At 51.3% G+C, this 140773-nt stretch overlaps 3 protein-coding genes across 10 annotated transcripts; 2 read left to right on the top strand and 1 right to left on the bottom strand.

Annotated features, from left to right (window-relative positions):
* Positions 1-3842: 3842 nt before the first annotated feature.
* LTBP2 (latent transforming growth factor beta binding protein 2) lies at positions 3843-103932 on the top strand. Of its 7 annotated transcripts, XM_082383843.1 has the most exons (36): positions 3843-4460; positions 11223-11293; positions 23964-24210; positions 51566-51756; positions 53775-53945; positions 54470-54676; positions 55504-55790; positions 56808-56910; positions 68513-68587; positions 71545-71667; positions 73283-73447; positions 73705-73920; positions 75067-75086; positions 76313-76352; positions 77265-77375; positions 79506-79634; positions 80350-80478; positions 85238-85357; positions 90185-90304; positions 91398-91520; positions 91733-91858; positions 92286-92393; positions 93205-93327; positions 93431-93556; positions 93945-94067; positions 94731-94862; positions 95137-95262; positions 95848-95991; positions 96860-97051; positions 97179-97262; positions 97969-98097; positions 98378-98515; positions 98610-98777; positions 99086-99367; positions 100369-100518; positions 100968-103932. In XM_082383843.1, the coding sequence occupies exons 1-36, from the start codon at positions 3988-3990 to the stop codon at positions 101111-101113; spliced, it is 5418 nt and encodes a 1805-aa protein (XP_082239969.1). In that variant the 5' UTR covers positions 3843-3987; the 3' UTR covers positions 101114-103932. The 7 variants fall into 7 exon arrangements, with proteins under 7 accessions (XP_082239969.1, XP_082239963.1, XP_082239964.1 ...); XM_082383837.1 differs by lacking the exon at positions 92286-92393 and having other exon boundaries at positions 99086-99454; XM_082383838.1 differs by lacking the exon at positions 92286-92393.
* ISCA2 (iron-sulfur cluster assembly 2) lies at positions 102309-108539 on the bottom strand. 2 transcript variants are annotated; one of them, XM_082383980.1, is made up of 4 exons: positions 108236-108539; positions 107917-108019; positions 107680-107795; positions 102309-107233 (listed from the first exon to the last, which is right to left on the bottom strand). In XM_082383980.1, the coding sequence occupies exons 1-4, from the start codon at positions 108442-108444 to the stop codon at positions 107059-107061; spliced, it is 603 nt and encodes a 200-aa protein (XP_082240106.1). In that variant the 5' UTR covers positions 108445-108539; the 3' UTR covers positions 102309-107058. The 2 variants fall into 2 exon arrangements, with proteins under 2 accessions (XP_082240106.1, XP_082240107.1); XM_082383981.1 differs by having other exon boundaries at positions 107917-108022.
* A 20-nt stretch (positions 108540-108559) lies between these two features.
* NPC2 (NPC intracellular cholesterol transporter 2) lies at positions 108560-117332 on the top strand. The gene is made up of 4 exons (XM_082383995.1): positions 108560-108825; positions 112049-112156; positions 114106-114278; positions 116574-117332. Exons 1-4 carry the CDS (start codon positions 108744-108746, stop codon positions 116658-116660), a joined length of 450 nt encoding a protein of 149 aa, XP_082240121.1. The 5' UTR covers positions 108560-108743; the 3' UTR covers positions 116661-117332.
* Positions 117333-140773: the final 23441 nt, after the last annotated feature.

A 140773-nucleotide genomic window follows, 5' to 3' on the forward strand; every position in this document is an offset into this window, starting at 1 on the left:
CATTCATCCCAAAATGCAAGGTGCAGAATTCAAGGAGATCCTTAGGGCCATCCTTAAAGGCAGCAAGCACATGAACTTGGACCAGTAACTCCCACCAGGAACTCAGTTTTTCTCTCTGAAAATGGGTCTAATGATAGCAGCCCTCCCTACTTGATGGGATTACCCTGTCATTCATTCAGTTAGCCATCCATTGAACACGTATTTCTTTTCTTTCTTTCTTTTTTTTTTTTAATATTTATTTATTTATTGGCTGTGCCAGGTCTTAGTTGTGGCACTTGGGGTCTTTTTTGCTGCATGAGGGATCTTCGTTGCAGCATGTGGGATCTTTTTTTTTTTTTTTTTTTAGTTGCAGTATGTGGAATCTTTTTTTTTTTTTAGAAATTCATGTTCTTTTATTTATTTATTTATGACTGTGTTGAGTCTTCGTTTCTGTGCGAGGGCTTTCTCTAGTTGCGGCAAGTGGGGACCACTCTTCATCGCGGTGCGCGGGCCTCTCACCATCGCGGCCTCTCTTGTTGCGGAGCACAGGCTCCAGACGCGCAGGCTCAATAATTGTGGCTCACGGGCCCAGTTGCTCCGTGGCATGTGGGATCTTCCCAGACCAGGGCTCGAACCCGTGTCCCCTGCATTGGCAGGCAGATTCTCAACCACTGCGCCACCAGGGAAGCCCCCAGTATGTGGAATCTTTAGTTGTGGCATGAGAACTCTTAGTTGCAGCATGCAAACTCTTAGTTGCAGCATGTGGGATCTAGTTTCCTGACCAGGAAAGGAACCCGGGCCCCCTGCATGTTGAGTGTGGAGTCTTAGCCACTGGACCACCAGGGAAGTCCCTGAACACGTATTTCTTGGCTGTCTATTAGAGGCAAGCACTGTTCTAGGTTTTGGGGAAACAGGGGTTAGCCAGGCAGGCAAGATATCTACTCCTTTAGAGCTATCATTGTGGCTTGGGAAGTCAGACAATAATATTATAGGTTGTTGAACAGGATTTTTCATGTGGTCTTTGAATTTCTGCTGAAGCTGCAAAGGCTAGAACGATAAGGACTGAATGTTCTCACGTGCCAAAGAGAAGTACTAGGCATCTTACTAAAGGCAGAACCAGTTCAACAACTATTAAGATACATCCCTGGATTCCAGCCTACGAATAAAAAGGGATTGAAGAAAGTCATTGAGTCAGAGAACAGTTGCATTAGTAAGCAGGGCTGAGATTTCCCCTGAGGGTACTCCCCAAGCAAGCCAAGTGAACAGGGCCCTAAGAAAACCAGTCATAGAGACTGGGGGCCTCCAAAGAAGAGGAAACTAGCATGACTCCCCATAATTCTGCCTCCACTGTTGCTAGCTGAGGTGCTAGAAGCTGCAAGCACCCCAATGCACCAAAGCACAGCAAGAAAGTTCTTGGGAGAACCCAACCTATGTCTTTAGGAATTGGGGATGTACATAAATGAAGAGGCTTGTGTGCATTTTCTGCCTGGAGAATTCTGACTGTGGAGACTGGCTGGAGTGGCCCTTATAGCAAGATGAGATGCAGCCAGCTCGCCACTGGTTTGCTGGCATGGACAGGCAAGTCCCATGGGGAGTAGGGGACACAGGGAAGATGTCCAGAGAGTGCCTTGCTATGGTAGTGCAGGGTGGAGGTCATGCAGAGAGCTTCCCAAGAACCCACAAATGTGCCCATGAAAGAGCCAGAGCTTGGCACCTGTCAGCCCAGGGCACCTGTCACACAGGACTTTACCATTTTCCCCCAACACCTCTCCCCCAACCCTGATGTGGAGGAGCCACAGCAGAAAAGCAAGGTCAGAAAATCAGACCACACCCCAGTCTCCCTAGTACATGATCTTGAGCCAGGGGACAGGCCTGTGGAGGGAGAGGAGGGGTATTAAATTGGATACGAGATTGATTAAATTGGATGAGGTTTTGATTTGGACAGAACCAGACTTTTTAGTGCCTGGAAATTGGTCTTAATTATAGAAATGAAACTGTTCTTGTGACTAACGGCGATGGGCAAGCCAAGGACTCTGCTTGAGATGCCATTAAGGGTGGAGAAGAGAAATTCACCATAATATGGTTGAAGGCAGTGAGGGGAGAAAAATAGAGCTGTTTCCTGATTGTCCCTCTTCAGGTTCAGCCCATTCAATAAATCAGTTATACAGGTAAACAAACAATTTCAACTACTCTAGAGCAATGAAGGTGAAACAGGGTGATATATTAGAAAGTGATGACTTGGGAGTGGGAAGGCTGCGCTAGGTTGGGGGGTCAGGGATGGCCTCTCCGGGGGGTGATGTTTGAGCTGAGAGGTTAAGTGATGATCGTGTCCTGTAAACATCCTGGAGATGAGTTTCAGGGAGAGGGAAGTGGGCATTAACTTAGCCTGTTCAAGGAGTAGAGAGGAGGCCAATGCAGCTGCAGTGTGGTGAGTGCCCCAGCAAGAGGTGAGATAGAGCAGAGAGGGGGCCAGTCCTGCAGGGCTTTGGAGGCCAAGGTCAGGAGTTGAGGCTGTTTTTCAACAGTAGACTGGGTCTGTCCTTTGTGTGGTGTGGGTCCTTATAAACTGGTGCCTTCCTGCCTGCTGGGTCCCTCTGCCTCTCTAGGAAGCAGCAGGCTGCAGAAATGCAGGGGGCAGGTGGGTTGCTTGGGGGAGGCAGCCATGGTTGCCAGGCCTTTAGACTTTAGGGCAGGGGACCATGGTGTGAGTGACGAGCTGACTGTTGGGGGTACTAAGATGGGTGGCCGTTGGCATTCCAGCACCCCTGCCCTCTCCCTGCCAACACAAGAAGATGTGAGCACACTCACTGCATCAGTCAGAAGCTCATCGAATCCCGAGGGAGTGAGGGGCTGGATGGGAGTCTAGGGAATGGATCTGAGCCGCAGGCTGGAGGACTGGATTTCATTCACTTCTTGGACACACGCTGTCTCCTTGAGTGACTTTATTCCAGATCCTCCATGTTTATTCCCCTGTGGAAGAGAAGACACCTCTTGTAGGATCCGCCGCCATCAACGCCTCAGGCCTAGGCTCGATCCTGACGCAGCAGGAAGGGGATTAAGATCAAGGAGCTAAGGCGGCTGGCAGCGACAGGTCTCTGCCGGCCGCAGGATAGCCAAGGACGCGGCCTAGTCCACTAGAGGGCGCGCGCCCCCAGGGGACCTTCCAGCGCTCCCGCGTCCCTCGGCGGCGGAGGCAGGCGAGCTGCCCCGTGCTGCCCCAGCTCTAGCCGCACCCCCGGCCGACGCCCCCAGTGGCTCGGGCGGAAGCGAAGGGTCCGGGGCCCGGCCTTTGGGTCCTGCCTCTGTCATGCCGTTCTTGGTACCTCTCCTGACCTCCTTCAGACCTTCGAGGCTGCAGCCTTGGTCATCGAACAGGGAGTTTGTCCCTGAGGTTAGGGGCGGGCGATAAACTCTGGACAGGTCAGCAGTTCAGCTTGCCCAGGACAAGAGAAAGGTGCCTTGGGTGCCCCTGTCCCGGCAGGCGTCATCTCGCCTACTAGCCCTCGGGCCGGCCCTGCGTCGCCCCCAGCTCCTCACGGGTTAACACCGCTCGCCGCCCGCTCGCTTCCCAGTGCCAAAGTGGGTGTTGCTGGAATTCCTCTCTCCCTCTCCCGTAATGGGGGGGCTGAGCTGTCCCTCCGAGGAGGGGGCACGGTGTGGATAAAAGAGACGAAAAATCAGGGGGAGGTTTCCAAAAATAAAAGCCTCCGGTCCCCATTCAGGAGGCTACAGTGACGGGGAGAAGGCGCGGAGGTGCGACAGCGGTGCCCACCCAGCTAGAGACGGAGCGCGGCCGCCGGGCTCATTGCGCGCAGCCCCGGGCCGCCCCCGCAGCCTGGCCCTCGCTCCACGGAGAGCCTGGCCCGCAGTCTGATTCGGGGCCCCCTAGACGGGGAGAGGCGGGCCACCGGGAGGGAACCAGAGCGCAGCCAGAGGGCGGCCGGGCGCACAGACTGCGAGCCCCGGGGCAGTTACCCGCCCGCGCCGCTTTCCGGGCGCCCCGGCGCCATGAGGCCCCCAACCACCACCCGCTGCCCCAGGCGTCGGAACCCCTGGAGGAGCTTCTTGCCGCTCACCCTGGCTCTCTTCGTGGGCATGGGTCATGCTCAGAGGGACCCGGTGGGAAGATACGAGCCGGCTGGAAGGGACGCGAGTCGGCTGCGGCGCCCCGGGGGCAACCACCCCGCAGCGGCTACAGCCAAGGTGTACAGTCTGTTCCGGGAGCAGAACGTGCCCGTTCCGGGTTTGCCGCCCGCGGAGCGGACCCAACCTGGCTGGGGGAGCCCCAGCAGGCCCGCCGAGGCAGAGGCCAGGAGGCCGCCCCGCGCGCAGCAGCCGCGGCGAGTCCAGCCACCTGCGCAGACCTGGAGAAGCCGGCCCCTGCGCCAGCAGCAGTCCGCACCCCGGGCCCGGGCCCCCCCGGCCCTCCCGCGCCTCGGGAGCGCGCAGCGACCGCGGGCTGCACGAGGGCGGCTAACGGGGTGAGCACTGGAGAGGGAAGCATGGGGGCTGGGGGAGCGAGGGCCGGTCTCCCGTACGCTCGTTCGTAGAGGGATGTGCAGGCTAGAGGAGAGGGTGCCGGGCTCCGCCTTTCATCCCTCTGTCCCCAGTACTGCGGGGAAACAGACCGAGGTCCCGGAGCTGGGGCTCCATCTGACCCACTCGCAAAGAGTTTGGAGGAAAGAGAAACACCACCCACACCCTTTCGTACCAGCTCGCCCAGACCCGACGTTAATCCTTTCGCAAGGCACCAGTGCATTCGCCCGCCCTCCTCCCTCCCGCCTCCAACCGGTGCCTGCTGACGCCCGTAGCGGTGCGGGGATCTGAAAGGGATCGGGGAGAGGGCAGCGGGGTGGGCGTTCCACGCGCTTGAGGCCCAGGGGAAGCTGAGCGGGCTGAGAGCGCGGGTAGGTGGAGGATGCCGGGAGCGCCAGAGCGCGAGGGCAGATGCATCTCCAGGACGGAGGCTGGCAGCGAAGCCTGCGCGGGGGCACGGGTCTGTGGGTTGCGGCAGAGGTCGGCCTGGGCCCGCGGATGGCTGGACGTGGAAGTGGGCGTGGGGTCGGGGGCACTTTGGGCAGGAAGCCTGCTCGCGATGTGGCTGCGGCCCTGTGGGTCCGTGGGGGAGTGGGTCTGTGTGGGCCCTTGTGCAGCTAGGTGTCAGCGCGACTCGCGCACTTTGCAGGGCTAAGTCTCCCCCCTACCCTGAGACTACCAGCTGCTTGCCGGGGGCTCCCTCGCAGCGTGGGAGAGGCTCCCCAGTAACCCCCAGCCCTGCTGAAGATCGTCATGGCTGCGGGAGGCTCAGTCTTGCCCGAGTATGACAGGTGTCTCCAGAATGGGGGGCACTGGAGGCCCGGGCAGTGCGGGGCTGCGTGGGGACACCATCGGGGAGGCTGGGAAGGAACCTGGCAGCCCTTCTTGGCTTGGGCCCGATTTGCCAGGTGGGTTCAGTCCCCTGGCTCATAGCACGAAGGACACTGCAACCCCTGTTCTACTCCCGAGGATGTTCTTACTGCCTCTCCACTCGCTATTTTCCTAGGCTGCAGCACTCTTCTCCTGTGTTTCTCTGCTTAGAGAGACCTTCTTGACTACTCCTGCCCCACCCTCTCTCTTCCTTCACCCTGCTCTACGTTTCTTCATAGCACTTATTCCCATTGGACATATTATGTTTCTGTTTCTGTGTTTATGGTCTGGTCTCCCAGCCCACGCTAATGTAAGCTCTATGAAAAGAGAGGCTTTGTTTTGTACATTGCTGTGTCACCAGTGCCTAGAACAGTGCTCGTATATAGTTGCTGCTTGTTAAGTATCTGTTGAGTGAGTGAATGAATTCCCCGCGGCCCTTGGAAGGCCCAGCTTACGGCAGACAGAGTAGACCGAGCACTGCCAAGTCGCTTACACAGAGGATCAGCCGGTGTTAATGGCCTGTGCAAGTGAATACATACTTCTTAAGAGCAAGTGTGCAGGGCCTGGGATAGGGGATGCGGCCCCGAGACAAAGGCATTGTTCCTGCCAGGAGGGCAACTCAATTACTTCAAATCGAATTGGAGAAATGAACAGATATGCACTGGTGAACATGCTTTCTAGTACCAGAAGCTTCATGTTAAGCATAAAGGAATGGACGTTTGTGGCTGAGGAGCCCGGAGGAGAAGGAGGCCCTGTGAGCAGGAGCCCCTGGGGTTCGAGGGGCGGTGTGTGGGGAAGCAGAGGGGAGGTGGCAGGAGTGGGGTGCCGAGGTGTAGCACTGCCCAAAGACAAGGGCTTTTCACTGTTGGCACTGGCCTAGGCGCAGGACTGCACCCTGGTGTAGGGGAGCCACAGGGCTGAGGCTGGAGGCATAGGTTGAACCAGATCATGGAGGAGCTTATACCGTCAGCATTCGGGTGGGAGTTGGGGGGAGATGGGATAGTGGAGTGGGGGTGGGAGGGTGCACTATTCGCAGTTGTGAAATGAGGTGGTGATGAGCAAAGCAGATTGTCACCATGATAAGGCTGGTAGATGTACACAGGTGTGTAAGGACCTGGGCTGGGTGCCACCCACAAGCACTTGCCATATACAGGTGCACACATCACATCACATGCTGGGTTTGGCTCCTCCCCCAGATTATTTTCTGCAGCTTTGATAAAGGGTGGGTTCCTCTGGCACTCCAGCTAGCCACTCCAAGTCATCTGGGGAGGGGCTGAGTGGCAATCTTGTCCATTGGCTTCCTCTCCCCAAGTCCATTCTAGCTCATGGCTTCTGGCCAGGCTGGCCTCTCTGGCAGTTGCCTTGTGAATTGCTCAGGGCCAAGGACTAAGTGCCACCTGCTGGTAAAGCTTGGAATTGCATCACCACTACTGGGGATTCTTCATTCAACAAACGTTTGGAAGGTCTCCTATATGCCCGGCACTTTGCTGGACCATGGGGATACAGCAGTGGCCAAGACAGCCTCTGTCTCCGTGGAACTTGCAATGTTAGTGGGGTTTTATTGCACACAATGAAGATTTTAAGTGTGCACCAGGCACAGTGCTAGGTGTCTGGGACACAGTGTAACCAGAGCAGAAACAATTCTTGCACTATTGAAATTCACAGTCCACAGGAAACTTTTTAAGCCGTTGTTTCCCAGCATTCAGTGTTTCTTAAGCTTAGCCTCACAGCATACCACCTTCATAATATTTTCCTCTATCTTTTCCTCCTTGTTCTATTATTTTCTTAAATTTATAAACTATTAAAATAACAGGATTTTGTGTTTTATTTATTTTTAAGTATTTTATATTATGAAGTTTTATACAAACCTACAAAAGTATTGGAAATAATACAACTAACAATCCAGCTTTTTCAAACCTTAATATTTGGGCCTATTTTGCTTCTGATTTTTTTAGTCGAAATATCTTCTATAAATTTGTCTCTCTCTCTCCCCAGAGTTAACCACTACCTTGAATTTACCCATGATTCCAATCTATGTTTTTATACCATTACTACAGATGCATGCATCCATAACATACACAATATTGTTTTGCATATTTTAAACTTAGATAAGTGGTACTATGCTGCATTATCCCTCTACAATTTGCTTTCTCCAATCCTCATTAGATGTTTGAAATTTAACTACATTAATATAATCAGCCCAAGTTTATTCTTTTTTTTTTTTAATATTTATTCATTTATTTATTTTTGTCTGTGTTGGGTCTTCGTTTCTGTGCGAGGGCTTTCTCTAGTTGCGGCAAGCGGGGACCACTCTTCATCGGGGTGCGTGGGCTTCTCACCATCGCGGCCTCTCTTATTGAGGAGCACAGGCTTCAGACGCGCAGGCTCAGTAGTTATGGCTCACGGGCCCAGTTGCTCCGCGGCATGTGGGATCTTCCCAGACCAGGGCTCGAACCTGTGTCCCCTGCATTGGCAGGCAGATTCTCAACCACTGCGCCACCAGGGAAGCCCAAGTTTATTCATTTTAATTGTTGGTTATTATGCCATTGTCTGAATATACCACAGTTTATTTATCCATCCTTCTGTTTTTGGACACTTAGATGAATTACATATTTTGGTATTACAAACAGTGCTTGGCATTTTTCTACATAAATCCATTTTCAAGGACACTTTATATCACTATCATAAGCTGAAAATAGTACCACTTGTCATAAAGAGAAAACTGTAGGGAAACTGAAATGAAAACAAAATGTTCTCAAAGTCTAGTCAAATACCATTATCATAGGAAGTTCAGCCCTGTAGTTCTCCCTATTGGAAAGGGCAATTGGCAAGTGCTGGAGAGAGAACCAGGCATGAAGACCCAACCTCCGACAGGGATTTTTTCCCACTGATCTAATCAGACTAGAACGATCACTAAAAAGGGAATCACTAAAAAAAATAAAATAAAATAAAAAAATAAGGGAATCACTTTCTCGCTGTGTGATTCAGCATTGTTGCATGTTGTGATTATGGAAACGTCAAATACGGAACCGTCAAACTCCCTTTCCTACCAGAAGTGTGTTGGGAAACATTGGATTAAGTGAAACAAAGAGGTATTAAAAGTACACCACATGTCAGGCACTATGTTAGACTCTAGGGGCACAAAGAGGAATAAGAAAGAACCCTCAAGGTACTCAAGATGGAGACATACACCAACAGCCTGAGATAATCAGTGCTAAATGGTGTGGCGGCTGGAGAATGGGGAAGGCTGGGTAGATGTCAGGGGAGGTTTTACACAAAGGAGGTGACATTTGATCTGGAAGTCTTGGAGCGTGCCACGGATTTCAGTCGGCAAAGAAGAGAGGGAAGGCAGTCTAGGCAGAGAGAGCAGCTTAAGCAAAGGCATCAAAATGTGCCCACATACAGTGCAGCTGGGGGACAACAAACTTCGTATACTTGGAGGATCATAGTTTTGGTTGTAGGTGGCCATGGAGATAAGGGGGAAAGGGGGGCAATTAGACTCCACAGGCAGGAGGGGTCCGGTTGGCTTTGTAGAGGCCAGTGGAGAGCCTTGAGGCATCTATAACAAAGGACCAGTATGACCAGATTTGTTCCAGGTGGAACAGCAGCTGTCCTAGGCTGTTAGCCAGAGGGGTTGGGCAATGATGCTGGATCCTGGGCTAATGTTTGCTGAGTGGTGTGGCCTGGAAGGCTGGGCTTATATAATCTCTGAGTGGCATCTTCCAGACAGTCAGAGCCACTGAGTCGTTGGCCCCAGCTAGTCAGGCTCATTTGCTCTCTCCAACTAGCCAGAGCCCACGGAGTGGTCATCTCCCATCGGGCACCTCCCTGAGCCTGTACCCAAGACTCCGGCTGGGCTTCTGTAGCCCTCTCGAGTGCCCGCTTAGCCAAGCCCTGCCCCCCTGCTTGGCAGCTTTGATTCTGACCAGTTCTCACCAGGGCCCTGACGGCCTTGAGGGCTCTACCGTGGTCGGGCAGGGCAGGACGAGCTGCTGCCTTCCTACAGTCAGCTCCGTAGCCATTCTGAAGGCATCTAGGGTACCAGCAGGCTCAGTGGGCCTCCTTGAGCTGGGATCCACTGCATGACCTCTCAGCCAGGTGGGCCCCTCAGTCCGTGCTCTCTGGACTCCCACAGACCCTAGTTTTTAGAAAACTCCCAGGGCATGCTGTCTGCTTCCCTCTCAAAGACCTCTCAGGCATCTAAGAGGCCTTGTCACCACCAGAGGGGTAATGACTCACCAATGGGTGGGTAGTCCCCACTCCCGCCAGAGCACACACTCAGAAGCCCTGGCTGTGAGGACCAGCCCCTTCCCCAGAACCCAGTGACTTGGGCCCTGATGGGGAAGAGGCCTTCGGGGAACCAGGAAACCGATGAATGCAGCGGTCCAGAGAGGCTTCTAGGTGGCTGAAATGGCACAACCCTTGGCTGGGAGGACATTCTGGGGCCTCCCTGGGAGGCAGCTCCCCACAGCTTTGGGCCAAAGGGCCAGGAATGGGCCTCAGCTTTTTCAAGCTGAAGGAATTTATTTTGAATGTTTCGTAAGGTTTCAAAAACCACACAAGCTTTGGGGGCCACACAAATGTCAAACAAACTCCTAAGTGGGACCAGATGCCCACCATGCCGGCCACAAAGGTCACAGGAATGGCCCCCGGTCTGTCCTTCACCTCACTCTTGGGCTCCGTACCTCTGCTGCCCCCCTCACCCTGAGTTTCAGCGAGTGCTCAGTAGACAATTTCTGATGGTAATGATGGGGTCTGTGAAGCAGAGCCAGGCCCAGCCTGAGCTGAGGAGTCAGGGCCCCAGAGGTCTTCTCCAAATAGAGCCCTTCTCGGGAAGTCACCTCTGTCCAGGCATTTGGGTCTTTAGACTGACAGTCAGGGTGGGTGAAGGATACTGGTGCTGCAGGGGCCTCGCTCAACACCTGAGGGCAGAGTTTGGGTGAGTTGGGTGAGTGGCCCCGGTGGCAACTGCTGGTCAGTGTCTCCTGTAGGTGTCTCGGTGCCAGCACCAAGGAGTAGCTGGGGGAAGGACTATCTCCCACCAAGTAAGTTCCATCAGCCTGCCCAAGTAAAAAATGTGCTCGCCATGCAGAGCAGCTTACCCCGAGTCCCCAGCCCCATCTTCCTCCCAGCTTGCCACCTCCTCAGCTCCTCTTAAAGAGAAATTCTGGAGCTCCGGCTCCTTCTGTCCCACCCAGCGCTCCGTGGGACCGGGCACCAGCCTGCCAGAGGGCTAAGGCTCCTCCCAGTGTGCATTTGTTGGTAGGTGATGCATATGTATGTCCTTAAGGCTGTTTTGTGTGTGTTTTCCAGCTTCCCTTGGATTATCAGAATTTGTTGGCAAGGGCCATGGTGATAATTTTTTGGTGAGAGACCATGTGGAGTTGGAGCGTGACTTAGAGTTGGGTCAGCTGAGGTTTGAATCTGGCTCTGGCGTTTACTTATTGTTTAGTCTTAGCAAGTGACTGAGCCACTCTGAACTTGCTTTTTGATCATCTTCGTGATCCCTGTGCCAGTGTGTCAGGGGCTATACATCCTATCTCATTTAATCCTCACAACAACATTAAGCAGGTATTATTATCTCCATTGTACAGATGAAAAGAATGAGGCTTCCCAAGCTCATGCAGAGAATGGCAGAGTCAGGATTCAATCTTAGATGTGAAGGATCCCAAAGCACCCGCCCATGGGCCATGCGGCCTCCCTAGAGAAGGGGGACAGTGCCCGGCCTGGCAGAGTTCCCCCAGGCCCTGCCTGTAGAGGGTGGGACCATCAGAAGGGCTCTGTGAATAGTCCCGCTCTGAGCACCCTATGCTGACCCTGTTTTGGTGACCCCGCAGGAGGAATGTCTGCGGGGGACAGTGCTGCCCAGGATGGACAACGGCAAACAGTACCAACCACTGTATCAAACGTGAGTGCCTCCACCGCATCCACCCTCTCCCTCTCTCTTCCTTGAGCTGGGCGGGGCATGGGGACTCCAGAACCTGTGCGGGGAGCACAAGTGTCTTCCCCAATCTGCCTCCTGAGCAGGTAGCCCCTCTCCAGGGGGGAGGCAGTGGAAGAGAGGAGATTGAAAAATGCCTCCAGGGCATTCCCTGGTGGTATGGTGGTTAGGACTGGCGCTTTCATTGCCAAGGGCCTGGGTTCAATCCCTGGTTGGGGAACTAAGATCCCACAAGCTGCATGGCATGGCGAAAAAAAAAAAGGCTCCAACTGAAGATGACTTTTCAAATAAAATCCCCGCTCTTGTTTGTAAAGCTTCCTATATTCCCCACCTGCTTCTCCACTGTGTTGGGGCTCCTCCCCAACTTGCCCTGTGGTGCTCACATACCCCTGTGGTCTGCGGAACACACCTGGCCCCAGAGCCTCTGCATTGCACATTCCTGGGGGGACCACTCCTAGCGCTGTGCTAGGGGAATCCACCTCTGCTCTGGCCCCTGGCCCCTGGCGGGCATCCTACCAGGACGGTCAGATGAGGCTTTCACCCTGCATCTGGAGCAGTCTTCCTTTGGACCACTCCAGGGCCTGGCAGCCTGGCCCAGATGAGAAAAAAGAGGGTAGTCATCTTAGTTATGTGGAGACCAAGCAGTGAGGTAGGAAGAGCCGGGCTCTGTGCCCTAGCCTCCACTGGTGGCGCCCTCGGAGGAGGTGACAGCAACACGAGAGCCAGTAGCTACGCAGCACTCGCTCTGTGCAAGACTCACTTCACACGTCCTGTGGGGCGGGGAGAGCCACTCACCTTTTGGCATGTGAGGAAACTGGGGCACAGACAAGTCACGTGCTCAAGGTCACATGGCCTGGAAATGGCAGGATTTGAACTCAGGTAACCTGACTCTAGGGTCCCTCTTCTTAATCTCCACACTCTGCTGCCAGATATCTTACCTCATCTTTCTGGGCCTCACTTTCTGCATCTGTGAACTGGGGATGGCCGTGTACTACTGTTTCCTTTGTTACTCCTCCTCTACCTCCTATTACTACTACCACCATCACCTCTACCATTACTACTACTACTACTACCTCTACTACCATCACTATGACTACAGCTGCTGCTGCTGCTGCTACCACTACTACCACCATTACTACTACTACCACCATTATTACTACTACTACTACTACCACCATCACCACTACCCCTACTACTACTACTACCATCACTATTACTACAGCTGCTGCTGCTACTACCACTACTACCACCATTACTACTACTACCACCATTATTACTACTACTACTACCACCATCACCACTACCATTACTACTACTACTACCATCACTACTACTACAGCTGCTGCTGCTGCTACTACCACTACTACCACCATTACTACTACTACCACCATTATTACTACTACTACTACCACCGTCACCACTACCACTACTGCTACTACTACTACTACCCCTACTACAATCACTACTACTACAGCTGCTGCTGCTGCTACTACCACTACTACCACCATTACTACTACCACTACTACCACCATTACTACTACTACCACCATCACCACTACTACTACTACTACTACCTCTACTACCATCATTACTACTACAGCTGCTGCTGCTGCTGCTACCACTACTACTACCATTACTACTGCTACCACCATTACTACTATAACAACAACTACTACTACTACTAGCTAACAGCCGAGGATTTACTATATGCCCCACACTGTGCTAAGCTCTTCACATACATCATCTTAGTTAAGTCTCCCAATCCTATAACATGAGTATTTACTGATCATCTATCCTACCTATAGTCGAGGAAACTGAGGCTCAGTTGGTTAGGAAACGTGCCCGAGGAGACAGTACTACTCCGAGTCCTGGAGCTGAGGCCTGGGGTGGGATTTGGGGCTGGAGATGAAGAGGAGGGCCCATAAGTTCTACTGAGCTTAGCAGAGAGTGTTGCTGAGGTTTGAGCTGAAGTTGGGAAGGGTGGCTTCAGAGTGGGTGGGCTTCTCCACAGCTGCCCAAGGGGTCTGGGCATGGGCCTTGCTCTGGCCCTTCAGCCCTGAAGGTTCTCAGTTTCCTAACTTTCTCATGACTTTCCAGCATCATTCTCTGCCAATCTGGAGTTTCAACACTGGAAACTCGAGGTTGGGTGAGTCTGCAGATTGTCAGAGTTGCCGTGCGTGTGCACCCTCGTGCCCTGAGCAGGGGGTGCTGCTCCAGCCGGCTGTCAGTAGCCACTCCACCCCGGGGGCCTCAGCCCCATTGTTTCTCTCCCCGGCCCTCTGCTGCTCCCCTGGTCATACCTGTGACCCTGGCACACAGGCTGGCAGCGCTCCTGGAGGAATTGCCAGTGGGCGTTAGCCTTTCCCACACGAAGTTGGCTTGCCCACTGAAGGTCTGTGTGCTAATTAGCTGGGCCCAGCGCTGTTTGCTTGTTGCTATTTTGCTGCTAATGAGCCTGATGAGAACCACGTGGGCAGTGGGGTGTTGGCCCTGGATGGCTAGGTCCTGAGCTCTGTCAAATATGGGGCTCTTGGTTCCACGCCCTGTCAGCTGGCTCTCCTGCTTCCCCCGTGGTTTGCGTCTCCCTATCCCCTCCCCACAGCTGCCCTCCTGGCTGAAGAAGAGGCTGCCAACGCCGGGGCACGCTCATGACTCTGGCCTAGTGGTTTCCCATATGTGGGGTGCCTCTCCTGGCCTGGCCGCAGGTGGGTAGTGACAGGGAGGGGTGTGTGACATCCCCCCAACTGCCAAGAATAAAGTCTAGTCCCAGAACAGTGTGGGGACTCAATCCATCCCCTGGTCTCTCCCAGATATCTGTGGGTCCAACCCACTGCCCATGCATAGCGAGTGATGGTCTTTGTCCCCTGGACCACTCCCGACTCCCACTTGCCCCTCTCACAGACTCCGAGGTTGCTGTAACATACCAGCCATCTCCTTGGCAGGCCCCTTTTTTCATCCCTGTCCAGTCACTGGACCTTGGGGACCCACTGTGTCTGCAGGTGTCCACCGCTAGAAGCCCAGCTGCTCTCTGCACCCTGGAGGGGTCTGGAGCTGCGCCCCCATCTCCTCCTCTAGTCTTGGTATCTGCCTTTTCTTCTGTGGCTTTGCCAGCTCTGGCACACAATTTATGTGTTTATGTATTTGTGGAGGCAGCTGACTGGGGCCTGCCAGCCCGCTCAGCTGAGGGGAAGCACTGCAGGGTGTGGGGTGCTTGGGTCCTGTTTACAGTTAGGGCTTTTGGAAGACTGTCCAGTCTTCCCAGACTGGCTTGCCCCAATGCACACACAGCCTTTGGGAGGCTTCTGAAGGCTCACACTGGAAGAGGATTTGAAGAATTCTTTGGCTTCTCATTTTATCTCGACTTCGATGCATGGGGACTGGGGCTGTTCTGGGGAGAAGGCTATTGAGGAGGGGGCTAGGTGGATTACCATCTTCCCCTCCATCCCAGCAGTAAGGCTCCAAGTTAAGAGCATGTGCTTTAGATTCTGGTGCCAGATTCAAGGAGTCATGGATTTGAATCCCAGCTCTGTGTTCTCAGGCAAGTGCCTGGCCCTCTTCCAGCCATAGCGCCTCACCTATTAAGTGGCTATGACAATCTTTATAGAGCTGTTTTTGAGAATTAATAATAATAACACACTGTAGCTCTTACTGTGCGTCAGAACTTTATTATTAATTTTTCATCCTCACAACAACCCTGTAAACTAGACTTGATCTTTATCCCCATTTACAGATGAGGTTAACTATTTGTCCAAGTCGTGCAGCTGGCAATCAGTAGAGCCTGGGTGTGAATCCAGGTAGCCCGCTCCAGAGGATAGGGCTTAACACCGTGCTCCTGGGAAACGAGCAAGTGTGTGTAGAGAGCCTGGAACATGGTAAGTTTAGTTGTTATTTTAGCCTAGATCCAGGAGGCTGTGCTACCTGCCTGGGTTTAAATGCCGACTCCATCACTTAGCTACAGGACCCCGGGCAAGATGCTTAAGCTTCCTGTGCCTCAGTTTCTTTTCCTGTGAAATATGACTAATATTAGTCCCTGCCTCAGAGAATTCTAAGGAACAAATGAGATAACTTAGGGCAAGTGTTTAGTTCAAGGCCTGGCATGTTCTGTGTGTTCTGTACACGTCTGGCCTTGATGTTGAGAGCAGGGACTGTCTAACAGCCCACAACATGCAGCACAGTGGCAAGTGTTCATTGGATACAAGGTAAAGGCTCAACAAGAATGTACTGAATAACACAGGGCCTTTCCCTGGCCTGTGCAGAGAAGTCCCCTTCTGCAGCCCCGGATTCATCAGCCCTTTTGGAAAACTCCCCACGGTGCTCAGGAGACCCTGGAATGGCCTAGGCATTTGTGCTTGCCTTTTAGTCCCAAGCCTGTGTGCGCATGGGGCCATTAGAACCACATGCCTTCTGGGCCACATCTCAGCGCTGTGAAGACCCTCATCCCTCCTGATCTGGGCTTCTCCTGGGCTTCCCTGAGGGAGTTCCCCTGGCCCACCCATTCCAGCCCGGTAAATGACCCCATCCCAAAGGGCAAGACTATAGCCAACCAACTTTGGAGCCAGAATCCCTGAGTTCAGAGCCTTGCTCCATCACTTACTAGCATGGTGATCTCAGGCACGTTGCTGGACTGCTCTAAGCCTCAGTTTCTCCATATGTCAAATGAGGATCAGAATAGCACCTGTAGTAGTTATAAGAATCTACAGAGGAGATATATGCAAAGAAATCGACCTCATAATGGGAAGTGCTGAACAAATGTTGAGGAAAAGGGTCAGGGCAGGGGTGGGATTTGCAGGTTCTTTACTGACTGGTTAGGAACTGCCAGGAACCAGAGGCTTGAGTCTACATATGGCTCATCTCTGGATGAACCATCCGATGAAACTCAATAGTTGGTGGGAGTGGTGGAGAGGAAAGTGGAAGGTGTTAAGGGGAATAATCACATGACTTCAGTGGAGACCCAACTAACATGAAGGGTACAGACCTAGCAAGAGACACTGCCCATCTCTCCCCTGACCATGTAGAGGTACCTTAGATCTTCCTGGTAAGCAGGTGTATGCCCCCAAGGCTTTTTGCTTAAAGGAGTATTTAGGAGATGCTTTTATCCAGGGGATCCTGAAGCCAGGGGCTGTATCCTGTTGATACCAGCAGAGTGCCTATTGGATACATGTTTGTTAAAGGACTGAGTGGGTGAATGATTTCACAGGTGACCTGGAGGTTTTCTTCTGCCATCCTCAGCTGCCTCTTCTCACCTCCTTGGTTGGCTTCTCCTCTTCTACCTAACATCTTGATGTTGGGCTGCCTCAGGACTTTCCCCAGATCTTCCAAATCCCCCACGCAAAGAGGGGGCCATATGAAGCAAGCACAGCATTAATCGCCCCCCCACCATTATTGGGTACCAGTAGACACTGTGCCAGACAATTAACACGCAACAATAAGAGTGGCAGTGCTCACTCTGTGCCAGGGACCACGCTAAACCCTTCAACTCCCTTCACCCTGTGAGTGGCCATCACATCACTCTCTGTCCTGGCCCCCTCCTGTGTCCCTGGCTGCTGCTTCTCCTCTACCCAGCTACTAAACACTGGGTTTCCCAGGACCGAGTTCTGGGTCCTCTTCTTTTCTTTCTCCCTGCACTGCTCCTGGAATGATTTAATGCATTCCCATGGATGTAAACATCGTCTCTGGGCTGATGACACTCAGATTTATATACATCTTCAGCCAGATCTCTCCTCCAACCTCCAGGCTCCTTTCGTCCTGCCGCCTCCTCGACATCTGCTCTTGATGCCTCCCAGCCACCCCCACCCCAACTTGTCCCAAGCGAGCGCATCGTTTCCCTCCCTCTGAGCCAATATCCCTGCCCAGGTCTTACCCATCCTGTTAAAGGCATCTCCATCTGTGTGAATGCTTAAGCCAGACCATTCAGGACACCTCCTCTTGCTCAGGCTTCTATCCAGTCCATCCCTGAGCACTGTTTGCTTTACTTCCTAAATCTCTTGAGAGTCTGTTTGCTTCCGGCCCCCCCCACCCCCTCCCCCCCGCTGGCTGCTTCTCTAGTCCTGGGCACCAGCACGCTCTCCTCGGTGACTGCTGCAGCTGGCTGACTGCTCCCACTGTCCCCCTTGCTCTCCAGTTCTTTCTCTGTAAATTAGATCATAACACATCCCTATTGAAACCTTCCTGTGGTGGTGTGTCCAGCCTTGTCTGTCAGCCCCTCGCTCACCAGATCCAGCCTGGGTTCCTGGAATGTGCTGCCCCCGGGCTGTTGCACATGCTGCCCTCTCTGTTTGCTTTTCCTGTCTCTTTATGTGGCTGCTCCCTGTCTTCATTTCCAGCTCCCCCTAACCACTCTGTCTAGAGCTGCCCCCAGCAGCCTTGTTATTCTGGATCCCAGCCCCTTAATTGTTTCTTCCATCATTCATATCCCAATTTCTCTTCCTCTGCTTGTTTTTTTGCTTGTTTTATGAATTTCTCTAAGTTGGAGGCTCCATGAAGAAAAAGACACTGTCTGTCTTGCTTACCATCCTAAGCAAATAGTAACTGTTGGACGCAGGACCATTTTCTAGACGCTGAGACTCGCAGAGGTGAAGGAACTTGCCTGAGGTCGTGGGGTTGGAATTCAAATGCAGGTCTCTTTGACTATAAGGCTGCTCTCTCCTCCACACTTCTGCCCTCGCCTTCATTGAGTTGTAAATGGGAATGGTGTATTCCTTCCCTCTCAACCTTTATGGGTCCTGGGCACGGAGCTGGTGTGGCTGCAGAAGGGCTTGGATGGCTCCATGCCAGCCACAGAACTGTCTTCCATGCCCTGGAGCTGCTCCCCTGGAAAAGACTGGGTCCCCGGGCTTGTCCCTGATGGGGGCTGCTCCAGGACCCCATCTTCTCTCATCTCCCCGGCCTCTCTGGCACTGAGGCCTTTAAATCCCTGCCTCCTCCCAGACAAAGCCCTCAGGGCTGTGATGGAGATGGACAGGTGACTTGTCTGCTCTAGGGCAGGAGCTAGAGGCAAACCCAGGCCTCTGCCCTGGGCCACGAGCCCTGCCCAGTGGTCCCCTCCTCATGCCTGCTGGAGCCGGTGGGGATTGGGGCTGCTCTCTATCCCCAGCCCCTGGCCCCCAGCTGGCCCAGCATCTCGGTGTTTGTTAATGCAATTAGCAGGGCGGTCCATGCTGAGGGGCTGGGGCCAAGGTCTGACTCACAACCCTCCTTCCTCCCCTCCGGCCGCCAAACGGTAGAGGCCCTCTCGGCCTGCCAGACGGCGTCTGCAGAGCGTGCGCAAGGGGCCAAGAACGGCATCTTTCTCTCATTAAAGGCTTTTATGTGAACACAACTGCTATTTTGGAGCAGGGTGCTTGGCTGGCCCCTGAGCCCCAGTGCTGTTTCCAGCCATCCTGAGCTGCGACCCCAGCACAGCTGTGGTGGGAATGGGCCGAATCCTTGAGGACCTGACTTCTCCCACAGCCTGGGGGCTTGGGGCTGAGGTCGGGGCTTGGGGGACACAGCCCCTGTGCAGAGCTTGGGTGTGGAGAGGATGAGTCCTCGGTGGATTCTGAGGGTGTGTGAAGGCCAGTGAGGGATTTCCTGGCCTCAGGGAGCTCTGACATCAGGGTCCCCTTTCTGTGGAAACCAAAGATCAAGGCTGTGGAGAAACAGCTCAGGGTCACAGGTAGACCCCCAGTTAAGTGAATTCCAAGGGCAAACTGAGGCCTCCAGGTAGGGTTCTAAGGTGAGGGGGGGCCCGGGGAAGGGCAGCACTGAGGGTGGTAGGTGACCGTCCTGCCTAGAAAGGTCTCTGGGTGTGGAAGGGACAGGGCCCCATCCTGAGGGAGGGATCAGGTACTCAGTGGGGAGGTCCTTAATGTCCCACTGACACAGAGTTTAGGAAAGATGGAGGTTTAATCTGAGGAGCAGCTGAGCTTCAGGTATGGGGGTGCGGGGCCCAGAGTCTAATCTGGAAGGTAGGTTCATCTCCCAGACAGGAGGGCCTGGTACTGGAGGCCTCGGAGGAGGGCACAGGCTTAAGGGGCCCACCCTAAAGTCGGTGCCTCACCTAATGGAATTGACGGAGGGAGACGGCACCTCTAGATCCCAGGAGAGAGAGCTGATGACAAAAGCCCTACCTGGCTGGGGTGGAAGGAGGTAGAGAGGGGACCGGGCTGTATTTAACACCTGAAGAGCAGCCCTGCCTCTGCACCACAGTGCTTGGGGTGTCTCTCTAACCAGGGCCTGCCTTGTCATTGCCTTTTCCTGGGAAAAACGTCATGGCAGAGAAGTTCAGAAGCCCTCTTGCTTCTGCCACTAGGTGTGTGGTTTTTTTGTTTTTTTGTTTTTTAACTTAGCATTGATGTCCTATACAACTTTCTGTGGAAACTTTCTGTGGAAATGTTCTATGTCTTGCCATCCAACATGGTAGCCATGAGCCGCATGTGGCTCTTGAGCCCTTGAAATGTGTCTAGTGCAACTGAGGAATGGAATTTTAAATTTTATTTAATCAATTTCCATTTCAACAGCCATATATAGCTCATGGCTACAGCATTAGACAGCATTGGACAGCACAGCTTTAGAGAGTACAAAGTACTTCCATGATCTCTGTTGAGACTCACACAACTCTTTGAGGCAGGAATTGTCAGACCCATTTTATGGATGAGACAGCTGAGGCACTGGTTGAGGTGTCTCAGTGAGACGAGACGCGCCCAAGGTCACGCAGCTGGGAAGTGGCTGAGAGGGGGTCAAGCCAAACCTTTCTGACTCCCGACCCCATGTTCTTTTTGCTACCAAGTCGCTGGTCACAAGGGCTCTGAGTGGATGGTAGGAGCAGCCTGCATGGTGGGAGCTGTTTCCAGACTCTCCCCCAGGCCTGCCCATTGTGCATTCGGTCTCCTCCCAAAGGCAGAGGTTTTGTTCGGAAAATCTGAGCAAACCTCTGCTTGACTGTTTTGGAGCAGAGTGAAGGTAGAAGGGGCACAGCCAGGAGTGGGGGAGTTGGGGAGAATGATGCCTTCTATTTCTTGTTTCAAAGTAATTTCGGGAGATTTCTTTTTATTCCCTTCTCTTTTGGCATACTGCTACCTCCACAGAGCTGAACTCCCAAAGCTGAAACTTTCCACATGTCCAATCCTCAGTGAGAAAGATAGTGCCAGGGGAGTGTGGAGAAGCCAGGGCTCAGGTGGAGCCCAAATTATGAATGGCTAAAGGCTGGCATTGGCGAGCGGGCACAGGGAGGCTGGGAGCAGCGTCACCTTCGGGCTCTGAGGATGCCAGCCCCTGACAGGGAGGGGCTGGGTGTGTCCTCGATGGCTAAACATGGACCTCGTGGCATCACGCTTGCTAACCTGTCACCAATCATCAATCACCGAAGACTCATTAAAGCCATATACCCCATCCTGTGTTGATTTCTCAAGTATAAGGCATGACCTCTGCCCTTGTGGGAAAATGGGAGGAATGAGGCTCCAAGAGCAAAACATGAAGACTGCCCAGCCTGCCATGGTTGGGAATTTTCTCTCTTAAAATTCCCACAGCACTGCATGAAATTGCCTCTCCGGGGTGCCTCGGCATTTCCTTCCTTGCTTTATGCAATACCCCTGCCATGGGGCGATTCTGCGATGGCTGATCCCCTTTCTGATACTTCAGTTTTGAAATCTGTGCTCATTTGACTTAGGAATATTTTGCTGCAGTTTCCTTTAACAAAAGGCACATGACCACTATCGCCCCCTCCTCCTTCCCAAAGGGTTCTTTTGGATTTCACGCACCAGTAAATATCCCCAAACATCTTAGGTACCAAAGTACAGTAGCCAGCTTTTCCTTTTGCTAAGTGAGGATGTTAGAAAAACAAACTACCATTTGCCATCACCTTTAATTTTAAAAGAACATTTTAACACCAGAAAAGTAATAAAATAATAATCTCAAAATAAAAAACACTTTTTAAGTGGGGAAAAAATAGCATTACAAGAAACACAGAAAACTGTTTTTATTTTTCTTGTTTCATGGCAGACCAGTAAAAACTGTCCTAAGAATGGTGCCTTTCATAGATAGGAACTTGGAGCCACCATTTGGGGCCATTTGCGGGGTGGCTTTTGGGGGAGTGGAGAGAGAGGAGAGGAGTTTATGCTCCAATCCCATAATGCAGATGCTTGGCTCAGAACAAAACGCTTGAACACTGTAGTGAGGAAATCACTTCCTGCTGAGACTTATGAAGACAACACAGAGGAGGATACAAATGAAGTTGGTGAGAGCTGGCTCTGAAAACCCAGCACTTGGAGGCCCTTTCTTAGCAGACCTGGCCTCTGTGCAGTTTCATAAACGATTGGTCCAGAAAGCTTATCTTCCCAAATGGGTTTATTTCTGCCAACAAGTCTGACTGGTTTGGAAGCCTTTTAGAACTTTTATCAACCACAGTATTACGTGCATATGTAAATGCCAATTTTATAGTTTCCCCCCAAACACCCACTTTCTGTGAGCTATTCATCATACCAGCCAAAGTCTGCCAACCCTTGTCCTCATTGAGGACCTAACCGCCTGGGGGCAAGGGGCTTCCATGATTCTGAGAACCCCCCCACCTGGCAGAGTTTCCTCCACCCAGGGACCAGCCTTGTTGTCTTTGTACGTCCGGCACCCAGTCTGACCGAGAGAGGGTGCTCACTAAATGTTTGCGGGTGTATTGGCGAATAAGGCAGAACCAGAAGTAAGCGAGTCTCAGGAAGACATGGGCTCGGCTTGCAGGATTTGGGGTCTTGGGTTTCTAGAGAGAGAAAGATCTTACTGTTGAAGTCAAGGATGGGCCATCCTTGGGGCCCAGGAGGGGAAGGACAGAAGCTAAACTGGTTTTGAAGGCTGTCTTAAGGGCAGGGACCACCCACGCAGAGGTAGAAGAGACACGGAGACTGGGAGGGGCTGTGTGACCTTCCCCTTGCCCATGCCAGGCTTTGCTGGCAGAGAGGTGTGGATCTGAGGGGCTGGGAGTGATGTAGCATCTGTGGTCCATATGGGAGACCACTCAGGCCCTCCCTTTCTACTCCCTCCCTAAAATAAACCAGGGCTGACACCTGTCCTGGGCAAACCTGCTTCCCCAGTGTTCGCTGGCCCTGGTTTGGCTACAGGGCTGGCCCCAGCAGACCGTGTCTCTGGTGGTGGTGGTGACAGTGGCCTGGCGGGTGGTCAGATGGGGGCTGACTCTGCTTGGGCAGGTGGAGTGGCAGCCAGGTGATAGGCCAAAATCCTGCCAAGGTGGCAGTTTGTGTTTGGGGAAGTGCTCAGGTTTACAATTCTCTCACACAGTCTACTTACCTGGAGGCCTGGGGCTGCCAGGAAGGGATGCCCAAGCACTGAGGAAAATGCTCTAGCCTCAGGATCTAGCTCATGGTTGGAATCCTGCAGCGAGACCTATGATTTCCCCACTCTCCCCTGAGTAAACAGGCTGCCCTTGTTTGACACGATGCCCAATCTACTCATCCTTGCTGTCTCTGGTCAGCATCACCACCTCCAGGAAGCCTTCCCTGACTTTCCCTTCTTACCTCAGCCTGGGTTAGAGACTCTGGCCGACACTTATCACATGACCTATGTCCTGGCTTCCATGTGAAACAGGACACTCCTTGAGAGAGGGCTCCTCTTTACCACAAGCCTCACACCTAGTGAGTGCTCGGTTAATGTTCACTGAATGAATGCAGGAGCTGGTAAACATCCTCCCTCAATCTAAGATTGACTGTATGGGCTTTGGAGAGAGATGGGTTTGAGGGTCTGTGGTCTCCACCACCAGAGCCAACCTGGGATGTGCAGCTTCCCAGGCCAAGGGTGCATTCGGAGGCTGACTTGAAGCCAACAGATCCCTTTTGCTTCATCAACAGCTCCAGGCCAAGGTTTAGAGATGGTTCAGCCCTGCTGGGAGGTGGTGGGGTGGAAAGAGCTTGGGCTTTTCCATCAAACAGACCTGGATTGGATCCTTGATCCACCATTGCCTAGCTGGGTGACCTCAGGCACATCTTTTAACCACTCCGAGCTTCAGAGTCATTATTTGTAAAATGAGAATCATAATCACACTTGCTGTATAGGATTGTTTCAAGCTTAAATGAGACAGTGTATGCAGAGCACAGTTCCTCGCATGTTGTAGCACCGAACAGATAGTAGCTGCCATAATAAAAACAATATTGATTGTGTCATTGTTAGGCATATGCTAGGAGTTAAGGAGGCAAAGAGGTGTAAGGAACAGTCGCTGCACTTGAGGGTGCTGACCATATTAGTTAGGGAGTTGAGACACATACATAACAAAGCCGTCACACTGACGGTGGCCTATAGGGCATGAGTGGTGTGCAAGGTGAGCACTCGTCCTAGTTGTTCAGAGGAGGGAGCAGTTGCTGGAGGTGGGTCATCAGGGATGGCGAGGGGGCCTTGAGGGAACAGTAGGACTTAGGTAAGTGGAGAGGAAAGGGAAACAGCTCCAGGGAGGGGAAGCAGCACACACAAAGGCAGAGAGAAGAGGAAGCCACACCAGCAGGCCAGGTCCCCAGCTGGACAGACAACAAAAAGGGAGCGCTTAAGTATACGTACAGCACAATGTTGGGTGTTCTGCGGGGGGTGCCGGTGTGACGGGTCACTCAGTCCTTGATGGGTTGTCCGACGCTGACAGGCGACCCTCACCCTCTCCCTGTCTCTCCAGCCGTGTGCCAGCCGCCCTGCCAGAACAGGGGCTCCTGCAGCCGGCCCCAGCTCTGCGTGTGCCGCTCCGGCTTCCGCGGAGCCCGCTGTGAAGAGGTCATTCCTGAGGAGGAATTCGACCCCCAGAACTCCAGGCCGGCACCCCGACGCTCAGCCGAGGGGTCTCCCAACCTGCGCAGGAGCAGCGCGGCCAGAGAAAGCACCACAGCCAGGGCGCGGCCACCAGCACCACAGCGGCCGCTGGCCAGGTGAGTGCCCTCCTCAGTGGGGCCTCCGGTCTGGGGGCGCAGCCTCTCTGGAGGGGCTTCTCCCTGCGGCCCGTTTGGTGAAGACCCTGGTGGAGAAGGCCAGAGAGTCCTCCTTTCCCCACTCCTGCTCTCCTCCCCTTCCCCTGAACCCACCAGAGGGGCGGCGAGCAGGGGAGCAGGTACGGGGGGTTGACACAGGCTCGGGCAGGGTGCACAGTGGAGGTGAGAGGGGAAATCTTTACTCTCCAGACCCCGGGAGAGAGCTGAGGAGGGCACATCCCTGGCACCAGGCTCTCTTGTTTCGAATCCTGGTGTTGCCACTTCCTAGGTGGGTGACCTCGGGCAAGTTACTTATCTCTCTGATTCCTCATCAGTAAGTTGGGGAAAATGGTGATAATCATAATCATGGTATTGTAAGGGTTAAGTTAGTTAATATGAGGAAAATGCTTAGAACAGTGCCTGGCACATAGTGAACTCTATAAATGTTTCTCCTCCGCCTCCCCCTTCTCTGCCTGTGGTCCCTGTGATGCAGGAAGGACTCCTCTGCCAGAAAAAGCCCCTTCAGTTCGGTCACCCCCAGTGCTAACCTCTCTCCTCGGAGGGGCAGCTGGAGCATGTAGGGGAAGGGAGAAGATTAAAAAGTGGGAAGGGGTGTGTTCATGGGCAGGATTCCCTGGCCCGCTTGCCAGCCAACCTGGCTAGACATTTCCTAGCTCAGGACAGGAAATCTGAACTTTGTAAACTGGTCCATTTCTGGGGGCTGTGTTTTCCTTTTGGTTTTTCAGGTAGTTTTTCCATTCGCTTCCTACTTAGGAAGTTCTTTCTGAAATGTTTGAACCTTGTCTTGCTGAACTCGGGGGGAAAAAAGGATTTGCCCTCCCAGAGGAAGCTGGGAGAATCAGGGAGAAGAGGCTGACCTCGAGGCCAGGTCCCCAGTGGGGAAAGCTCAGGAGAGAAAGGAAAGGAGCTCAAGGTTGTCCAGCAACTCTGAAGGGGGAGGGGCGATGGGGGCCGGGGCAGACCAGGGTCTTGGTAAGGGGGTTTCCAGGGCCCTGGCCACCCAAACAAGCAGGTGGTTTCCGGGAGCAGCCAGGAGCAGAAAGAACAGAAAGATGAACTTGGGCCAAGGCCTAGGGAGCCCCCAAAGTTAAAACCAGAAGAGCCAAACTCTTTAGCCAAGGCCTTAGGATGCTGGGGCAGAGATGGGGGGGCAGAGCTAAGGGCCAGGTGGACAATGCAGGGGGCAGGGTGAACTGCCTGGAATTGGCTGTGACCAGTTGGGCAGGGCCTGAGCCTTGTTCTCATTGGTCCCGGGTCTGGGTCCAAGGTGGGTGGGCCTGGTGTGAAGGCACTTGGAGGAGCCCCAGAGGTGGCAGCTCCAGGGCCAGCCCCGGGGCAGGGTGGGAGCAGAGTCCTTCCAGCCTGGCTTTCCCCCTGCAAGCTCTTTTTTTGGCTTGTGGGATTCATTCGTTTTATAATGCATTTATCCCCTGTGTGCGTGCACAAGTGAGTGTTGGGGGTGGTTGCTTGGCAGGTCATTCTGTTCCTTGTACCCTTGAGCCAGAACTCTTTTGACATCCCCTGCCCCATCTTCCCAGCCTATCCCGCTTCTATTTTTCAAGGCCCAGTCCTGCTTCCTCCAAAAAGCACCCCCTCCCTCATATCCGCCAGGCTCTGACCCCCTGCAGCGCACACGTGGCACACACATCGCTGAGTCTGCGCCCTGAGTCTGCAATCAGACAGTGTGGCCCGCGCCCTGGAAGGCAGCGCCTCTGTCTCACACTGGATTTCCCCACAGTGCCTCCTGCAGTCCCAGCTTGCAGGAAGTGCTCAATCTGCATTGCTTTCTGTCGCTCGCTCCCAACGGAAGACTTACCTAACCAAGGGCCCATTTGGCCCCGAACCCTCACCCTGCCCTGGAACCAAGGGCACCACCCTCAGTGGTGCTCCGAGTGCGGGAGGACGGGAGGCTCCGTGCTTCCCCAGTGTCACGCTTTTCACTCTGCCTCGGGACAGTCTGTGCATTTGCTCACTGGACCAGGAGCTCCCTGAGAGCAGGGACTACTGTGTCCTCCTCTTTCATGAACGTGTCCCTGGCACCTAATACCGCACCTGGTACCCTGTAGGTGCTCAGTCAACACAAGTTGAGTGAAGAAATGGACGAGGCTCGATGCTGGGCGGGGAGGAGGCTGGGAGGGAAGGAGGACCAGCTCTGTGAGGCTTCAGTCCCCCGGCGAAGGTCTGCTGTGTGCGAGAGGCAGGGGAGGAGGAAGGCCTGGGGTGAGGTCTCCGGCCCACAGCAGGGCTGTCCTTTTTGAGCTTCACAGACTCCCTGGCCAGGGGCTACTGTGATGTTTTTAATGAGCTGCAGCCTCCAGGCCAGCCCAGTCTCTCTCTCTCTCTCTCTCCATGTCTCTCTCTCTCTCTCTCTGCCTTGGCGCCTCAATGCCATGAAATCTGGGAAAGTCCAAGCGGCCCACTGTTGGCCCAGCTGTGTTTTGCTTTGGGAGGCCAAATCCCACTTGCCTGGTGGTGTCAGACATTTCCTGTGAACTTGGCCAGCTTTCCCAAGCAGCCGCTGGACTCTCTCCTGATGGCAACTTGGACAGGCCCTTGGTGTCCAGATAAGGGAGTGACATAAATGCAGAGGGCATTCTTGGCGGGGGCGGGGACGGTGCAAAATGTTCAGGGAGGAGAGACATTCATTGCAGGGACTGGTGATGGCCAGAGGCCATCTTCAGGAGAGCACTAGACAGAGGCCAAGAGACATGTGTCTCAGAAGGAAGACGAGAGGGAGGGGTCAGGAGAGTCTCGGGCAGCAGGCAGCACGCCCTACAGAGAGCCAGACGTGGATTGATGTTGTCCAGCTGCAGCCTGGACTGGCCGCGGGGGCCTGCAGACTCCCTCCGAGCCCGGGGTTCAGACTTCTTCCCCAGGCTGGGCAGACAGCCTACCCCACCTGTGGAGCAAGAGCGAGGCAGCTGGGGAAGGGCCTGGAGAGACTGGGGGAGGAGGTGGTTACGACAGTCGAGGACCAGCAGGCCTTGGAAAACAGTGCTTTACACCCGTGCTTCTCAGACTGAAACAGGCCTGCGAGTCACCTGGGAACGTGTTAACAGGCGGCTTCTGATTTGGCAGGTCTGGGGTGAGCGTCTCTAGCATGGTCTCCGGTGATGCCGATGCTGCTGGCCCGTGGACCACCCCTGGAGGAGTGAGGTTCTGAGCCTGGGCTTTGGATTCAGAGAATCCTGGAGTCCAAGTCTGGATTTACCAGCTGTGTGACATCAGGCAAAACATCCTAACATGTGCAAAATATCCTAACATCTCTGAGTCAATAGTCTCCACCTGGTAGGATTGCAGAGAGGATGAAATGAGACCATTTGAGTAGGACACTTAGTAGGGTGCCTGATATGGGTTAGTGCTCAATACGTGTTAGCCATCAGCAGGCTGGTTCTCTTTGCCATGAGGACTTGTGTGGCAAAAAGCAGACAGAAAACTGGGGTGCCTGTGTGTGTGTGTGTGTGTGTGTGTGTGTGTGTGTGTGTGTGCGCAGACCTGCTCTGGGGAGAAGTTAGAGCCCAGGCCCAGTCTCAGGGGTGGTGTGATCCAGCAGTAGCACCAATAGTGGTTTTTGGCTGGCTTGGCTGTTCCACCAAGACCATCTCACCAGCCCTATGGGGGAGGGGGGGGAGGGAGGTGAAACAACAATTCTCCGAATGGGAGGGACCTCCACTGGGTTTACTCTAGGACTAAGGAGGACCTAGAGGTGGAGCCCCGGGGACATCCTCAGCGGGCTTGATCAGCGCTTGGACAACAAGGGGCCTGGAGGACAGTGTTGCGGTGGACAAGCGGGGCTGGGAGGGAGATGTCTGGGAAGCTGTGGGCCCCATGATCGTGGCTCTTAGCGGGCTGTTCCCTGAGAAGGCAGCTGGCGTCAGCCTTCTTTTTACTGTCCCCGTCGGTCTCTCCCTCTTCTTCTCGATCTCCTCCTCCCTGCACACCCCACAAATTTAGCTGCTTAAAACAATGCACATGTATTATCCCACAGTTCTATAGGTCAAACGTCTGACACGGGGCTCACCAGGCTAAAGTCAAGGTATCAGCAGGGCTGAGTTCCCGGAGGCTCTAGGGAGAATCTGTTTTCTTGCTCATTCAGGTTGTTTGTTGGCAGAATTCACTTCCTTGCAGTTGTAGGACCGAGGGCCTCACTTCCTTGCTGGCTGTCACCTGAGGGCCATCACATCTAGAAGCCACCCACATACCTTGGCTTGTGGCCACCTTCCTCTCTTCAAAGCCAGCAACAGAAGGTGAACTCTTCATGTTTTAACTCTGCCCTCTGCCTCCCTCTTCGGCTGAATCTCTCACTGACTCTTCTGCCTTCTTCCACTTTTAAGGGCCTATATGATTACATGGGCCCCCTGATAACCCAGGACACTCTCCCCTATTTTAAGGTCAGCTAATTAGCAACTGTAATTCCACCTGCAACCTTGATTTCCTTTTGCCATTTATATACATATTCAAAGGCATAATACCGGGGGACAAAGATCATGGGGGTCAGCCACATCCACACACTGCGGCCCACGCCAGCTGGGACCCTCCATCTGCAGTGTAATAGCTCCTCTTATCAAGGGCTTGCCACAAGGGCGGCCCTATATGAATGACCTGGCCCCCAAAACCTTTCTGACATCTCCAACATCAGCTCTCACCACTCGCTCCCCTCATTCACTCTGCTTCTGCCACACTGGACAACTGGTTTTTCCTCAGATATGCTAGAGATGCTCCCACCTCAGGGCCTTTGTACTTGCTGTCCCCCCTCCCTGGAGCCCTGTGTTCCTTTCCTAGGGCTGCCATAACGAATGACCACAAACAGAACGGCTTAAAACAACAGAAATGTATTCTCTCACAGTTCAGGAGGGCAGAGCCCAAAATTAAAGTGTTGGTAGGATTGTTCCTTCTGGAAGCTCCGAGGGAGAATCTGTCCTATGCCTCTGCCCTAGCATTTGATGGCTCCCTGAAATCCTTGGTGTCCCTTGGCTTGTAGCTGCATCACCCTAATCTCTGCCTCTGTCGTCACATATCGTGTGTGTGTGTGTGTTGGGGGGGGTATTCTTTCTATAAGGACACCAGTCATTGGGTTTAGGGTCCACCCTAATCCAGTATAATCTCCTCTAACCCTAACTAATTACATCTGCAAAGACCCTATGTCCAAATAAGTTCATATTCATAGGTTGGCAGTTAGGACTTCAAGAAACCTTCTGGGGGGTCGGGGACCCAATTCAACCTACATTAAACCCTCTTCCCAGATACACACATGGCTTGCTTCCCTCCCCCTCCAGGTCTTCGCTTCTCAGTGGGAACCCCACCTATGCTCACCTGATTTTACACCGCACACCCGCAAACACTCCCTACTCCTATCCAACTATTTTGCTCCATAGCACTAACGTCTTACGAATTTTACTTATGTACTTATTTCTTACCTCAGTAAAACGTCAGGCCCAGGACGACAGGGCTGTAATCTGTTTTCTTTGTCAATGTATCTCCAGCACCTCGAACACGACGGGCCCAGAGTAGAGTGGAGTCAAGCCGGCTGAGGGCAGCTTGGCCCTCTCCCCGCGGTCTCTCCTTTACTCTCACAAGCCCTGCAGTGGGTTCCCAATGTCCCCACTCTGCTGACAAGGCTCCGAGGTGGGAGTGGCCGGCCCCTCGGGGGGCCTTTGTCAGTAGGGAGACGGAGGAAGGGCAGGGGCACTAGTGCAGCTCCCGTCGCAGGCCTGGCCTCGGGGGTGGGCGCCGGGCCACTGGGTGCGGGTGGGTGGCATAGGACTCGCCTCCCCAGCAGGACCCGGCATCGTTCAGCCCCACGTCGTCGCCACTCGGGCCCTCGTGGGCTTCCCAATGTGTGACCTTTAACCTGCTGTGGCGGAGGGTGAGGCCGCAGTTTTCCTGCGGGAGTGCGGCCTCCCCTCACCCCCAGGCCTTGCCAGGCCACCTACAGGGGGTGCGGGGACTCTGCCCCGAGGGGTGGTCTCTGCCAGTCTGCACCGGGAGCCGCCGCAGGGGGGACCCAGGCATCCTTCCTGACAGAAGGGCAAGCCATTTGCCCAGGAGATGGATGACCTAGAATCAAATGAGGTACCTGGGGAGAGGGCAGCAGGTGCAAGGAGGCGACCCCGGCGTGTGTGCCGGGGAAGCGCTGGGCTTTGGAATCAGGCAGCATTTAAACCCTCCGTGTCCTCACAAACTAGTCGTGCAAGTCGCTTCGCCTCACTGAAACTCAGGTTCTCTGAAGTGGGAAAGCTGATGCTCATCTCAGAGGGTGGTTGCGAGAATTCCCTGAAATAACGCACAGAGAGAGGTTAGTGGGGTGTCTGAAAAATGTGAAATGTCTTCCCGTACCTGCCTACTCCCCCATGCCTATGACAAATCAGTGAGATGCCCCGTTTGCCAGAAGGGATTTTCTTCTCCAACCCACAATCTGGGCTTATAGATGGGGAAACTGAGGCAGGATGAAGGTTGGCAGCTAGATGGTGGGCCTGCCCTGGGAACCCAGGAGATCCTGACTCTGGGCCGGTCTGAAGGCTTGCCGGGGTCCTCTGAGCCTTGCTCCAGCTGCGGCCACCTCCCTCCCACTCCCTTCCTCCGCCCTGGGCTCCAGCATGCTGCCACACACCTTTGCTCGCGCCTCTGGGCCACGTAACCCCCTGTAGGCCCTCCCTCCTCCTCATTCCAGTCCCTCGGACCCAAGGCTATTCTCCGATACACCTGGGACCTGATGAGAGACCAACTCATGCTAGCAAATCTTGGAAAAGTCCCTTGTCCTCCCTGGGCCTCAGTTTCTATATTTGTAAATCAGAAGCAACAAGTGGATCTTCTCTGAGGTCGAGAGTTAATGGTCTCAGACTCTGGCCTCCAGCCTGGCCATTTTCCATCCCCGATGGTGGAATGTGCTTACTCCCCCTTTACCCACTTCCAAGGTCATTACAAGGACACGTGATGCCTTTCACCAGGGCAGACCTTAGCTCTCCCTGATGGTAAGCCTCAAGTCCCTTGGCAAGGCTGCAGTGGGGTTAATCAGCCTACATCTTTCATCCTGCGTCACCCCCTTCCTCAGGGCCACCAAGTGGTGCCTCTATGTTGGGTTGACTCAACCCTACAATCCTGACTGAGTCAAGCTTTCAGGACCTCCGGGGGTTGAACGCCTTCCTTCATTTTCTTTTCTTTCTTTTTTTAATCTTGTATTTTTCTGATTTGTTTTTATAACTCTGAGCCCCAAGCTTGCCCCCTGGGGTTTTTCTGGAATTCCCCAACCCTCAGGATCTTCACTATACTATTTTGAAAAGATTTAGCATCAGGATATCCAATTTGGTTTCCAAGCTAGGCCACTAACTAGCCTCGTGACCTTGGGCAAGCCACTTAACTTCACTAAGCCTTAATGTCTCTATTTGTAGAAAGGGAAGAATCATTCTTTCCTCTCTGGGAGGTTTCACCCACTAAAACAATGTGGGTGAAAGATTGCTTTGTGAACTGTAATGTGCCTTGCAAATGCTGGTTATTGCTGTTATTTTGCAGTCCTGACAGGGGCCTGGGATACTTACTTATGCCTTCTGTACATGCCTGGGTCACTTTCAGGAGCAGCTCCTCACTGAGGCCTTCCCTGACCACCTTTGTAAGGTTTTAACCTTAGAATTAGCCTAAGCCACTGACCACAACACTAGGGGATGTGCTTCACATCATAGTCTCTGGGACGGGTACACCGCAGTTGTGCAGTGCACAACCCGTGCCACTGTATGTGGTGACCCTGAATCTGGCTCTTTCCCAGGAGGGAGATGTCTCCTATTTTCCTATCAGTTAATATTATAAACCCCCAACTTGAGGGTGCCCTCATCTGGTTCACTTTTTAATCTCCACAGTGCTTTCTATTTTCCGCTTCCTAACATAACATATAATTTAATTATTACGTTTATTGTGTATTGTCTGTTTTTCCCCAAGTACAGTGTGAGCTGATTTGTTCACTGACATATCCCTAGCTCCTAGAATAGTACTCAATAAATAATGGTAGGCACTCAATAAATAAATAAACAACTATCTACTGAATGAGCATCCCTGTCACCATGTATCCTCTGTTGCTGCCTGGAGCAAAGAAAGCTGGTCTCAGGTCCCTTCCCTTCTGAGCTGACACTCAGCCCATCCCCTGGCATGTTGTTGATCAGGAAGGGGCTGTCCCAATCCTCCCAACAGGTGGGTACCTGCTTACCCTGTGCCCCTTGGTCTCGGGGGTCTGGAGCCAGGCAGGCGGAGAGCAATGCTTCTCTCCTGAGGGTGACTGGAGCACAGCCAGAGCAGGGCTTAGCAGACCCTTAGGAGTTCCAGGAGTCTGTCAGGGGATGCAACAGCTGTAAAGGGGTCTCCTCCCAGTTTCTTCTATCTCTTGGGCCTTAGAAGAGTCCCATGCCTGCTCTTCCCTGGGGCTGCGGGTTTGGAAGAGGGAGGGCTCAAAGGGGAGTAGTCAGAGGGAGTAGTCAGAGGCTCACTCATGGGCCTCCAGCCAGAACAAATGGAAAGGGTTTTGTTTTCCCAAGTCTGAAGTCACAGAAGCCCTGCTGCTGCTTTCTGAAGACAGTAGAAGAGAACTGTGTCTCAGCTGAGAGCTTCCTTCACCACCATGTCCCCCTCCCTGCTGTTTGCAGAGGGTTCTAGAAACATGGCCACTTTAAGGTTTGTGTAGGGTTCCTTGGCACTTAACCCCTGCCAGCCCCACCCATCCCTGCCCAGCAGAGACTGCTTGGAGTCACGGGGTGGGTCTGAAGCATTCCATTTCCACCGAGGAGGAGAAGGAGGCAGGCTGTGTGTGCTGGACCTTTCGGTCCCCGGACACACACCAGGAGATGTCTGTCACATTCATAGTCTCTATGACAGGTACTCCAAGAATTGTGCAGTGCACAGCCTGTGCAGCTGTATGTGGTGACCCTGGACCTGGCTTCTTCGCAAGAGGGAAATGTCTCCCATTTCCCCCGCAAAGCATGTTGCTTCAGGCAGTCCTCTCCAGCTGGGTTTGGCTGCTGAGGCCCCTCCTAGGTTTCTCCGAAAGGGACGTGGACCTCTGGACTTTGTAGAGCATTAACATGCACCTCTCCAAACCACACAAATACCTGAGGCCCTCGGAGCTCAGGGCCACAGCTGGCCTTAGGGTACTTGTGTGTGAAAACAAAAAGACACAGGTTCTGGGTGGATGCAGTCTTGCAATGCTTTTGCTTTTGCTCTAGGCCGAGAGTGCCTGACAAAGGCTGTGAGGAGGGAGGGGCCGGTGTGCCGTCTCTCCAAGCAGCGGAGCCTGCAAGCCTCTTCCTTCCACCATGCTTGGCCCAGGGCAGACACTTCTGGGTCGATGAAGAGGCCAAGCTCAGGCCTCTTCATGCTCAAGGGAGAAGGGGGCCCAGGGCCTTCTAACACCTCTCCACTCCCCACGCAGGGCAAGTGGGCAGATTCCAGGGAAATGGTGTCTGCTTGCTACATACTTCTCTTCTCTTCTTCCCTCTCGTATTGAAGCTTGAAAGTGGACATCTGGCCTGAGGTGGCCCCGAAATCTCTGATGAAGACTGCCTGACTCCCTTTTCTAAGATCATCCCAGAACTGAGGATTCTCAGGACCCTCCCTAGGTTGGGTTCCAGAGAGGGCCTCCCTCCCAGCCCAGGCCTGGCCCCAGCCCTCTACAGATCTCTGAGATGAGAGCTGTTCACCTCCTATTTGCCCAGAGCCGGCAGCCAAGTGATGGAGAAGCCAGGAGTAGCTTCGTCTTCTAATTCTCCTTTCTCATCATCACCACCAACAGGATTTATTGGCTCTAGGCCTCGTGTAGGCGCTCTGCCCTCCTGGTTCACCCCACACCAAAGTCACCAGCTCAGTTACATGAGGCAAGTGGATGTTGCACAAATGCCTCTGGCCAGTTGTGTTGAGTCCAACGAGGGGAGGACAGATGGAGTGGGATGTGGGATGTTCCTGCCGCTGGGAGGGGGCAAGCTCCCAGGTGCGGAGGGCAGAGGGGCTCCCCATTCTCCCCACAGCCCTGATCTTAGCCTCCCCCGGTGGTTACAGTGAGGAATGTTTGGCTTACGATGGGTGGGATGAAGGTTGTGGTCGAGGTGACTTTCTAGTTCACAATAGGGTGGTGGTTCGGTTAGATTGGAGTGTAACTTTAGCGTGGTGTTAGAACGAGGGTTCAACCTTAGGACTGTGGTTAGGGCGGGGCTAGTGTTACGCTGGAGTAGAATTTAGGACCGTGGGATTTCTGAGTGTGGTATAGTTGTTATTTTAACCTACCATTGATGGAGCTTTATTGAGTCAGCCGGCCCTACTGTGCAAAGCACTTTACAGGCACCGCCTCACTTGATACTGGGGACCATACGGCATAGTGGTCATGAGTCAGACCTCAGCTTCATCTGATTCTGATGCTCCCCAGCCGCTTGACGTTGTGTGAATCTCTTCACTTCCATGAGTCAAAGTGGATAAAGCGCTGAGTCACATAGCTAAGGGCTCAATACTTGATAGCTGAGACTCTTTCCTTTCTGTATCAGTCAGGGTTCCAGCAGGAAACAGATGGCACACTCAGTGAGGACAATTTGATAAAGGGTCTATTTGCAAAGGTGTGGACAGGGTCAAAGGAAACAACAAGGGAAGCAGAGTATAGCGAAGCCCTTAGCCCTGCAGGTCTAAGAGACAAGGGGTCAGCGGTTACTGGAACCCAGAGTAGCTCCAGCCACAAGAGAGGACCACAACAGGGCTGTGACCTCTGGCAGAGGAATAGAGCCACCACTACCCACAGTGGCCCATCAGGAGGGAACTGGAGGATCAATACCTCCACTCCGTCTGCTGCCCTCTGCCCTCTTGCTGGGGTCCCCTGTGGGCTGAACAGGACTGGAAGACAGAGGGCGAAGGAGCCTCCTAAGGCCCAGAATGGGGCAGAGAAAGGTCCACAGAGGCAAGTGGAAGATCTCCAGCACCTTAACCAATCCTCACAAGGATCCTATGAGGAGGATACTCCACCAGGAGGAAACTGACAGGAAGGGCCATTCTAGCCCAGCTCCACTCAAAACTCTGGAACCTGTGCTTGTAGCCACTTTGCTAAGTAGCCCCGAGAGCATGTGAGCTCAGGCCAGTGCAGAGCAGCAAGCTTGGCGTGGGAGCTGCTGAGGACTGGGTCAGGCAACGCATCTTGTGTCTTTTCAGGAAACTCCAGAAAGCTGGCGAGAGCCTGGAGGAGTTGTTGGGGCATTAAAACGTTAATGTATACAGTTTCCAGCATCCGACAAAAAAAAGTAGTAACAATGAACATTTTGAGCTTGTGGCTGTACTGACCTAAGTCCTCTAGGATTTTTGTTTGAAAGGAAAGGTTAGGGAGAGATGAAGCCAGAAGGTAACAGAAAGACAGTCAATGCTCTTTTTCAGATGCCCCAGGGGGATGCCCATCCCATCCGGTTGCTTTGTACGGAACTGTGACTGCTCAGTGAATGTAGCCCTCTGGGGTGGGGTGTGTGTGTGTGTGTGTGTGTGGGGGGGGAGAGAGAGAGAGAGAGAGAGAGAGAGAGAGAGAGAGAGAGAGTGGGTGGAAAGCTGTGCAGAGAGAACATGCCTCAAAAATCATAATGGAGATTTTTCAGGCCCTGTGAATTCTCCTTTTGAGCTCAAGGTTTTCAAATATGTATCAGGTTTCACCCCTTGTCTGGGATGCAGAGGAAGTGTCTGATTTATGGGTCCGGTAGTTTTTCCAGTTATGCAATCTGTAAATCTGCCATCAGTTAATTAATTTGCCACTGTCAGAAAAGGTACTGTAAGCTTCCCAGGTGAAAATCACTTTACCAAAGTAAAGTGCTATTATGATAATATTAATAAAAAAGGGACTGTGAAATGTATACTTGTTTCCACTTGTGGAATTAACTGAATCAATGTCTCAGCATTCCTCCTCCAATCACTGGCATGCACACATGTGCACACACACACCCCACCTCTGGAGAGGGGCTAAGGAGGAAGATTTAAGCCTTGCAGTGTAATCTCCCAGAAAAGGATTAGAAAGGGAAAATGGGTGAAATGCAAAGTTATCTGATGACTGAGGTTGTAAGATTGGCGGCTTAGGACCCAGAGGGGTGTGTCTGCGCGTCTATTTGTCTGTCTGTCTGCAGATGACATAGTGAAGATTGCTAAATGATTTCCAATAACAAGATATGAAAACACATAGTTCCTTTGTTAGCCACATAGCTGTGGTTTTGTGTCCGTGATTCAATGTGGAAGTGAGTAGCTGCGACAGGCATTTTGTGGGGGGTTTTTTTCCTTCTTTTTTCTCCTAAAAAAATATTTGTGAAAGGTCTAAAATTCAAGGAAGTCCACTGCTTTTTGAAAAGAAAAGAAATCCCCATTCCTTGCAAAATGAAGATCGCAAATCAAAACCTCTGGAGATACCATATTTCTGCTTCCAGCCAGTCGCCCACGCTCGGTTTCCTTCCGGAGCCTGGGCTCCTCACTGCTACCTACGGTGTCCACCCCAGGGTGCACCCAGCCAGCGGGGGGGGGGGGTGGTGGCGGGAGGGGTTGCATCAGAGGCCTCTGGAGGGAATCTGGTACTCCAAGGGGCGGGGGTATCCTCTTGAGACCCCAGCCAAGCCACACCCTTGAGGAACAAACTGATTCCACATTTCTTTCTTTTTTTTGGAGGTTCTTGGGTCAAGGTCAGAGCCCATACAGCAGGCAATAGTGTGTGAGGGAGCAACTATGGCATAATTGATGTCTTATTGTTAGATAAGTCTGGGTTTGAATCTCAGCTCTGCCATTTAATAGTTATGCTGCCCAGAGCAAGTGATTTAACCTCACGAGCCTCAGTTTTCTCATCTGTAAGATGGGGATGCCCGCCACTAATAGAATTGTCGGGAGGATTTACTAACATATGTAAATGCATATACACACCTTTTAGGTGTCCTATGAATGGCACCAACTCTTATTTGTCCCTAGACTCTGGGGTTACTTGAGCCCTTTGTTTATAGCAACAGCGGTAACTGGAAACTCTGAGAGTTTCCCCAGACCACTTGAAGGTGTTTCTGGCTCTGGTGAGGTTTCCTATCTTAACCAAGGGTGAGCAGCATGTTGGGGAATGTCATCCACCAGAGGTACAGAGCTCAGGCCTTGAGACCCCATCCCAGCACCTCCCTGCCCGGTGGTGATAGTGGGCAAGTAAACAGCTTCTCTGTGCCTCAGTTTTCTCTTCTGTAAAATGGGGAATGATAGTTTTTATAGCATAGGTTTGCACTAATCAAGTAAAGCATAAAAAAATCACACTCTCAAGCGTAAAGAGCCTAGTAAAAATTTTTAAATGAAGTGCCTGTAGCAGGTATATGGCACATAATTGGTTGGTAGGTTTAGGATGAACGAAGCCTTCTCAGATTGGGCCCCCAGGTCTTTTAGAAATCTCCTTTTGTTTATGGTCCTGGGGAAGAGTTCCAGGCCCTGGAAGAGCAGGCTGGCTGAAGGCTGCCAAGACTTTGACCAGCCCCTGAGAAGTATATCCTTGACCCAGGCACCAGCTGCCTTTGTCTACAATGGGCCTGTCCGGGTCGGGTAAACTCATCTGAAGTCACAGGCCTGTGTTTGCCATCCTATAAGGCAGGCCAGCTAAGGTGTGTGTGTGTGTGTGTGTGTGTGTGTGTGTGTGTGTGCATGGGCACGCCCGCCCGCCAGGGGTTGGGGGAACATGCATGGAAGGAAGATGGGTCCCAAAGACCACAGGCTGGGAACTCGGGGTTCAAGAGGTGGGCGTCTCATGGCCCATTTGGTGGCGGTGAGACGTACCAAGTTCTTCATGGCTTTGGGAAGTGGTCCAAACTCAATCCCCTCAGCCTAAAGTTCTCTCCTCTGATCTGTAGCACTTTCCAGGTGCCCACACGCCCTGACTCGTGTTTTCTTTCCCTTCACCTCTTCACCTCTCCAACCACTTCCTTTTTTCACCTGCTTCTTTGTAACTCATGCAGCAGCAGCTTGTGGCGAGAGTGAGGGTGCAGTGCTGGGAGGAGTGTGATAGACCTGGTTCGAATCCTGGGTTTTGCCATTCGTGAGACATGTGAGCTAGGGCCAGAGACTTACTGTCTCTGCACCGCAAGTGCCTCACAGGTGCTGTGGGGATAGTGAGAGCCGCCTTGCAGGGCACTGGGGACCTTTCTAAAGTGATGTTTGTTCTGTGCCTGAGTTTCCATAAACAGAGCAGTTACTTGAACCAGTGGGTGTGTGTGGAGTACTGTGGCTCCACAGACTTCACTGCCTCACCTCTGCCTCACCCTGGGGACCACAGATGCCCCGAGAAAACGTCTGGGGGGCAGGGGTGGGGGAGGAGAGCACTCTTGGCCAGGCAGCCGGGCGGTCAGGGTGGGTGGGAGCTCCAGGGAGGAGTTGTCCATGCTCGCCTTCCTAAGAGACCAATTTTAACCTTGTTCCTTCCTGGTAAAAACACCTTCCTTCAAGGCTTCCCTTTTATACATGAGACCCAAAGGATAAGGCTCTAAAGCTCAGACCCAAAGCATAGCTCTCAAGCCACGATATAGTGTAGGGGTTTAGAGTACAGGCTCGGGAACGAGATGCAGATGCAGGCCTCCTGTGTTGGATTCCCAGCTCTGTTAGTCATTGGCTCTGTGACCATAAGCAAGTTACCTAGCAACTCTGTGCCTCACCTGTAAAATGAGTATAATCATAATACCTACTTCCTCATATAATGATGATTAAATTAGTTTATATACATAAAGTGCTTAGAACAGTACCCGGCAAACAAATGTAGCTATTTGCTGTTATTTATTGTCATCCTTGGCCCCTCCTTTTTTCCCTTTAACCAGACACACCTCCTTACCCCCTGAACACCATCACCAGCACGTTCTTGGATTTGTCCCTTTGCACTCATGGTTCTCTCGGACATGGGAGGACTCTGTCCTCCCCATGCCTTCCTCCAGCTAACATCACACAACTTCTAGAAAGTCTTCCCCAGGCATCCAGACCCAGGGCTACACCTGCGTAGGGAGGCCTGGAGCATCTTGGCCAGGCAGCTCACCTGACTACCTGCTGCTTTTCCACTCTTGGACTGTAGGAAACACTCACGTGCAGGGTCTTCTCCCAGGACTACTGTGCATGGGAGGGGGGGGTGTGTTGCACCCTACACAAAGGTCAGGAGATGAATGGGGCTAAACTCTAGCCTACGTTCCGCTTGCCCAGCCCTGGCACCATGCTACATCAGCCTGAAGGAAGCAGGGCAGCCTCTGTAAACTGGCTGCCCAGGGCCCCTTTTCTAATCCACACAAAGGAACCAGGTGTGCTAGCCCTCCCCTGCTTCCTGCCTCCCTGCCTGGACTGTAAGCCCTCGGTGGGCCAGAGGCTTTTCCCTCCGTGCCCATGTGGGACCACGCACCATCTAGGTGCTCACAAGTGGCCCTTGGAAGTGGTTAGATGATGAATTCATGACATCCAGGTTCCCCCACAAGCTGACAAGTCTTCCTGGGGGAACTTGGGGCCAAAGGCTTCAGACTGCTCATTGGCCCTGGATGGCTGTGGAGGGGGACCTGGCCTGGGCTGGGGAGATGGCTCCAGTGAGGCCAGAGCGCTGGGAGCCACAGAGTTCAATGTTCGACGTGATGACTATCTGGGGGGCGGCAGCTGTCTGCCCAGCGCTGTGATGACTCCGTGAAGGATATAAAGAGGGTAAGATCCAGTCCCCTCCTTTCCCCTCTGGGGGTCTGTATCCCTGGCCATCCTGCAGCCCTTTGGGTGGTCTTGCTGGGCCCAGAAGGAGGCAGAGGAGCTCCTGGAGGGGCCCTTTCTTTGTCTCCTTCCTGGCTGGAGGGAGAGGGCGATTGCTCGGTGGTTTGACACTTGGACAAAATGACACTTACGTAGAAAATGAGGGGCATTTCCTGGGGCCCTGGGCAGCCCTTCAGGGCACCTTCTCCTCCCCTCTCTGCCCCCTGAGGTGCCCTAGGTGTGATCCCAGGGCCTAGACAGCCCACTCCAGCTTCCCACCCAGCACCCTGGCCCATCCAGGAGAGAAAAAAGGCAATGCAGAGTCTCAAGGAGCAAGGGCTTGGCGGCCCGTGAGGCAGGCCGCTCAGTGGAAAAGCGTTCGCAGTTGACCAAGGCATGAGGGCTCTGGAGGGTGGAGAAGCATGACGAGGCTCAGAGGGGTCTCTGGACACTTGGGACACTGAGGCAGCACCTACGTAATGCTGCTCTAGAGGTGGGGGCCAGGCCTCAGGCCCGGGCTCGGCGTCCCACAGACAATGCCCCGGACGTGCAGAGCTCCACCAGCCTCCGCCTCTTATCTGCCTGCAAGGAAGCGGGGTGCTGTGTTCTGTCTCCAGCTGCTGGGCGAGCAGAGCAGGGTGCGGTTCTGGGCAGGCGAGGCTCCCGGGTTCTGCCCCCTCCCCACCCCTCAGCCTGGCAGGGGCGTCCCCTGGGGTCTGTAAGCCCGAGCTCCGGACCTCTCAGACCTGGGTGTGGCCACAGAAAAAAGCTAAAGGCACAGACCTCAGAGCAGGGGGATATGACTCACAGGTGGCCGGTGGGGGCAGTTTGGGGGGGACCTCAGGCAGACCGGGGAGGCCGAGGGGGTCGGGCAAGTGGGCACAGCAGGACCGGCAGCAGGAGAGGTCTTGAGACACGTAGGGGAGGCCAGCTCTCCGCCCTTCCGGGAGGGCAGCAGAGTATGAGGGTCCCAGTGTTGGGGATGCAGCAACTGTGTGCCAGGCAGCGGGAAGGGGCTGGGTCCCCCAGGACCGCCCCACTGAGCATGCCACCCCACTTGTCTCTCAGATGTCACGGGCCCAGAGCCCCGCCCTGAGCAGGAATGTCTGCTGCTTCCTTTCTGGCACGGGGTGGGGGGGTGGGGGGTTAGAGTCAGGGACCCAGCTCCTCGATCCCAAGGACAAGGTGCTCAGGCCTCTCCAGAGACCACCATGTCTCCAGGCAACCCTGGCTTTTTCGACATCCTTCCTCAGGCCATGCTGAAACCTGCTCGCCTGTGACCTGGTCCTGGGTCCATGTCTTCTGGAAATCCAGTCTCTTTCCTGCCACATCCTCAGGACAACAAGGTTTAAAAGGGTGCTGATTCCCCTGGGCCAGGACAGTCAGGGAACCCACGTGCCTGGGGGCAAAGAATGCACTGAGGGTAGCCAGGGGAAACTTTTAACCACATAGCCAAGATAGACTTTCCGGGTTCAAATCCAGACTCCTCCATTTTCTATGCTGTGCTGTCCAACGCAGTAGCCATCAGCCACAAAGGGACTATTTAAATTTAATTTAATGTAAAACTCAGTCACACCAGCTGCATTTCCAAGTGCTTCCAAGCCACAGTGGCTAGCAGGTAGCATATTGGATGGGACAGACTATAGAGCGTTTCCATCGTCACAGGAAGTTCTATTGGACAGTGCGATTCTAGATGAATGACCTTGGGCAAGTCCTTAACCTCTCTGTGCCTCAGTTTTATTTTCTGAAAAAATGTGGTTAATAACAGTACCTAGCCCCTAAGGTGGCTGCGAAGATTAGATAACATATGCAAATAGAACAATTAATATACAGCACAGAGTTAGTGCTCAATAAATGTTCATTTTTACTGTCTAGGACAAGAGGGGCAGAGTTCAAGTCATCCCCTCCTTACGGTGACACCTGGGAACCCACCAACCTGGCACCTCTGATACCCAGAGGTCGGGGAGTGATGGCTGCTGTCTTAGCCCAGCCTGGGCCACACCTGCTCAGGCCCCCAAACTATGCATCACCTAGAATCAGCAGGCTCCTCGCTTTGTGCCAAGGCCATGGTGTCCCCTCCTCTTCGCCCACCAAAGCTGGGTGCCCCCTTGTTCCCTGCCGGGGCAGGACAGGTTTGCAGCGGGGGCTGGAGCGTGATGTCTGGAAACACTACCTTGGGTCCCTGGGGATTAGGCACAAGGGCCACCTGACCGTGGTCTGGGCGTGAGGCGTGCCTGGCCAGCGAGGAGGAGAGAGGGAGCAGAGCTCTGCGAAGGCTTCCCCCTGCCTCTCCAGGACCCAGATTCTCAGGGGAGACTGAGCCACTTGGGAGGCGCCAAGGTGTGTTCACCTGTAATGAGCTGGGCCTGCAGTCACGGGAAGGCCAGGAGCAGGGATGGAGTTCAAGGAACGCCCTCCTGTCTTGGTGCTCTCTCCCTGTCCCCTCCTACCTCTCTGACATCTCCACAGCCTCTTCCTTGGTCTGCCCCTCAAGCGTTGTTGCTCCCCAGACCCCCTCCTCTGCCCTTATTTATTCTCTCTTTACTCCTGTATTTCTCAAAGTGTTTCGGTGTCAGAGCATCTGGCAGTCATAAGGAATACCATGAACTATCAATGTAATTAATTCCATGATTAGAGCTGGGAACAGTTTTACTAGCAGAAACTATGATGATCGTCTGTGTGTGCAAAATAAAAACCCGCTATAGGCACACGCACGTAGCCGTGTAGAGAGCAAGCTGTCAAGTGAAGTGTGATGGGCTGTTGCCACGTTTTCCCGTCAGTATTCCTTTTTGGCTTGCCATTTGCTTTATCGCACGCTAGCAGGCAAGCGGCACCAAAGGTTGGAGACAAATTTATGGGAGCAAAGCCTAACACGGAGACCAGTCTGTTCGTTAACACATTTCCCTCTTTGAAACTGGCAAGTGTCCAGAGCAGAGTCCAGCAGTGGAACTCTGAGTCGTGGTTTGTTATGAATACTCTCCCCGAGTGATATCATCCCTGCAGCCCCACCTCCCCACCAGGACTCCCTTGACTGTGTCTGCAGTCCCAGCCTCTCTCCTGAGTGCTACCTCCTGGGTATTTCTATCTGGAGATCCATCCTGAGGCACCAGCACTCACTATGTCCCAAACTGAGTCACTTCTTGGATCACTCCTTGAGATCTTGGCTCTTGGAATGCCCTCCACCCATTTGTCTAAGCCACAGCTGGGAACTCTCTATGTATTAAATATCCCTTGAATCCCTATCCTCTTCTTGGTCCCATCCTTGGTCCCTGCTAGCCTAGAGCACAGCCAAAGCCTTCCAGCTGGCCTCCAGCCCTCCCCTCTCTGGTCTATCCACCACCAGGTAATCTTTCATCAAAGTAATAAACATTTGAAAAGGCCCATCCCATCATGTCCTAGACCTGCTTGAAGACCACCAGCATCTCAAGGCTAATGTATGGCTCTCCTCGTACCTCCACACATGTGCTGGGATGCTGGTTCCTTTGCTCAGTCTCCACTGGAGCAGAGAGGGTAAGAGAGTCTTTGCCACCCTTGGACCTGAATGCCTGGCACGTGGCAGGCATTCAGTAAGTGCTTCTTGAATGCGTGAAAGAGGGTGGGCTGCTCCAAAATCTCTAGGGACTCCCTTTTACCCATTCAGTACAGCACAGACACCTCCCTGATATTTCAAGTCCTCCACGATATGGACCAGAACCTATTCTTCTTTAATGCCTCACAGCCTCAGTGAAATGGCGATAGAGAAGTGACAAACGGTGGGGTGGCTTGAGGATGAACTTACTTGGTTTGGTAACCTGGCTTCTGCACTTAGGAGTTCTGCGACCTTCAGCAAGGTATAGAACCTCCCTACCCTCTGTTTTCTTGACTGTAAAATGGGGGATAATGTATATCTAACTCTTAGGGTTATGGAGAGGCTTTCATGAGATAATGCATGTGACACGCGTTGTTGGCATGCAGCCTGGCACAGTACAAGCATTCATTGAATTGTAGCACCACTTTCTTCCCCATCCATCCACTTCCCACTCCCCCCCCCCCAACACACACACACACACACAGGAAACCACTTATTAATTCTCAGGGTATCCTTCCAAGGTTGCTTTATGAATATGCAAATAAATTCATGCTTATTTTCTCTATTTTTACACAAAAGTTTACATGCCCCACATCAGGAGTCAGCAAACTTCTTCCATAAAAAGCCAGATAGTAAATATTTTAGGCTTTGTACAACATATGGTGTCTGCAGCTACTCAGCTCTGCCACTGTAGAGCAAAAGCAGTTTTAGACAATGAGTGTGACTGTGTTCCAGTTAAACTGTATTTATGGAAACAAATATGAATTTCATATTGCTTTCTCATGTCATGAAATATTATTCTTCGTTTGATTTTTTCCAACCATTAAAAAATATAAAAAACCATTGTTAGGTCACAGTCTGTACAAAAACAGTCGGTGGGCCAGATTTGGGCTGTTTTTTCACTTTTCTATATATCTTGGAGAGCTTTTCCTGTGGATGTAAAAGAGCTGAATCTTTCTGTTTTGAGGGCATAGGACTCCATCCCGTGGATGTCTCTTAGTTTGTTTAACCAGTCCCCTACTAAGGGACACTTACATTGTTTCTATTCTTTTTTTTTTTTTTTTTTTCTTTTTTAAGACTTGAATTTGCCATATGCTGGCAATTATTTACATAGCATTTACATTGTATTAGATGTTGTAAGTAATCTAGAGATGATTTTTAAAGTGTACAGGAGGATGTGCATAGTTTATTTATTTACTTATTTATTTATTTTTTGGCTGTGTTGGGTCTTCGTTTCTGTGCGAGGGCTTTCTCTAGTTGTGGCGAGCGGGGGGCCCCTCTTCATCGCGGTGCGCGGGCCTCTCACTGTCGCGGCTTCTCTTGTTGCGGAGCACAAGCTCCAGACGCGCAGGCTCAGTAGTTGTGGCTCACGGGCCCAGTTGCTCCACGGCATGTGGGATCTTCCCAGACCAGGGCTCGAACCCGTGTCACCTGCATTGGCAGGCAGATTCTCAACCACTGTGCCACCTGGGAAGCCCTGTTTCTATTCTTTACAAAATATTTTGCTATTACAAAACAGTGCTACTATGAATAATCTTGTTCATCCATCATTGTGGACGTTTACAAGTGTCTTAGGTCAGATTCCCCTAGAGGTGGAGCTGGGACGTGAATTCAGGTGTGTGTGTGATTTACTGGGGGAGGGCTAAGGGCGGGAGGGAAGCAGAATGGAAAGGCAGAAAGAGCCAAACAAGGATTGGTCCCGGGAAAATCAAGCCAAAGCCTAACAGAGGGCGGAGCTTGGACAGTTGTCCCACCTTGAAGCAGGGAGGCGGGGCTTTTAAACTTCCGGTTCAGGCAGTCATTGGCTTCGTGGTCATGGTGGTGGGAGGAGCTTGTCAGGTGGTTGCCTTCCGGCCGGAGCACAGCTCAGGAGAAGACAGTGTGGGGTGCACTGGCCGCAAAGGAGACTGGGCAGGGCGGCAGCAGCGCCTACCACAGCAGGTGTATCTGCAGCACAGCCTCGGAGGTGGACCTGCAGGGGCAAAGCATTGATGCATTGCGGTGTGGATAGACATTGCCAAATTGCTCTCCATATGGGCTGTGTCGACTTACATTCCTACCAGCAACATCTGAGAGTGTCTGTTTCTGCACAATCTCACCAAATTAGTCTATTATTAAACTTTTGTATTTTTTGCTAATCTGATGGACTGAAAAATGCTATCTCAAAGTAGTTTTCATTTGCACATCCCTTCGAATGAGAAAAGTTGAGCCTATTTTCATGTGTTTAAGAAACATTTGGGGCGGTGGGAGCACCTCAGCTCGCCACCTGGGGACCCGCGCCGCGCTCCCCGACCCCGCCCGCCCGGCGCCCATCCCCCGCGCCCTCCGCTCGACGGGGTTATAATTGCCTCTCACCCCCCAAGGGGTTATTTTGGGGGTGGTTGGAGGTGGCAGCGGAGGCGAGGAGGGGAATTTCCTTGTGTCTCCTTTCCCGGGAGGGGGGAGCGGCATCGGAGGCCATGGTTTCCAGGGTCCCTACCTATGGGAGGAGTACTTCCTTCTTTCCATTGACATCAAGCTTGGCCATGGGACTTGACCAAAGTCAATGGAAGATGAGAAGTGATATAGGTCATGTCTAAGAAGAAGCTTTGGAAGCCAATGCATGAATTTACTTTTGCTCATTTTCCTCTGCCACAAGAAAAACAGGTGCCAGATAAAGGCTTTTTCTTTTGCCAGGATTCCAGAAGGAAGAAGATACCTGTAACCAACCCAAAGTCAACGTCATAACAAAAATGAGAAATATATTTTTGTTCTAGTAAAACAGTAGTTCTCAAAGTGCTATCTGTTGAGCCCAAGACCCTTTAAGGGTTAAAACTATTTTAATAATAATACTAAGTTCCTTTTTCATTGTGTTGACAATTGCACTATGGTTCATAAGGGATGGTGGGGAAAACTGCTGGTGCCTTAGGAAAAATCAGTGCAGTTCCTTCAAACTGTGCTCTTTGTCACCATATATTTATAGTAAACAACAAAAATTATACTTGAGAATGTACTTGATGAAGCAATGAAACATTAATTTTTTAAAATCTTGATCTTGAAAAAAAAAGGAAACATTTGGGTTTTTTTTTTTCTGTAAACTGTTCATATTCCTTTGCTGACTTTTCTTCTAGGGCTATTGGTCTGTCTTTTCTGTTTCTAGGCGCTCTTTAAATATTATGGAGATTGGTTCTTTATCGTGATATGAATTGCACTTATTTTTACCATTTTGTCTTTTGTCTTTTTACTTTGTTTAAAGTGGTTTTGGCCAAGCAGAGGTTTTTGATCATAGGGTTGGTTGTTTGGACAAGTAAATGATATGTTATGTAAAACACCTAGAATGATATCCACTACTTGGTAGGCACCGAATGGATGTTATTTTCCTTCCCTCCCTTCCCCTCCATTCTATGCTTTATCCAACTGTGCTCATTATCCTTCCTTAAATATGGCCCATGCTTCCCACCTTCACGCGTTATCTTATGTTACTTTTCTTATCTGGAATGTCTTCCTCCTCATTTTGGACTGTGAAATTCCTCCCCATCTCTTAAGCCCCAGCTCAAATGTCATGGTGCTGCTTACATCTGAACTCCTGTACCTCTGTTAGCCATCAGAGTCCGCCTTGGATCCTAGTAATATACACACATTGATGATGCTTTTCCTGAGCCTCAATTTCCTTATCTATAAATTGGAGTTGCTGGGGAAAATAGAGGTTTATTTTTATTACAAAATAATGCATGTTTACTGTAAAACTGTAAAAAAAAAAATCTTTTACTGAAAAAAATCTAAAAATATGGAAACATAAAGTTTAAAACAGTAGTTACACATACATAGGCATTTTCATCCCCAAGGGGCAGCCACTGTTTACAGATCCTTCCAGACCTTTCCTATGCTTATATACATACCTGTAGGGGGAGAGAGAGAGGTTTTTCTTCAAACAAAAACCTGGAAGTATTACTGCCCATATTGTTCTGCAACTTACTTTTTTCATTCAATAAACTAACATGAATAAGGTGATGCGTTTGAAGTACACGCTTCAGTGCACTATCCGTGGGAGCTGTAACTGTTCTATGCACCTTGCAGTGATGTTTTTAAACTTTCTTTTGGCAGCAGAACACTTAGCAGACAAAATAGTATGTGGAAGCCCGGTTATCAATTAGATAGAGTGGAGCCACCAGGCTAAGGTGGAAGTGGGTGGGATGGGGGGCACGGAGCCCCTCACCCACTCATCTCCCCATCACTGTTTGAGAACATCAGTGAGTTGGGCAGAATATGGGGGCACCATGCTCAGCTGAGTGGCATTATCATGGGTATGCACTGTCCAGGGAGTTTCCACTCAGGTCTGAAGATCACAGCCAGCTGGGATGCAAGGTTTTCTTCCCAAATTGGTTGAAAGAGCCGGAGAGTCCTCAGGCCAGAGCACATCTTGGTGGATCATACCCAGTGGCTCTTCCTTGGCTCCATGCTGGTCTGTGATGGAGTTTTCGTTGGTCCATGAAGAAATGAAAAAAATAAAGTCAATGAGGTGAGATTTCCACGAAGTTAAGCTTATTCAAATATTTCTTATTAGCATTGAAATGTCTTTTCTTTCATAAAGTTATGGTGGTAATAATTGGCAGTTGTGCGTGTGTGTGTGTGTGTTTTAATGTCTTACCTAAATAAAAAGTTGGCAACTTTATGTTGGTCCCCTACATTTGTTTCAAAATTTTACTGATCCATGAAATCCTGAAGTCTAGAGAGATGGATGTTGCAGTCCATTGTGGCAGCTCTGCCAAGACCTCCTTGGAACAATCCCAGAGAGATAATCTTGGGCTAGGCGAGTCTGAGAACCGCTATCCTTTAATGAAATTGAAGCAGTTCTTCCAAGGCTGAGAGTGGACAGAGCCCTGCTCCGGGCACTTTAGTCAAAGAAAGTCACCTTCCCAGTGAAGCTCTCACTTGCCTCTGTTGCTACCACTCTCTAGGAGCCAGAGCTGAGCTGAGGGCCTGAAGCCCTTCACACATGGGGTGGGGGGGGCCTCCCTCCCTGTCCACCTCCAAGGACTGGTCTGGGGTTTATGAAGGGAGATAGCTGACTCTTTAGAGGGGTGTTTTCAGTGTAAGACATAGGACCTATCAAAGAACCAAGGCTTCCTTCTTTACTTGGCTCTGAGCGTCTCAGAAGGTAGGACTTTTTGATTTCTATTGTTTAATCCGAAATCCCCATCACAGCAGTAGATGACAATGGATTGAGCTCAGAAGGCTGTGGTTGTTAAAAACGTATTAACACCAGATTAGTTACTTGGCCTTTTATATGTAAGGATGCTTGGGCAGTATAACAAGATATTTGGGGTGTCTTTTATTCCTCTTAGATGAAGAAGAATTTTTAGTGGCTTGGGGAGAGGTATTTTGTCTGAACTATAGCTAGCACTTTCTTTTCTTTGTTCATGTGATTTTAAAGTTCTGGCATAGTTTTCAACTTGTGACCACTTATTTGTATTTTCAAAATAATCACATGGTGTCACTGTTCCTCTTGGTCCTCACCATAGCCCGGTGAGGTGGGTGTCACTATTCCTGTTTTACTGATTAGGAATCTGAGTTTCAGGGGATCTCAGTGACTGGTCAAGTAGGAGGCAGAACTGACATCTGCCTGTCCTCTCTTCGCTGTACAGACAGGTCCTTTCTACAACTAGGGAAGACATTTTTTTTCTTCTCTGCAAAGTTAAACCTTTGACCCTTAAGGGATTTGAACTCAGGAATCTTGGGGCCATTAGCTTTGAGTTCCAATTAGAGAAACAAGTGATGGCAACAGTAACAACAGTGACAGCAAACCACCAAGAAAGAACCCTTTGAGTTTCCACCTTGACCAGATTGGAGAGCTCTTTGTCAGCATCAAGTTCAGAAATGTCCCAGATGGTCTGGGCAGAACCTGAACTACTCCCTTTAGCTCCCTGGGGGCTCTGTGATGCTGACACTAAGCTGAGCCATGGCACCAGCTTGGTGCCACCAGGAGGAGACTTCCACCGACCCACCAGCTCACTTACCTCTCACTCTTTGGCGAACTCTTGGAAGCCATTGGAAGGATTGTGTTTTCTGCTGCAGCTGGTTGTGCTGACCTTCTCTTCGGAGTTAGGAGCAGGTGCCTGAGGGTGGGGCCCCCAAATCTGGTCCATTACAGCTCCCAGAGCTTCTGGGGTGGCTAACGGGCCCTCTCTCTCACTCCAGCCCTCAAACTTGGGGAGCAGGCTGGGGCATGTTTGGGGCTGTCAGGGTGAGTATTTGCTGCTGGTCGCGCTGGAAGAAGAGCAACGGTGAAGCTCACGGGAGCCAAGTCCCAGACCAACAGGGCTGGGGAAGGGTTGGAAGGTGCCCAACTCTGACACCTGTGCTGGTCTGGCTCCTGCCAGGAAAGGATGAGAGGGAGATTGCTCATGGCCTGGACACCCGGGGCCAACAGAACAGGAGTAGGGATGATGGAGGGAGAGGGTCCCAGGACCCACTTGGGCAAAGAATCCAGTGGAGAGGCTAGGGGTGGGACCTACTGGAGGAAAGAGCGCCACCCCAGGCCTGAGCAGAGGCTTCTAGGCTGAGTTTCTGTCATGGTCTGGGCTGCTCTGTTGGGTGGCACAGGAGTCAAGCTCTGCTGGGTTGGAGTCCTGGGGCCTGATTTACCTGTTGTATAACCTTGGGCAAGTAATTACTCTCTCAGCTTCAATGTCTACAATGTGCTCACACCCACCACAGTCCAGACACTGTCAGGTATACAGTGGTTCATATACATTTTGACAGTGACAGAGTGTTTACAACAAGGCTGCCTTGTAGAATGACCTGCCTTATAATAAACATATAAAGAACCGTTCAAGTTTATGAGCAAACAACTCAAGTGGTAAATAGATGTATGAAAAAAATTCAACCTCAGAAATGATTTAAAAAGGTAGCTAAAGCAACATTGAAGTATCATTTATGATGATGATGATGATGATTATGAAAAATTAATAATACACTGTGCTGGCGAGGCTGCACTCCGAGTGGTGCATTTATACAGCCTTTCAGAGAGCAGTCCTCCAGTGTATACCTAGAGCCATAAATGTAACCTCTGATATGGTCATTCTAGTCCACAGAATTAATCCTAAAATAATAAGCCTTTTCAAAATGTTTCTTATAAATATTTTTCAAATATACAGAATAAAAACAGTTTAATGAATCCCCCTATACTAAAGGAATATTTTAACTGAAGAAAAAAAGCCATATGAGTCAGGATGTCCACAGTTAAAAATTTTAAAAACAATCTAAGTATGTAACAGGAGAATGTCTGAATAAATTGTGATTCATCTTCAGATAGACTACCTTGTAGCAATTAAGATGATCAATATGAAAATTGTGGAACTGTATAAAGTACGATCTAATGTTAAGTGAAAAATCAGAATTTAAATGGTATCTGCAAGTGATGACAATAGTGTAAGAACTTGAGCAAAGGTTGAAAGGAAATATGCCAAAGTATTTGCCATGTTGGGGTGGGAGGATGATGAATTGATTTTTTTCTCCTTGAATATTGTTGTTATATTATTTTTACAATAACATTAATCAGAGGGATATTCAGGGCTCCGCCCCTGAATCAATCTGTTAACGTGTATTTGCTGGGCACCTGTTCCACAAGCAATTTGTATGAAAGGTTGTATTAAGAAGTGGCAAGAAGCAGGCACAGGACTCAGTTTTAGGGCAAGGGCTGGTCCATAAGAGTCTCAAACTCTTCAAATGTCAGAGCTACATGGGACCAATCTAACACCTTTATTTTGCAGTCGAGGGCCCTGAGGCCCAGGGAGGCTCAGTGACTTGCCCAGAATACCCAGCCAAAGCCTGGCAATTCTACATAGGGGTAGGCACTCCCACCGAACTAGCCAGCTGGCCTTAGCCCTCTTCCCCTGTCTCAGGGCACCTCCATTTTCCTGGAGTTGGCAAGAAGGCAGCCAAACAGAGAACACTCTTCTAGCGCAGAGGCGGGGGTGGACGTCCTGAACAGGAAGGGCACAGAGACACTGTTCCCGGGATGCAAACCCCACGCCCCGGTTGTCTCCACAGGACCCTGAGTGGGCTCAGCCAGACACACGCCACCCAGCAGCACGTGGGGCTGTCCCAGACTGTCCGACTTTATCTGGCCACTGCGGCCAATGGCCAGCTGACCTCCAATGCCCTGCCCATGGGGCCAGGCCCTGAGCGGAAGCATGGTGCCCAGCAGGCAGCATATCTGGACCACCCGTCATCCTCCTGGGGTAAGGACACCCTGCCTCCAGGTCCTCAAAGAGCAGGACATCTAAATCTTGGACCTCCTTCTCCCCACCTTTGCTTCCCCCTTCACCCTCTCAGAAGGGCTGAGTTGTCACCCTGTCTCTTATCTTTTCAGCCAATGTACAAAACAGTTGTCAAGCATCTGCTTTGCGTCGGGCTCCAGGGGTCCTAAACCAGCTATTGGAGACTTTGCCCCTTTGAGGCACCTAGACCTTGATTGCTCCATTTCTGCCCCATCTGTCACCTGTCCTGCCTTTGCTTCCTTCATATCCAGTTGTGAACCTCACCCTCCCTGGCGCTGGTCCTTCCACCTCATCCTTCCTGCAAACCCCTTGTTACCTATAGCGGGGCCTCTGCTTCCCAGAGGAGAGAGCTGAGCATTCCTGAGGATTCAAGCCTCTGCACATTCCTGCTCGTTGCCCAGCAATCCTTCCCGGCGAGCCTGGACACTTTCTCTCATTCCTCAGAGCAGCTACTCCAAGCTGCCCCCACCTTCCCCAGCCCCATCCCATGGCCATGCTTTCCACTCCCCAGAGTCCTCACCTTCCTGCCCATTTTAAAGTGTGCACATCAGTGATGTTTAGCATATCCACAATTTTGTGCAACCGCTATCTAATTACAGGACATTGCCATCACTGCAAGAAGAAGCCCCATGCCCATTAAGCAGTCACTCCCTTCCCCGCTCCCACCCTCGCCTCGGCCCCTGGTCCCACTAATCTACTCCCTGTCCTTATAGATTTGCGTATCCTGGACATTTCATATAAACGGAATCATGCAATACGTGGCCTTTTGTGTCTGGCTCTTTCACTTAGTGTAATGTTTTTGAGGTTTATCCATGTCGTGGATAGCAGGCAGCAGTGTCCCTTTTATAGCTGATGACCTTTCTTGCCATCTTGAAAAGGAAGTGCCCCTCTTCTTGTCTAAGGCACATCCCACTGTTTCTTGACTCTTCTGGAACCCTAGGCTGTCACTTGCCCTCCCCCTCCTCCGGTTCTCCTCCCCCTTCAACCTGTCCCCCACTCAGCCCTTTCCCTAGAGCATATACAGTTACTTACAGCTCTCCCATTCACACACACACACACACACACACACACACACACACACACACATGCATGGCTATTTCTCCACTTCCCTCTGCCTTCCTTTCTATCTCTCCTCCCTTCACAGTCAAGTCTCCATAGACCTTTTATACTTCCCTTCTCAACCCCTCTGCCTCCTGGCTTCCCCGCTGGGCCTCCTATACAGAACGAATACCCCTCCTTTGTGTTTCCACTGCCACCACTTGTGTTAAATGAAGCGACCTCAGCTCACGCTGCTGCAATGACCTCCCAACCAGTCACCCTGTCTCTCCATCCACCTGCATACCCCAGCTCAGATGGCATTACCCCACTTCCTCTTTGATCTCTCACTGAAAATTTTCAGTGATTTCCCACCGCCAACTGAATAAAGTGCTCTATCCTTGTTCTGGCCATTAGGGCCTCCAAAACCCGACTCTAATCATTCTTTCAGGTGTTCTCTTGGAAAACTCTCTTCTCTGGCAAGTCTGAGCTACATTCTGTTCTCTGCCCTTTGGTGCAAAGCCCAGCTGCAGCCCTTGCTAGCTGTGTGACTTGAGATGCAACCCATCCTTCTCTGAGCCTCAGTTTCCTTAACTGTCAGATGGAAATATTTGGTCAGATATAAGAACATTGCCAATATTCAACCATTTTAACCTACAAAAATGGCAATTTCTAGTGGTTCAACCTAAAATAATACTCAAGAGGGTTGAGAGTTATTGTGCATAAAGCATGATCTCAGGTACTGGCCTGTTGGCATCTCTCAGTAGATGTTGGGCTGTGAGCTATTACTCGGCCCCCACTATGGAACCTTGCATCCAGGAGGTACTTAGCAAATGCCCTTGGGATGGATTCAACCCAGTCCCGTGGGCCTTTCTAACCAGCCCCTGGAGGTCACAGCTGTGCCTCTCAGCCTTGCCCCCTGGACCCAAGCCCTCTCTCTGCAGGGCTGAATCTCACGGAGAAAATCAAGAAGATCAAGATCGTCTTCACTCCCACCATCTGCAAGCAGACCTGTGCCCATGGGCGCTGTGCCAGCAGCTGCGAGCGTGGCGACACCACCACCCTGTACAGCCAGAGCGGCCACGGGCATGACCCCAAGTCTGGTTTCCGAATCTGTGAGTCCATTCCCCGCTCACATGGTTCCTGGCTGGCCCTGGGGCTGGGTGCAGGGGTGGCCAGAAGGACAGGCCTGCCTTGGGCTGGAGCCCAGCTCTTCTGCAGGAAGGAGGCCGGGTGCTCTCATACCGTGGCTCCTGTGAGTTGTCTCCAATCACACAATGCTGAGTCCTCACCCAGCTCTGTCACATGTGACTCTGAGCAAGTCACACAACCTCTCTGAATCCAAGTTTCCTCCACAGAAAAGTGAAGGCGTTAACAGTGCCACTCCCCGCCAGCCCCCCACTCCCGTCCCATCCCTCAGGTTACTGCAGGGTGGAGGAAAGGCAAGGCCTGTTATTATCCATCCTCCTTCATCCTCCCAGGCCTCCTGGAAAGTCCCTGCATTTCAGGGGGTGCCCGGTTCCCAAAGCCATCCAGATTTGGGGGTCTTGTTCCCCCTGCTTCCCTGTTGTCACCCAGCGGCCACATAGTAGGTGCTGCTGTGTTCTTCCACCACGTCACCTTGAGGTCAATGTTGTAGATTTCTGCCAGATCCCCTGCCTGAATGGAGGCCGCTGCATTGGTAGGGACGAATGCTGGTGCCCCACCAACTCCACTGGGAAGTTCTGCCACCTGCCCTCCCCCAATCTGGACAGGGAGCCTCCAGAGAAGGGGGTCCACCACAGGGCCTCGCCACCGGGCCCCTTGAAGCAGTCCACCTTCACGCTGCCTCTCTCCAACCAGCTGGGTGAGTGTGGGGCTGGGAGGCGACCTGGGTAACCGCATAGGGTGGGTGCTGGCATCTTGGTGGAGGGGATGGGAAGCTGCCTCCAGCCCTTCCTTCTCCTCTACCCTTAGCGCTCAGTTTCATTCCCTAAGTTTTTCTCTGCCCTTTTTTTTTTTTTTTTTTTTTTGCTCTTATCCCCTACTGGGTGCGATGGGGGAGACAAAAGAGTATAAGGGTAGGGTCCTGATTTCAAGGAACCTATGGTTCTGAACAATAGAGGGAGGATGGATGAGAAAGAATGGCATCATAAAACATTTCCTTTCCTCTGCCTTCCATTATTAGGTGGCAAATAAAGGGTACAAAAAATACAGAATTTTGTAGGAGATCAGGAGATGGAAAGCCCCAAGCCTGGGGAGTTCAGGGAAGGCTGCATGGGGGAGGTGGACTTCACTTAGGCCTTAAACAATGGGTAGGCTTTGGTTAAGCAGAGGGGAGTGGAGGGCTTCCTGGGCAGAGGGAGTGGTGTGAACAAAGGCATGTAGTGGGGACCATGCAGGGTCTGTTGGGCTGGAGCTCGAAGGTTGTGCAGGATCATGGGGGGAGGTGGAATCAGGAAGGTAGTTTGGAAGTTGGTAATGAAGGTTTTTCAAGAAAAGGTGTGGAGGGGAGGAGTCTGTGCTTGGTCCTGTCCTCCCTGGGCTATTGTTCTGGGTTTTGAGTAGAGAGTGAAGAAATGGAGACGAGTTTTGGGGAGACACAGCCAGTGGCTCGCCTGGCCCAGGGCTGCTGCCACTCCTCAGAGGGTGGGGCCCTGTTTCCCCACCTCTGACCCCAGCCCCTGTGCCCAGCCTCTGCGAACCCCTCCTTGGTGAAGGTGCACATCCACCACCCGCCTGAGGCCTCCGTGCAGGTCCACCAGGTGGCTCGGGTACGGGGCGAGGTCGAGGAGGCCCCAGAGGAGAACAGCGTGGAGACCAGACCCTCGCCCTGGCTCCCCGCCAGCCCCGGCCATGGCCACTGGGACAGCAACAGCATCCCGGCTCGGTCTGGAGAGGTTCCTCGGCCACCACCCCTAGTGGTGCCCAGGCCTCCGGCACTGCTGGGCCGGTGCTACCTGAGTGCTATGAACGGACAGGTGAGAAAGCAGCTCCTGCCCCAGCCCCGGGGTCTTCTGGGACCACGACTGCTCCCTGCGGTGCCCCTCCTCCTTCCCGCTCTCCTCCTTGTTCTGAGGGAATGTGAATCTACAGGGCCTCCCATTCCCCACATGGGAAAACTCAGGGCATAAAATTGCCTGAGTGTAGAGGGGTTGAGCCTCCTACTTGGTCGACACTGGGTACCTGTCAGTGCCAGGCACACAGAAGAGGACCCAAGAGAGGCCCCCTCTGGAGGGGAACAATCGTCCTTGTGTCCCAGCAAATCCTGGGCTCTCCTGGAGCTGAGTGTAGGACTCCCGGTGCGTGGGTAGTGGGGCTATTAGATCTGGTGAGAAGGAGTTTGGTCTCCAGTTAAGGGTGGAGTCACAGAGATGTGAAATTAGCAAATGCAGGTTAAACCCCAAAGCCTTGGCCGTGCAAAGATAAGACACTCCATCCCCCCTACCTCCGGTGGCATCCTCAGTCAGTGATGGGAAATCATGTGTGCTTTTCTGAGTCCAGGCACCTAAGGATAGGGGCTAAGCCAGACCCAGGATGGTTTTTCCTAGGATTGCAGTTTGGCGTTTCCGGAAACCCCTCCTGGGAACTGGGGGAGGTAGGGAGTAGCCAAGGGATAGGGATCTCTCAGCTGTGGTGTCGCTGGGCATGGACCCTGCTCACGGGAGGTGGCCTTGGCATTCCCTGGAGTTTGATGGAGGAAAGCCCAACCTCTGTGGGCTGGGAACATGGATGGGGGCAGTTTGCAGACTTCACAGAGAAGATCTTATCTGGATGTGTCCCTGCCACGCCCCTCCCAAGTTTAGGGTCTGGCAGAGTGGACTTTGGGTTTCACTGCTTCCTTCCGGGACAACTCCTCCCCTCTCCTCCCCTCCCTTGGGTGGGGGCATTCTCTGCAGGATGTGAGTGGTGAGCTCATGTCTCAGGCTTTCCTGCGACATCTCTGTGCACAGCAGGGGAGGGAAGCAGGTGAGGAGTGTCCATGGCCTTTTTTCCAGTGTGCCAACCCCCTGCTGGAGCTGACTGCCCAAGAGGACTGCTGTGGCAGTGTGGGAGCCTTCTGGGGAGTGACCTCCTGTGCCCCGTGTCCACCCAGACCAGGTGAGTGCTGGGTGCCAGGGTCCAGGGTTGTCAGCAAAGCTCTCCCAAGGCCTGGCCTCTGCTGCAGGCACCACCCCCTGCATTTCCCACCAGGGCCTCAGAGGCCAGGCAGGTAGAACAGGCTGGCAAACTAGGAAAACTTTCCAAATCTGCCTTGAGTGTGCTTTTGGCTGGTGGCGGAGGCTCCTGACGGCTCAGACCCATTGCCAGGTGCAGCGTGGCCTGCCTGCTCGGTCTGATGGCCTGGAATGGGTTACTCTCTTTTGCCAGTTGTTCTTGCTCAGATTTTAGGAATTACATCCCATGCTGGGCCCTCTTCTACTCCTCAACCCCCTTCCACATACCTCCTGCCCAGGTACCAGGGGCCCAGAGGTCTTGATTTAGTGACTCAGTGTTTCCCTCATTCTCTCCCTGGAGGGACCCCTAGGCCTCCTCCTCACCTCCTGTTTCCTGCCTTTCAGCCTTTGAATCAGTGTTGGGCATCTGTCCCAGAATGTCCTCGGCCTTGGGGTATGGGAAACTCAGCTCCCAGCCCTCTTTTTTGTGGTGGGAAAACCTAACATATTCATTCATTCATTCAGCAAATACTCACCAGGTGCCTCGCCTATACTGAGCACTGAGAATTCAGGAGTGAGCAAAATGCCACTCTCAAAGGCATTGATCTTAAAGTTGGGAAGCAGGTGGCAAGGTACCTATGCCTGAGTGTGGCTCCTGCCTGCTCAGCCTGTCTTCCTCTTGCAGGTCTCACTCCTGGGCTTGGGTCTGGGCCTGGCATGTGTTTCTTTTGCCTGTCAAAAGTCAACTTGGTGAGTCAGCTTTGTGGGGGGCCTGGCCCAGAGCCCGAAGTGGGGAGTGGCAGGGCTGTTCCTAACTTCAGACTCAGCTGTGGAACAGTGACCATATTCTCCAAACTAAAAATAAATGTGGACAGTTTCTCAGTGTGATAGAATTTTTTGGTGAAGCACCAAAGGGTAGTATTAAGCTTTCAGGCTTGAGCATCCAATACATGGCAGGTACCAGTCCCAGCTCTGCCTGCTGACCTCTCTCTGCCCCATCTCCCATCTGTGAGATGGAGACAGTAATAGTGCCAGCCTCGTAAGGCAGCTGTGGAGAGTAAATGAGATGGCACCTGTACTTAGCATTAGGTCAGTAAGTGGTAGCTGTTATAATTACTGTTAGAAGTATCCCTCCAAGAAGGGAAGAGAGACTGGACCCACTGCCCCATTGGGAGGAGTGTGTGGAGCTGCTCAGCATCTCCCCCTGCAGGCCAAAGGTGTTTTCACCACTTTTCTTCCTCCTGGTCAGACCCACCCTTGAGACTTCCATATCCCACACTCCACTCAGCCAACAAGTATTTTCATCGATGAAGTACCCATTTGAAGTACCCATAGTGTGTAGGCCTTAACAGTGGAGAACAAGGTAGAAACAGTGCCTCCCCTCTCCAAGCTTACAGGCTGGTGGCGGAGGGGGGCGCAGACAGCAGAACTGGGACCACCTTTGTGCAAATTAGAGAAAGGTGCCCCTTCCACGTGTTCAAAATAGTCTTTATAATTAGACAAATCCAGGATGCCAATGATTCTGTTAGATGTGGTGCTTTTGTGCAGTGCACAACCTGCACATCTGTACACTGAGGGGTAGGAGATCCTTCCCCAAACTGGTGGATCAGGGAAAGCTTCTTGTAGAGGTGACATCCAGGATGAGGTCTGAAGAATTATTAGAGTAGGGCTTCCCTGGTGGCGCAGTGGTTAAGAATCCATCTGCCAATGCAGGGGACATGGGTTCAAGCCCCGGTCCGGGAAGATCCCACATGCCGTGGAGCAACTAAGCCCATGCACCACAACTACTGAGCCTGCGCTCTAGAGCCCACGAGGCACAACTACTGAGCCCGCGCGCCTAGAGCCCGTGTTCCACAACAACGGAAGCCACTGCAATGAGAAGGCCCTGCTCACTACAGCTAAAGAAAGCCCGCGGGGCTACAAAGACCCAATGCAGCCAAAAATTAAATAAATAAATAATTTATTTAAAAAAAATAGAATTATTAGAGTGGGCCAAAGAGATGGGAAAGAGCTTAACAACCCAAGGAAATTGCACAGGCAGGTGAGATGGAGAGAGTGAGAACATTTCCTGGAGCACAGCACACCCAAGGCTGAGCACCCATCCCCCCACCCCTTCCCTGTCCCCTCCTAGCACCACCCCTCACTGTGTGCAGCATACCTCAGCAAGCTGGGCACCAGGGTGCAGACCCTGGAATGTTAGGCATTCCCCACACTGAGCAAGAAATTACAAAGGGCAATGTAAACATTTAAAATGCATTAAAGTGCAGCTGGGCATTGTAGAGAGAAGGGGCAAGATGCTGGGGAAACTTGTTTGTGTTGACAGGTGCCAGACACCTAGCTACAGGCCCAAGCCTGGGGCCGGGGTGGGGAATGTTTCTTTAAGTAGGCAAGACAGGCAAGCTACTGTGCCAGACTCTGGAAAAAAAGGCGAGCTGCTGGGGTAGGTTTGGGAATGGTTAGCAAGACAGGCGTACTCCTGAGTTCTGGAACATTCTCAGCCCTGGTGGCTCTGCCCCTCTGAACCTCTATTTCTCTTCTGATAAAATAAGGCTGTGCCCCTCAGGGAAGGGCTTTGTCATCCCCAACAAGGTGGTCTAGTAGGATCAGGGTGTGAGGGGAGTAATGAAGCCAGCAGCGGGAGGGGGGGGGAACCACGTGACTTCATGGCTTCCGCTAAATCACCTTTGGCTTCTGAGGCTGTACAGGACTTGAAGAAGGTCCCTGCAGAGTGCTGCTGTTTCTGACATGGGAAAGGACTGCCTTGAAGTCTCAGTTACATGGCACAGACAAATCCCTTTTCTTCCAGAAAAATTCCTCAGTGCCTTCTTTCTCAGGGAAATGGCTCAGAGAGTCCATCTAGGCCAGCCTCTGGTCCCCCCACCTTTCTCCCTTCACTCTGAGTGACAGATGCAGCTGACCTGCCAGGACCTGGCCTGAGCCACATCATCCTGACCCCTGGGGAGTTATCAAAAGTCGCAGCTCAGAGCTTCTGCAGGGTCTGGAGAGCACACAGCTCTCCAAAGCCACTTTGACTGAGGCCACATTTTTGAGTTTTCATCCGAGAAAGACAGACATCTGGGTTGACTGGAAAGTTGGCCGCTGCCCCATCTGGCTTGGCACTGGCTGTGTCAACCCCAAGGCCCCTTTGCTGGGGCAGGCCGGGCTGGCACACGGCGCGCGGCCCGCAGTGGTGGGTCGTGGCTGTTTGCCACGAGACCATCTCTCCGACTGCCCGGTGTAGGATGAGTTCACCGCAGAATCCAGGCCCCTCCCTGTGTCTCCAGGGAGAGCTGATTCTCTTGCTCTTCCCCTTCAAGGAATTCTGCATCTTTCTCTCTTAAAAACAATAATAGCTGCCAGGTACCGAAGTTTTACGCTATGCCGTGCTTTGCACCTACATGATTTCATTTCATTGTCACAACCAGCAGCAAGCTAAGGATCTTTATCCCCATTTGACGGAGGAGAAAAATGTAGCTCAGAGAGGGCTGAGGAACTCGTCCAAGGTCACACAGGTAGGACAGGGGAACTAGGATTCAAACCACAGTGTGTCTGATTCTTAGGGGACCAGGATCTCCCTAATCATTCTGAGGAGGGGGGCATTGGGCAACCTGAAGACAATACAAATCAGGATGCTAGACAAGGATTTTACAGTCAAGAGGGTGCATCCCAGGACTGTATTCCACGTATACATGAAGGACAACATCCTGCCAGAAGATTGGATTGAACAGACAGGCAGGGCAGCAACCTGCAGTACAGGCCTGTATTAACAGAGATGTGTTGAAAGAAACATCCAGGGGTTGGGGGGAAGTGGGTAGGCTTGTTCCGTGTGGTTTCAGGGGGTGGGCAAAAGCCGATGTGTGGATGTTTCTAGTAGGCAGAACTCAACTGGAAACTGAGCAGTAGGGACAACTTATTAAAAACTGCAGATGCCCAGCAATATAATGGGATGTTTCCAGAAGTACTGAACTCCCCGCCACGACGAGCATGCCTACCAAGAACAGGTGTGTGGAAGGCGTGGGGGAAGGAAATTGATTTTTGAGGGAATGTAGGTTTATATATACATCTGAAAATTTATTTGAAACTCTCAATAGGAGGAAAGCCTTGGTTTGGCTGGGTTTTGCCATGGCCCTTGCCCACAAGGAGTGCTCCAGGTGTAGGTCTGTGATGCCAGCCCCCGGGGAGAGTGGGCACGTGAAGGTGATGTCTGAGGAGGCTGGAGCAGAGAACCCTAGGGCGAGTCACGGCAGCCTCGCTCTCATCACGTCCTCATTAGCGGCCCTTTATTCAGAGGATGTAATACGCGCCAAGCACCACGTTAAGTTCATTCTCATTTCGTTGCATCCTAACAACATCTCTAGGTGGGTGTTACTATCTTCGTTTTACAGATGAGGAAATTGGGCCTGAAACTCCAGGTCTATGTGACCCCAGAGCCCTGCTTCTAATCGCTCTGTAATCCCCTTCCTCTGCTTCTTGGCTTAGGCATTCGCTGAGCTAGAGGACCCCGGCTGGGGGAACAGCTGTGCCGGGGTGGAGCTCCTGTTCTCTGTAACTCTGGGTCAGACGCCCAGTCTCCTGCCCTAAAGAAATGAGATTTTCAGGATTCCAGTTGTTGGGCTGATAAAAGCCATGATTCTTTGGCTCGGGGTTGTTCTGAGAGCTTCCAAGGGACTCGAAGCCTCCTGGGAATTGTGCCTCAGCTCAAGTTAGCACCCTCCCTACCCTAGCAGGGGTGTCACTGACACGTGGCATCTCTGGCCTGGAGAGCCCTGGGGAGGGATAAGGTTGCGGTGGCTGGAGTGGCACCTGTCTGAGCCAGGGGTCTGACCAGACCCGTCTCCACCTCACTGTTCATGGTGACCAAGACACCCACTTTGGCTCCGGAGCCTCCCAAGGAAGCAGTCAGAGCCTGTCTTTGGGTGGCATTTCCACAATCATTGGGGGATCCATTAGGACTTCACCAAGGAGGAAAATCTGGAATAATGGACATTATTATAATTACCAATATGTGATAAGCATCATGCTCAGAGTTTTGCATGCCTGGTTAGTGTTCACAATAACCCTCTGAGAAAGGAAAAGGCATCCCCATTTTGCTGATAAGAAAACCAAGGCTCAGAGAGTAACTTGCCCAAGTCTCTCCAGCCAGTGAGGGGCAGCAGGCCAGCTTGCTTTCCTTGAAACTGTGTTTCTGGAAGGAAGGAAGGAAGGGAGGGAGGGAGGGAGGGAGAAAGGAAGGAAGGGAGGGAGGGAGGGAGGAAGGAAGAGAGGGAGGGAGGCCTGAGGAACATCTACAGGGACTGTGCCAGGCATTATGCTAGTTTCAGTCTGACATTGGTTGTTTCAGTAAAGTTAATCCTCACAACAACCCACGAACTGTGTTTCTGTCCCCACTTCTACAGGTGAAAAATTTAAGACTGAAGGAGGTTAAGAAATGTGCCCAGGTCACACAGCTAGTCAGAGTGGAGCCAGGAATTAGATGTGAGTCTGGCTACCCCAGCACCCACACTCTTTCCACTGCTCCCAGGGAGTCAAAGTTTCTTTCCAGCTTACCCACCTGAAGTTTGCAGATCAAGGGTTCAGCTCCAGCCTGCTCACGTGCCCCTGGGCATCAAACTTAGCCTCGTCCAGTGTGTGTGTGTGTGTGTGTGTGTGTGTGTGTGTGTGTGTATCTGTTCTCTGGGCAGAAGGGTGTGTGGCAAGGGACCCTCCACATCTCCCTGCTGCAGCCATCTGTCATCACAGATTGAGATCAGCGTGACTTGTAAACAGCCCTGTGGCCAGACATATGTCTCCACCGTCTCCTCCCCAAGCTCTGTCTCGGAGTCAGGGCCAAAACTGTCTCCAGCAATCAGTTTGCTCTTGTTGAGGCCTCCTTGGGAATTCCAGCAGCCAAGGGTGAGAATCAGCAGGGTGGGGGCAGGCTGCAGCCAGGGGACCCTCTGCTTCCTTCCCCATCTGTGAGCAACCAAGGTGCAGCAGTGAGTGGACAGGGCCGGGGGCCGGGGCCAGAAGACCTGAGCTCCAGGCCTGCATGGCCCAGGTTTCCTGACCAGGAAAGTCATGCATGTCTGCCCTACGTGCTTCACGGGCATTTGGTGATGTTCGGACTCCTTGGAGTTGAGGTTGAGTCCAGCTGACCCCTCAGGAGCTGCTTTGGCTCCTCAGGTCAAAGTCCAAGCTGCAAGACCACTTCCCAAGAGCCTCTTTGAAGCATCCACAGGAATCCCAGATCAGCCACTCTCTTTTTCCAGATCCACAAGTCCTCTGCTCTCTGACCCTTGATTTATCCTTGATCTGGCTGAGGGGCCATGGGAGGAGTACAGGTTCTTCACTATTTCCTTTACCGATTCTACATGATGCTTTGGTTGTACACATTACGGAGCATTTGCCCAGCATCTGATTACTTCTTCTGACCTCCTTCTGGGTGTCCCTGCCTTTTTTTTCCCACTCACTCTCCTGATCCCTTGTTTTAAAAAAGGGAGAGGAGGAGTTCCCAGGAAGGGTGATATGCTTCCTGCTGGGCAGGCATCTCCCTGTGGCCTCTGGACCCTAAGATTCTTGGCCTAGACAACTCCTAAGGCTCGTCATGAATTCGTTCATTCATTTATTTATTTGTAGGCAGTAGAGAGGAATAGTTCAGAATTTATCCTCTGGAAGCAGACGCATAATCCCAGCTCAATCCACCAGCTGGGTGACCTTGGGCATGTTTCCTAACCTCTCTGTACCTCAGTTTGCTCATCTGTAAAATGGGGATAATATTAGTAAGTATCTCCAAGGCCTGTTATGAGGATTAAATAAGTTATTACCTGTAAAGCCTTTATAATAGGACCTAGCCCATAGTATGAGCTATTTTAGTGTCTGCTATTATTACTCATTCCCTTTTGATTGCCTATACTATTCCGTGTGCTGTGCTTGACTCCAGAGACATAGCAATGACAAAGAAGGCAAGGTCCCTGTCCTCACAGAGCTTATGCGCTAGCAGGGGAGATGGACAAGCAAACAGGCAGCCACAGCACAGTCCATTAAGCACTACAGCAAGGGAAGGCCTACGTGTGGTGGGAGCACTTGAGAGGTGCGCCTGGTGATACCCGCCCTCCCCCATCACTGCCGAAACCTCACCCAGAGCCGTGGGTGGGTGCTGAGTTCTCACCCCAAGCCAAGGTTTCTCCCTTCCATGTGGTCATCTCAACTTCGACTTTCTTTCCCCCAAAGAGATATAAGCAGATTTTTCTGGATTGGCTGCTGCACTTGGTCTTACAGAAGCTGGGACCCAGCCCCCTATAGGCGGCCTCTGTGAGGTTTGAGGAAGGGCGCTGAGGGCCCTGGTTCGGGGCGGGTGGGGTGCGGGGTGCTGGCAAAAATGGGCATCTCACCAGGGACGCTGGCTTTGACACTTCTTTCTCTCTAGAAGCCTGCCCTCACCAAGGGCTGTCCAGCCGACAATTTCTCTTCAGGCCAGTGAGAAGGCAGAGTCCTCTCAAGAGGAAATCACTTTCTAGAAAAAGCGCATGTTTCCAGACTAACGGATGAGCCCCGCTCTTCTCAGTTCACACATTGCTCAGCTCGGGGTACCCTGCAGGTGCCACAGCTGGTTCCCAGCCTTACTCTGAACCCAGCTCTCTGCCACCCCTCTCCTGCTCCGTAAAGAAGCAAGGTCCTTCTGCCTACCTCCTCCCTCCTGGCACCACCTTGCTGCCCTGGCCTCCTGGCTCCCCCTCCACTTCCTCTCTGGGTGCAGGAGGGATGTGCCCTTCGCAGCCAGAAGCTTGGTTGCAACCCCGACTCGGCCCCCTCTGAGCTTCACCTTCCTTCCTAACCTGTTAAATGGGGATAATGACCCCTGCTTGCAGGGTTATTATGAGAAACAGACAGGACAATATGCACCAAAGCCCTCACGCCTCCGAAGGCCTGTCCAGATGTCCCCTTGTCTCAGTTCTCCCGGCCCCTGGCATCAGCCTCAAGATATTCCTTCCCACCTTCTGCTCCTGCATCTAATCAGCTTGCTTTCTGAGTTTCTCCAAACAACTTCCCCTCTTTCTTTCTTCCTCCCTGTCTTCAGTTCATGCCACCAGGCCCCGGGCCAGGCGCTCACATTTCCCGGCCTCACCCCATCCTACTTCTCAATGTCAGCATTTTCAGAATACTCACTTATCGCCACACAGCGGCCTTTTAGGCTGAAGCCTAGTCCCCATGTGGAAGAACATGCAAACCCTGGGGAAGACCAGGGTCTCCCGTGGCAAAAAAAAAACAAACTACAACTTCAATTTACAGTTCTTTAATCTTAAAAACAAAATTAAGCTTTACTAATTTATGTCCTCACTTGATCTCTACGTCAGACTGTTGCAAGTGTCCTCAGGGAAGTGTGGGGCTTCCAGGGAAACACGGCACCTCCTCATGTTTGTCTTTGGTATCACAACATGTAATGCACGACGATGCTCTGTTTGTGGGGTTTTTCAGTTAGGTTGTCTAGTTTTAACTAAAGCAGCCCTCACCAAGTGGAGAAATGACTCCAAAAAATTCTTGCTGAGAAACAGGATTTAAAATAATAAGAGGGGCTTCCCTGGTGGCTCAGTGGTTAAGAGTCCGCCTGCCAATGCAGGGGAGACGGGTTCGAGCCCTGGTCCGGAAAGATCCCACATGCCGCGGAGCAACTAAGCCCATGCGCCACAACTGCTGAGCCTGCACTCTAGAGCCAGCAAGCCACAGCTACTGAGACTGCGCACCTGGAACCTGTGCTCCACAACAAGAGAAGCCGCCGCAGTGAGAAGCCCGCACACCGCAAAGAAGAGTAACCCCCGCTCGCCACAACTAAAGAAAGCCCACACGCAGCAACGAAGACCCAACGCAGCCAAAAATAAATAAATAAAAAAATAAATTTTTTAAAAATCCTCTTTTAAAAAATAAATAAATAAAATAAAATAATATGAATAATCCTAAGCAATCCTTTAAAAATGCAATGCTGACACTTCTCCTCTGACACATAATCGGCCATATTCCAAGGTAAAAATAATGATGACCTCTCAGATGGGACCCAAAATGGACCCCAGGAGTCAAATGATCAAGAAGTCTATATAGGGCTTCCCTGGTGGCGCAGTGGTTGAGAATCTGCCTGCCAATGCAGGGGACACGGGTTCGAGCCCTGGTCCGCGAAGATCCCACATGCCGCAGAGCAACTAGGCCCATGAGCCACGACTACTGAGCCTGCACGTCTGGAGCTTGTGCTCCGCAACGAGAGGCCACAACAGTGAGAGGCCCGCGCACCGCGATGAAAAGTGGCCCCCACTTGCCGCAACTGGGGAAAGCCCTTGCACAGAAACGAAGACCCAACACAGCCAAAAATAAATAAATAAATAACTAATTAATTTTTTAAAAAAAAGAAGTCTATATAAAATACAGCTTATATCTACTATCGTTAATACCAGACCTTGCCTTCAGTGTATAATGTGCCCAGAGATAACAGCTAATGATAGAGTAAAAGCTATCTTGATTAGAAAAACATTTTAAGAACTTCCCTGGCAGTCCAGTGGCTAAGACTCCGCTTCCAATGCAGGGGGCCCAGGTTCGATCCCTGGTCAGGGAACTGGATCCCGCATGAATGCCACAACTAAAGATCCTGCATGCCACAACGAATATCTCGCACGTGGCAACGAAGATCCCATGTGCCCCAACTAAGACCCGATGCAGCCAAATAAATAAACAAATAAATGTTCAAAAAAAAAAGAATCAAAAAAAATAAAACATTTTAAAACACTGAGACACTCACATTTTGCTGTATAACTGGATGAAGGTATAAGTATTATTAACATGTCTCTTGGTATTTGCAAGAATCTATTTCAGCAATAAAATATATGAAGAACTATCTATTGCGTAAACCACTAAAGCTTGAACCTATATAGAAGATAGAAGACCTATATTCTCAACAGTAAATGACTTCTTGAATAAAAATAAGGTTTACCCAATAACTCTATAAGTACAGCAGCTGATGTTAGGACCAGCAAGGCAATGGAGCTGGGGAATGCTAAATGGAAAGTCCCCTCCCTGTACCCTTCATAGGCAAGGTATTGCCACAAAGAAGTCAAAGCTGGGAGAAGACAAGCTGTCACAGGAAGTCATCATGCGGTTAACTTTATAAAACAAGACCTTTAAAGTATAACGGTATCTTTACGGAGCTTCATATTGGAATAGTGTCTGTGGAAATGCCTATGCCCCTTGAGAATTACTGGCTATGTCTTGGCAAAGGAATCATCAAACTGAAAGAGCAGTTCTTCTTCATTTTTTTTAAACAAAAAGATGGGTGTTCCACATTTGCTGCCTTTTTCTGTGATCACAGGTAGCTGTCAATAGTATACTACCTGCTAGCGCTTTTCAAGAAAAAAAATCTTCAAAAATAAAACACCTTCAAAGCACTTCTTTGGAGGTTGACATACGAGTCTGTCCCTCCAAGGTAGTGGAGATGTTTTCCCTGTTTTTACTGAATGTCATTTGTTTTTGTTTCCTTGTTTGTTTTTGTTTTTAAGCACACTTTCTCTCTCTCTCTCTCTTTAAAGTAAGAGGAATGGTGTGAAATCAAGATAGGACATGTACCAGCACCAAAATACTGACAGTTATTGCCTTATTGGCCCATCTGGACTCAGACCACTGCCCAGTTTTGTTATAAACTTTAAGCAGGGCTGCTTTTCAAGGAAGTTGTGGTGGGACAGAGCCTTTTGAAAATGAATGTTTGGAATAAATTCCATCATCCTGTGATTTGCTGCTATAAATCCTCTCCACTTGCCTACTTGAAAAACTCAAGAACTGGGATTTTCTAACTCTTTTTGAATTTGTAAAAACAACTAACTGACCTCAGGGAACGTGAAAATCTACTAACCAAACTTCAACAACAGCATCCCATGGTTGGTGAATGTGAGTGAATGGATATCATGGATTTATAAGTGCGATCGACGGTGAGCTTCTTCCAGGATCGGGGGAATTTGTCAGCTAGGGTGGCATTCAGACCAAGTATCAGAATAAACTGAACTTAGAACCAGACTGTGAATTGTCATATTCAGATGTTTAAAAACTAACAAAACAACTAGAGTTGTGTAAGATGCAGCCACTGGGAGAAAGTGGGTGATGGATGCACAGGACCTCACTGTACTATTTTTTGCAATTTTCTGCAAATCCATAATTACTTCAAAAACAAAAAGTAAAAACAAGCAAAAAAACAAATTTGTTCAATCACATGTTATATTGTATAACATTGATATCATATAATATATACTGTATCTAATAACTATATGACTATATATTATTATAACTATATATACAAGATATATAGTCACCAGGTATCATTTTTAGTAATAGCAAGGTGGGCTGAGAGTAGCCTGGTGAGAGCCAGGGAAGGGATTTCGGCTAAGGAGGTGCAGCTATCCAGGTCAACGGCTTGGGGGGATGGGGCCTCACAGCTGCAGAGTGGGCTGGACCTCCAGACTGCACCCCACTTCCCAGCATGGGTGACAGAGGAGCCCAAGGGCCCTCCAGTGAAACCTGTCTGTATCTTCACTCCTTAGCCTCGCCAGTGATTGAAAATGGCCAGCTGGAGTGTCCCCAGGGGTACAAGAGACTGAACCTCACTCACTGCCAAGGTAAGAATGACCAGGGACAGGGCTGGGCTTGGGGAGCAGAAATAACAGAGGCTTGATGGTGCGGGGAGACACCCCCATCCCTTCTATCTGTCACCCCCATGATAGAAGGAGCAGCTGCCACTGTCTGAGTGGTCTCCATTGGGCACCTCTAAGCGTCAGCGTGGGGGAGCTATGGGGGCTGCTGCTTCCAGGGGCCCAAGGAAGTCAGAGGATAGTGATAGAGCAAGCTGAGAAAGGGCCTGGGAGCCAAGCCCTCCCCTCCTCCCCATCTCTATCCACCCCCACCCAGATGTGGGTGTGTGCTTCTGTAGGGCTGTGTTGTGCTGTATCTCAAGGTGCCCCGGTCCCCGCACATCCACTCACCTCCTGGGCTGCTCTCCCTGGAATGGGAAGACTTTTGACTCCAGGGTGGGAGATCAAGTCAGCCTGAGTTGGTGGGGACCACTATGGACTTTTCCCAGCAAAGCACCTCAGCTGCTCAGGCCTCCTTCCCGCAGCCAGGAGCAGGGAGGGCACAGGTGGAGGGGATGGAGGGGGAGTGGGGGAGGGGGACCATAAAGCACAGTTCTTGGCCTTGCTGGCCTGGCTGGTAGGCTCTGTAAGGCCAGCTGAGGCCCAGGTGCTCTGCAGTAGAGGCCCCCAGAGAGGCAAGGCCCAGGGGCACCTCGGGACAGAAGAGTGGGAAGGGGGGCTCAGCCATGGCTCTGAGCAGGGACCCCTTGTTGGCTGTGGACCTGGCAATAGGTGAGATATGAGCTGGGCCTTCCAGCCAGTGGGAGGCTGCTGGGGTTGAGGCAGCTGCCCCTTTGGAGAGCTTTGGGAACTGGACAAATCACTGTCTGTACAGTTCGCTTTGGTTGAAGCTAGGTTAGAGACAGGGGATTGACTCAGATGGTCTCCTAGGTCCCCTCTCCCTGGAGGCTTCAGGAGAGAGGGGTCTGGGGTGGCTGAGCTATCTGCCTGTGGGGATTTCTGGCCCATGGATAAGAACAGGTGCTTGGACCAGGCAAAAGGGCAGGCCTCTGACCCAGCCCAGCCCAGGCTTAGCTTCCCTCCAGGGCAATGAGGCAAGGACCTCACGGACAGTGGTGTGGAGAGAAGTTGGTATTTTTGCCCTTAGAGAGCGCAGTGGGGCTGCTCATATCTAAACTGTCCTCAGTGGCCTCTCTGCCTGGCAGGTTTCCCAGTGTGCAGTGTTAAAGTTATTCCCAGGATCTCGAATGTGCTCTCTATCCTCCCTCCACCAAGCCCACAGGATTCAGGATGCCAAGGTGCCCTCCCCAGGAGGCCCTGCCCCTGAAACCTCTCCCTTCCCATGTCTGTGGCTATGGTCTCCCTGTCTGGGATGGGACCCGCTCATCTCTGCACCTGCAGGCACCATGCTTCCTCTCTCCATCCTTCTCTCCTACTTCCACAGGCTAATTTTGGGGTATTGCTATGAGCTGCATACACTGTGCTAGGTGTTAGTTCACAGTGATGAATAAAACACAGCCGCTGCCCCAGGTGAAGACAGATGCCTTAACAATTACACACTATGAGAGAAGTGCTCTCGAGAGAAAGAGGCACTGGGTGCTATGGGATCCTACAGTGGGACCCCTTCCCAGACTGGAGGATCAGGGAAGGTTTCAGGTGATACCTGACCTAGACTTAAAAAATGAATAGAGTTGGCCAGCTAAAAGGGGATGCGGGCATTCCAGGCTGAGGGACCAGTATGAGCAAAGGAGCAGTTTGGGCTGGCTGGAGTACAGCCAGTGCACCCACAGGAGACAACAAGGGCATCCCAGGGTCTCATCAGAGCCACCGGCCCACCCGCAGTCTTTTGGAAAATGGTGGAGGGCATTGGATACCACGTGAGGGTTTAGAAGCTCCCTCTAGGAGGTGATGGGGAGCCCAGAAGCTTCTCAAGTAGACAGGAAGCAAGTCAGATTTGTGTTTAGACATCACTCTGGCCATAGACTGGAGGCAAACAGATTAGTTCCCCTTCCCAGCTCTCCCTCCCAATAGAACATCCTGCTAAGCAGTAGTTCCCCTTGGTGCCCAAGCTGAGTCATCCTTCAGGCCCTTTATTCCTGTACTCAGTGCCAATTTCCCCAAAGCCTGTGAATCAGCAGGCGGCTCTGATGACAGTGGGCTGCCATGTGTCATCTCCTGGCACTGGATGTGGGTGACCATCACAAATCTTCCATGCTCGCCATCATCAGCAAAGGTGCCATCGCTAAGAGGGCCCCTGACTTCTTGGAGCTCAGAGTGTGAGCATTGTGATTTCCCCTGCCCTCTTAAAACTCTGCGCCACCTCCCAGCCCCTGCCTCCATCCTCCCGCCTCCTCTTCCTTGCCGGTGTCTCTCCATCCTGCAACTTCTCACTGTGGACATGGTCCCTGGATCTTGGGTCCCGCAGAGATGCTTCAGGGTCTCTCAAGGAAGACTGAATAGGAGGGACTGGGCAGCCTGTTCTCCACCCTCCAACTCAAACTCTCCCCTCATCTACTCCCCCTGTTACTTCCCAGGATGCCGCTTACTAGTTGAGTGACTTTGGGCAAGTTACTCCTGGAGCCTCAGTTTCCTCACTTATAAAAAGGCCGTGTGGACCTACTTGATAAAACTGTGAGAATTAAATAAGGTATCATAGGCAAACCACATGGCATACTACCTGACACGAGGCACTCAATAAACATTAGCTCTTAATATTATGACCATTATTACCAGTTCCTGGACCCAGCGATTTGCAATTTTTATCTCATTTTATCCCCCTAACAGGACTACATCATCATTACTATTATTATCCCCACTTTACAAATGAGAAACTGAGGCCCGGAGAGAGGGATCACACTTAGTAAACGGCAGCTCTCTTATTGCTGTCCTTCTATTTGGAGAATCATAGGAGAACTCTGCCCCGACCCCTCCCCTCCATCAGGCCTGGGTCGGGGGGCGCTTGGTCATCTCCGCCAACCCTGCAGATATCAACGAGTGCCTGACCCTGGGCCTGTGCGAGGACTCGGAGTGCGTGAACACCAGGGGCAGCTACCTGTGCACCTGCAGACCCGGCCTCCTGCTGGATCCGTCCAGGAGTCGCTGTGTGTGTGAGTGCAGGCGGGACCCAGGGTGGGGACGCTGAGAGGCGAGATGGAACCCTCGAGGTCCATGGGCCAGACTGAGAGCAGAAATGCCCCTAGACCCTATCGCAGGGTCCAGGGGCTGCTCCTCCACCTGGAACTGGGGCCCAAGTACCAAACCTGATGCCCCGTCCTGCTGGGACGGAGACAGTCACTGCTTCTCTGTTTTCTGTAGGCATTTCTTTGAGGGCTTTGCAGTTTGGGATTTTCTACCTCCTCTGTTTTTTCTCTCATCATTACTGTCCCATCTGTTGCCTCATCTGCTTTGGGAGGATGTGTGTTGCCCCTGCTGAGCTGTGGCTGCCTCTTCCAGTGCCTGCGCTTAGCAGCCTGGTCCTTTCACTGCAGACCTTTCTCAAGGAGCCTGCCCATAGCAGGAGCGGCACTGCTGCCGGCCCCGGGGCCTTTCCGTAATCCTGCGGTCCCCGTGTGTCCATGAGCGCGTACGTGTCACTAGTCGTAGCAACATCGTGTCCATGTGTGTGCATGCGTGAATACCCAGACAGCTGTTTCCAGTGGCCTCTGTGGTTTCCAGCTGGGAGAGGCCCAGGCTGGCAGTGCCCCCCTCCACCCACCACTCCCCATGGCAGAGCTGACGGTGCAGCCAGACCAGGGAGGTCTGGCCAGTACTGAATAAAACCAGTCCCGACTGGCCTCTGCAAAGTAGCCACCCAGGTCAGGTGGGCCGCCCAAGGCTCAGCAGAGTTCCCTGTGGCCAGCCAAGCCCTCAGTCTGTGAACTGCCAGGTACTGGGTCTGGGGAGGCCACAAGATGAACTGACTCCAGCACCACCCAGAGGGAGCACCCATGTGAGGGAAAGACTGCACCCAGCATCCCAGGGCAAGGAGATAGTAAGAGCCTTAGATAGTAAGAGCCTTAAAAGGACAGCAGAGAATGAGGGGACCCAGAATGGGGAGAACCCAGCTGGCCACTCTCAGGAAGAGTTCATGGTGACTTATTTATTAGTTCTGGAAAGAGACCCTTCCTGCAGGGAGGCAGAGATGGCCCTTGGTGTTGTTATTTTCTAAACCCAGCGTGGCTCACACTCACTGCAGCCCACGGGATTTTGATTCATGGATCCAGCCAGCCAGCCATCAATCTAGAGAGCATTTACTGAGTATCTACATGCACCAGACATTGCCCAGGGTGCCTGGGCTGCAAAGACGACCAAGACAGGGCCTGGTCCTCAAAGCTCCCCATCAGGCCTGTGGTTCTCGCCTCGTCTCGTCTCCTCAGGGAGGCTGTGGCTCTCAGAGCACACCGCTCCTCCCTCGTGCTCCCCAGGATGGGCTTTTGTAAACACGTATAGACTCAGAATCTGGAGACAAGCAGACACATCCACATTTCCTGCTCTCAGCTTCCCCACATGAGGATGAGAGTCAAACAGATAACATGAGGAGGTGCTAAAAGCATTCCTGCAGCTACTCTTCCTAATGTTCTGTGAGCATTTTCAGGGCCCCAACTTCTACATTGAGATGCAGGCCAAGCCAATCTGAACTCACGTGGCCGGCCACTCCTCCACCCACTGCCTTTCCCCTCCCGCTGGCCACCTGCCCATCCCCACCTGCCGTGTCTGTTGCAGCGGACAAGGCCGTCTCCATGCAGCAGGGGCTGTGCTACCGGTTGCTGGGGCCCGGCACCTGCACCCTGCCTTTGGCCCAGCGGATCACCAAGCAGATATGCTGCTGCAGCCGAGTGGGCAAAGCCTGGGGCAGCAAGTGTGAGAAGTGCCCCCTGCCTGGCACAGGTAACCCTCTGTCCGCATCTCAGCCTCAGCCACCGAAGGCCTTCCTCCAAGCCAGTGGCCAGTTTCCCCTACCTGACCTAACGTCAGGCCAGAAGACTCTTAATTTTCCTTCCTGTTCAACTCCTTAACCCAACCTGGGGCCCCTCCCTCCTTGCTGCCACAATTGCCCTGTCCCTCAAAAGGCAGGAAAAAGGAGGGCCCTGGGTTCCTGCGGGAACAGCGTCCCTCAGCTTGTGCTCTGACTGTTGAACTTGCAGAGGCCTTCAGGGAGATCTGCCCTGCCGGCCACGGCTACACCTACTCAAGCTCAGACATCCGTCTGTCCATGAGGAAAGCCGAGGAAGAGGAACTGACCAGGCCCTCGAGGGAGCAGGGGCGGAAGGGCAATGGGACCCTGCCCAGGCCAGCAGAGAGGCAACCACTCCGGGAGGCCACCGGCACCTGGCTGGAGGCCGGGACCATCCCTGACAAAGGTATCTGGGTTGGGGAAGATGCCTGAGAGATTCCCCCTCCCCTCGGGTTACAGCACCTCAAAGAGCCACTGGACCCACGGCATTCCATCTCTGGGGCTCCAGAGTTCAGAGTAGCAGCACAGCCCTGGGAAACCTGCTCTCATGGCCTGGCCTGATGACATGGCCTCACCTCCTCTTTCTCCCATATAGGATCAAGAGGTACCCATGTCCCAGGGAGCTGCTGGTGGGGGTGGGAGAGGTCCACCGCATCCTCCACTCCAGCTGACAAGGCCTTTCCATCCCTTGCCCCCGGCCATGCAGCTTCTGGGGCTGGTGCTTGCTGCCAAGCCTGAAGAGTCGGCAGGTGGATTCTGGGGAATCTGGGGCCTTTAGATCCCCTCCCGTGGCCTTAGAGTCAGAGCACTGGCTCCAGCTCAATTGCCTTGGGCCCAGGAGGCGTGGGGCTGGAAAGAGACTGGGCTCGAGGCACCACTGGCAGGTACCAGAAGGCAAGCCCGGGTTACTGGTAGCACAGAGTGCAGGAGGCCAAGGACGTATTAGGACCAGGAGAACTAAGTGATGGCCAAAGTGCTCCAGGAATTGGGAACAGACAGACGCGGAAGTCAGGCAGAGCCCCAGTCATCATGGTAACCAAACAGACAGACACGCAAGTCAGGCAGAGCCCCAGTCATCACGGTAACCAGACACAGGCCAGGCCAGGAGCAACTCCTCCCCTTCCTAGAACTGTTGCCCTGGCTTGTAGCCTGGGGCAGGGGCGGAGTGACCCGATGTGGTTGGGACGGAGGAGGTGGCAGTGCAAGGAGGGTTACAGCGAGGATGGGGTGGCAGTCCACCCGTGGGGTGGACTGGCCCGGAGCGGGTGGGACTCCTGTCACCGGGGTCATCAAAGGAACCCCGGAGGTTTCCTCTCACCAACTGACCGCTTTGTAGGCCTTCCAGACCTGGGATTCTGGGATCTGGGCTGGCCAGTGCCAGAAGGGTGGCAGGGGCAGAGGCAGGTAAGAAGAGTCTGAGCTCTCTCTACCACTGAGTCTGCCGGGGACAAGGTCAGGAGGTCACGGACTGAACCAGCCCTGGCCGTGGGTGGGAGGGAGAAGGCAGCCAGACTCTCCTCCCTGAGCTCACGCTCTCACCTTTCCTTCCCAGGTGACTCTCAGGCTGGCCAGGTAAGTGAGTCCTCCCACCAGCAAGTCGGGCAAGGGTGGCAGAGAGCAGGACCCAGTAGCACTGAGGCCACAGGGCAGCGTCCCGTGAGGGAGGGAGGGGAGAAAGATGGAGTGTACGTAGGATTTTACTTGCAGAGAAGCCGTGGTGGGAGAGTTGATCCAAAGACCCAGTTTTACCCTAAAGGAAGTAATAACAACAGCTCCTGTTTTTCCAGCAGCTGCTGTGCAAGTACTCTCATTCGGGAAGGTCTGGGGCCCCCTTCAGAAAGGAAGTAGGAACGTGTCCTGTTAGTCCTGGCTGTCACTCAGGCTTTCACCACAGCGGATGAGGTCTAGAACTGGTTCCAGATTAATTCTGGATTCAGCACTTTCTAAGCCTGACTTGCTTAAGGTCTCAGGTCTCCTCTGTGAGTGGCTCGTGGGGAAGTAGAAGCAGAGCTGTGAATAGCCTCAAACCACTTCATTGAGAAAGGGGGATCCCACCCCGTCTCCTGAGCCCAGGATTTCCCTGTAAAGAACTGAGTGTCCTCCTAGAAAAACATTCCAGAAGAGTGAAGCTGCTTCTTCCCTCATCAGTCTGCCAATCCCTACTCTATCCCTTGCCCCTCCAACCTGCATCCCTGACTCTCCCCAAATATTGTTTCCCCAGGGAGCTTCTTCTCTCCCTGGAGAGGCATGCATTGTCCTCCCAGACCAAAGTTCTTCCGTGTCCTCACAGCCCCAGCCATGCTCCTGGCCCTCTGCCATCCCCTGCCCATTTTTCTTTCCCCTGCTCCCCACAGCTCATCTACCTCTGTCCGTGGGCTATGGTGAGGGACGCCAGGTGTGGCCTGGGGTCCCAGCTTCACCACACTGGCCCTGTGACCCTCGGTGGACTGGTTAACCTCTAAAGCTTCTGTTGCTCTGTCTGAGATGTGGAGATCATAGCACTGATACGATATTTGTTGCTGTAACACTGAGCTGGCACATTATGTACATCGGCTCATTTGATCATCACAGCCTTCTACCGGAGGATAGTTGAGAAGATTCATTAAGACAGTAGACATAAAGTGCCTAGCAGAATGCCAGGGTGTAGTAAGAACTCATCAACACCTGGAATGAATGAAAGACTGAACGAGGGAGTTAGTTGGACGGGGAGCCTGGAGGCAGGGGTGAGTGTGGAGGAAGGAAGCACATCATGGAGGTGACAGGGAAGCCACCAGTGACCTCCTCCCGTTTCTGTGCAGGTCACAACCAGTGTTACCCAGCTATCTGCCTGGGTCCCAGGTGAGTGCCTCCTCCTAGTGGTGCCCAGCAAACAAAGGGAGGGAAGGAGAGACCTTAATCTAGGAGTGGAGATAGTACACGGGAGCTGGTGCACAGGCTCAAATCAGATGAGGCTGTGGATGACGTGACGTGTGAACACTTTTCCTGGGAGCTCTGTATACCGAAGGTGTTTTAGGTCAGTGAAAGGCACCGCGATGCCTTACAAATACCTCCCCAGCCACAGCACTCTTTCTGCCCTTCATGGTGCCGCTCAGCAAATAAACAAGACCAAAGAGGAAGGGCTGGCTGAAGCAGGGGCAGGTCAGGTACCCAGAGCCCTGCCCGCAGCCTGTCTTCCCTCAGGAAATGGTTAGAGCTCCACAGAGCCCAGCTTGCCGGTCCCTGGGGCTGGGGACAGGGCACTGTTCAGAAGTCAGCTTCAGCTTCCTCTACTATGACGTGGACACTAATGCCTGCCTCTTAAGGCAGATGAGACACTGGTGGTCGAGGCAGAGCTCTGTAAACTGTAAAGAACTCTGCAGACAGAAGGAGAGTGCTGAAGTAGGAGTCAGGAGACCCGGGCTTCGGCTCCATTCCCAACAAGCCAGCGGCCTTGGACAAGTGGCCATTCCCACGAGCCTCCACCTCCTTCCCTGCGGAGTGGAGCAGGGAGACCAGATGTGCTCTGAGCCCCATCAGGGCTCTCAGATTCTCTGACTCTGTTTGGGGCCAGGTTAAGTTTCAGGAGACTAAGAGGCAGGGGGGATGACCCGCCCTAGGCTCCACCCCTGGTTCTCGGAGCCAGATGGACCGGAGGGCAGGGAGGAGGGAAGGGCAGTGCACCTCTGGAGGGGATGTTGTCCAGGGGGTGGGAAAGTGGGCAGCCAAGGGGCTGAGGCCCACTCGCTCCCCCCGCCCCTCTCCCCTCCGCAGGAGATGCCATAGGAACAACGCCGCCACTGCCTGGACAGGGGAGCCCAGAGGCCCGGGAAGAAGAGCAAGTGACCGCCCCCACCGATGTGCTGGTGACCCCGGCCCCGTCAGGTACCTGCAGCAGCCCCATGAGGTGTGGGCGGCCAGAGCCAACTCCAGGGCTCTCCCACCAGATGTACAGTGTCCAGTGAACTCCCGCCGGGGTCAGCGGCCCCGGCCGCATTCCGCAGAGAGCACAGGGTGCCCCTAGTGATCGGGGGAGTCCCGTCTGGAGCACCAGTCAAGCCAGGCAGGAGAAAGAGAAGGGGTGCCTTCCAGAAGAATCCACGGGGCCTTCTCAAGGAAGGCGAGCACGTGGGACCTCCGGGAGCCTGGCTCTTCCAGGCTGTTGACCCTGAGTCAGCTGAGTACCCCGGCGGTGGGCAGCCTCCTGCCCACAGGGAGGGCCAACTTTAGGGAAGGAAAATGGTTCTATTTCTCAAAGTTGTTTAGCTGCCCTGGAGCCTGCGTTCCCCAGGCTCTGGCCACGGCAGTGGTTGGGGGGTGGTATGGGGGAGATCCCTGGCACATCCACCTTGCTCTGGAACGCGCCCTCCTCAAAAGCTCGTTGTCTGGGGACTTGGTCCAAGAGAAGCAGGGCCGGTGTTGCTGCAGCTGTTCCTTGCTCACGTGTGTGCTCACGTGTGTGTGCTCGTGTGTGTGCCCCCACGAGTGTCCTCATCAGGGCCTTGCTGCTTGTAACCTCATAGACTGAGGTCACCTTGGGGTGAGGGGTATTTCCAGATCCCCTCCAGTAGAGGGAGAGACCCTGCAGGTTGGTGGAACAGTCCAGAGAGTGTGGGAGGGGCTGGGAGCTTGGCCTTCCTAGGCCTGAACCAGGGTGTCCCTGCTGCCCTCTCCCAGGACCCCTCTTCTCTGGGCTCAGTGCGCTGCTCCAAGGAGTGCCCTCGGACCCCCCTCTGCTCGGCAGGCAAGATGAGCTGGGTTAAGGGGCTCAGCTGGGGATTCAGAGATGTGGGGACAGAATCCCTCCCACTATCTATAGACTTTCTCCTGATCCCCCTTCCCCCTTGCCATCCCCCAACCTCACCCCTCTGGGAGGACATTTAGAACCTGGCTGGAGGTCCTCCTGAGCCCCCAGGCTGACACAAACTTGGAGCCAGGCCAGGGGCAGGGTAGCCCGACAAACAGGCCGGTGTGCACATTCAATTCAGTCCAATTTAGCAAACGCTGTGAAGCCCCGCTGTGCACCACTACAGGCCACATCCTGACCCATTTCCTTGGGTCTCTGGGGTTCCCTCAGTGCTGTGGGGCAGGGCTGGGAGCCTGGGTGTGTGGGCTTCCGGCTGAGACCTGGAGCGAAAGCATGACTCATTCATTCAGTCATTTGTTCATTCAGCATGTTTTAAGTGCCAGGTACTTTTCTGGTATTAGGGACGCAGTTGAAAAGAGCTATAATCTCTTGCTCTCTATGCAGCCTCAGCCCTGAGTCCTGGCGAGTCTCCAAACTGTTTCTGAATTCAGTTTCCATCTCCCATTTTTACCCATTACCACCACCCAAGGCAGTCCTTGTTTAATTCATTTCAACAGGTTTCTAGGGGCCCTCTGTGCCTCCCCTCCCACCCCAGTCCATCTGCCATCTTGCTGCCTTTCTGAACAAGATGACATGCAAGATGCGTGGTCTTTCTGAGACAGTTCTGATCACACCCCACCTCCCATGACCCCCTTGCTTACAAGCCTGTCTCAACGTGGCACTCAAGGCCCTGCTCAGTTAGCCCGCGCCCACCTCTCCCCTCTTCCCCTGGCAGTTGTCCCAAGACCCCCCTCACCAGATCTGTCTGTCTGCCTAGGAAAAACTGGTCAGGAGTTGCCAGGGAAGGGAAGCACTCGCTGTGGATGAGAGCTGTCCCCGTATTCAGGGTGAGGTCAGGCTGGAGGCCTCAGCAGGGGAGCCCCTTTGCTGGGACACGGGACACTGTTCCAGGTTACTGGAACCCCCGGGGTCTCGGTCAGAGGGATGCAGTGCTGCAAGCTCCATCCTGGTAGGGCTCAGGGCCCTGGGAGGAGGTGCCGTGGGTTCTTACACAGGCCATGCTATACGTGGATGTGGGAGGGCCCAGCTAAGGCTGGGATGAGGCTTCTGTGGTCCTCTGAGACCCGTGTGCCCTGCCCCCACCCCACTCCACTGCCTTCACTCATCCGCACCCCACCATAACCTCCGCTTTGCTCCGTCATCCACAGGCATTGACAGATGTGCTGCTGGAGCCACCAACATCTGTGGCCCGGGAACCTGTGTGAACCTCCCTGATGGATACAGATGCATCTGCAGCCCCGGCTACCGGCTGCACCCCAGCCAGGCCTACTGCGCAGGTATCCACGTGGGCAGCCTGGGCTCACTCAGTGGCTGGGGTAGGTGGAGGCAGGGCTGGAGGACAGTCCAGAGTCCAGGCAGCCGAAAGTCCGAGCAGTGCTGTGTGGTGGATGGACTGAGGAGAGCAATCCCTATGGACAAAGCTAACCTTAACCTTGGGGAGGTCGGTCTCTGGGAGCACCATCTGATGAGTCCCCAGGGCTTCAGGAGAATGGGAAGCCACCCCAGGGTCCCCTGACTGGTACTTGGAGCCTTCAGCTCTGAGATCAGCCCACCCCTCAAACTGGCCATCTTGCTGTCTGCATAGCAGACTGAAGCCACGGCCATCCCTGGGGGAGAGGTTCGGAGGCACAACACGTAAATCATCCAGTGTGGGCCGAATCCACTCCCCCAATATTTTTATACAAGGGAGACACATCCACTGTGCCTTGAAGGAGAAAGGAAGTTATCACCGGGCCACTGGGGGAGGGGGGACACGGGGCAGGGAGGAGGTGCGAGGCCACTGCCCCAGGCCCTTGGTTCTTGAATGGGCCCAATGAACCGACTTCATGGCCCTCAGCCTTAGAGATTTTTCAACTCCCCAGCCTCCTCTGCTCCCTCATCCCCTCCTTGCCCCACAGCACCATTCCCTGGCCAGTCCTTAGCATGGCAGGTTGCTGGCAGGTGCCCGAAGGAAGGCCTCCCTGACTGTCCTTCTCACCTCCCTCCGCTCAGATGACGATGAGTGTCTGAGGGACCCCTGCAAGGGAAGGGGGCGCTGTGTCAACCACGTGGGCTCCTACTCCTGCTTCTGCTACCCTGGCTACACGCTGGCCACCTCGGGGGCCACACAGGAATGCCAAGGTAAGGTGAGCCACCTTTGCCCCTGGGAGGGGCACAGGACCCCACAGGTAGTGTTGGGGTGGAAGAGGATCCAAGCATTCACAGCACCCAATGACAGAGCTGCAGAGTGTGGGGAGTACGGGGGCCGCAGGAACCAAGACCAGGGCTCTAACCTGGACCTGGGAGGAAGCAGACCCTGCACTGAGGCTGAGGTCGCTGAGACCAGATGGAGGGGTAGGAACCTGAAAGGCAGCAAAATGCACCAACGCTCCAAGGAACTGTGACTGGAGCCAAGAGTGTGAGGGGACTGGGGACATGGCTGGAGATGAAGACGAAAAACCAGGTCCCCAAATCCTGGGTGACAAGGGGCTTCTTTCCTATTGGATAAAGAGGGTGACGCGTGAGGACACCAACTGGGACTCCGGGCAGCCTTGGGAGCAGGCTTGCCTTTGCTGGGAAATGCCTGCAAGGCTTTAAGCTTCCCTGGGAAGCTCTGCATGGAGCTGCTGGACAAAGATGCTTCCAACAAAGGCCCTTTAATATGCGGCATTTATACCGCATACGAAACACTCCACATACTTTTTTATGAACTACAGAGAATAGGGTGCAGCGCTTTCCGAGCAGTGCCGTAAGATTCATAACCCAGTTGGAATCCTTCACCTAGAGAATGACACTGCTGTTCTTGGGGCTCACATTGCTGGTTCTGGCCTGGGCGCTGTGTGAGCTCTAGGGTTACTGCAATGAGTAAGGTGTGAATGGTGGCACTGTGGGATGAGGAAGCACTGGTTCTGTATGGAGGAATGTGGGAAGGTTTCCCAAAGGGGTGTTTGAGCGGGGACAGAATAATAACAGCTACCATTTAATGAGCACTTCTCATACGGCAGCACCGTCCTAAGCCCTTTATTTATGAAGCTCATCATCCCAACCCCATGCAACACAAATCCCTATCCCCATTTTACAGTTTAGCAAACTGAGGCTCAGAGAGGTGAATTGAACCACCCAGAGACCTCACACCTAGAGCCGTGGCAGAGCTGGAAACAGAATCAAAGTCACCCTGGCCCCAAAACATGGTTTGCTTCCAACACCTTCCCTTACACACACGGTGAAGGAAAGGAGGGAGCAGAGGGTACTTCAGGGAAAGGGAACCGTTTCTGCAGAGGGCAGAGCAATGAACAAGCCTGGAGTGCTCTGGGAATAATGATAAATCCAGTGTGATGGGAGCGCGGGGTATGCAGAGGAAGTGTCAGGAGCCGACGCCAGTTTGCGAAGTGTCTTGAGTGCCAGGCTGAAGTGTTTGGTCGCTGTCCCGCAGACAGTGGCAGCCAACAGAGGTTTGTAAGCAGAGGTGGCGATGCGGTCAGCCAGCTTTCAGGGAGATGACTCAGGCAGCAGTGCTCAGAACAGTCTGGAGTTATCAACGGCAGAGGCTGGGAGCAAGGGGCTTCTCTGGGCTTCACAGCCTTGGCAAGTGTTGTGGGCCAGAGGCACTGGTCCCTGCAGGCCCAGCCCGCGATGCTGGCCTGAGACAAGCAGTGGCTGCTGCAGGGAAGGGTGTCGCCAGGACTGGCCCCGACAAAGGGTCCTGCCTCGTGCCAGCCTGGGTGTCCGGATGTCTCTGCCAACCCGACAGCTGGGGGAGGAGGCAGGAAGGTCAAGGTCAGCTGTCAGAGCTTCTCCCAGTGGGGTCTGGCTGCGGTGTGATGAGGCCTCATCCAGGATAACATGCACTTTCTAAATTTTGCTGCTCTGGTAAAACAATATCTCCTTATTTTAAATATTTACTTTATTCTTATTTATAAATTATTTCATTAATTTATATAATTAATTAATAGAAGGCATTACAATTTCTAGAATTGAAATTAATATAAATATAAATAATTGATTAAGATAAATTATTTGAATATTAAATATTTAAAATAACATTTACTTTACTAGTACCTATGAGCCTTTGGGTTTCCTTATCTAGAAATATCTCGTTCTTATTGTTTGCTCTCTTTTCCAGTGGTCTTTGCTACTTTTTCTTGTGGCTCTTTACGAGTTCCTTATAGATTCCAGATACTTGCCTGGGTTTAGATATGACAACTCTTCCACCTTGTCTTCTGTCCATTGACCTTATCCACATGTCCTTTTTTTAACAGAAATCATTAATTCTGATGTATTGAAATTCACCTTTTTGCCGTATTTTTTATGCTTTGGGAGCTTTATTTAACAAGTCCTTCCCCACTCTTAATTCACAAAGATATTCTCCTACACCTTCTTTCATTCAAGTTACAGTTTTGCCTTTCACGACATGTTTTAATCCATCTGGAGTCCATCCTTGCATGGGTGTTAAGATTGGGTCTTTTCCATTTCCATTTTTCTCCATAGAACAAGTCAGTTTTCCCAGGCTTATTTATCAGGCAGTCATCCTGGCCCTACCAGTTTGTGGGTCCTTTATCAGGTTCTCTTTAGCTTCCCAAAGGGAGGACCAGTTATTTCAGAATTGCCTGGAGAGTTATTAAACTGCAGGTTCCTGGGCCCGCCCAGTACTGCTGCATCAGAATCTCTGGACGCGGGCCTGGGAGTGTACATTTTATACCATCTGCCAGTGACTCCACTGTGCACTAAAGTGTCATGAAGTATTGCTCATGTCTATAAACAAATGCTTATTATTCCATTCATGTAGTAAGTACTTTTGGGGGGTCTGGGCTAGGTACTAAGGACACTAGGATAATAAGGCACATTCTCAGCAGTCAGGGAGAAAAAAAAGCAGTTACTATTCAATATAAGGGCTGATTCCTAAGGGAACCCTGGGAAGGGCCATATGGGTTGGAGGGGCGAGGGCAGCCTCACTGGGAGATGAGAAGGAAACAGCCAAGCTGGTGGGTGGGAAGCCACTCCAGGCAAGGGAACAGCACATGCAGAAGCTCCTTAGGCTAAACTCCTTAGGCTTATCCTATTGGCCTCAAAAATATCGAGCAGCTGTATTGCCTGTGTACCTCCTCATTACTATAGTAATCATGTGATTACTATATGTGCTCTTATTTGGGATAAACATGATGAGAACCTCTCCACTCAACTCCATTCATGCAATCACAGATAACTATGCCAGAAATCAACAGCAGAAGAAATACCAAGAAGAGGCCATCTCAGCATTAAGAGATATTCCTATTAGTGAAGTAAACCAAGTGTTTTTTCTTGCGGCCAAAGAACTTTACACCAAAAACTGAATTGTATGTGGACTAATACCAAACATTTATAAGTTTTTGATATTAAAATTTTGACCATAAAAGAAAAAGAAGGAGGCATGTGGGAAGCAGCAACCAAGGTGAGAGAACCAGGCGGGGGCTAGGTCACAAAAGATCTCACATGCCAGGCTGAGGAGCTTGGATTTTATAGAGTAGGTTTAATGCTAGAATAAAAATAATAATAGCTAACATTTCTTCAGTGCTCACCTTGTGTCAGGCAGGCACTGTGCTAAGCCCTTTACGTGGATTATCTCATTTCATCTGCACAAAGCCTCTGTGAAGTGTTTGAACCATTGCTACAGGTGGGGGCAAGGGTGAGTCCTCCATTAATTTGACTGTGGGGGGCAGGGAATGGGGAGTGGCCAGAGTGACCTAGAGTTGATAAATTGAACCCACCCTTTTTTTTTTTAATTTATCTTTATTATATTTACTTTATTTTTGGCTGCGTTGGGTCTTCGTTGCTGTGCGCGGGCTTTCTCTAGTTGCGGCGAACAGGGGGGCTACTCTTCGTTGCGGTGCGCGGGCTTCTCATTGCAGTGGCTTCTCTTGTTGCGGAGCACGGGCTCTAGGCATGCGGGCTTCAGTAGTTGTGGCATGCAGGCTCAGTAGTTGTGGCACACGGGCTTAGTTGTTCTGCAGCATGTGGGATCTTCCCGGAACAGGGATTGAACCCGTGTCCACTGCATTGGCAGGCGGATTCTTAACCACTGCACCACCAGGGAAGCCCTGAACCCATCCTTGGAATGGGAGTAGGGCTCTGCTGGCCATCAAACCAAGCAGAGGCATTTGTGTGAACAAAGGCTTGGTGGCTGGACCAGTGGGGATCAGCATACACAGCAAGGCTGGGGTGAGGCCTTGTGAGGCAGGCTGAGCAGCAGGGAACCCAGCAGGGGAGGGGCATGACCAGGCTTGGGTTTTCAAGCCATCACAGGGCACCATTATGCTTTGGGACAATGGCAGAAACCAAATGGACAAATCCATAGCTGCCTAAGATGCTGTCTCTCACTGGCTGCTTAATCCCTAAACTTATTATTTTTTGGCTGGGGGGGGGCATGCCACATGGCTTGTGGAATCTTAGCTCCCCTGACCAGGGATCGAACCAGGGCCCCGGCAGTGAAAGCGCCATCCTGGTCCTAACCACTGGACTGCCAGGGAATTCCAATCCCTAACCTTTAGGAAGGACCCTAGGAACTCTAGGAGCAGACTTCTGGGGGATTTATTGGGGTCAAGAGGGGGACTTTGTTGGCTTCCTCAGATAGTGCCATAGGCACAGCCACCTGACCTCAAGACCAGCCCTTGCACTGGGGTAAGGAGACAGCTGGGAGAGTCCCCGTGGGCCCCCAAAGTAGCCATCCCCTCCAGGAGAAAAGAACTCAGGAGTTTGCAGGGGCCTGAGCTAGGTCAGTCTCAGACCCTGCCCTTCATGGCTGCAGCAAGGATGCCTTCCCTGCCTGGGCCTCAGCATGGGTGTCCTTGGCCTTGGCCTCTGAACGGATGTCCCAGGACCCCCTGCAGGGCTGGCCCCAACTCAGGACTTTTCTGTGTGTTCACAGACATAGACGAGTGTGAGCAGCCCGAGGTGTGCAGCGGGGGGCAGTGCACCAACATGGAAGGTTCCTACCACTGCGAGTGTGACCAGGGCTATGTGATGGTCAGGAAGGGACATTGCCAAGGTAAGGAATGGGGTGCCGCTCCACCCTCTCCTGGTCCCTCCCTGTGCACTGCCCACCACCAGCTCCCCTTCCAGCTTATCCCCGACTGGGCCCCTTGATGCCGAGCCCCCTCCTGTGCACAGAGAGACCTATCTGTGGATTCTGGATCCCTTCTGTCCCCTCAGTGGGATTTTGGCATCCTGTCTGTCCCGGCAGCACGGAGCACAGTAACTTTATGTACATGAGATCCCGGGAGCACCCCTCCATGCACCTCTGCCCCTCACCTTGAGTCATGCGGCAGAGGGAAGGTTGATCTATCTGGGAGGTGCCTGGGGCCTTGGGCTTGGCCTACTTGCTAAAGCTTTAAGGCTGTGAGTTCCTCAGAGCTGGACCATATCCTTAGATGACCATGCATGGACACCTGACAAATGTCCATGTGTTGGACACCCCAACAAATGCTAGTGGAATAAATGAACAAACGAGCCTTCATCCTGGCCCCCTTTCCCAGGCCCTGCCATAAGTTGGCTGTGTCATTGCCAACTGATGTCCTCACAGACTGGCTTGAACCTGCCACCATCATGTCAGCTCCTGGTAGCCCTGCCACTTGCACCCCCCTGCCAGGCTGGGGGTCTCAGATGCTTGCAAGAGGCCTGGGTCATGTGCTCCCAAGACTGGCTGAGACAGGAAGGGGTGAGGGGGAATCCAGGCTCTCTCTGGAAAGAAGTCCTGCCCTGGATCCAAGGTTAGGCCCAGATGCCTCCCTGCCTCCAGGTTTCCCTGGGCCAGGATTCAGAGGGTCCTAGAGGTGAGAGATGAGCTTGTGTGTCTGGTGAAGGGAGCCCACCCCCTTCCCAATGCCACTACCACAGAAGCAGAGTCCAGAGCCCTGGCAGGTCTTGGCAAAGGGGAGAGGTCACTAGGGGTGTAGGACAGACAATGCTCTGTCTGCATCCCTGGCGTGTTACTTTCCCCTCTCAATGCCTCCCCCTTTAAACTCAGGCCCACTTATGATAAAGCCTGAACCCACTTCCCTTATCCTCACTAACTTACTGGGGACAGACAGCCTGGCATGTTCCAGGAGAAGGGAGAGTGAAGGGAGTTAGCATTTGATGTGTGCCTGCTATGTGCCAGGTGCTGTGCTAGGGATCTGATAGACTGCCTCATTTAAGCATCGAACATTATTAACTTGGCATTAGACTTTGTTAAAAAGTAAAGCAAAACTAAAGGAAATGAACTAAGAAAAATACCAGGACATTAGAAATATCAAATTTATACTAACCAGTCCATGTAAGAGCACAGGCTCTGGCGGAGACAGGCCTGGGTTTGGCTCTTGTCTCAATGTCTGAAAATGGAAACCATAATGCCCATCTTAGGGGCTCTTGTGAGGACTGAATAACCTGCCACATACAAAGCGCACATGCAGCCCCTCAGCAAGTAAGGGGCGGCACTACTGTCTGAGGACCCATTCTCCCTCACGTCTAATCTCCCCACAACACCCGAGTCCGTGCCCCTGGATTGTCCCCTTCCCTTCCGGAGGAAAGGTTCCAGACACACACCTCGGCTGGGAGGTCAGGCTGAGTTCCTGGCCCAGGGCAGACACTCTGAGTCTGCTGAGAGAAAAACGGACGTAGCCTGCACACTTCTCCAGGTTTCCACCTATAACCACAGACCCGGCCCATCACCCCGAGAGCCCAGTGAATTTCCTCTCCTTCTTTCTTCTTCTTCCAACCAAGAAACCACTCTCTCCACCTAAACTCAAAGTCTCTGGTGAAAGGCCCAAGTGGTCTGGACAGCAGCCCATCCAAAGTCTCGATGGCATTTCCATCGTACCAGGACTCTGGGCTCCCATGGAAAGGGGTTAGACTCCCCTGCAGACTGCCAGGGCTCTGCTGTCCCCACCCACGTCCAAGGTCACCTGAGCGTCTGGCCCCTGAGTGAGCACCCTCCCCACCCTGTGCTCTCACAGGAACAGAGGCAGCACCTTCACATTTCCTCACGCAGAGGCTGCAGTGCTGCTTAGAGAAGCTCCAGGATCCTCCCAGTGTACAGACAGCAGGCTGGCAAGCTGGTCCCTGGGCTGACTGTCTCCTTGGGTCTTCTGGGATCTCTTCAGCAGCCTCATACCAAGAGGATGTGAAGGTTTAGTTAGTCACATGGTCTCATTCTTTGGTCAGCAAACACTTGTTGAGTGCCAGCTGGGTCCCAGCCATGGGCTAGGAATATAGCAATAAAAAGACAGATAGCTCCTGCCCCCGAGGACCAGGGTAAAAGCTACCAAAACATACCATAAGCTTAGATTAAAATTCAAACCCTAGACTAGGCAGAAAAATCTGGCTCCAGGCACCAAGAGGTTGGTGGAACAGCCTCAAGATATCTGGTGACATCAGAGCCTGTGCCTTTAACATGGAACCCACTTCATCCAGAATCTTTATCTGGCTCCTTTAATCGGCTAGGCTAGTGTCTCCATTATATCCAACCCCACTTAGAAGAGGCCTGCCCTGGCTCAGGTAGAGACTGTGGGCTGCTTTGACCCTCTGCCCTCCCTCTCTCACCTGCTGACAGACCTCTCACACATGATCATCGCTGGCTGGGGCTCTGGTCTGAGGAAGGTGTGGCAGGTGTGCCAGTGGTGGTGTGCCAGGATAGGCCAGGTTATACTACATTAACAACCAACCTCAACCTTAGTGATTTAGGACACCACAAACTTGATATCTGACCAAGGCCACATGTCCATCATGAGGAAACATCCTGCCCCACGTTTCCTCACCCTAGAACCTGGCTTAAGGAATAGCCAGCATCTTGAACATGGCCAGTGTTCATGGAGGAAAGAAAGAACACTCTGCAGGTTTGCACACAAATAAATGTTTGGGCCCATGAATTACACACGTTATAGCTATTGGCCAGCACTAGTCCCCTGGCCCCGTCCAACCACAAGGGACCAGGAGGCACAAGCCCACCATGGCCCAGAAGTGAAGAGCTGGAATTCTTAGTGAACAGCATTCATCCTGCAAGTCTCCTCATGCCCAGTGTGAAGCAGTTCGGGCACCACCTCCACAGATGTGCCCAGAACATTTGGGGCAGGGCAGACCTCAGGGCCCTTTGCTCCTGGTAAATCTAATCTCCTTCCTATCCTGCCTGATCCCTGCAGGAGAGGTCCAAAGACTCCATTTTTCCTCAGTGTGGTCTTAGAGGAGGATCCTTGCCTCATTCTCTTTCTCTTCATCCCAGAGTCTCGCATCCCTGAAGCAGGAATTGTGGATAATTCCCAATGGCTTTGCCCATTTTCTTTCGGTACCTCAGCCAAGGCCAGCAGGCCATGGTGCTGGCCAAAGTTGGTGGCCCTAGGACCTTCATTTCCTCCACCTCTGTCTCATTCTCTCCATCTCTGTCTTTACAGAAGCCCTTAGAATAGTTTAGCCTGGTGTCACCACAGCCCAACTAGGGGCTCTTGGCTGCCCTCTTTCCAGAGGTGAGCCTTATCTCAGTGTCCCCAAGATTGCCCGGGAGTTCTGGGTATCTCCTTACACGCACCACCTGAAAAACCACCTGCGCTGTGTATGTCTTCCTCATGTGGACCCTCAGGGTGAAGTTTTGACCTTGAGAGGTACCTGGCTCCCTGGGACAGAGGGCTTTGATGTACCCGGTCTTCTGTAGACCAAACAACCTCAGAGGAGATTCATATTCACCCTCCACTTCCGGGCCCATGTCCTGTTCTATAATGACAGCCGCTGGCTTGAGTCCCTTTGCAGAAAGCCTGTGTTCTGACCCTTGGCCCTGCCTCCTGCCTTTCTTTCCTCCATGGGTGCTGAGTAGGTCTTCCTCCTGGGCAGTAGGGCCTCTGAATCTACATGAACTGGTGGCCTTCCTGCAGGAGAATGACAATTATCCACATAGGGAGGGTAAATCTGGCACTCGGTCAATCTGTCTGTCATGAAGAGTGACTGAGAGCCTCGACACTGGGCCGGAGGAGCAGAATGTCCTCCTGCAGTCCTGACCCCGAGTTCAATCCCTGTGTTACAACCTCCCTAACTCAGCCCAGGTCGCCTGGGCGCCTTGGATGGTGGACTCCCCAGTATGCAAGCTTCACACTGGGAAGAGCCCTGCATGCAGTTCCTGGGAGAAAACTCACCCGCCTGCTGCTTGTCACTGTCCCAGGACTGGCTGCTCTCTCTCTCCATGGATCACCCCTTCCCCTACTTGTCCGGTTGGTGCTCAGACTCATCCTTTCTGGCTGACTTTCCTGGATGTCACCAGAGTGGGTGCTGGAGCTCTATGTGGTTCTCAGCTAGAAGAAAAGTCTCCTTTCCAGCCGAGAAGCCTTGCCAGCCTCCACCCTTCACTCTGCATCAGCCTCAGGGCTGGTCTTGGCCACATCTAAGATTGTGGGGTCATCCTCAGTCCTCATTTCCTGGTGCAGGGAAGCCCATTTGGCCTTCATTGCCCAGCTAGGATCTATTCTGGGGCCTCTGGGATCTGCCAAGCACGTCCAAACACGTCATTGTCACCCCTTGTAAAGGAGCAAGGGAGATAGGAGGGCCCTTCCCAAGAGTCCAGCTCATGAAGTCAAGCTCTCTCACCCTCCCCTAGCTAGTGGAAGGGCAGCGTCCTTCACCAGGGAGTCTCCCTTCCTAAAGGTCTTCCATCTCTCTTTTGTCCAGGACAGTGGATGGGAGGTGGGGTTGGGAACACAGGACAGCACTCACTTTTTCCTAGTTTCCATCAGTATGGAAACTGACATCCCTCCTTCTCCCCAGCCAAGGGCAGGGTCAAGGATTTGCTTCTTCACAGCCCACCCATGTGCTGTGGTTTGCAGAGATAACCAAGGTGGGGGGGGCTGTTATTTTGCAGATATCAACGAATGCCATCACCCTGGCACCTGCCCTGACGGGAGATGCATCAACTCCCCCGGCTCCTACACTTGCCTGCCCTGCGAGGAGGGCTACAAGGGCCAGAGTGGGAGCTGTGTAGGTGAGGGCTGCTTGCCAAGGCACTGAGGAGGCTGTTTGGCCTTGGGACCCCTGGATGAGCCCACAACAGGAAGGGGAAGGGGTGGGCAGAGGGAAGTGGCTTGGAGGCTATTGTCCTCCATGACCTGGCTGGGTTCCCAGATGACGCTGGGGATGAGATGGGTGTGCTTCAGTTACTGGTGCTCTGCCCTCTGAATCAGCCGGGGCGGGGCGGCGGGGGTGGGTGCCATCAGCTCCTTGGCCATATCCGTCCAGGAGCTACAGCCCAAGGTCCCAGCGGCTTCTGTGGCTGGATCCTGCTAGGTAGAGTGAGGTACCAAGCGTCTTTGGAAGAGGCTGACACCGGTGGTGTGTTTCCTAGGGAGGGGTGGTCTTCTGCTCTTCTGCATCTCAATGTCTCAGTGTCTAACAGCAATGCCTACCTGAATACCGGGTGCCCTTCTCCCTCCAGGAGGAAGGGCGCTACATGTCATCTGTAGGAGGAATGCTCTTTCCCCTCAGCTCCCACAGGAAGAAGGACCCAGGGTTCAGCATGCCAGGAGGGACTGGTTGTGAATAGACGCTTTGAGGCTCTGGAGAGGGCAGACATTTCCCAGGCCCTTGAGACTGCCACTCAGCCACCCAGGCATAACGTGCCCTCTCTCTGCGTTGCCCACTCACCTATTGAACCTGGTGGGTGGGCTGGGAACATGAGATAATGCCAGTCTGGTTGGCGGGTAGGAGACCAGAGAGGTTCAGACTCACTATAAGGGGAGTCAGGGGTCTTAGACACTTGACCCCAGGTGTCCTCAGATGGGCCAAACCAGTCCCAGGGCTGGGGGACCTGGCCCCCTTTTCTAGGAATTTGCAGGATGTTCTGTGTCACTAGATAGAGCTGAAGTGAGCTCAGGGGGGCAGTGAGCTCAGGGGAGAAGGGTACCCTGTCTAAGTAGGTGGGGCCAGGAGCAGGAAGGACCTCGTGTCCTTCCCAGGGTGCCTATGGCCCCTCTGAATGCTGATTCCCTGGCCTCATAATTGAGATGCTCTCAGCCTGATGATGGAGGCTGCGTGAGGGAGATGAGGCCAGCCCGCCATCCTGGACTTCTCTCCCGCAGATGTGAATGAGTGTCTGACCCCTGGGGTCTGCACCCATGGAACGTGCATCAACCTGGAGGGCTCCTTTAAATGCTCTTGTGAGCCGGGCTACGAGGTCACCTCAGACGAGAAGGGCTGCCAAGGTACAAAGAAGATCTGAAGCACGCTTTGTCCACCTCGAGTCAGACTACAGCTCCTTCCCTCTGGCCCCGCATCCCTGAGCATGCTGACCCAACATGTGGCTGCGAGACCCGTCCTTTCCCCCACCCTGCCCCACTCCCGCCCCACTGGTCTCTGGCTAGCCTGGCGTGTCTGTCCTGCAGAGCCCCACACAGAGCTCAATGGCCTGTTTCAGATGTTGACGAGTGTGCCAGCCGGGCCTCGTGCCCCGCGGGCCTCTGCCTCAACACGGAGGGCTCCTTCACCTGCTCGGCCTGCGAGAGTGGGTACTGGGTGAACGAGGACGGCACCGCCTGCGAAGGTAACCCGGGGGAGGGGGGTTGGCAGAGAGGGACCGAGAACACAGGCCCTCTTACCTCTCAAAGAACACTCCATTTGTCCCCCAGCTTGGGGCTGATGCTGAGGGTCTCCAGGCTAGGCTAGAGGACCCTGTGAATGGACTTGGCCCCAGTGACAGCTTCTATTTCCTCCTCCATGAGGACAGGAGGAAAAGAGAGTCACTGAGGCAAGAGGGAAGCTGATGGCAGAGCTGCCCCGGGAGCATCCTGGGGAGAGGGTACTGGGGTTGCCCTACAGAAGGCCCACAGCCAGGGCCTCCCCTTCCCCAGGGACCCCCAGAAAGTCCTACAAGTTCAGAGAGGGAACCAGAGGCGTGGGGTGGTTCCTGCCTCACCAGGTGGAGGGAGGCCTCCTAGGCCCCCGGGTGACTGGCTGGCTGTCTGCCCCAGACCTAGACGAGTGTGCCCTTCTGGGAGTCTGCCCCTCGGGAGTCTGCACCAACACTGCCGGCTTCTTCTCCTGCAGGGGCTGCGAGCGGGGCGCCCTGGGCCGCACCTGTGAAGTGAGAGGCCCCCCCCTGGGGGAGAAGAGCGCAGACGGGGAGCGGGAGACTAACCCATCACCCTTAGAGAAGGGCGCTCACCTCAGATGGTGGGCCAGCTGGGGACACCTATTCTTGCCCCTCGCCCAACAGTAGTCGGAAAGGCGACTGCAGATCTGGGTCTAGGGGACCACTGAGCCACTGGATCACAAGCTTCAGCATGTGTCAGAATCGCTGGGGGAGTTTGTTCAACAGGCAGCTTCCTGGGGCCTTGCCGCAGACCTACTAAATCCACCTCTGTTGGGGGCCCTTGGGATCTGTCATCTAACAAGGTCCTCAAGGGTTCCTTGTAAGGGTGGGTGCTGGGACCATATTCTGAAAAACCTTAGCCTGTACCAGGCAATCTGTAGGCCAATTTAAATAATCTAGTTTCTGTTACCTTCTCAGGTTCTCTGTATCTGCTTCCTCGGCTTATTTCTCATTTGCCTTCCCACTGTTTCTCAGTGAAATCTCAGCCATGATGAGGGCAGTGGGGTTCGGCCACCCTAGGCCAGGGTTGCTGGGAGAGGCCAAGTGTCCCCAAGGTGGGCACTGTGTGAGCTGCCAGAGGCAGGGGGAGCTGGGACAGAAGGAGGGAGCTGCAGTCGTCCTGCTCCCCAAAGGCTCCCTCGCCAGCTTCTCCCAGCTGTGCTGCTTTACAAGGGAACGATGCCCCTATGGGTCCAGTCTCCTCAGGCAGGTGCCAGGTCCTCTGGAGACCTGCCCGTTGGCTCCTGCCCTTGGGAGGTGCTGCCATTGGCTGCCTCCCTCCCTGTGTGACCCTGCAGATGTGGATGAGTGTGAAGACCCCCAGAGCAGCTGCCTGGGAGGCAAGTGCAAGAACACGGCTGGCTCCTACGAGTGCCTCTGTCCCCCGGGCTTCCAGCTGGCCAATGGCACCGTGTGTGAGGGTGAGTGGCTCCGGTCTCCCCACCGGGGACAGGAATGGGGGCAGAGTGTGCGGGGAGGCGGGAGCAAACCCGGGACACAGCACAGCCCATCTTCTCCCTGCAGACGTGGACGAGTGCGTGGGAGAGGAGTACTGCGCACCGCGCGGCGAGTGCCTCAACAGCCACGGGTCCTTTTTCTGTCTCTGCGCCCCCGGCTTTGCCAGCGCAGAGGGGGGCGCCAGCTGCCAGGGTGAGGAGCCAGCAGCAGGGGGCGCTAGAGGCTATCTAGAATACTGAAATAAAATGCTCACGGTCCCACCCAGGATGGGAAGATAGGAGGCTGAGTGATGAGATGGGAGCCAGGTGTCAGGAGGGACTCAGTCTTCCTCCAGGGCCTCTCCATGGTGTCTATGGCAGGTGCCCTCACCCTCTCTCCCCTTGACACAGCCCCAGTTCCAGGGCTCTGCCCCCCAGTCGGGCCTCTGGCTTCCAGCTCTGGACTCTCCCTCGGACCTTCCAGCACTTTCCTACTTCGAGCCACTCCCTGGCCCTCCTATGGGCTCCTCAGGGCCCAGAGGAAGCTGCACAGGGCCCTGGGGACCCATGGCTGGTCCTGCTGACGGATGTCTCTATTCTAGATGTGGACGAGTGTGCAGTCACTGACCGGTGTCTCGGGGGGCAATGTGTCAACACTGAGGGCTCCTTCAACTGTCTGTGCAAGACTGGCTTCCAGCCCTCCCCAGAGAGCGGGGAGTGTGTGGGTAAGGTCTCTGGGGGGAGCAAACGGGGCTCCTCCCCACGTCTGTCCCCTCCACTCTGCCTGCTCCTCAGCTCCCTGGGACCTGGAACCCCAGCTTCCGGGAAGCAGAGAACTTTCCACAGGTTAATCATCCAATGCATTTATTGAGCCTCTGCTGACTCAGGGACTGTCTCAGGATGTCCTTGTGCTAGCAGAGCACACAATCTAGTTTTTAAAGCCAAACTGATGCAATAGATATTTATTAAACACCACCTGGGTTCAGTGTCTTCTGCTGGAACAAATAGACAGTTATGGACAATCTTGAAATTGACCAAGGGAGACAGATATGAAGACGACTCTCCATAATACACTTTGGGGAAGGTTTTCTATAAAGAGAAGTAGAAAGTGCTCTGCTGTAGAGAGCAGGGTGTGGGGAACAGGAGTGTCACAGAGGCTGAGAGCTCAGCGCTCTCCTAGATAGCAGAGCGCTCACCTCCTAGACGCTCCGCCCTGCGGGTCAGGGGAAATGATCCTGAACTTGATGTTTGGGGGTTGACATGAGCACAGTAGTTTGGAACAGATCAAGGACCCCAGAGGTTGTGGGGCATGACCTTTTAATGCCAGAGAGGTGGAGCCAGAGTAGTGACCCAGCCACTTCTGTCCCCTCTCATGACTCTGGGGACAGACACTGATGAGTGTGAGGACTTCGGAGACTCGGCGTGTGGGGCCTGGAGGTGTGAGAACAGCCCCGGCTCCTACCGCTGTGTCCCGGGCTGCCAGCCAGGCTACCACGTGGCCCCGACTGGAGACTGCGCTGGTGAGTCGGGAGGGGGTGTCCAGGGTGAGAAGCCTGAGGACACCTATTTTTCATGTATCCAGCTAGAAACTATTTTTTGCAGCTGTTTGAAGTTTGTGTATTTTCCAAACAGCAGTGCTTACACAAAAATTGAAGAGGAATATCAGTGTTAGAGTTTTCCTTTCCTGTATTCAGAAGTTAGCTTTCAGAAATCTTGGTGTTAATAGACCAAATAAATAAGAATTCCCAGCGAATAGAGAGCACACCCTACACTGTAGCCTCCACTGTCCCACAGACATAGACGAGTGTGCCAACGACACCATGTGTGGGAGCCACGGCTTCTGCGACAACACCGACGGCTCCTTCCGCTGCCTCTGTGACCAGGGCTTCGAGACCTCGCCCTCCGGCTGGGACTGCGTTGGTGAGAAGCCTGTGGGCTAGCCAGCTCTGAGCCAGGGAGGGGAAGGCCCTTGGGCCCTTGATCCCAGCTCCACAGATCTTGGCTGCCCTGCATAAAGGGGCCCTACGGCCCTCCTCCTGAAATGATCAGGGTCTAACACGGCTCCATAAGGGGTCCTCATAGAGTGGCAAGGGAGGGAGATTTCAGCTCCACCCTACAGGGGCACTTTGGCCAGGTTGGTCAAGGAAGCGAGGCCACCTTCAACCAGCGGGGGAAGCAAGCACACTAGTGAAGTCACCACCCTTCCGCAGAGACCCTAAGGTCTCAAGAGGCACATTTGGGGACCGTGCAGAGGGAGGAACCCTTCCTCTTTGTCCATTTACGGACTCTTTTCTGCCACCCTTCTCCTTCTTCCTCTTCCTTCCCATGCCCTCTGCTCATCTGTTCCTCCTTCCTGCTAACTCATAGCCACTTCCACTCTTGCCCCAAGGCCTAGCCTGTTTCTTTGGGGGGGATGAGACAAGGATCTGCCCGCTGGGCCTGAGGCCGGGGCGGGGGCCTGGGCTGCCTCTCCTCCGCCCACGAGCCCGTCCTCCTGCCTGGCAGACGTGAATGAGTGCGAGCTCATGCTGGCGGTGTGCGGGGCGGCACTCTGCGAGAACGTGGAGGGCTCCTTCCTGTGCCTCTGCGCCAGCGACCTGGAGGAGTACGACGCTCAGGAGGGGCGCTGCCGACCGCGGGTGGCTGGAGGTGAGCCCCGGACCCCACCCCGTCGTTGCGCACCACCACTCCATGGCTCACAGAGCGCTTCCACTGCTCCAGCTCTTGAGAGGGACCTGGGCCGGGCCGGACTGCAGCGCAGGGATGGAGCGCCGAGGGGTGGGGAGTCTGAGAGTGGGGTGCCGAGTCTGCTCCAGGCCAGGGAACTTCCAGGAGGCTGAAGGGTTGTGATGACCCTACAGGAGGCTCAAGAAGCTATAGTGCCAACTTAGGGGGGCCCCAGGGATCTCAGATTGAGCCTTGGAGGGACCCTCAATCCAACCCCGAGGAGCTCTTGGCCGAGGGAGACTCTGAAGCTGAACTAAGCTCGACTCTCCCCGTCCCACTCCACCAAGAGCTGCTGCTGGGTTCAGCCTCTCAGCCCCGGCTGGACTAGGGCTCAGCTGGACTTCTCTGACTTGGGAAAAGCAAGCAGGACTCAGGACAAGGGAGGGTGGGAGGGGCAGGGGTACGGTGTGAAGCAGAGGAATGGGCAGAGAGAGCTGCCCATACGGTATGCCAGGGACTGGGGGCGCCCCACTGCAGTGGAGGGAGGCAGGATGGTACGCTGGAAGGAGCGGGGGTTTGGCACCAGAGGAACGGGGGTCAACTCTCTGCTAAGCCACTAGGCGGCTGTGGCAAGTCACCTAGCTTCTCGAAGCCTCGGCTGCCTCTTCTACAACAGAGGGCTGAGGGTAAGCTCTCCGTAAGGGTGTGAAGAGCATCAGGCGAGAGGATGGAAGCATTTCGCATGCTGTAAAGCGCTATATAAATGGTTAACTTTTAAAATAAATTCAAAGGCTAGGGTGCCCCAGGGGGCCATGAACAGACAATAATAAGGGGCTTCTATCGCAAATAGGTCAGAGGATCCCTGAGGCCCCACCAGGGGAACAGCCCCCAGGCCCCATCCGCATGGGATGCTACTCTGGGCAAAAGGGCCAGCCGCCCTGCTCCAGCCTTCTGGGCCGGAACACCACGCAGGCCGAGTGCTGCTGCACCCAGGGCACCGGCTGGGGAGATGCCTGTGAGCTGTGCCCAGCCGAGGACTCAGGTAAGGCCCCCAAGGGTCCCAAATCCTCTCAGGGGCAGCTCTGCAGGGTGACACTGAAAGAAGGGGGGAGAGGAAGGGGGGGTGGCAGAACCCTTCTCCCTCTGAGCTTGGATGCCTCCCTGCACAGTCGAATTCAGCGAGATCTGCCCTAGTGGGAAAGGCTACATCCCTGTGGAAGGAGCCTGGATGTTTGGACAGACCACGTACACAGGTAACCTCCCTACAGACCCTCCTTCCCGAACGCCACTCACCTGACTAGGCCCGGCCTGGTCCTCCAGGAAGCCCCCAGGGAAGCTCTGCATGCAGTCCCTGCCTCTCAGGGCGCTTCCAACGTTCCTGTCCCAGGGCTACAGATATTTAGCTGGAAGTTCTGACCTGAGCTCCTCCTGGAGTGTCTATACAACCCCACTTCGGTTTCTCTGCTCACTCGAGGCTGAACCCTCCAAGGAACAAACTATGATGCCTTGACTAACCCAGTCACAGGGCACAGGGACACAGGCCGGAGGCAGCTGCTGGTCTCCCTGGCGCCACTTACGAAGCCCGAAACTTTGGGGAACTCACACTCAGAAAGGGTGGTTCAGGTGTGGGCTCACACCTGAAACTGCAAAAGGAAATAACAGAAACGGAAGTAGTTCCCCTTGAATGCTTGCTACGTGCCGAGCACCGTTTTAAGCACCTTACGTGTATTAACCTTTTAATCCTCATAATAACTCTAAGAGGTTAAGTAGTGGTATCCATATTTTCTAGGTAGGAAACTGAGGCAAGGAGAACTTAAGCAATTTGCCCAAAGTCACCCACCTGGCAAGTGGCAAGGCCGGAATTCGACCCCAGCCAGTTCGGCTTTGGAACCCCTAGTCCTAAGAACTGCCCCATCCTGCTTCTCGCCTTCCCCTCGCCTCAGCTCTGCCCTCCCACAGATGCCGACGAGTGTGTGATGTTTGGGCCCGGTCTCTGCCAGAACGGCCGGTGCCTCAACACGGTGCCTGGCTACATCTGCCTGTGCGATCCTGGCTACCACTACGATGCTGCCCGCAGGAAGTGTGAGGGTGAGACACCTGCCACCCCTCCCCCCCCACCCCGGGCCCAGAGCTGAACGCTCACCCACCCCTGCCAGCCAGCCCAACTCTTGCTGGGAGTTCCACTTCCCGGGGAAGACACCCGCCACAGCGGGCAGGTCTGAGGTGAGGGAACCTACTGGAAAGGCATCCCTGGGAAGGGGGTGAGGAGGGGACGCAGTTACAAGAAAACCCCCTTCCCTGAAGGTGGCCTGTGGGCAGGCCACGTTGGCACTGCCCCTGACCTTCCTCCCATCTCCCTGCCTCCCAGATCACGACGAGTGCCAGGACATGGCCTGTGAGAATGGCGGGTGTATGAACACGGAAGGCTCTTTCCACTGCTTCTGCAGCCCGCCCCTCACCCTGGACCTCAGCCAGCAGCGTTGCGTGAACAGCACCAGTGGTGCGGGTCAGTGGGGGGGGGGGCCATGGGGCGGTGGGGCAGCAGGGGGAGCGGACCTGGGCTGGGGGGTCTCACATGCCTCCGTGCCCTGTGCCACCAGAGGACCTGCCTGACCATGACATCCACACGGACATCTGCTGGAAAAAAGTCACCAATTACGTGTGCAGCCATCCCCTGCACGGGCGCCACACCACCTACACTGAGTGCTGCTGCCAGGACGGCGAGGCCTGGAGCCAGCAGTGTGCTCTGTGCCCCCCCAGGAGCTCTGGTGAGAAGGGCGGCCTGTGCCTGAAGAAGGGAAGCGGGGACACCTGCAGAGCTGGGCTGGGCCCCAGGGTAGGGGATGTCCTCACCTTGGAAGGGTGGATTTAGAACGGAGTAGGGCAAGTCAAGGCCCTGTCTTCCGTCCCTGTTGTTTGGGGACAGAGCGGGGCAGGGAGTGGCGGGGGAGAGGACGGCAGTCCCAGCACGCTCCCTCTCTCCGTGGGGTGGTGAGCGTGAGCTGGGGAAACAGCACTCCAGGCTTCAGCTACCAGGAGCCAGGCCCAAGCTTCCTCTCTCCCTCCTCCCTGACAGAGGTCTACGCTCAGCTGTGCAACGTGGCCCGCATTGAAGCGGAGCGGGAGGCCGGGGTCCACTTCCGGCCCGGCTATGAGTATGGCCCAGGGCCCGAGGACCTGCACTACAGCCTCTATGGCCCAGACGGGGTCCCCTTCTACAACTACCTGGGCCCCGAGGACACCATCCCCGAGCCGCTCTTCCCCAACATAGCCAGCCGCCCAGGGGACCGCACACCGGTCCTTGAGCCTCCCCTGCAGCCCTCAGAACTCCAGCCCCACTACGTGGCCAGCCATCCAGGTCTGTGTTGCCGCAAAAATGGGGAAGAGGTGGGCTCTGAAGCTGTTTCACTTCCATCTCCTCCATGTGCTCATCACTGTCAGCAGGGTGAGGACAGGGAAGGGAAAAGACCACCAAGGCCCCTCATGGGTCACTCAAGGGAAAACTCCAAACGCCCGGGTCACACACTAACACCTCCCTCTGACGGACTAGCACAGGGGACACACAGAGGTACAGGGCATCATCCTAACCTCAAAAGCTGCCTGTGGGAGTTGAAGAGGGGGACAGCAGCACGTCCCGCCACGCCGCTTACAGTACGCAGGATACCCTGCTCTACAGGTTCACACTCGTGACCTGAAATGGGAATCAAGGATTTCTAATCACTTTAAAGGTCCACTGTGGTGACCCAGTTTGTAAGTGGCAATGACCCCAGCACTCAGGACTTGGATTCTAATGAGGAAGTCGGGCCTGGCATCTGTGCAGTGGATGCAGTACCTGCCATGGGGACAGCCACTGCATCAGACTGATCAAAACTGCACTGAGATTAGGGACAGGGTCTTTTCCAGGGGAGGGGGGGTTGCTTAGAGAAAGAAGAGGGTTAGGCAGATCTTGGAGGAGTTTTGCTTTGTGGTGAGTGAGGGTAATTCCCTTTTGCTGCCAATCGTATCCGCCCCAAAAAAACTATGTAAAGATTTTAACAAAATACCCTGCCACCAACCACAACAAAATCAAAACTGTACAGGGACACCCAAGCGCTCAGGAACCCTGGCGTTGTGAAAGCAGTGAGTCCCAACCTCCCCAGAGCCCTCATTTAAAGTAAGCATGTCTCCCCATCTAAAAGGACACGTACTTATTTTTAAGAGTATTGCTTTTTGTCTCAGCATCTTTCTGTGAGAGTGTTATGATCCTCCCCACCCCGACCCCAGGAGTTCATTAGAGGAAACCCTCTGAACGGAGGGCGAGGGCCCCAGGGTGGAGTACAAGGCCTTAGACCCCTTCTCTCTCTGACTCCCTCCTACCAGAGCACCAGGCCGGCTTTGAAGGGCTTCAGGCAGAGGAGTGCGGCATCCTGAACGGCTGTGACAATGGCCGCTGCGTGCGCGTGCAGGAGGGCTACACCTGTGACTGCTTCGAGGGCTTCCAGCTGGACATGGCCAACATGGCCTGTGTGGGTAGGTTTGGAATCACAGAGGCAACGCCCAGGGAGCAGGACGGCCCTGCTGGCTCCATGTGGAAAAGTCAGACTGGCCCACTGCTCACTGAGGGTACAGGACTGAGCCTAGCTGGGAGATCCACTGCTGCCCCCTAGCAGGCCTGCCGGGATCCAGGCCGAGTGGTGAGAGCTCCAAAGGTCTACGCTGTGTTTAGAAAGCCCTTTCCATGGAGGTTCCCAGATAGAAGAAAGGCAGGGACAAGATAGCATGGTCACAGTATGGGCTCACTATCACCGGCTTTGTGTCCGTGAGTTGCTTCCTTTTGGGCAGTGACTTTATCCTCCGGCCGCCACATCTAGGATTCCACTGCAGGGCAGGGGTCAGGGCTTAGTGGCCAGAGGGACAGAGGCAGCAGGCCGGAGGCATGTGGGCTCCCTACAGCTCTCTCTTCCCTCTCCTCCTCTTAGATGTGAATGAATGTGATGACTTGAACGGGCCTGCAGCACTCTGTGTCCATGGTCACTGCGAGAACACGGAGGGCTCCTACCGCTGCCACTGCCCCCCAGGTTATGTTGCCGAGGCAGGCCCCCCACGCTGCACCGCCAAGGAGTAGCAGCGAGGGGTCAGTGCAGGCAGTTACCTGGAAATGGGCCCTGGCCACAGGCGGGGTCTTGAGGAAGCTTTCCTAGTTGGGGAGACGACATGAAGACACCGGGCAGCTGGCCCTGCAGCCAGCTCCCAGCCAGCCTCACCTGCTTTTCATCTGCCCCAGCTTCGGCTCTGGCTGTGAGCTTCTGTCACCAACTCCACACCGCCATGCCCTTGCTTGGCTCAAACACCACCAAATGCTTTAATGCTTCAACCACTGGCCATGAGGCCCAGTCTGCCATCTGTCCTGGCCTTGCTATGGTATGCTTACCAAAGGATGGCCCTGAACCAGCCCCTCAAGCTGTGCAAACATGCAAGGTCCTTCGGCCTCACACTGCACACACCCTTTTCCAGCCATGATCCACGTATCATCCTGATGATTCCACACCTGGATCAGAGGCTATTATCTGCCCTGGGATGGTCCTTCAGAATCTATCAAGCCAAAAAGGATTGGGGGGAGTTTGGGGAGTGACTCCAATGCCTCCTCCCAAGAACCATCACCACCACTCAGCCAATCTGGTCTGGGCCAGTTGTGCCACATCTCCACCCTGTTGCCAGTTCTGTGGCCCCGGGGAAGGGCAGAAGATCCCCTCATCTCAGAGAAGCAAGACTGATACTATATTGCTAGTAAGAGACACAGATGAAGGGGAGCAAGGAGCCTGAGAAAGCAGCAAAAAGGCAATGTAAAAAAATATGGGGAGTTGATAAAAAAAAGGGGGAGCCAGGGCTTTATACAAGTCTAAAGAAAATATTCAGTAGCTTCAGGTAAATAAACATTCAGAATCTACCCAGCAATAGCTCCTGTACACCACAGCAGGGGCTGCCACAAAGCAGGGTGCCCACCTCCAAAGACCTCTGTTAAATACATACTGCTTCTTACAGGAAGCAAATCTCTCCTGGGCTCTCCTTTTGTGGACACCAGTTTGATGTGCTAAAAATAAAGAGGTCTATTTTCTAGTTTATGAAATACAGCGTAATCTTGTTTAGGGGAAGCGAGATTTCCTATGTTGTTTCTTCTCTCTACTCAGAGGCCTCTGTCCTCTTGCCCTTCATAAAACGGCTGGCTGGCATCCCACTGAGTTTACAAGTAGAGACTCACTCCAACCTTGGCTAGCTGGGAGTTTAAAACCACGGTGGAATAAAGAAATGTACATCTGGGCTCTTCTGTTTTTGTTTTTATTTCATATTAAACCAAATTTATAAACCAAATTTCTTGGCTGAGTCTAAATGTTAGAGATGAGGCTGTGCTACCCCCTCGCCAGCTCTGCCGACAGCCTATGATTGGGTTCCAATATCCAATAGGAAAAGGTTCTTTCCTCTTCCAAGACAAAGAAAGCTCTGACTTTGCATTTCTCTGATGAATGGCAATGTAAATGAACAAGGCTCTGTGCGCCTGAAGACACGGAGATGAATGCTCTTTTCTTAATCTGTCCTGTCCTACCTGCTGCTCTGTCAGCCATCACAAAATAACTTATTGAATGCTTGCTATGTGCCAGGCCTGTGTTGAATGCTGTACACAAATTTCATTTAATCATCCAACAATCCTACTTACTATTTTTACTCCCAATTTACAGATTAGGAACTTGGACTTACAAAGCTTAAATAATTTGTTCTAGGTCACTATACTAGTTGAGAATGTTCTCAGCAGACAAAAATATATAGTTCTTAAACATATGAAAATATTCTGACCTTCATTCATAATAAAAAGAAATACAAGTTAAAACTACACTGAGACACTTTTTTAAACTGTCAGATTGGCAAAGATTTAAGTTTGTTAAAACTCCTAGTTGGCAAGCACCTGGGGAAAGAGGTACTCACGTACATAGCTGACAGGAGTATATATTGACAAAACTTCTGAAGAGGATAATACGGCAATGTCTTTCAAAATTATAAAAGCACTTACTCTTCAAATCGGTAGTTCCACTTCTCGGAATTTAACCTTCAGATATATTCTCACCAAATGTAAACTGACATATGTAAGAGGTTATTTATTATAGCATTATTTGTAATAGCAAAAGGTTAAAAGCAATTAATTGCTATGGAGCCCTAATAAGAAAAAAAAAAGTGTCTCTAAATGCCTGGGTAAGATTTCCAAAATAGATTAAGGGAAAAAGGAAGGTTATACAACAAAGGGAAGCCTACGCTGCTATTGCTATTTGTCTAAAACAGAGGGGGAAAAGAATTGGATATCTGCTAACCTCATCCTTGCCACTCCACCTCACACGCCATATTTCAGAGAACTCACCATTCCTCAATATAGCCTTCGGACACTGCACTTTCTTAAATGCTGTCCCCACTGCTCCTCCTCTCACCCCTCACCTTCCTGTTCGCCCTTCCCAAGATATTTCATGCATTACACATACTTCCTTGTATTAGAAACACAAATGGCACACTGTGCATGCTGTTCTGCACTTTTTTTACTTAATACATACTTGCACATAAATGGCTGTCTCATTCTATTTTATAACTGTATACTTCTCCATTGAACGGATAAATCATAATTTATTTAATCAGTCCCCTATTAATGGATATTTCCATTGTTTCCTATCTTTTGCTATTAAAAATAATGGTGTAATGAACATTCTTGTGCATATGTTATTTCACATTATATCTACGGAATTGTACCTGTGGGCTAAATTCTTAGAAACAAGGGTAGTTGATGGGGAGGGCAACAGAGTGGATGGGCACAGGATTGGGAGACTTTTCACTGTATTCCCTTTTGTGTCTTTTTGAATTTTGTACCATATGTCTTACCTATTCAAAAATAAAATATTTTTAAATACAGCTGCTGGACATAGACTGCTTAAATGCTCCCTCTCTTTATATACTTATCTGACTATATTTTACAATTAAAGCCAGATGCTAATTATTTCAAAACTTCTTAAAGCAAACTTCCTTTAAACAGCCCTGCGGCATTTCTGTGGAGAAATGGCAAACAAGGATTTTAAAAGAGCAATCATAAACATCAATGCAAGATATCTAGAAAAGTAGAGGAGTTTCCTGCTTTTGAGACAAACATGCAAGGCCATGATAATGTTGCAAGGGACAGTGTTAGGCTCTGCCCACTGCAGGGTGTCAGTTCAGGGCCAGAGTTCATGGGAGGGCTACCCCATGACAGTCAGTGCTGCCCACTTCTCTGTATAGGATGCTCCTGCCAAATGTTGACCCTCCGCTCATGCTTTATGACAAAAGACCAAAAGAATGGGGCGCAATTCTCAGAAGAAAAGTTAGAGAAAGAAGAGTATCTTCTTGGACACCTACCTTAGTAGTCCTTCCTAATCTCTTACTTCTGAATCCCTTGTAACTGGTCAACATTCCCAAAGAAACTAAGGGTGGGTGGGACACCTATAGTTTATATACCACTGGTCACTATCAATCATGTAACTGAAGAGTATGATTCCGCAACAAGGAAAGATCTGGATGTTGACCAAGAAGCCCCCTCTTTTGAGCCGACAACATAAAGATTCACACATAAAGCAGAGGGAGGGCTCCTGTGCCTTCAGTTCGTACACAATTATGTTTGGCTATGGCAATGGTGGGGCATGTTGCCCCAGGCAGTCACTAGCTTATGAAGTTAAATAAAACCAATTCTGCAATAAATAGCGTCTTGATAACCTCCCCTCAAAGTAATAGGGAGGCAAAAAAAATCTTCCAGCTGATACTGGAAGAGTATAACATTTTCCTAAATGAACTGCACAGTGTGGAAAATTTGTGAAAACGTCTGCTGGCTTTTACGGCCTGCCAGGAAGAGGGCATCTGGTCAGAAGAGCCTGCAGAAGATCTTAAACCTATTTTACCACCACTTACTATTATTCCAAGCCAACTGCCCTGTCCCCTTGATGCTATCAACTCCCCCTGCCCTGTGTTCTTAAAATTTCTACATTGCCCTCCTCCAATGGGGACCTCTTGTCACCACCTCAGGTTTCCCTATGAAGCTTTTCCAGTGTGATAAGGTGATTCCTCCCTAACCCACCCTTTGGAAACACAAAATTCCAATTCTTCCGTTAATAGGAGGTATTTACACATGGTCAATCAAAGAGACCCTGTTCCTGCCTAACTGACCACTGGAATTTAATTGTTTATTGAACAACTAAAGCTATTATGCCTGTGCTAAGACCACCATATAAATAAATAACCCACAAAAATATCATGGAAGAAGAGGTTTAACACCTAAAATTAACAAAATCTCCTTCTAAGGAGGATGAAAGGACTTAGTCTGAGCTGAAAATCTTATTAGGCCCAGGTATTGGCAGCAACTTTCAATGGCTTAGCAGAGTTACACACAGACACTTCCACAGTATGCTGCTTTCTGCCCCCTTCCATGCATATCTGCTAAAAAAAAAAACTGCTTAGGTTTCTGAGTGTCCCCTTCTTTCATCTTTGTACACACTGCACACACGATAGGTTTGTCTTCTCTAAGTCCTAGGTTTTCCCATATTGAAAATGTAAGTATGAAGTTTCTGTCTCAGATATTTTGTCTCTAAATTCTGTATTTCTATTTTTCTAATGGTAAATTCTTTATTGAATGACCTTAATTCCAATCCAGTCTATAAAAGTTTCAGTCCAGTCCAGAAATACAAGATTTGCTGACATGAGCTTTTAGGCTCTCGAGGAAAAGATGGGTTTAACCAATAATCCTGACAGAATCAACTTGGTTGTGGTTTCCCCAGCATTAGCATTCATTAATCATGTCATGGTGGTGGTGGTGGTGTTTTTATCTTGTTTTAGTTGTCTGTCCATGCAGTTCTGGCTGCCCCAGCTCCGTCACACACAAACCACGATTATTTCTAGCTCTTTAGCCTATTTAAGTGCTATACCAAACAAGTACTTTAAAATTCATTGGAATTTGTGGCTAAAAGGCTCTTCTTTCAGTGACTCTAAAGTCAGATTACCAAGTTTAACAAATAAATATACAGGATACCCAGTTAAATTTGAATCTCAGATAAACAACAAATAATTTCTAGTATTTAGACACACTTATACTAAAAATTATTTGCTATTTATCTGAAATTCATATTTAAATGGGCATCCTGCATTTTATCTGGTAGTCCAAACTAAAAAAAAAAAAAATCCCCAAGTATCTATTATCTATGCCAAGAAAGGGACCAATTCCTGCTATGCAATGAGACCAGAAACATTTTACACCATAAGGTAAGTGAAGCAACATATTCTAAAAAGATTCAGTCACTAAAAGATCAAAGAAGCTTAAAATGTCTGTGTGAATATGGAGTATGGAGGCTATTTGTCAAACAATTCAAGTATCAGTGAGGTTTAGGTCTAAGTTTTCTGGGTGATGGGCGATTGGTTTTGTGAATCTAGCAGATTCATGAATATGAGAGGAAAATGTATCGGCTGTAACAAATGGGTAGCAGAGAATGGGCTGCAGAGAAAATAAGGGTAAGTCAACTAGCACATTCAGGAAGGATGAGGTGAAAAAGATAACATTTCATTTGCCTTTTTCATCCTCTCTGGCCTAGTAACCAGTGTTCAACCTACCCAATCTGTGACCCTGATCCACAACACAAGTAATTAAGGACTTTCTTTAAAATGAAGCTTTTGTACATAGCTATACACATATGTACAAGTAGCTCTGAAGGCCAGAGAATTCCAAATTCTGGAACCTTGGAGGCTCTACAGATGATACTGGTTTCAACAAGTTACTAAATCTTAGGTAATATGCTAAGTCTTAGCATCTACAGGCTTGGCCTTACAACTGTGTGGGAGAAATTAAATCAAGAGTAAAAGCTTCACATTCTGAAAATAAATAGTGGTGAAACACAGCATTCCTGGATTGAGGGAAATCAAATTGTGAGAGGGACATGATTGGAAGGAAACCTCTAGAATTCTTCTAATCCCAGGTTCCTCAAATCCGTAGCGATGATAGTAATCTCTGGGTCACCTGTCATCACATCAAAGTTTGACAGAGAAGGATGACCCACAGGAGCAGCCTTGCTGTGCTTGAGGATTGTTCAACACTTGAAATGAGCTTCGGATCAGTTCTTGGCTGAAGTCCACATGGGCCCCTTTCACGAAGGCCAAGCTATCAGAGTCAACCACCACTCTTGCCCCACCCTGTTCAAATACCCTGAAAAGATGGGAGGAAGGCATTAATGAATATCATACACACCAAAAACATAACACCCTCTGAGCCCAGAGATGCACATCCTCTGTTTTCTGAAATACAGAGGAAGCTTCCCTTATTACCCCTAACAGGTGCTGACCTTCTTTGAGGCAAAAAGATTCAACGGAATGAATACTAGGAAATGTTTAGCGATTTAAGCCTGGAATCTTTCTAGTCCAGCCTGACCCTCTACCAACTACCCTATGCACCTAGACGGGCCAGTTTTCCTCCTATGACTTAGTTATTTTGAATCAAGACAACAAATCTTCACTGTATCCCCACTGTGTGAGAAGGGTGATATTAAATTATCCTTAGCAAACGTTTTAAATATGGAATAAAAGTGCACCTTAAACTGGAGACACTTTTATCCCTCCTGCACATTCTCTGGGAACCCACCCCTTTCTCCTTGCCTGTCGTCGGGGTTGATAACTGTATCCAGTGAAAATTTGTATTGGAATCCGGAGCATCCACCTCCCTCCACCTCCAGCCTGAGGAATTCTGACCCTTCGGTGATTTCCAGAAGCCTCTGAAATGCAGGAAGGGGGGTCAAGAATGCCAGGCGTGGGGAGAGAGAAAGGTGGGCCACGGGGAGATCCCCCCACTCCCGGCCCTCGCCCGCCACCGCTGCCCCGCGTCCGGCCTCTTACCTGGACGCAGCTGTCGGTGAGGTGGATCTGCCCTTCGCCAGCTTCGGGGCTGGAGGACGACAGTTCCCGAAGCGCCCGAGGTCCGCGGGAGGCCGCGAGGAGCCTGCTGCGCAAGGGGGGAGGGTGAGCCTGGGAGCAGAGAGGCAGCTGGCGCCCTCCAGCTGTACAGCCTCAAGCCAAACCTCAAGTCCCTCAAGCTGGACAGCCTCACGCCAAACCTTCACCTCCCCCACAAGCCTTAGCTTCCCTTTAGTCCTGGAGGCACAGAACCAAACACCCTTCCCAGTTGCTTTTCTAGGCTTGGTACCTGCCCCCTTACCAGGGAGTGACTGCTCTCAGAGCCGCAGCGGTTAGACACAACCCTCTGACGGCCGCCATTTTCTTCCACAAGCACCGCCCCTCGGACTGTCCCAATCCCCTTCTGCTTCTGGGCCTCGGGAGGCGGGATCCACAGAGACCCCGCCTCTGAGCACACCTATTGGGTGGTGCAGGAGGAGGGGGGATTTGATTGGCTAGAAATGCTCCCATTGCGGAAGCGGGGACGCACCCACAAAGCCCGGACGGAGCATTGGAGAGAGGGGCCGGGCCGGAGGGAGATGGAAGCCGGCTGGCCCGGCAGCAGAGCGGACCGGATGGGCGGAGTTTGCGAATGTCTGGGACACCGTGTCTGGCTCCCTGGAGCCGGGGGCGGGGCGCGGGCAGGCCTCGGACCCGGTTGCTGGTGACCGGTCGGCTGACGGGGCTCCTCCCCCGGCCCGCCCCTGAAGGTTTATCTTGTGACCGCGGAGTCTGGTTCTTCTTTCCTTGAGCTTGCGGTCTTAGCTGCGATGCGTTTCTTGTGCGCCGCGTTACTGTTCCTGGCACTCAGCGCCTCCGCCCTGGCCGAGCCGGTGCATTTCAAGGACTGCGGTGAGCCCCGGGGCCAGCCTGAGGTTCCCTCACCCTCTGCGGGAGCCCCCGACCCGGTGCTAAGATCTCCGAGCTAGGTTGGGTGGGTCCCGCGGGTGGCCAGGCTCAGCCTCGGACCCCTCGTGGAGTGGGCTGGAGTGGGTTGGGGTAGGGGACAGGGTGCTGGCCTGGATGAAACCCGACCACTCACAACTTTTCTCCTTCCTTGGAACTTGTGTTTGGGATCCCAGCACATTCCTGGAGGTGGGCCTTTTGCTGAAGTTTCCTAAAGATTGTAGGGCAAACAACCGAAGGTCCATGTGCAGCGTTGGGCGTAAGGGGTGAGGCGCAAAACTGCTTTTTATTTATGCCTTGTGTCTTGGATGTCCTCTGCCTCTCCACTCCTTTTGCTTTTTTAAATTTCCCTTTTGCTGACAAGTCGAAAGTCAGTTCTCCTTTTCATGAGTTATTCCGTTAGGGCGTCCTTTGGGCTATGGAATTTTGTGATTCTTACCAGTTTTCCCCTCCTATTTATAGAACTCATGTTTCGGGTCACAACTTGTGATGCATAACCCTCTCATGCAACTGTGGTTGGAATCTTTGTTGAGAAACACAACAGGGGGTAGAAACTGTGAGTTCCTTCAGTCAAGTCTATCAAATTGAGCAGAACTTTTCTGAAGTGGAGGGGTGTAGTAATAAATGCAAGAGGCATGAAACGGATTTTATAAAATTTATGAGCTGGAAGGAAACTTAGAGTTCCTATAGTCAATCATTGAATTCCAGAGATGTTAGGTTACTTACCCAGTCACATAGCAGAATGGCAACCAGAATAAATTTGCTCCTTCGTATCCAGTGCCCAGATAATAGTAACTGCTTAATAAATATTTGTTGGAAAAGTAAATGAGGGAAGAAATACTCTTTCCACTATATCTCCAAAATTCATGTTGAGGCAAAAGCAAAGTTGGGGGCTAGGAGACAGGTGTGATTAAGGAATAAAAATTGCTGGCCTATTTATACTTAACAAATGCTGTTCCACTGAACTAGGAGACTGGCATTTGAAAGATCCTATTATCACCTCAAATTACTGCCTTTCCCTCCATTAAACGTAGTGGCCAACATTTGGATGAAGACACTGTTAACTTTATTGTCACTCAACTCTCACAATCTATTTTACAGATGAGGAAACAGGCACGTAAAGGTACTTGCTCAAGTTCTTACAGCAGTAAGGAACCAGGTTCCTAGTAAGCAGTATGAAACTAATGGGTGTTTGTGAGTCACTTTAACAATGTTTCAACAGTAACATTAACATTAAAAAGGGGGGGGGGGGACTCGCCTGTTCGTCCAGTGGTTAAGGCTCCACGCTTACACTGCAGGGGGCACGGGTTTGATCCCTGGTCAGGAAACTAAGATCCTGCAAGCCGCGCGGCACGGCCAAAAAAATTAAAAATTAAAAAAAGAAAAACAACTAAAGAAACTAAATCCTGACATTGTTCTGCTCATGTGAAAAAAGCAGCTGTTAGACCTATGGCAAAAACCTCTTAAGGGAAGGAGAGTTTCAGTTACAGACTTTCAATTTACTTTTGAATTGGGAAATACAGTGTAAAAACTTCAGTGCCCACATCAAAAGGTTTTTTGAGTCCCACTCTATGCCCCCTTTCCCCGAAGTGGTATTTCCTCAAGTGAGAAATGGGGCCAAGCGAACTAGTTTTGCAATTTTTGCAGGTTAGGACTGAGAAGTTTGCTCTATTGACATTGGAAATCCAGGAACGTCTTGTCAGCAAAAATAAAACTGGATGAAGGAGCTACAAGTACTGCCCTCTACTCAGTTCCTACTAGATCATGTGACCCAGCCTTGAAAGAAACTAGAAGTTGAAAGCTTCAGCATGAGCACTGATTTTCAATAAGCTGTTGACTAAAATTCCGGATATTTTTTTTCCTGGCCATAGACGATAGGACAGAGTGGAAGAGAGTGCTTAAAGAAGAGAATCTTGTACTTATTGTTTGAGAACTTTGCCATGATGGAGAAGCAAGTTGGGGATAGGGAACTGCAAAGTATGATTTACAGACCTAGCTGGAGCAGTGTTAGTCAATACGACACAACTCTTCCACCCAAGAGCAGGCAGATAATGTGCTCTCAACCTGCCATTTCCTTTCTGTCTTCATGCGTTCTACTTCTGAGACAGAGTCCATATTGTCTAGATCCATAATTTCTACCCACAAAGTAAATTTGAGGTGAGAGGCTCACCTTTTGTATGAAAGGGAAACTTGCTAACCCACCCAGGAGCAGCTACTCTAGATTGAATTCATGGACTAAATCCCAATATGATAGTAATAATGAATACCTATATAGCATTACTATGTTCCAAGCACTTATTTCAGAGCTATATGTGTATTAGCTCACCTACCCTATGAGGTAGGTACCATTATTAGCCCCCAGAGAGGCTAAATATCTTGCCTTAAGGTTCCATAGTAAGTAATGGAGCCAGTGAGATTTCAAAGCCAGTTGTCGGATCCCAGAGTCTAGCTGTCAGCAGTGGTATATGAGTGGCGGAGCTTAAGCTTACCCTGTTGTTTACTTGCATTCTCTGCCATTCAGCTGTCTGGTTTCAGGGGCCTGGATGAAGTAAGGAGATTCTTAAAGATTTGTACTTAACCTTTTTTGGTCAAGGTATTTTTGTCCTTGTTTAGACTGAAAAAAAAAAAAAAAAAAAAAAAAAGGACACACACCCTGCCTCAAAGACACTTATTCTGAAGAACACAGGTTCCAGAGTAGAGTGTACGACAGGTGCATGCTTAAAATTGTTCTCATCGGTAGGAGTATACAAAGCTCAGAGACCACTGATTTGGAGAGCTACCAGGACAGGATTGAAAGATGGTAGGGAAGGGCAGTTAGGGAGCAGCCAGTCTCAAGATTCCAAATGGAAACAGTAGCCGTGCAACCTGAGCCATCGCTTATGCCCTGTGTGCTGCTTTAAAATCCTGTGTCAGGATGGAAGGAAGGGTGGGGATGACTTTCCCTGGAATAGCCCTCCCAGGATATAGAGCAGGGGAGCTGACTAGGTATACACAATAATTTCTTTAATTCCCTTTCACCTGTCAAATGTGAACAGTTTCCCGGGGACCACGGATGGTCGGAGAAAGAACTCATCCCCATTGGGAAGGCAGAGCACCTTCCCGTTAGGTAAGAGACAGCCTAGGTGGTTTGTTTTCCCACCCATTTCAATAAATTTTTCTTCTTTTGCAGGTTCTGGCGTCGGAGTTATAAAGGAAGTGAATGTGAACCCATGCTCCACCCAGCCCTGCCAACTGCACAAAGGACAGTCTTACAGTGTCAATGTCACGTTCACCAGTAGTGAGTAAAAGTGGCTCTTACCTTCAAATTCATCTTAAAGCGTAACATCAATCTCAAATATTGGAATAAGTGTGGGAATATGAGGGAGGGGAATTGCAGTCAGGAATTCTGTGACCTCCCTCTCAATGGGCAAAGCTTGGATTCACTATGCTCTTACACTATGCTCCCTTCTCATACTGGGTTCCTGTATGCCTGTTTCTCGGAATCCACAGTTGCCAGACTCCCTTCGAGCAAACAGGGGGATTTCCATGTTTTCACAGGTCAAAGAAGACAGCTTGGCTTCTCCGTGCCCTATTTTGGTCCGTATTGCACAGTGGATTTCATGGGAATGTCAACTCTGCTTAGCTACTGACTGCAGAGTGTTAGTACAGAACCCAACCCTGTAGACTCTGGAACGCCTCCAAAGTGTTATTTCAAGCAATATATCTTCCGGCTGTTAAGTCTATATTCTGCCTGAAAATATAGGAACAATTAATATTTAGCCTCTGTAAGGTTTGGGGAGCTCACTGGTGACCCAAGAAACAATCAAGAAGCTTTCTTCTTCAACTTGAAAACATGTTATTGGAACTTGTTTCTTTCTGGTACCACATTCATTTCCTTCAGATTCCCAGGAATCTAGACAATGTGAAAATCTCTGTTTCTAGAAAGAGCATCTACCTTGAATCTTTCCCTCATTTTCTATCCTATAGAACTAGACTAGACAGACTAATTAGGAACTTTGAGATTTCTATCATCTCTTCTTTGTAAGCCTAAAGACAGCTCTAAGTCCTAGAGTTGTTATCTCTCCTGGACAATACCCTGTCCCCTCTATTGTTCCAAACCAAAAAAGTACCTTCTAAACAAAAGTAATTCCCAACCCAGACAGAAAGAAAGAAGCAGAGCCAATGCTCTGGATCTCCAGAAGAATCTAATAGCGCATAACTCCAATTGCCCTAATTTTAGTATATTTATTCCTCCTGCCCAACTTGCAGTATTGGAGGGTAGAGGTTAGCAAGAAATGTTCCTCTTTCTTTCACCCAGTTTCTAAAGGGTTACCGCTTTCACTACTGTTACAGCCCGTGGCATTTCTATGGAGACTCCTCTTCCCTCTTTCCATATTGTCTTCCATTTTATTCTTTTTTTTTTTTTTTTTTAAAGAAATTCACGTTCTTTTTTATTTATTTATTTATTTATTTATGACTGTGCTGAGTCTTCGTTTCTGTCTGAGGGCTTTCTCTAGTTGTGGCAAGCGGGGGCCACTCTTCATCGTGGTGCGCGGGCCTCTCACCATCGCGGCCTCTCTTGTTGCGGAGCACAGGCTCCAGACGCGCAGGCTCAGTAATTGTGGCTCACGGGCCCAGTTGCTCCGTGGCACGTGGGATCTTCCCAGACCAGGGCTCGAACCCGTGTCCCCTGCATTGGCAGGCAGATTCTCAACCACTGCGCCACCAGCGAAGCCCCCATTTTATTCTTAATTTCTATCGGAATCCTTTGGACAGGGTATTTGAGAATTCAGAGACCAGTCTCCCCAAACCCTTTAAGATACGCAATACACTGACAGAATCTGATGTAAATAGTAAACAGAGTTTACCACCAAAAATCAGTTAGCTTGTTCGATAAAGTTATTTATCCATCCAGGTGGCTCTGATTCTCCTGCGAAACTATGAAGGCAGTGAAGAGCAAGGTGGGGTCAGCAGCAAAGAAAACAGCCCCCGCTGACTGCTTTTTTTTTTTTTTTTTTGTATAATTCAGTCATTTTTCAAATTTCAGAGTGAATGCTTGCTGTATAGCATTCATGGAGGTACTAAGTATAACTCCAAATAGAAATAGACCCTAGGAATTAAGAGGTACAGGATTTGGTTTGCTATCACAGCAATGCCGTTGCTTGAGAATATGTCTGAATTTTTTATTTAGAATTTGGAAGTAGGCTGTTTCCTTCACCATCTTATTCTCTTTTTTTTTCCTCTTAGGCACTCAGTCTCAAAGTAGCAAAGCCGTGGTGCATGGCATTGTGATGGGCGTCGCAATTCCCTTTCCTATTCCTGAGCCTGATGGTTGTAAGAGTGGAATCAGCTGCCCCATTGAAAAAGACAAGACCTATAGCTACCTGAATAAACTACCCGTGAAGAGTGAATACCCCTCTGTAAGTGACATTGTAGTTGAGGACACCGAAGGTCCTGTGACTAGATTGGAAATCTGAGGAGAGGGGGCAGGAAGAAAAGATTAGAATAGGAATCCTTCATCTCTATGAGGAAGAGTCGGACACCTGGGAGAAAGGAGTGTAGGAATCTTGAGCTGGGGCCGAGAGTTTTCACTGTGTCCCTTTGTTCTTTGTCTCTTGCTTAATGGTCATCCTGGGCCTAACGATGCCTTTTTTATATACAGTATTTCACTGGATTCTTGTGACCACCTACGTAGAGGTGATACTATTCCCATTTTACAGATGAAGAGATGTTAGCCTCCAATGCTATGCAGTATGAACAGAGTCCATTCTGCCAAGAATTACAGCCTAGATTGAGACCCAGGTCTCATGATTCCAAAACCTGTGCAGTGTTACAAGATTTTAGCTAGGTACCAAATAGTTCAAGATTTCAAGTAGCCAGAGCATTGTCATCAGGAAAACCTGGTTTCTCCATTAATCTCTTAACAAGAAAGCAGTAATTTATTAGGTCCGTAGCAGAGCGGTGGCTTTTTCCTCTGCTTTCTCTCCTCTGCCACCACCACCACCCCCAACCTTCACCTCTGACTCGCCCTGCTGTACCTACTTCTTTTTCTACCAAACACATGTGAGATAGAGCCTGCTGGAATGAGCCTGTGTTAACAATATGAATCTTGATAAGAATGGAGGAAGTAAAGGGATTACTTTTTTTCCATGAAGAAAAAGAGCTGTATTTCTTAAAAGGAGATCAAGTAGAACCAGGAGCAATCTGGCCATTTATTTCCTAGAAACAGCAAGTAATTAAAAGACATTCTAAAAAGACTCAAATATAGGGAGTCAGTGCTTAAGAGGTATCAGAGACCCTAGAGGTCGGGAAAAGATTTGTAGATTAATTTGCAGAGCAGCCATGTAATCGTGGGCATATCTGAGCCTCAGTAACTCAGAGTGTCTAGTTAGGGCCTGATACCGAGTAGGCACTTAATATATGGTAGCTATTGTTAAGTGACATTTCATTTGTTTTTTGTTTGTTGGTGGTTGTTTTTGTTGGTTTTGCCATGCCACGCAGCTTAAGTGACATTTCATTTGAAAACCAGCTTAAACTATGTTAATGTGTGCACTAAGTGAAACAGTAGTTAATGTGTACTAGTCTTGAAAAACTTATCAAACAAGTTTCAAGAAGCTGGGTATCACTGTCACTCAAATGTTGCATTCTGAAGAAACATTTTGAGTACAAAAGAGAGGTTGTAACTAAAAGCAAGTAAGCTTAAGAAAGGACTGGCAAAAAAAAAAAGAAAGGACTGGCAAAGTGCCAGTGATTTATTAAGAATTAGAAGAGACAGCTCATAGTATGAGTGTAACAAGTCAAGGCAGAGATCTCTGAGGGGGTACATTGTTGGAAAAAAAAACAGTTTAAGGGCATTAATCAAAACTGTATTGCCACAAAGGTCATTGTCCCTGAAAGTATTCACACAACCCTAAACTTCTTTGAACATCCTTTGTGCTTTGACATTTCCTTTTCCAGCTAACAAGTAAGTTTCCTGAGACCTAGGAATCTAACTTTTTACTCTTCATACTTCATAGGTAAAGTTGAAAAAAGCTGGATCAGGTTGTCAAGATGCATGTGAAATTGTTTAAATGTAAAATTATTTTTCATGGATGGCTTCATTTTTTTTTTTAATTAATTAATTCATTCATTTTTTTTATTTTGGCTGCATTGGGTCTTCGTTGCTGCGCGCGGGCTTTCTCTAGTTGCAGCGAGCAGGGGCTACTCTCCGTTGTGGTGCGTGGGCCTCTCATCGCAGTGGCTTCTCTTGTTGTGAAGCATGGGCTCTAGGCACACGGGGTTCAGTAGTTGTGACACACAGGCTTAGTTGCTCCGCGGCATGTGGGATCTTCCCCGACCAGGGCTCAAACCTGTGTCCCCCGCGTTGGCAGGCGGATTCTTAACCACTGCGCCACCAGGGAAGTCCTGGCTTCATTTATGTACCATTGATCTCAGAGGGAAAAGAACGCTTTAGAAAATGTATTTGAGAAGCTAACTAGACTAGGATGTGGCACTGCTAACACCAAGTCCTAGGTGTAACTTGGTTTGCCCTTCTAAGCTTAAGGACACGGGCTGTGCCCACATCCCAAGCAGCCTTCATGATGGCATGACTTAAGAAAAGGATGAGGACTTAGGCAGTTTGTTACAATTTACATTTAGGATTCATAGTTAAACCCATTCTGGATTGAGGTGAGGTTCTAGTTTCATTTTTCCCAATTCTTTTTCTCTTTCTCCAGATAAAACTGGTGGTGGAGTGGGAACTTAAGGATGACAACGACCAACGTCTCTTCTGCTGGCAAATCCCAGTACAGATTGAAAGCTAGAGCTATTTGATGCCAATATGTCTGTCTGGGGGTGAGAGAGCACGGGTGGAGGGAGAGGAGGAGAAATAAAGTCTAAACTAAATCAGTACCATAAGATGAAAGGAATTTCTAGACTGCCGTTCTAGCTTCTCAACCTCCAAAAGCATCTAAGACCGTATTTCCTGAGAGCTCAGAACTGTCGCCCCTGTATTATCCTTTGTAAAAGGGTTGAAGGAAAGAGGAGAAAGTGAGACTGTAGGGATTGATTTAATTGTCTTCGGGGGGGGGGGGGGTTTGTTTGTTTGTTTGTTTTGGTTTGGTTTGGTTTTTGCTTTTGGAATAAGGAGGGTCTAACCAGACATGATCCAAATGAGGCTGCTTGGGGGATATTGGATAACTTGCCCTAGGGTTACCAGCCCTTGCAGCAAAGCATGGGTTCCAAACCACATCCATCTAGGTGGGATATTACATCTGCAGGTTCCTCATCTCCACGTGCCTCGCTGAGTTCAGTGCATCTGGCCAATGAGCTTCCTCACCTCCAGCTCCGCTGCTTCACCGGCCATGACTTGCTCTGCAGTGGTGTCCAGCGCGGTAGTGGAGGGGAGGTATTCTACGACAGAAATTCTCTGCAGTTAGCTCATGTCTCCTTTACTATCTTAGGTGGTTTTCATTAAATGCATCACTTGATTAGCAGATGTTTGATTTTTTTTTTTTTTTTAACAACACTAACTTGTGGCTTCTTTACGCACCTGGGAATGTCCCTTTGAATAAATAAAAACTCGTCAATCTTTTCTTCTGCATTTGGGCTGTGGACACCTGCTTCTTTCACAGAGTATGTTCCCCCAGATCCATGGGAGGTGGACACCCGGTCCCATGGTCCCAGAGTGCAGTACTGTAAAGACATGACTTTCAGAAACTGCCGTTTCTCCCCTTCACACAGTTAGGCCTCACCTCTCTGCCTTACACAAAATGACCTTGTTTGCTTCACTTTGCACAGTCTTATGCCACCAAGTGTGCTTGAAAGAAACAGTGAAAGCAAACATCACCTAGTTGAATAACAACATCTGCAAGGTCAGGGCAACTGAATTTGGGGTTGAGGCGGGGAGTAGGAAGTTACAAGTTGGCATAAGCATGGCAATCTTTGGGAACCTCCTGCCTTGAAGAAAGCTTAGAAGCTTTAAAGATGAAATGTGAAGTTGCAGGAAGTAATGGCTAGATTATTTAAATCTTGGGGTGTCCTACTCTTGAAGTACAAGTATAATCATGGGGCATATATTTTGCTGTTTTGAATCAATGTACTATCAGTCAGGTTTTAGCTGTCACAGAGATTACAGCCCTATTCACGAAGGAGTTGGGTAATGTGGAAGGTCATCTCTTTTAGGCTGGGGTGCTTATGCAGCAAATAAGTCATTTGGTCCAGTTCTTTTCATCCTACTGATTTCACTAGATTTCTTGGATTTCTTTGGCTTGTGAGTTTCCCAGGAAAACCACCAGGGGACAGCAATAGATTGGGAATAATGTTATCAACGGCCAAGATTCCCTAGTTAATTCCTGGAGCCACTCAACCACTGTACTCTAGCTAAGATGTTTTGTGTATCCTATCACATTGTGTCTAGAGGGACAGCCCACTCTGTCTCCGCATGCTGAACCCTGGGTATATCAAACTTATATGGATTCCAAAGGTGGTTAACTGCTGTGGTTTCTGGCTTCAGACTGCCGGTAGTTGGATCCTGGCTTCACTACCTGCCGGTAGTTGGATCCTGCCGATAGTTGGATCCTACTTCAATCAGTAGGATAACCAGTATGATCTTTAAATCCCTTAACTTTTCTGTGTGTCAGTTTCCTTATCTGTTAACTAGAGATAATAACAGTAGAGCTGTGAGGATTAAATGAAGCGATGCATGTAAAGCATTTAGAATGACCCCTGGCACGTAGTACACAATCAGTAAATGTTAGCTACATTCCAAGAGACAGACATTGTCCCTCATCTAGGTATAGCAGGAAAATCAGAAGGTTCAATCTGATGTGTGATGATACGTCACCTCAAAAATGAGGCAATCCTCTATGCACGGGAACTTTCTCATGTGCCTGGAAAACCTCAGTTCTCATATGCGTCCGCTCTCTCCCTAATCCCAGAAGACTCTCATGTCATTGAGCTCCTTTGAGGCTAACAGCTGCCTGCCCTGCATTTTGTACTTCTGCCCTCAGATGTTGAAGGAAGACAGAAAAAAAGCAGTTCCACTAGTGTATACCCTTCCGTTAGAGCACAAGGGTCATGCAACAGCTTAGAACTGTTTACCAGCCATTGTGAGGCTCCGTGGAGCCTGCAGCAGTGAGCTGGGTAGGGCTCCCATGGGGGGATTAGTTTGAAAGGTCGTCTTCTGTACAGAGGGTTTGCGGGCAGCCCCCTCAAAAAGGTCATGCTCTTTCCTGTGACGCTCTCACGCTTTTGTAGTCCGCTGAGCAAGCCATGGAGGCTTAGACAGCTTCTCTCTTGCGTGAGTTCCAGAGTAGAGAAACCCCAGACTCCAGTGGTTAAAAAAACATGATGCAGACCCCTGTTTACAGAATAAAGGGAATCCAATACCCAGTATCCCCAGTTTGGGAGTGTTAGATGGGAGGTCTGGCATTTAGTCAAATCTTTAGGCTAATGAAAAGCAATGAGCATGGAGTAATTTCTAATCCCCTATGTTTGGTTTGAAATTTTAGTTGACTTTTTAAAAGCAACAGATTGATCTTAATTATGCTTTGCGAAGGTTGATAAAACAGTCTGTTCTCTAAGAACACCCACGGACGTAGGAAAGTGGCTTGACATAGGTGGGGTCCAGGCTAAGGGAAGGTGATCTGGGATTAGCCATTTACATCAGACAATCCAAAAAGCAAATATTGCTTAAATGACTGGGTTGGTGTGAGGACAGGGTCATGGTGCATAGGAAGAGCATTGACACAGAGGAAAGGGTTATGTGTGAAAAATGTCGCCAAGGTGATAGTTACCTTGAATAAGTTTTTTCCCAGGGGCCCTTGGGAAAGAGACAGATCAGGAAATAGAACTTGGGGGATTTAAAGGCCTGAGATACTCAGTTGAGGAGGGTGAGGGTGTGTGTGTGTGTGTTGGGAATGGGAGAGGCAGTCTTGTGTGACCTGCGGTAGAAAGTGGCACAGGATCTCCACAGATGTTGCCTAAAAAAGTCTTTAGAAGAGTTGAGTCATTTTGGGTTGTTGTGTTTTCTTCTATGAAGAGAATCCCCTGGCCTATCCCTCAGATTCTAAACTGAATCCTATTCAGTTACAGCTGTCAGTTGACTAGCAACTAAATGGTCTGGGTGTTGGTTGCCATGGAAACAGCTAAAAGGCCCATCGCTATGGGAACCTACCATGCTCTCCAAACCAGGGATTTGGTTTCTAAAAAGGAGTGGAGGGGAGGGTGGTGGATGAGGCCCAGGAGATGGGCTGCAGAGGTGGCTTGAGGGTCCTTGGAGAAGGTGGCAAAGTGGTGAGCGCACATGGCTAGCTCCTTAGTGACTGGGGTGGAAGAGGAGCAGTGGCGTCTCCCACTTGCTGCAGGCATTCCCTGCCTGTTCTCGGCTCCTTGCCCCGTGACGCCAGAGAGTGCAGATGTTTGCTGTCCCAAATTGGGGAAAGGCATGAGACCCTGGGGCAGACCTAGCCCATCAGCGCTGCTCCCCTCATCTGCTGGGGCTCTGAGAGGAAAAGTCTTGGCTCCTCTCTGCCTGGCAGGCTGTTCTCCACACGTTGTGTGTCCCAGATAAGCAGCCAGCAGAGAAAGGATGAGCTTAGCTCTGCCTGTCGGTGGGTTAAGCCGATAAGGATCCTGGCAGACAAAATGGATGACTGCTGGCCTTGAACATGGCAGAGATGCTGGGGGTTCCACGTGAGGAAGCAGAAGGGCTTCTGTTCTCAGCGTTAGAGAAATGCATTACTCTGCTCTCCCCTACCCACCCACAGGCCTCTACCACAAAAAAAGGGGTACTGCAGGTGGAGCAAAATATTAAAGATGGGGTTTTGCAGAGGTTCTCAATGGATGTGCACAACAGTTATGAGATTCTTTTCTGGGTTTTGCAATCAAGGGAAATAGCTTACATCAGTGTTTAGTGGTAAGCTGACCTTTTACTGAAACAAAGACAAAACATCCTAGTGGCTCTGCCATGAATTACTGTCAATGTGTCATATAAAAATGGAAGGAATTGGGCTAGATAATCTCTAATGTCTCTGTCAGAACTAACAGCTTATGATTCATCAAGACACTGAAGGGAAGCTCAAGCACCACGGGCAAGCGGATGCAGACTAGTCACACCTGTGAGAACAAGGACAATTCCCGGAGTCCAGAGGGGCTTAGGACAGAGACTAAGGCCAAGATATTTGATTTAGAGGCCATCTCAGATAGGTTTGTCCCTGGGGACTTTCACCCAATTCTCCAGAATTCTGAGATGGGTGGTCTTGATCTGCTCTCCTCATCTTGCCTTCTCCTGCCTGCAGGTGCTGGTCTTGGCCCCTCCTGGGGAGCTTTAGAGTCTAGGAGCCGGGCACCAGAGAGAGATGCCAACTGCAATCTGAACCACTCCACAGGACCATTGAGCATTTCCCCAGGCTCGTAGGGGAGGTTTTCACTTTTGGAACACAGTAGTTGTTTAGATTTCTACACTGTTTAAATTTTTAAATACATACTGGGTTTCTATCCCAGCTCCAACTCTTTCCCCAGCTGATTGACTTTGGATGAGTTATTTAACTTACCCTTAAGGCTTCAATTTCCTCAGCTGTAAAACAGGAGGATAAGAGGGTCCACCTGGGGGTGGTTCTAATGATGACCCGAGGTGGTGTATGCAAAGCATTCAGCTCAATGCCTGACTCTAATAAGTACCTGATTTTTATTATCCTTCTAGATAAGAAAAGAAGCTTGCATCCATGGAAACTGCTCAGTGGCCTAGAATCGCAGGCATTTGCCATGAATTTGTCTTCTAGACTTCATTTCAGGTGCCATTCAAGACCAGTGGCCTCCTGATGGCCTCCCTGTGGTTTGCCTTCATTAAGGCAGATTCTAATCCTCTCTTTATGACACTTAACCACATTCTTTTTCATGTGTAATTTGTAATTATTGTGTCAGCTTACCTTCCTACTAGACTGTAAACATCTTGAGAATAGAGACTGCCCTTTCCTCTCTAAGTAAATGCCTAAAACTCAGCACTCAGCAATTATTTAGCAATTTTTTTTCTTTTGTTTTTTCTGTTTTTTTTTTTTTTGCCACTCCACAGGTCTTTCGGGATCTTAGTGCCCCGATCTGGGGTTGAACCCAGATCAGCGCTGTGAAAGCGCCAAGTCCTAACCACTGGACCACCAGGGAATTCCCATTTAGCAAATTTTTTTAATGTGGAAAAAAATGTCATGATTCTTTAAGTTTTGAATCTGACCATTTAACCCTACAGTAGCCTTGGTCTCCAAAGGGCTGGGAAGAGTAACAGTGGATTTGGTTTCATTCTCAGAAAGAAGGGCATGGTAGCGCCCTATCCTGGGTGGGTAGCTCTAGAGCAGGACTCAGGCTCCCATCTTGTACAAGTCAGTTGTCATCTGTGTCCGGGGCTCATTGACAACACTAGCTTGTCTCCAGCCTGCAGGTTCCCTGGCCTTGGGCTCAGGAGGAAATGTCTCCCCCTCCCTTCCTGGCAGCTGTCTGTCTTCAGTTCTGTTCTCCCAGCCTCCAGGCTGCTCTTGGCTGCTCCTGTCTGGGTCACAATGCCAGCTCTGTAGCTGCATGTTGTATCAGGTTGCTTCTGAGAGTTCGAGAGAAAGTGGATCTGGCTTATGCAACTCTATCCCCTCTCTGGTACGCTGAATCTCTGCAGCCTTTCGGCTTCCCTCCAGAGCTTGCCGGTGCTCGGCTCAGCAGGAACAAGGCCCATAGAGCTATCCAGAGCATCTCCAAGAGTGTGGCTGCTGAGAACCATCTCCTTTCAAGGTGGGGAAAGGAAAGCGCTGGGGTAGGGAGTAAGGCAGCGGAATGGATGTAAGAGAAAAGACTCTAGGCTGGACCGATTTGCCGTAGGATCTTTGGACGAATCATTTAACCTCTTTTAGTTAAATACGTTACAGAGGTGTTGTATGGACAAAAGGAAACGGTGGATGTGCACACATAGCTTGGAAATACAAAGGCTACTCATACTCAGAGTATTGATATCATAGGCTAGTGGAGAGGACTGGCAATTCATCCTGTAGATTTTCCTGCTTAGTTGCTGATGACTTGATGAGCTGGACATACCCACAGAAAAACCCACAAGAAAAACAAGGTCCTGGATTTGATCACTGTAAGAGCAAGTTTAAGATTTCCCCACAAAACGGATGTCTAAGGCAGCTGACTCTTCTGAAATGTTTGCTGTTAGTCCTAAGGGTGTATGCAGCTAAGGCAACTGCTCATTTCCATCATCCTCATTCCCTTGCAGAATTTATGTGGGCAGGACTCTGTGCATTACTTCCACCAACGCTTACTGAGCACCTACTGTGTGCCAGACACTCTGCTGGGCCCTAGGGATGAAAAAAATGAGTAGGGCAAGGTCCCTGCCTTCAAGGAGCTCAGAGTCTAGTGGTAGAGGCAAGTGGCAACCCATCACGGTGATACAATGGGACAATGCTGTGACAGTCACATGTACAGAAGGCCATGGCATCCAGAGGGAAGAGCACTGAGGGCGATTTGGCCTGGAAGAGGCAGAACCAGGTCAGTCTTCTGCTGGGAGCATGGCTGCAAATGGAGATGTCTAATATGGTACTAGATCTTTATTCGTCCATCATTTATCCTTCCTTCCGTCATTCAACAAACATGTCCCTGCTCTTTGTCTTCTGAGGTTTTCTGGAATATTTATTGTAGTGAATTTACCTTCTCCTGAACTTCTCGTCTTGGTTAATTTGTTTTCACTTTAAGTTCCTCCTCCTCTGTTTACTCTGGAACTAAGTAAGCATACTTGGTTATGTCCTATGTACCTAGTACACATATGTGTATCTCCAGCTAAAGTTATCAATTTGGATTTTAGACTTCTGGCCCCCATCTGACCCACTTCTCCTTTCTCTGTCTATGCTCCAGCCACACTGGTCTCCTTTCAGTTCCTCAAGTTGGCTCTGCTCCCCTCCCCCAGCCACGGGACACTTACACATGCTGTTCCCTCTGCCTGGAATGCTCCCCCTCACTTAGTTAACATTCATTTAGTTAACTCTTAGTCATCCTCCACATTTCTGCTGAAATACCTCTTCCTCCTGGAAGCCTGCCCTGGCCACCTCCCCCAGATCAGAGCAAGTCCGTACTTTGCTCTACATTCTCATAGCACCCTAGTTCCTCCCTTCCAGGCACTGTTCAAAGTTACACGCTGGTAGGATTATTTGATTAATGTCATTTCTCTCAATAACTTTTAACCATCATCAGGAGAGAAAACATTTCTATTTTGCTCATCACTATATGTACAGTGTCTAGCACAGCTCAGTCTGAGGAGCAGGTGGCCAATAAATATTTTTTGAAAGAATTAATTAATGGAATGATTAATGACTTTTTTTGCCACTATTTGCCTTGGGCCTAAATGGCTGTGTGTCCAAAACCAAAAACAATCCCAAACATAAAATCAAGGACCAGAACTGAACAGGGAACCTCCTCTAAGAGAGGCACAAAAAGAAGGTAAACCAGGGGCGAGATGTCCCAGAACTACGGGGCTCCTGGCTTGTAGGAGTGGAGGGCCAAGGTAGGAAAAATGGAAAGTCTGGAGCCCCCTGGCAAGGTCAGACCTAGGAGGTGGGTTGGGAAGGAGGGAGAATCAATAGGTAGGTATTGAGCTATTACCCTGATTTTCTCACAGGGTACTGGTGTTCCTTGGGTGTAAGATAATGTGCTGGGGTACAAAAAACAGGATAAGTGTCCCATTCTCCTACTGCTTCAGTTATAACTAGACTTTGAGGAGTGTGGGATTGAGGGGGAGGAAGATCATTTTATATTAAAACCAGTACTGATATAAAGTGGAGTATAAATTTCATATGATGATAAAAACACAAGATTTCAAAGACATTGATGCTATGACTTCAGTGGTAGATCAGTGAAAGAGTCTGAAAAGCATTAATACCTCAAAGTACTATATTCCAAAGGATTCCGTATGATTGAAGTTTTATAAAGCAAATATTAGATATACATGAAGAATACGCTCTTTCGAGGCAAGATTTTTCTTGTTCATTTTTGTAGCGCTCACCCCTCCCTCGAAGACCTAACACAACAGTAGTTGTGCATGAAGTGTTGAATGGAATCCACAGCAAACCACTCACTGTTAGTCTGGTCAGTAAATTGTTCACTGGATTTTATTATCAAGGTTGCTCTGCCTACCCACTCCTCCAGAGAGAGTTGGGGTCACTTCTGTGTCTCTCTGGACAGGAGCTAAATAAAGAGGCTCCATGGGGTGTTGTGTCCAAACTATTCCAGGACGGAATTGTGCGGGAGACAATGGAGAGGAAGCAAGAGTGAGATGCAAGCAGAAAAGTTTGAAGAGGATTCAACTTCCTGCCATTGCCTATAAGGAAATTATTCTCTAGTTTCTCTGCATGTTTCCTTGGTTTTCTGTGTTTACCTTGACTCCAGGAGGAACTGTGAGCTTTTTGAAGTCAGGGCTGTGTCTGTTTTTCACACAAAGCACCTGGAAACCATGCACAATAAATACTTGTCCACAGTCTGGCCCAGGGAATCCCCAGGATCAGAGTCAATAGAATCTTGGCAAAGATAACCATCCAGATTGCAAAGCCACGAAGAGCAGAGTTCTCAGAGGTAGGTGGTAGGAAGCAGGAAGTTGGTAGAGTAGGTGTGTGAGGAAGGCTGGTGGGTCCTTACGAGTGAGCTGAGCCTTGGCGAGCAGCAGTGGGGATGCGAGTGGTGATTACTGGGATTGATTCTCAGCAGGCGCTGAGATGAAGGAGACAATGTTCTCAGACTTAAATCATTGCTTTTAACTCCCCCAGCGTAATCTCTAATGGTCCCTGGCTGGTGCCACTCAGAGCATCCACCCCCAGACACCCCACTCTGCCTACCTGAGCAAATTCTTCCCAGCTTCTCAGCAACTCTGTATCTCAAATCCACGGTTGCCACCTCCCTTTCCAATGCAACGCATCCCTGTCCCTATTCATTCAGCGTTTAGGGAAGTGGAGGGAGTTTGCAGCTCGCAGTCTGGATACTGTTTCCAGAGTGTATCAAATCAACTACCCCCAGAAGCAGCTCTCTGATGAAGGGACCAGACCCTCCCGTAAAATGTAGCAAGCTGAAGGTCTTGGATGGTGAATGCACGGGAGGTGCCCGCAGCCAGTGACGTGGTTTGAAAGCAGGGCGCCAGGCTGCACCCTTGTCAGGAGAGGGTTGGAAATAAGCCAAACAGAACAGAATGGAAAAACAAGAATCATCTGCAGTTCTTAAAAAAAATAAAAATAAAAACGGGAAGCTAGAGTCAAGGACACGAGACTTGTTGCCAGAGAAGTCGGGGATGAGGGCAAGAGATGCGCGACACTTTTCTCCTCTCCTTCCTGACTGCATTTTCTCCTTTTCGCATAACCTCCCCTATAAATCACCTGTAAATTGTAACCGCGCAAGCTGCACCCACTTGAAATTGCAATCTGGCAGCCCGAAGATTGGCATTCAGGGACTGTCTTTGTCACGAAAAGCAGAATTTTTGTTTATTTTGGTAAATTAATTGCTGGCAGAGAGAGCTTTTCATTTTCCAACCCAAACGATACAAAAGAAGACTGCAGGGTTGGAAAGCACCTAAAGGGTATTCTGGGTTAAATCGCCAGCCTGAGCAGCAAACACAGACTGTCCTTGGCATCTCTGGATATAAAACCACAAAATAGGCCAGGACTGTGTGCTGAGCCCGACGTGTGCACATAAGCAGCCCCTGAGCCTTTACCCTTTAGCAATGTGCAGGCAACCAAAACAAACCAGCCTGCCATCCTGGGGATGGGTGACAATGTCTGTGCCTCATCTACAATTCCTGCCACAGGTGATGAGTGCTTCAGGTGGCATTGGAGGAGGACAGCCTGTGGCCATGTCTTAGGGAAAAGGGCTGGGACTTCCCTGGTGGTCCAGTGGTTAAGACTTCGCCTTCCAACGCAGGGAGTGCAGATTCGATCCCTGGTCAGGGAGCTAAGATCCCACATGCCTCAAGGCCAAAAAACCAAAACATAAAACAGAAGTAATATTGTAACAAATTCAATAAAGACTTTATTTATTTATTTATTAAAATTTATTTATTTTTGGCTGTGTTGGGTCTTCATTGCTGTGCGCGGGCTTTCTCTAGTTGCAGCGAGCTGGGACTACTCTTCGATGTGGCGCGAGGGCTTCTCATTGCGGTAGCTTCTCGTTGCGGAGCCGGGCTCTAGGTGCGCAGGCTTCAGTAGTTGTGGCACGCAGGCTCAGTAGTTGTGGCTCACGGGCTCTAGAGCACAAGCTCAGTAGCTGTGGTGCACGGGCTTAGTTGTTCCGTGACATGTGGGATCTTCCCAGACCAGCGATCGAACCCGTGTCCCCTGCATTGGCAGGCAGATTCTTAACCACTGCACCACCAGGGAAGTCCCAATAAAGACTTTAAAAATGGTCCACATCAACAACAACAACAAAAATCTTTAAAAAAAAAAGGAAAAGGCTCTGGAAGTCTCATTGTCATAAAGGTCACTGTGGCCTCTGCATGCGATGCTATCCTGCCATCTTCCCCAACATCAGACCTGGCCTGGTCATCTTCCTACATAATGAGTCTTACCAGTTGGTCAGCTGTCTGTACCAATCCCACCATGGGGAACAAGTGGGTGTGGTGACTTTGGGAAAGATGACTGCCACAGGACTTACCAGAACCCACAGACACATACCTCACAGGTACACACACTACAGAGATGCCAATCCTGTTCTATTCTAGAAAGTATTCAAGTGACGGAAAGGCAAGATTTCAGTGAGATTATTTGGGAAAGGTTTCCTGGACGGGAGGAGATGTTTGACCACTTATTCAAGGGGTATTTTCTTCTTGATTTAGCAGAAAGAAAGGGGAGGGCCTTTCAGATGGTGGTTGAGGAGATGGCTTGGAGGCAGGAGGAAGTAGGAAGCTGAGTGTCTGCAGGGGGCCATGTCAGGTGGTGTTTGGCAGGGTGGGGTTGGGTCAGTAAGAAGTGAGTGGCCCAGGTGACTCGCTTGATGAGTAACTCGGGCTCAGTGTGGGTTGCACACTGAACACACAGCAGGTTTCCAAGCAGGGGGAGGGGATAATGAGGCCAGCCGAGTGTGTGGGATGAACTGGAATTGGGAGGTTGGAGCAAGGGGTCCAAACAGGAACTTTGCCTTATTGGGAGCTCAGCATCAGAGGCTGGACCAAGGTAAGGGCTGGAGAAAGAAAGGGGATGGCAGGAGAATGCCTTTGAGGAGGAAGGCGGAAGGAAGTTCAAAGGAGAAAGAGAAGTAGGCCCTGGGCTTCACTGGAGCAAGTTTATAAGAGCAGGAGGAAGAAGAGCCTGGAAGAAACAGAGTCCTGCCAGCTAGACCCCAGCCCTCTGGCCATTGAGTAATACCTGTAAAGCAGTTTCAATATGTAGTAAGAAAGACTTTCACATCTATAATCTGTTTTGATCAGAATACCTCTGTGATATAGGCAGGGTCAGAGGTCATCTCCCTATAACAAGGGAAGAAATGGAGGCACATATGATTAAAATAACTTGCCCGAGGTCCCGGTCACACCTCGTTCCTTTCGCAAGGCAGACCAAGAGGAAGGGCGAGGAGTTCCCTGGGCCAGGCTTCCCTTTCCCCGCAGGCCCTCCTGCCTTGCCGGTAACCTTGTTCCCTGGGCTCCACGGGGTCAGCACCCAAGCTGGCATCCTGGTCCCAGCACACCAGGCTGCTGGATCCCCCTCTTGGGACCTCAGGGGTCTGTCGAGCCTTCCCACCTCAGGACAGTCGGGGGTGGCTGGATCCTGGCTTCAAGTCCCTCTTCTGGCTCTCTCTTCGGAACTCTTGCTGCCTCAAGTCTCCTTGCTTCTCCTCGAGGTCTAGCTGTGGGTTTGGATCAACCCCTGGTCAGCCCCTTCCAATCCACCCTCCTACTGCCCTGCAAGGGTCTCTCCTTGGCCCTTCCTCATCCTTTCTTGGGCACTTCACTTTTTTTACTGCTCAGATAAGGGGTTTTCATATCAGTCCTGAAGAGAAACAGTGGAGGGGCTATACTTGCCACCTGCTCCAAGAGGCAATTTCATTCTGGCTCCTCAAGTCTGCATGTGTTTGGGGAACTGAGCTGCCCTTTGTCTAAAAGAATTCTTGGACTTCCCTGGTGGCGCAGTGGTTAAGAATCCGCCTGCCAGTGCAGGGGACACAGGTTTGAGCCCTGGACCGGGAAGATCCCACATGCTGCGGAGCAACTAAGCCTGTGCGCCACAACGACTGAGCCTGCACTCTAGAGCCTGCGAGCCACAACTACTGAAGCCCGTGTGCCTAGAGCCCGTGCTCCGCAACAAGAGAAGCCACTGCAATGAGAAGCCTGTGCACTGCAACCAGGAGTAGCCCCCGCTCGCTGCAACTAGAGAAAGCCCGCGCACAGCAACGAAGACCCAATGCAGCCAAAAATAAATAAATTTATGTTAAAAAAAAAAAAAATACCAGTCTCTGCTTCCCAAACCAAAACATCCACTATTGTGGGTAGTTTAAGTAATTATTTAAAAAATAAATAAATAAAAATAAAAGAATTCTTTCCAGGAAGCTCAATATTCAGAATTGATAAAAGTGACTCAATCCCGATGGAAGAGGTAGGAGAGCGTTGTAGTCCATCATTTCCCTTCCTTCCAACTCAAGCGCCCAGCAGCAGCACCTTGTTTATGGAGGTGGGGTGGGGGATTAGAGGCGGAGGTGGATGTAGTGGCAGTGGTCCACGGAGGTGGTCTGAAAACTGCTTATCTAGTCCCCTTTTACAAATGAAGAAACTGAGGCCAGGAGGGGAAGTCACTCGCCCAAGACCACACGGAGTTCCTTCCGGGTCCGTGACTTGGTCTGTGGACCAGTTGGCCCTGCTCTCATCCTCTCCTCTGGGGCCCTCTGCTCCATCCGTGCTTGGCTGCATCCACCCATCCATTCAACCAGTATTAGGGGAGCTCTGTGCCTACCACCGCGCCAGCCACAGATGCAGCAATGAACACCACACAGGCCCTGCTCCTTGCAATCGTGCCACCTCAGCAAACCAGGTAGCTGCAAATTTTTCCCACCCCGGCACAAGCCCCCAGCATGCCTGTCACTCAGGCTCCCAGCAGCCAGAGCTAAAAATAAAATTGAGGGCAGCGTTTTAAGTCAGCAGCGGCAGACCTGGCTGGCCCGGTGGGGAAGGGGAGCTAGGCCGAGCTAGGAGACCTCCTCTGAGCAGGCGGCTGCATTTCTGGTAGTGGCCCATTCCCACGAGACTGGTAACAACCACTGCTGGTCTTCCTCCCCCTGTGGACACAGCCCTGGGCGGGGCCGGCAGAGCCTCCGTCTGACACCTCACTCCAGATGCCAGCCTTCGTTGGACCTCAGATATATTCTCCTGGCTTTCTTTCTTTCGTATCCACTGTTTTCCTGACCCTGGGCTTTGATTATTCGCAAAGCCAGTGAAGACCCCACTTCTACAGATCTGCTCTGCCCTCATGCTGATGTTCGCAGGTTATGGTATGGCCAGGGGAAACTGGGAGGTGAGGCCCAGGGCTGGGGAGGTCAGGAGTTCTGCCTGGAGCCCTCAGGGCTTACCTCCTGGGGGATTCTGCCGGCTGGCAGGACCTGGATGTCATCTCCAGAACTCTCTGGAGGATGAGGTCACCATCAGACCCCACCCATCTGGATTTCCTCTCCCCACCTTGGGGCCACCTACTTCTCTTGGCTGCTCCCTAGTAATGGGCCAGCTGATGCTGGCAAGCAGGAAAGTGAATAATGTGGGGGAGGAGAAAACCCTGGGTTTGTTCCCACTCCAGGCCACAGCTCTCCACTCTGCAGGCAAGGTGGGCTGCAGGCAGCTGAACAGTCCTGGGAAGCAAAGCAGGAAGAGAGAAAGGACCAGCCACCTGGAGCAGCTCATGCCTCCCCAGAAATGCAGGAGACAAGTGGAAGCTGCTTCCCCTTGTACCTGGGCCTGACTGGGGGGGTCACCTCAGCACCTCAGCATCAAATGAAGTGACAGAGACAAGATGCCGCCTGCCATCCTCCAGATGGCTGGTGTGCTGGTGTCGGCCATTCTTTCTAAATCAAAGGGTTTGGTGAGAACCCCCAAGGAGGAGCAGGCTGGAGAGCTGTGGGGGCGGGCGTCTCCGTCCGACATTCACCCCCTTCCCGCACAGTGGCAGAATGGGGACTCCCATTCCAAGAACCTGCTTTCCAGGGACAGAAATAGTATGGAAGGGTGGGGTGCGGGGGCTGGAGCTGCCACAGACTGCTTCTCCATGGGCATTCTGGGTAAGAATATTAATGAGGCTATTAATAACTTCTTACCTCTGTATAAGTCTTAAAGACCTTTCTCTAGATGTTTTCACCACCTCCACACCCATTATCTCATTTGATTTGCAAGGCAACTCTGTGAATCTGTGGGGTCATCATCCTCCATTTCAAAGATGAGGAAACTGAGGCATGGGAGAGGGATTGTCATGTGCTAACCAGGTCATTCTGCTAATAAGTGGCTGAGCAGGTACCAGAACCCAGATTTTCTTGGGTCATTTCTTCAGCTGTCCCATTGGAGTGGGCTTCTGAAAAGCCAGGGCTTTCTGCTAGGCCGTACTGAAGTTACCTCTGGGGATGATGTGATACAAAGTCCTCCAAGGCCTTTGTTCCCTAGGTCAATTAGTTAAGACTGATTTACTCAGCACTTTGCATGGTCCACATGCTGTGCCAGATCCCAGAGACAGCCGTCAACAACACATGTTTCTTGCCATCAAGGAGCTCACGGCTTGATGAGTATAGAGACAAACCCTTAGACCATCTCAGTGCCACAGTGTCCATTTGAGGACCAAGGGAGCACAGGGCATTGTGAGAGCACAGAGGTGAAGCCAGTCTGGTGGTATCAGAGGGGGCTTCCTGGAGGAGGTGATACACCAACCAGCTCCTTAGCCAAGGTTATTCTCTCTGGTTGTGCTCCTCGTCTCAATACCAATTCATGCTTGTCTTCACACCACTCCTCCCTACCTATAACCCCAGGCTCTGGCCAGTTTCAGGACTGATGCAGCCAAGCAGCAGCGGTTAGACTGCCCTGACCCTGCAGACCAGAATGAACCCATTTTGCAGCCCAGTGGCTTCTCCCGTTGCGGAGCACAGGCTCTAGGTGCACGGGCTCCATAGTTGTGGCTCGTGGGCTGTACAGCACAGGCTCAGCAGTTGCGGCGCATGGGCCTGTTTGCTCCGCGGCATGTGGGATCCACCCAGACCAGGGCTCGAACTCGTGTCCCCTGCATTGGCAGGCGGATTCTCAACCACTGCTTCACGAGGGAAGTCTCTTTTTTTTTTTTTTTAATTATTTAATTTATTTATTTTTGGCTGCGTTGGGTCTTCGTTGCTGAGCACAGGCTTTCTCACACTCCACTGCTGGAAATGGACAAGAGATTGTGTTCTGAGTTCAGTGCCACCCTGGACTTCCCCTCATGCGGCCATGGAAGATGTGGTGAGTTACCTAACCCACCTGCCCACCCTTAGCTCAGTCTACCCAGGAATCATCTCAAATGTGCAAAAACCTAACCTACTTTTAAGAATTTGCTGATCAGACTCCACTTTGCTCTAGCTAATTCCTGGCATTTAACGCTTCTCTATTTTAACCTGGATCTGTCATTACTAAAACTTTACCTTTCCCTATTTGGTTTTTGGAAGAGACAGGGCAATTGGTCATATTTCTCAAAGCAAGGGGACTCTGTAGACTTGAAAACAATAATCAAACCACCCCGCAGGCTTCTCCATCTGAGGTTGATGAATTTTGGTTACTCCCTGCATTAATTTGTGCCGTTATCCTTACTTCCTTCAGGCCTCTTCCCTCCTCCTTTAGTTGAGGAATTCAGGACTGGACAAAGAGTAGCCCAGAGGTGCTGATCTGAACTGATGACAATGGGAGGAGGGCCGGAGCCAGGAGACATTCTGCAGGGGTGCAGGGAGTGCCAGGAGATCAGGTTAGCAGAGGCCAGATGATGTTCACAGAAGGGAACCCTGAGGTCAGAACCCTGAGGTGCAGCAACCCTAAGAGATAGAGAGATGGGAGGAAAGAAGCTTGTGACCGAAACCAAGGAGGGGCCGAAAGGTGAAGGAAATCCAGGAGCCTGTGATATCACAGGAACCAAGGAAGGAAGTGTTTGTGAAGGAGGGACTCAACATGATGGAATGCTGCGGAGAGGCCACCTGAGATAAGGACTGAGAAGTAGCATTTGGATTTCAAAATAAGGAAGTCACTGGGGACTCAGTGAGAGCAGTCTGAGTGAAGAGCAAAATCTGGAGACACCCAAGGTGAACACCTCTTTGAACAGGTCTGGCTACAAAGTGGGGTGTGGTAGCCAGCCTCCGAGATGGCCCCTGATGATCCCCACCTCCTGGGGTTCTCACCTCCCACATCATATCAGGGTTCTTCTGTGTGACCAAAGAAATATAACAAAGCGAGGACATTTCAAAAGGGTCAAACAATAATCAGTATCAAGGCTGCAAAGAACAAAGAGCTTTATTTGGGGTCTTAAGAATTGCAATTCAGGAGATAACCGATTCAGGTAAAACCAGAAGCATGTTCCAGGGAAGAGAAAGAGTCAGAGGCTCATAGAAAGGCAAAAGCCATGAGGCTGTACTCTGATACAAGAAAAGAATTATTTGTCCTTAAGGAATAGGCTCTCAAGAGTGGTTTTACGGTAAGGGTCCGATAAGTAGACAGATTGTCACGAGTTATTTTAAGGTAAGAGTCCGATAAGTATCTTGAGTTTCTGGCAGATGTCCTGGATGTCTTTGTTAAGACAATAAGTGGTCAAAAGCTCAGATTCCTTCCAAGCTGAGATGTGTATGAGTCACACTTCCTCCCTGGCCTCCCGGCTCCATTTTAGAGAGCTCTGTGAGCAATACCAACTCCATTTTGATTTTCCTTTTACAAAAGATATTACAACTTCCATTTTAGCCACTTTCTCTCGGATCACTCACTCTAGGGGAAGACGGCTGCCACGTCATGAGGCCAACGTGATGAGAAACAGAGGCCACTGGCCAACAGCCGTATGTGAGCCATACTGGGAGCAGGTCCTCCAGCCTTGGTCTAACCTTCACATAATTGCTGTCCCATCTTGACTGTAGCCTCAGGAGACACGCAAGCCATCTTGCTTAGCTGAATCGAGGTTCTGGACCCTCAGAAACTGAATGAGGTAATGTTTATTGTTTTGTGTTGGTTGTTTTAAGCTTCGAAATATTGGGATGAAACTGTTACACGAGCAATAATGAACACAGGGGTATTGAGATAAGAAGGTGGGTTTAACCTAGAAGGGTGGGATGGGGAGGGTGGGAGGGAGGGAGATGCAAGAGGGAAGAGATATGGGAACATATGTATATGTATAACTGATTCACTTTGTTATAAAGCAGAAACTAACACACCATTGTAAAGCAATTATACTTCAATAAAGATGTTTAAAAAAAAAAAAAAGAAGGTGGGTTTAAGGGAGAGGATCGTTTTGTTTTGTTTTGTTTTGTTTTTAAACAGTGAATCTCAAACATGTTTAAATGCTAATGAGAAGAAGCCGGTAGAGAGGAAGAAACACAAGATGGGAGTAGTGCACGGAAAACCAAAGTTGTCCCCAGAAGAGGAAGAGCGATGTCTTCCTTGAATGAGGTGGCCTCAGGACAGCACCAAGGAAGAGTGGAGTGCAAAGCAGGCGGCGGGAACCCACTGGGGCCGGTTTTCACCGAAGAGGGCTGGGTTTAATGGTTTGTTGAGCTAGAGTCACCATCCCACCTCCTGAGCCCAGGGGCTGAGAAGGGCAGCTTCCACCTGAGACGGCCCAAAGGGAAACCGCGCTCTGAGGGGAGAGCCACAGCGCACCAGTCCATGGTGGGGCAGGAAAGGGAGAACCCAGAAGCCCAAAGAAAATTTTGGAGGAGAGAGGGCCTTGGAAGGTGAAAAAGGGAAGCTCAGAAGGACTCGGGGGTGAGTGTAAGGAAGAGCCTGGCTGGCAGAAGGGGCTGCATCCTTGGGCTCGGCGCCTTTAACTGGCTGCAGGTTTTTTTTTTTTTTAATTTTTTAATTTATTTATTTATTATTTTTGGCTGTGTTGGGTCTTCGTTTCTGTGCAAGGGCTTTCTCTATTTGCGGCAAGTGGGGGCCACTCTTCATCGCGCTGCGCGGGCCTCTCACTGTCGCGGCCTCTCTTGTTGCGGAGCACAGGCTCCAGACGCGCAGGCTCAGTAGTTGTGGCTCACGGGCCCAATTGCTCCGCGGCATGTGGGATCTTCCCAGACCAGGGCTCGAACCCGTGTCCCCTGCATTGGCAGGCAGATTCTCAACCACTGCACCACCAGGGAAGGCCCTGGCTGCAGTTTTTAAAGGAATCTGCCCAGGCAGTGAGTTATTGGGGTTGGGAGAACTGGAGCCTCTCTGAAGGGGTCAGCAGCAGCCCTGATTACTCTTCATGGTTCTGAGGGAGCCCTGGTCTGCGTGTGCCGGCTGGTGCCATGACTCAGCCTGTGTGGGAATGAGCTGTGGCCCTTGGTGGCTGGGGGTAAAGAGGTAGCCAAGGCCTGGATAATTACACTGGCTGCCTGGAAGGGACTGCAGGTTCAGACACAAGATCCTGGACCAGAGTCCGGTCCCATGACCTGAGGATGTGGGGTACCAGGTATATGTGGGTGGTGATCTGATTGGCCCAAGGTTAGCAGAGAATAAGAACAAGTCCTTGCTAGACTCTTGGGCTCCGAGCCCCACGTTCAGAATCTTAGTCACGTGACACACCATGCCTTCTCTTAGGCAGCCCCATTTCCTGCTGGTTTCTAGTCCCACCATGCCCTTTCGCTCTGGAGACAGCACCGCTTGTGCCACCTCAGCCACCTGGGCACTCTGCCACTCTCAGAGCTCCACCCCGCCTGTTCCAAATAGCTCCTCTGCCTGGCACATCACTGCATCTTTGTAGATGCTGCCCATGCCCAGGCACACTCACACATTGCCCCCCACCTTCCATCAGATGAGATGGAACAGGTATACTTCCCAGCCCACTGCAGGGGGATGGAGGGCAGGGAGGACAGGAGGGCACTGGGGGAAGTGGAGAAAACAGGCAGAATTCCCCAGACTCCGTTTTCTGGGTCTTGGCCTCCTTATCTATGGGGTGGGGCCGATCATATTTGCTTACTTACTACAGAGCAGCCACGTGAAGCTCAATGAGATGATGTATGTATGAAATTTTGTAACCGAACTGGTCAAAAGTACCCATTGAATTATTTTCTGGGTACAAAGGAGAGCCATGTAGATGCCAATAGTGGCTTTCTGCTTTTCTATAATAACAGGCATTTGCACAGCACTTTCTAGTTTACAAAGCACTTTCACAAACATGCTTAAATGCAATCCTATTCGAAAGTACCTAGCATGGAGCCTGACATAGAGAATTTACTCAATAAATGATAGCTGTGATTTTCTCACTCAGTCATCACGGCTCTGTTTTATAAATGAGAGAACTGAGGCTTAGAGAGGTTAAGGAACCTACCCAAAGTTCTCTCAGAATTAGTTCCCAAACTAGAGTCCCCTGATTCCAAATCTTGGGCCCTTTAAATGGCATCGTGTGCCTCTGTGGGAGACGGTAGCCTTCTTTCCTCGAAGATCCTAAACTTTGGAGAGGAGAGAGAGTCACCTGGAAGGGGACATGAGTGCACTGCTTTGGACATCTTTTCTGCCCCCCTCTGCAGGACAGCCCTGAAAAGCAACCCATAGCAAACCCAAATCCAGGAACAAGTGGAGGAAAAAGGAGTAGGAGGAGGGGAGAGAGAGAAAATAAACAACCAAGCTGAAGACAGCCAGCGAAAGTAACTGTGACCAGCGAGGCAGATGGCTGATGGATAGCAGTGTCTCTGGAGGAGGAGAAGCAGGGCCCAGAGGATGGAGGGAGCATGCCAGAGGCTCAGGGAGGGGCTGGGAGAGCAGCTCTTGGTGAATCAGGCGTGCAAGGGGCTGTGTGTTCCTTCTCAGCATGGGCTATTGATGGCTATTGACCCGGAGCATGGGAGAAGTGTGGCTGCAGGAAGAACTCTGCTCAGGGCTGACTGGGGGGAGTAGGGAAACGGGGCCATGGGCAAGGGTGGGAAGGGAGGCCCCAGGAGAGAGGAGAGGGAGGACCGATGTGAAAGAGGGAGGGGTGGAGAAGGTGGGTGGGGATGACTCCTTCCTTGCGGAGCAACAGAGGGCATTGACCCAACACCCAGCTTGGTGGCCTGAAGTCAGCGGGGGGTTTTTCGGGCAACTAGAAATCACCAGCAACTCTGCCCTGCCCTCCCCATGCCACATCTCTCCCTTGGACACCCTGGCCCCACTCACACGCCCACGCTGGTCCTAGATGCTTAGCATGCATCGGACAACATGCAGATGATTACGACAAAATTAGCCAATTTCCCAAACCTATTAAATATGCCTCCTGATAGCATCTCTCTCAGGGCCATTTTCAAAAGCATGAAATGCCTGGGGAGGCTTCACAATGACTGGTTCTGGGCTGTCCTCTTCTCCCCCTCGGCCTGATTCCATGAACTGAGTGATCTCTCTTGGTGGCTTTTGCAGGGGCGCTGCCCCAGCTGCTGGAATCCTCACAGGCACTCTCAGTGCCTCCCTGGGAAGTCTAATTGCATGCATCCAGCCCCGACTGATGGCCACTGCAGTGTGCCAGGCTGCTGGACTGTGGGTGCCAGCTCCGACTTTGCAGGATTGACTGTGTGACCCTCCCCCAAGCTCCAGTGACCCTTCTTTTAAGATGGAAACAAAATAAATATATAACTGACTGGGAAAAGGAAATGCAATCAAGAAAATCATAGGGTTGAAAAAGATCTTTAAAATTACCTACTCTTATCTCCCTCACTTTATATGTAAAAGAAGAAAAAACCAAGGCCCAGAGAGGGAATGTGACTGCCCAGTGTCACACAGCTCGTTAGCCGTAAAGCCAGGGCAGGAAGCCAAACCCCCAGCTCCAGGGTTTCTGCTCTCCCCATGGCTCAGTCTGGTGAAGAGCACTGGGTCGGCTATGGAATAACCATCAGACTCCTAGAAAGTGCTGGAACTAGAGTCCAAAGACCTGGGTCCAAACCCTGACCTTGTCCCTTAAGAGCTATATAACCTTTGGCAAGTTATTTAACCTTGTTTGCCTCAGTATCCTCATCTATATAATGGGGAAAACAGTACCTTTTATTTGGAGTTTGCCCATAAAACTCCCTATAAAATGGAGAAGAAGGCATTTGCCTGGCGTGTAACAGGTACTAATCATTTTTCCCCACACCCCTCTCCTGCCCTCCTTTCTCCCCTGTTCCATGAGAAATTCTACCTTTTATTTAATTATAAATTCCTCGAGGGAAAGGACTGCTTTATTCATCTTTTGTAATCCTGGCACCTGGCACATAGTAGGGCCTCAAGAGAAGATTCTGCAATACTGGGAAAACACCGCAAAGCAGTCCTTTGTCTGTCTCGGCAGCTCTTGCTGCAGTTTTCTCAGCAGGAATTTTCTCAGGCAGCACAGAGAGGGAAGAGAAAAGGGTATGAGGCAGACACACTCCCTGCTTGCACCCTGAAGTCAACGACACGGCCGCAATGGACATCTGGGAGGCATTCCCTGCAGACGTGGGGTTTAGGGCAGCCAGGGCATCTGCTGAAGGGAGGCGCACCCCTCTCCTGGAGAAAGGCACCACAGAGGGACTCAAATCAGCCACGGATGCAGGAGAGAGAACAGCAGGGGTGGGGAGGGAGGTAGCCAAGAAGGGGGCTCAGAACTTCTGGTAAAGAAGAACTGAAAAAGGAAAGGGGGTTGGAAGTCTGAGGGGAGGAGAGGCTGAAGAGAGAACAGGAAGTCTCAGAGGTCATGTCAGATTGGGGAAGAGAGAGGGATACTAGCATTTTCTGCTTCGGTGGGGCAGCAGCTCCGGATGGGATGGCATTGAGCGGGGTCAGGTGTGCCAGACTCCAGGGCAGCACAGGGACAGAGAAAGTGTTCCCGGCCAGGCCAGCCTCCTCCCTGGTTCTCCCCTTCTAAGCAGATCACAAAAAATAATAAGAATGGACAGCCCCCCAGTAGGGACGGAGGGGAGTAAAACGTGAGGTGAAAAATGGGAAGTGAAATGCAGCAGTTGAGTGACCCCTGTGCTGTCGAGACCAGCCGCTCTCAGCCCAGCTGCACATTAGAATCACCTGGGAGCACTTTCAAACAGTACTGATGCTCAAGCTCGTCCACCACAGTGGTTTGGGGTAGACCTCAGATACTGGAACTTCTAAAAAACTCCCCAGAGTATTCTAATGTGCAGCCAGAGTCGAGAGAGGATGTGGGGGACAGATGGGTCCTTTGTGTCTCTCGGTCCCTGGTGTGGCCTTCCACAGAGACCACGAGTGGGTGGAGTGTCACCATGGACAGCTCCAGGATCCCTGATAGGCACGCAGAGGAGATTCACAGCTAAACTGGGAATCCAGTGGCTCTGCCCCTCACCTGCTGTGTCCTTAGGCAAGAGACTTTGTTGCTCAGGCTTCATCTACTTAAAAAGAGGGTGGACCGTTGTGGGGGGGAGTGATTCCCAATGGCCTTGGACAAGTCTTGGGCTATAATGCTAAGAACGACCTACCTTGTGGGGACTGCATTCCTTTCCTTTCTTGTCCCCACCCCTCCAAGGTGATAGGTGAGTCCCAGAGAGGTGGGGAGGCTTGCCCATGCTGCTTCCTGCATTTCCATTCCCCACGTCACAAAGGGAGGGTTCTTCATCTGGCCCCACTTGGCCCACCACCTCTCACTCCCCTCCTCCCCACCCACTTATTTCCTTCTCACCTTGCTTTAAGAAGAAGAGTGGAAGAAATGAGTGATACGTGGGTGTATCCGTCAGGGTCCTCCAGAGAAACAGAACAGGAGGATACATATATGTTAAGAGATTTATTTCAAGGAATCGGCTTATGCGGTGGTGGAAACTGACAAGTCTGAAATCTGTAGGGAAGGTCCACAGTCTGGAAAATCTCAGGCAGGAGGTGATGCTGCAGTCTTGAGACAGAATTTCTTCCTCCTCAGGGAAACCTCAGTTTTGCTTTTAAGGCCTTCCTACTGATTAGATGAGTCTTACCCACATTATCAAAGATAATCTTCTTAAAGTCAGCTGGTTGTAGATGTTGATCACAAATACAAAATACCTTCACAGAAACAGGTTAGTAGTGTTTGATTGAGTAACTAGATACTATAGCCTAGACATGACACATAAAACCAACCATCACAATGGTTAAATTTTTTTCCTTTGAATAGATATGTATTTATTTTCATGTGTATCAGGAAAATTCCAACTGCTTATGAAAACCTATTCACAGCTATTATTGCCTAGAACGAGGCTAAGTTTAAAAAGTGAGTCAATTTAAAGAAAAATATTAAGTTAACAATAGTAGGTGGTACTTGACAAAAATCTTGACGGTGATACCGCATGACCAAAATTGGGAAAACAATGATGATGTTTTAATTATGTTAAGAAAACAGGTTTTGGAGTCAGACAAATCTGAATTTGGACCAATTCTGCCATTCTGTAACTGTGTGAACTTGGATAAGTTACTTATTTTATTTTATTAACTTATTTGTCATTTCCTTCTTTGTGTTTTTTATTCAGTTCTCTTTCTAACTTCTTTTTAAATGAGTTTTATTGAGATATAACTAACATACAATAAAATGCATATATTTCAAGTGTACCGTGTGATATTTTTTGATATATATATCCATGAAACAATCACCATATGCAAAATAGCGAACATACCCATCACTACTAAAAGTCTCCTCCTATTCCTTTGTAAACCTTTCTTTCTGTTTTTCCCCACCCTTCCCTCTCCACCCAGGCAACAACTGATCTGCTTCCTGTCACTATAGTTTTCGTTATCTAGGGTTTTACATAAATGGAGTAATACAGTGTATAGTCTTTTTTCATCTGGTTCTTTCACTCAGCGTAA

The sequence above is a fragment of the Balaenoptera borealis genome (assembly GCF_965194805.1).
Source record: "Balaenoptera borealis genome assembly, chromosome: 3".
In the NCBI taxonomy this organism is placed as follows: Eukaryota; Metazoa; Chordata; class Mammalia; order Artiodactyla; family Balaenopteridae; genus Balaenoptera; species Balaenoptera borealis.

Bases quoted from the DNA above. Each gene is read 5' to 3' on its own strand.
- LTBP2 (XM_082383843.1), top strand. From the start codon at position 3,988: ATGAGGCCCCCAACCACCACCCGCTGCCCCAGGCGTCGGAACCCCTGG. The intron at 95,263-95,847 runs GTGAGAAGCCTG...CCTGCCTGGCAG, and splicing joins CTCCGGCTGGGACTGCGTTG to ACGTGAATGAGTGCGAGCTC. The intron at 98,778-99,085 runs GTGAGAAGGGCG...CCTCCCTGACAG, and splicing joins GTGCCCCCCCAGGAGCTCTG to AGGTCTACGCTCAGCTGTGC.
- ISCA2 (XM_082383981.1), bottom strand. From the start codon at position 108,444: ATGGGAGCATTTCTAGCCAATCAAATCCCCCCTCCTCCTGCACCACCC. The intron at 108,023-108,235 runs GTAAGGGGGCAG...CCCCTTGCGCAG, and splicing joins CTGAGAGCAGTCACTCCCTG to CAGGCTCCTCGCGGCCTCCC. The intron at 107,234-107,679 runs GCAAGGAGAAAG...CCATCTTTTCAG, and splicing joins GTTATCAACCCCGACGACAG to GGTATTTGAACAGGGTGGGG.
- NPC2 (XM_082383995.1), top strand. From the start codon at position 108,744: ATGCGTTTCTTGTGCGCCGCGTTACTGTTCCTGGCACTCAGCGCCTCC. The intron at 112,157-114,105 runs GTGAGTAAAAGT...TTTTCCTCTTAG, and splicing joins CAATGTCACGTTCACCAGTA to GCACTCAGTCTCAAAGTAGC. The intron at 114,279-116,573 runs GTAAGTGACATT...CTCTTTCTCCAG, and splicing joins TGAAGAGTGAATACCCCTCT to ATAAAACTGGTGGTGGAGTG.